The following is a 130,293-nucleotide window of genomic DNA, read 5'->3' as shown; positions in this document are numbered from 1 at the left end:
GTTCAGAGTTGATTTTCTCATTAAGGAACCTCCTAACAAGGTTCAGATTTGGTTTTTCTCATTAAAAATCACCCCCTGTACCATTTCAGGGATGCTGAGGCGCTGGGATGACAGCCAGAAGTACCTGTCAGACAACCCTCACCTGGTCTGTGAGGAGACAGCCAACTACCTGGTCATCTGGTGCATCGACCTGGAGGTGGAGGAGGTGAGGCTCAAACTGGGGCAAAATCTCCCTTTTCCAGGCTGGAATTGCTTTCTTGTCACCTCTCTGGATTTTATCCCATTTTTCCTGCCAGAAAAATGAGAGGTTTGGGAATTATGAAGTAGAAGAGATCCTTAAAATCATTCTCTAAAGGCACCCACACCTTTTTTGGGAGAGGGATTCATCACTAACCCCTCTCCTGCAGCTCCAGGGTTTACCTGGGGTGAGAAGCCCAAAAAAAATTCAAAATCAGGGAATTTGGGATTAGTTTGGGATTAAAAAGCTCCTAAAAATCATCAAATCCAGCCTAGTCTCATCCTAATGCCCTTAACAGCTCCTGCAGGGATTCCCTGACCCAAGTCCCCTTTCCCCACCCAGAAGGGTTTGATGGAGTGGGGATTTTGGGGATTTTAACCCAAAATGTGTTTTTTTCCCCAGAAACACGCGCTGATGGAGCAGGTGGCCCACCAGACCATCGTCATGCAGTTCATCCTGGAGCTGGCCAAGAGCCTCAAGGTGGATCCCAGGGCCTGCTTCAGGCAGTTCTTCACCAAAATTAAGGTAAAAATTTAATAAAGGGGTGGATTTGGGGGTAGATTTTCAGGGTGGATTTTGGGTTGCTTTGGGGGTGGATTTGTGGTGAATTTAGCAGTGAATTTGAGTTGGATTTGGGGTGAATTTTTGGATGAATTCAGGGTGGATTAGGGATGGATTTGGGGTGAATTTTGGAGTGGATTTGGGGATGGATTTGGGGGTGGATTTGAGGTAGTTCTGGAGTGAATTTTGAAGTGGATTTTGGGTGAATTTGAGCTGCATTTGGGCTGGATTTTGAGCCAGATTTGTGGTGAATTTTGGGTGAATTTTACCTGAATTTGGGCTGGATTTTGAACCGGATTTGTGGTGAATTTTGGGTGAATTTGACCTGCATTTGGGCTGAATTTCGGGCTGAACCCCCATTTTTCCCCCTTTCCCCAGACAGCAGACCAGCAGTACCTGGAGGGCTTCACGGAGGAGCTGGAGGCGTTCAAGGAGCGCGTGCGGGGCCGGGCGCGGGCGCGCCTGGAGAAGGCTCTGCGCGAGTACGAGGAGGAGGAGCGCCAGAAGCGCCTGGGGCCTGGCGGGCTCGACCCCGTCGAGGTCTACGAGTCCCTGCCCGCCGTGAGTTTGGGGCATTTTGGGACCTGGGGGTTTGGGGCATTTCGGGGGCTCCCCCAAGTGCTCTGAGGGAGTTTTGGGGTTAAATCCTGAGGTTTTGGGTATTGGAGGTTTGGGGGATCCTGGTGGGGTTGGCTTGGTCCCAGTCAGTCCCAGTATGAGTCTGGTTTTGAGGCTCAATCCCCTAGTTTTGGGTGGTTTGAGGTTTCCGGTCACTCCCAGTGTGATCCCAGCACAATCCCAGTTGCTCCCAGTACTGACCAGTCCCTGGCCCTGCAGGAGCTGCAGAAATGCTTCGATGTCAAAGATGTTCAGATGCTGCAGGACACAATCAGCAAAATGGACCCAACCGTGAGTTTTTCACCCGAAAAAATCCCTTGGGAGGGTCCAAATCCCTCAGGACGATCCCCAAACCCCTCGAGGATGTTCCCAAACCCCCCAGGCATGTCCCCAAATCTCTCTTCCCCGTTTGTAGGAGGCCAAGTACCACATGCAGCGCTGCATCGACTCGGGGCTCTGGGTGCCCAACGCCAAGGGCGGGGACGGTGCCGAGCGCGGCGCGGGGGAGGCGGCGCCGCCCTACGAGGAGATCAAGAAGGAGAACGGAGGAGGAGGAGCCGAGCACGAGGAGGCCAAGCCCTGAGCGGGGCCACACCCCCGGAAAAAAGGCAGAAAAGGTCAAAAAAACCACGAAAAAAATACAAAAAACCAACTCGTCCCCGTCGGAAAAGCAGCAGAATCAGGCGGGGAGGGGTCATGCTCCACCCCCCTCACCCCGCAGCCCCCTCCCCACTCCCCTCACGCCCCCCCCCCCCCAGCGCTTTTCACGCCGTAGAGACTTTTGGGGAAGGATTTTGGGAGGTTTGGGCCCCCCCCGGGTGGGTTTGGGGTGTTTGGGGGGGGGGGGTCGGGGCCGTGGTGCCAGAGCGGAGAATAAAGAGATTGGAGAAGCTGAGCGTGGCCTGGGGGTCTGGAGGGGTTTGGGGATGGTTTGGGGGGGCAGGGGGTGAACTGGAGCCACCCTGGGAGGGGCAGGGGGCTGTGACCCCCCCAGCCTCTCCCCCATCCTGCCAGGGGGGCTTGGGGGGATCCCCTGATGGGGTTTGGGCTGCCTCAAAAAAAAACCCAGTTTGGATCCCAGTGCAGTTGGTTTGGATCCAGCTGTGCCCATGTTTAAATCCAGCTGTGCCCCTTCCATCAACCCCCAGTCCGGATCCATCCCACTCCCAGTTTGGGTCCAATTGTGGTCCTGGTCCAGCTTTGCGACCCCCAATTTTGGATCCAGCGGTTCCCAATTCTGGATCCAGCTGTTCCTCTCAGGCCCCGCCCCCTGGATCTGTTTGGCCACGCCTCCTTTACCTGCGCATCCCTGACCCCTCCCTTTCCGTAGAGCCCCGCCCCCTCCCTCCACACAGCCAATCAACCTTTCCCCAGGCGTGGCCCCGCCCATGGAGTGTGGGCGTGGCCTGGCGCGGGCGCCGGCCAATGGCAGCGCGCGTCTCTCGCGGCCAATGGGAGGCGGCGGCGCTGCGGGGCGGAGGAGCCGGAGCGGCGGCCGGGCCGGGCCGGTACCAACGGGGGGGGGACCGGGGGGGTGGGGGAGCCGGTACCACCGCACGGACCGGCAGCAGCCTGGGGGATAACGGCGGGTGGTGACAACCGGGAGGGGGGACAGGGTCGGTTCCAACCGGGAGGGGCGGTGCCAACCGGGGGTGGCCCCGGAACCAGCCCTGTGAACGGCCGGGGGCCGGTACCAACCGGGGACGGGAGCGAAAAGGGGACAGGGGCCGGTACCAACTGGGGCGGGCGGGGAGAGGAGTCTGAGAGACTGAAATGGGTAAAAAACCTCCCCAGAATGGGTCAAAATTTCATCTTGAAGTGGGTCAAAATCTACCCTGAAATGGGTCAAAGTTTCCTCTGGAAGTGGGTCAGAAATGCAGCCGAAAATGGGTCAAAATCCAGCCTGAAACGGGTCAAAAATTCACCCCCAAATGGGCCAAAAATGCATCCTGAGATGGATCAAAATCCATCCTGAAACAAAACCAGTTAATCTCAAAAAGGGTAAGAACCCACCCTGAAACAGGTGCAAAACCTAATCTGAAGGGGGTCAGAATCCCTCCTGAAAATCCCCAAATCCACCCCGAAATGGGTACCAAAACCCGTTTTTTCCCCCAAAGCTGCCACCATGTTCCTGGCACACCCCAGCTTTGGGGATGTAATTTTTGGGAATCCTGTTTTTGGGTTCAAATCCTGTTTTATCCCCCCTTTCCCCAGCACAGCCCAGCTTTGGGGATGCCATTTTTGGAGATGCAGTTTTTGGGTCCAAATTCCGTTTCTGGGTCCTAATTCTGTCTTTGGGTGCCAGTCCCATTTTTGGCTCCCAATCCCATTGGAAATCCTATTTCTGGGTCCCAGTCGCGTGGTTTTCCCCCAGAACTGCTGCCATGCTCCTGTACCGGCGCGGGGCCGCGGCCGAGCCGAGGGCTGCGGGTTCCCAATCCCATTTTTGGATCCCAATCCCATTCCCAATCCCATTTTTGGGTCCCAGTCCCGTTCCCAATCCCATTTTTGGATCCCAATCCCATTATAAATGCCATTTTTGGATCCCAATCCCGTTCCCAATGCCATTTTTGGATCCCAATCCCGTTCCCAATCCCATTTTTGGATCCCAATCCCATTATAAATGCCATTTTTGGATCCCAATCCCGTTCCCAATCCCATTTTTGGATCCCAATCCCATTATAAATGCCATTTTTGGATCCCAATCCCATTCCCAATCCCATTTTTGGATCCCAATCCCATTATAAATGCCATTTTTGGATCCCAATCCTGTTCCCAATCCCATTTTTGGATCCAATCCCATTATAAATGCCATTTTTGGGTCCCAATCCTGTGTTTTCCCCCCAGAGCAGCCCCACCATGTCGCTGTGCCGGCGCGGGGCCGCGGCCGAGCCCGAGGGCTGCGGGCTCCCAATCTCATTTCCATTTTTGGGTTCCCAATCCCATTTCTGGGTCCCAATCCCGTGTTTTCCCCGCAGATCTCCCTCTGCCATGTCGCTGTGCCGGCGCGGGGCTGCGGCCGAGCCCGAGGGCTGCGGGTTCCCGGCGGGCGCGGGGCTGAAGGTGCTGCTGCACTGGAGCGGGGACGAGGAGCGCGAGCGGTGCCGGGTGTACGGGCAGGGGGCCCTGAGCGCCGAGGAGATCTGCATCGACCTGGCACGGAGCCTGGGTGAGTATGGGAGGAACAGGGATGGGACAAGGACGGGGACAAGGAGAGGGACAGGGGCTCTGGGGCTGGGGATGGTTGGGGAAGGGCGGGTCCTGCTGTGTGACACCTGAGGATGAGGAATTCCCAGGGGAAACACTGGGAATGTGCAGGGAACACACCAGGGAAATCACCTGGAATATCCAGGGAAAACACCGGGGAGCACACCAGGGAAAACACCAAGAATTCCCAGGGAAAGCACCAGGGAAAACACCTGGGAAATCCCAGAGAAATCACCAGGAATTTCTAGGGAAAACACTGGGTAAAACATCAAGAATTCCCAGGGAAAATACCAGGAATTCCCAGGGAACACCAGATCCCAACTGGATTCCTTCCCAAGGTTGAGAAAAATCCCAGTTCTATGGTTTTGTGGGTTATTTTTTGGGAGGGAATGTGGGGTATTTTTTTGGGGTATTTGTGGGGTTTTGTGGGAGTATTTTTTTGGGGGGAATGAGACCTGCTGAGTTCAGGTTTATTGAGAATAAAACTGAGTTTGGGTTTGTTGGGAACAAAACCAGCCAAGTTTTAGTTCTTTGGGAACAAACCCCCTGGAATTTCAGTTTTTGGGAGCAAAGCCCTGGTCCCAGCTGGCTTTTCCCATTCCTGGCAGGAATTACCCCGCTCTGCTACAGCCTCTTCGCCCTCTATGACCCCCAGAGCCGGATCTGGCTCCCTCCCAACCACCAGTTCCACATCAGGAAGGACACCAGCATCAACCTGATCTTCAGGATGAGGTGAGGATTTCCTTGGAAAAACTGGTCCCAGTTAAAGGAGGGGAATGATAGATTTGGCCTCTCCGTCAGCGTGGAAAAATCCGCTTCTTTCTTCCCGAAATTCCTCTGCCTTTCAGCATCCCTCCCAGAGGTTTTTGGGATTAACAATGGGTCCATGGCTAAAAGAGATGGGGAAAACTTTAAATGATCCCATTCTGGAGGCAGGAGGAGGCTGCTGCTCTTCACTCCCAGCTCGGATTCATTCCCTGTGCTCAAATCCCGATTTTTTTTAAGCACTTTGCTGTTTCTCCCATGGTTCCGACAAGTTTTATTCCTGAAAAAAACCCCAAAATCCCCTGATTTGAGCCCAGGATGTGACTCCCAGCCCCTCTCCTGCTGTCTTCTCCCCATTCCAGGTTTTATTTCCGGAATTGGCATGGGATGAACAACAAGGAGCCTGCGGTTTTCCGGAATGTGCCGCGCACGGGGGATTCTCCCGAGGAAAAACCTCCTGGAGGAGCTTTGCTGGACAGATCCTCCTTTGAGTACCTGTTTGAGCAGGTAATGGGGCAGGATTCGGGGGAAAAACAGGATGATTTTCCTCAGTCCAGCTGGACTTGGCTCGGAATCCGTATTTTTATCCCCAGGGGTTTATTTAAGGGTAAAAACACCCCTGAGTTTTCCCTCTGGAAAAGGAAAACTGCTGGGACGTTGGGACTGGAGCTGGGTGGAATTCCGTAATTCCACAGAATAATTTTCTCTTTTATGGGATTTTTACTTGCAGTCCCACTTTTTAAATTGGAAAACACAAGGAAAATCCTCCTGGAAATCACCTCAGGGCTGAGTTTTACCCCCAGTTATTCCACATTTAACAGGGAAAATTCGAGTTCATCAACGACGTCGCCTCCCTGAAGGATTTCCAGAGCGAGCCGGAAATGCAGAAGTTCAAGAACGAGAGCTTGGGGATGGCTGTGCTGCACCTGTCCCACATCGCCATCAAAAAGGGCATTTCCCTGGAGGAAGTGGCCAGGAAGTACAGGTGAAATTCCTGCTTTTCCAAGGGGGGGTTTTCCTCCATTTTCACTGTTTTTTCCTTCTTTTTCACTGGGTCTTTTTTCCTCGTTTTGTGCCATTTTTCCATTGCATCCCAAGATCGTCCTCCACTCTTTCCTGACAATCCCCTTTACTTTGGCAGCTTCAAGGACTGCATCCCGCGCTCCTTCCGACGCCAGATCCAGCAGAACAACTTCCTGACGCGGTTCCGGATGAAGAACGTGTTCCGGCGCTTCCTGCGGCGCTTCCAGCGGCACACGGTGGCGGCGGGCAGCCTGACGGAGCGGGATGTGATGTACAAGTACCTGGCCACACTGGAGCAGCTGGCTCCCCGCTTCGGGAGCGAGCTCTTCCCGGTGCTGGCCCTGGAAACGGCGGCCGAGGGCGAGAAGGGGCCGTTCTGTGCCAACGGGGGCTGCGCGGAGCCCGAGCAGCCGCTGCTCCCCCGGGAGTGCCCGGTCACTCACCACGTGCTGGTCACCGGCACCGGTGGCATCCAGTGGAGGCCGGTGCCCACAGAGGTGGGTGGGGATGGGGTGGGGTTGGGAGGAGACACTTCCACCCCAAATCCTTGTTTTTGATGGGTTTGTGATGAGCCATTCCTGCTCCAAATCCTGTGTTTGTGGTGGGTTTGGGATGAGCCATTCCTGCCCCAAATCCTGAGTCTGTGGTGGGCTTGGGATGAGCCATTCCTGCCCCAAATCCTGAGTCTGTGGTGGGCTTGGGATGAGCCATTCCTGCCCCAATGTCCTGTGTGTTTCCTCGGTTTGTGGTGGTTTTGGAATGCTCCATTCCTGCCCCAAATCCTCAGTTTGTGGTGGGTGGGTTTGGAATGCTCCATTCCCACCCCAAATCCTTCTTTGTGGTGGGTTTGGGATGAGCCATTCCTGCCCCCAATCCTCGGTTTGTGGTGGGTTTGGGATGCCTCATTCCTGCCCCAAATCCTGTGTTTTTCCTTAGTTTGTGATAGATTTGGAATGCTCCATTCCCACCCCAAATCTCATCTCTTTCCTTGGTTTGTGTTCCTGCATTTTGCCTGGGGTGCTCTCTCTGTTCTTTTCCCAGTTTCCCACCCAAATCCATCTCACACTATCTCCTTCATTTGTGCATCCAGCCTATCCCAGTTTCCCCCCAACCCTTCTCAGCAGCAGGAAAAGTCTGGAATTCTCCTCTCTGCCCCCTTACAGGCCATGGAAAGCCTCTCCCAGCGTGGATATTTTGGGAGGAAGAGCAAGAACAAGGAGCCGGAGGCGCAGCCTGCGGAGCGGAGCGATCCCCCCTGGTGCCATTTCTGTGATTTTCGGGAAATCACCCACGTGGTGGTCAAGGACTGCAGGATCAGCATCCACCGGCAGGACAACAAGTGCCTGGTGGGTGGGATTGGGATTCCTGATCCCTCCCGGTGCTGGGATCCCGGGATTGCTCCGTCCAGAGCAGGAGGAGGCGGCGCTGGGAGGAACGAGGGGTTTTATCTGGGTTTTCTGGGGATTTTTAGGGTTTCCTGTGGGTTTCTCAAGAGTTTTTTTTTGAGTTTCCCAAGGGTTTTTTTAGGGTTTCCCATGGGTTTTCCTAGGGTTTCCCACAGATTTTCTAGTGTTTCCTGTGGGTTTTTTAGTGTTTCCCATGGGTTTCTCATGGATTTCCCACTCACCGCGGTGCTCTGTCCCTCCCCAGGAGGTGCTGCTGCCCTGTCCCAGCAGTGCCCTGGCTCTGGTGTCACTGGTGGACGGATATTTCCGCCTGACAGCCGACTCCAGCCATTACCTGTGCCACGACGTGGCCCCGCCGCGGCTGCTCCTGAGCATCCACAACGGCATCCATGGGCCCATGCAGTGAGTGCGGCTTCACCTGGATCCCAGGGCTCATCCCGGAGCTGCTCTGTGTCCTCGGGGTGGTCCCTGGGTGTTCCTTCTGCTTTGGGTTCATCCTAGTCCATTCTACCTGCTTTGGGTTCATCCCAATCCATTCCACGTCCTTTGGGTTCATCCCAGTCCATTCCATCTGCTTTGGGTTCATCCCAATCCATTCCATGTGCTTTGGGTTCATCCCAATCCATTCCCTCCCCTCAAGGCTCATTCCAGTCCATTCCCTTTCCTCAAGGCTCATCCCCATCCATCTCTCCCGTCCCTTTTCCAGGGAGGAGTTTGTTTTTGCCAAGCTGCGCCGGGAGGAGCCGGAGGAAGGGCTCTACGTCCTCCGCTGGAGCGTCCTGGATTTCAACCGCATGATCCTGTCCGTGCTCAAGAGGAGCCACCAGCAGGTAGGGACGCAATTCCCAGCGCGGGATTCCCAGGAATTGTGAGCTCTGGAATGACCCGGGAGCCTCCTGGCTGCAGCTCCTGCCTCTCCTTGGCTTTTCCAGGCTCCTGGCACGCCGGGAGCCTTCAAGTTCCGGCAGTTCCGGATCCAGAAGAAGGGAGAGTCCTTCGTGCTGGAGGGCTGGGAGCGCGAGTTCCCCTCGCTGCGGGAGCTCCTGGACGTGCTCAAGGGCTGCACACTCCGATCCGGCGACGAGAACTTCACGGTGAAGAGGTGCTGCCCGCCCAAGCCGGGAGGTAGGGACAGGGATCACCCCAGGGATCGGGAATGGGTGAATCCGGGAACTCACGGGGCCCCGTTCCCTCCTGCCCCAGAGATCTCGGACCTGCTGATCACACGGAAGGCCAAAGACAACGGGAAGCAGATCCTGAACCTCACCCAGCTCAGCTTCCACCAGATCCGCAAGAACGAGATCACCCAGGTGCTGCTTTCCAGGGATTTTCACTGCTTGGATTCCTGGGATCCAGTGGGGGAGGAGGAGGGATCCGCTCTGCTTTCCTGGGATTCTTGGGGTTGGAGGAACCTGCTGTGCCTTCCTGGGATCCCTGGAATGGTGGATGAATCCTCTCTGCTTTCATGGGATTCTCTTGCTCTGCCTTCCAGAGATTCCCTCCAGATCCCAGGATCCTCCCACACCCCAGGGCAGCCAGCAGGATGGATTTGCTGTTTCATCCCTTCCCTTTCCAAGGGAAAGCGAGGGAAAAATCCCCATGGAAGTGGCTTTCTCCCACATTAGGAGGCAGAGGGAATTCGGGGAGGGATCCAGGTGAAGATTCCCATCTCCCCAGGGTCCAACAGCTCCTGCTTTTCCTCATTTTCCCAGCGAGCCCACCTGGGCCAGGGCACCCGGACCAACATCTACGACGGGGTGCTGAGCGTGTGCGGGAGCTCCGGCAACGACGACGAGGCCGAGTATTTCTGCACGGAGCAGAACAACAACGGGCGGGAGATGCACGTGGTGCTCAAAGTGCTGGACCCCAGCCACAGGGACATCGCCCTGGTGAGCCCTGCCCAGGCTGGGAGGGCCGGGATCGGAGCAGGAAACACGGATCCGGGGGGTGGGAGAGGGATCCGAGGGGTGGCGTATGACCCCAAAAGGGCTGGAATGTGGCCCAGAGAGTTGGAATATGGATCCAAGGGCTGGAAAGTGAATCTAAGGGTTGGAATAAGGATACAAGGGCTGGAATAAGGATCCAGGGGTTGGAGTGTGGATCCATGAGGGCTGGAATTTCTCCTGGCTTTTGCTTCTGGAATTTGGCTCCCAAAGGGCTGGGATAGGGCTCCCAGGAGCTCCAGGAACTCCAGGACCCTGCTCCTGTCTCCGTTGTCCCCAGAGGGCTGGGATGGGGCTCCTGGGATCTCCAGGACCCCCAGGACCCCGGTGCCATCCCCGCTGTCCCCGCAGGCATTCTTCGAGAGCGCCAGCCTGATGTCGCAGGTGTCCCACGTGCACCTGGCCTTCGTGCACGGAGTCTGCGTGCGCGGCTCCGAGAGTGAGTCCAGCAGCCCCTCCCCGCCCCATCCCAGCCCTTTGGGGCTGTTCCCTGTTGTTCCCAGCCCCAATCCCTTGGGATCATCCCGGATTTCCCCGCAGACATCATGGTGGAGGAGTTTGTGGAGCACGGGCCCCTAGATGTGCTGCTGCGCAAGGAGAAGGGCAGGATCTCCGTGGGGTGGAAAATCACCGTGGCCAAACAGCTGGGCAGTGCCTTGAGCTACCTGGTAACTGCAGCTGGGATTCCCCTAACCGTAATCCTAACCCCTCCCTCCCTTTTCCCACATGATAATCACATCTTTAGGGTCATTCCGCCCTTCCTGCAGCCCATACTCCTCCCTCTCCCCTGTTCTGGGGATCATGGATTTTTTTTTAAATTTATTTCCCAATAATTTTTCCCTTTTGCCCTGCGTTTCCCAGGAGGATAAGAACCTGGTGCATGGGAATGTGTGTGCCAAGAACATCCTGCTGGCCAGGAAGGGGCTGGAGGATGGATCTGTGCCTTTCGTGAAGCTCAGCGACCCCGGGGTCAGCTTCACCGTGCTCTCCCGGGAAGGTATGGGGTTTCCAGGGGCAAAACCCAGCTTATTTTCCCTCCCTTTTCCTTAATAATTCCCATAGGTTGTGGCCAGAGCTCTTTTCACAGAGTATTCCCACCTTTTCCAACCTGATTTTTCCCAATATTTGGCATTTTAATATGGGAATTCCACCTGGTTTGGTCCCCAAGCTGCTGTCAGAGATGATCACACTCCATTCCAGTGCCTGGGATGCTTTTAACACAGACTCTCCCCTTGTAAATCCCATATTTTATCTCTTCAAAATCCCAAATTTTATATTTTTAACATCCCACTTTATATGCCTTTAATATCCCGTATTTTACTACTTAATATCCCATATTTTACACCTTTAATATCCCATACTTAACACTCCGTATTTAATATTTGAACCCTTCACCTTTAACCTTTTACACATAACAGACCAACGCCCCAAACATGCCATCACTCCCAATAAATAATAAAAATACACATTTCATACTTTCCTGGTGGGATGTGTCCTTCAGAGCGCGTGGACAGGATTCCCTGGATTGCCCCGGAATGCATCCGGGATGTGGGGAACCTCAGCACGGCCTCGGACAAGTGGAGTTTTGGGACAACACTCCTGGAAATCTGCTTCGATGCCGACGTCCCGCTGAAGGAGCGCACTCCCTCCGAGGTGATTCCCAGAGTTTTCCCTTGTTTGGGCTGCATTTGGGGGTCGGGTTTGGAGTTTTCCCCGTGTGTTTCCCGCAGAAGGAGCGTTTCTACGAGAAGAGGCACCGGCTGCCGGAGCCTTCGTGCCGGGAATTGGCCTCGCTGATCTCCCGGTGCCTCAACTACACCCCGGTGGAGCGGCCGTCCTTCCGCACCGTGCTTAGGGAGCTGACCCGGCTGCAGCCGCACCGTGAGGGCGGGAAAAGGGGGAAATGGGGAAAAATCCTGGGGAAACGGGGATGAGGGTCCTGGATCGGGGAAAGGGGCGTGAGGGAGCTGACCCGGCTCCAGCCGCACCGTGAGGGCGGGAACGGAGAAAAATCCCGGGAGGAATGGGGAAAAGTCCCGGGGAGAACGGGGATAAAGGTCCTGCATCGGGGAATGGGGGAAATCCCAGGATTCTGTGGGGAAAAGGGGCGTGAGGGATCTCACCAGGCTGCCGCCGCTCCGGAAATCGCAGGGGAACGGGGAGAAATCCTGGGGAAACGGGGAAAAACCACGGGGAAACGGGGTAAAATCCCGGGGAAATGGAAAAAAATCCCGGGGGGAACGGGGCAAAATCCCGCGATTCTGTGGGGAAAAGAGGCGTGAGGGAGCTGACTCGGCTCCAGCCGCTCCGTGAGGGGCGGAAACGGGGAAATCTCGGAGGAACGGGGAGTTATCCTGGGTTAATGGAGAAAAATCCCGGGAGGAATGAGGAAAATCCCGGGGATTCTATGGGGGAAAGGGGCGTGAGGGATCTCACCTGGCTGCAGCCGCACTGTGAGGGGCGGGAAAAGGGGAAAATTCCGGGGTTTTGTGAGGGAGCTGACCCGGCTCCAGCCGCTCCGTAAGGGCGGGAACGGGGAAGTCCTGGGGGAACGGGGAGAAATCCTGGGGGAACGGCGAAAAATCCCGGGAGGAATGGGGAAAATCCCGGGGTTTTGTGGGGGAAATACTGGGGAAATGCGGATGAGGGTCCTGGATCGGGGAATGGGGGAAATCCCAGGATTCTGTGGGGAAAAGGGGCGTGAGGGATCTCACCCGGCTGCCGCCGCTCCGTGAGGGGCGGGAAAAGGAAAATCCCGGGATTCTGTGGGGAAAAGGAGAAAAGGGAAAAAAGGAAAACCCAAGGTTCCTCGCAGATCTCGTGGACGTCACGTCGGTGAATCCCGACTTCCCCGTGTCGGATCCCACCGTGTTCCAGAAGCGGTACCTGAAGAAAATCCGGGAGCTGGGCGAGGTCAGTGGCGTCCTGAGCTCTGCAGTTCTGGGGAAGCTGGGCAGGCTCCTTTCCCTGTCTGGATCCGAAATTCCACGTATCAATCCTTATTTTCACATTTTAACCTATATCCCCTGCTGATTTTTCCCTCCATTTCTGAACTTTGTCAACTCCCTCTGCATCCTCCCAGCACAGGGAAGCTCCAAAACCTCCTTTCCCCACCCAAATCCCGAAAATTCATCCTTCTCCAGGGCCACTTTGGGAAGGTGAGCCTGTGCTGCTACGACCCCACCAACGACGGCACCGGGGAGATGGTGGCGGTGAAATCCCTGAAATCTGGGAGCAGCCCCCAGCTCCTGAGCTCCTGGAAGAGGGAAATCCAGATCCTCAAGACCCTGTACCACGAGAACATCGTCAAGTACAAGGGCTGCTGCAGCGAGCAGGGTGAGGGAGAAAAACATGGGGATTTTCCAGTGGATCAGCCACAGAGAGCTTAAAAAACCCCAATTCCCACGTTGTTTTGGCCAGGAATCGCTGTCCTGGCAGGAATTTGGGGACTCCCGGGGTGGTCCCCACATTGCCACCTGTGTGTTGCAGGGGACAAGGTGGTGCAGCTGATCATGGAGTACGTCCCGCTGGGGAGCCTCCGGGAATTCCTGCCCAAGCACCCCCTGAGCCTGTCCCACCTCCTGCTCTTTGCCCAGCAGATCTGCGAGGTGAGCCCGGAATGGGGCTGGATCCCGAAAAAACGGCATGATTCCCCCAAAAAATGGGGTTGGATGACTCAAAATGGGGGTACAACCCCAAAATGCAGCAGGATTGACAAAAAAGTGGGATGGGATCCTATGGAAATGGGGCTGGATTCCCAAAATGTGGCTGAATTCCCAAAATAAGGGGGTGGACCCTTTGGAATTGGGGCTGATTTCCCAAAAATGGGGCTGGTCTCCAAAAAATGGGGCTGAACCCCTGAAAAATGGGACTGACACTTCAAAGTGAGGCTGAATTCCAAAAAATGGGATTGAATTCCCCCCAAAAATGGGGAAACACAGGAGTACCAACCCTCCAATGGGGCTTAATTCCCAGAAATGGGGCTGATTCCCAAAAAAAAGGGGATGAACCCCCAGAAATACCTCACAACTCCCCAAGAAACGCCTCAAAACCCCCCAAAACCGCTTCCAGCCTTCCCAAATCCAGCCATAATTTGTTTTTTTCCCTGTTTTTCTAGGGCATGGCCTACCTGCACTCCCTGCACTACATCCACCGGGACCTGGCAGCCAGGAACGTGCTGCTGGAGAACGAGCACGTGGTGAAAATCGGGGATTTTGGGCTGGCCAAGGCCGTCCCCGAGGGCCACGAGTACTACCGGGTGCGGGAGGACGGCGACAGCCCCGTGTTCTGGTGAGGAATTCGGGGGTTTGGGAACCTTCTGGGAGCGCTGCTGGATCCCAGACCCCAGAGCTGTGACCTCAAATGGTTCCAGGTACGCCCCAGAGTGCCTCAAGGAGTGTAAATTCTACTATGCCTCGGATGTTTGGTCCTTTGGGGTGACCCTCTACGAGCTCCTGACGCGCTGCGACCCCGGGAGCAGCCCCCCGGCCGTGAGTCCTCTGGGAATTCAGGGGGTTTTGGGGTGAAATCGGGTTTTTCCCCATGTTTTTCGGTTGAAATTGGGGTTTTTCCCTCATGTTTTTGGGGTTTTCTTGTCCCCTCACAGAAATTCCTGGAGATGATCGGGGCCACGCAGGGGCAGATGACAGTGCTGAGGCTGATCGAGCTCCTGGAGAGGGGGAAGAGGCTCCCCATGCCCAGGGATTGTCCCTGCGAGGTGGGAAATTGAGAAAAAGGGGAGGAAATGGGGAAAAATGGGATGGGAAGGAGGAAAAGGGAGAGAGGAAGGAGAAAAGGGGGGAAATGGGGAGGAGAGAAGGGGGAAAATGGGAAGAGAAAAAAGAGGGAATGGGAAGGGAAGGAGGAAAAGTGGGGAAGAGGAAGGAAAAAAGGAGTAAGGGAAAAAGTGGGAGGAGGAAAAATGGGGAAGGAAAGATGAGGAGAACGAGGAAGAAAGGGGGGAAAAATGTGGAGAGAAGGAGAAAAACAGGGAAGGGGAGGAGCAAAGTGGGAAGGGAGGAGAGGAGAGGGGAATGTTTCAAATTCCTGGGGGGAAGAGGACAGAGGTTTTCCCTGGATTTTTGGGGAGGTTTTCCTGGGATTTTGGGGGAAGTTTTCCCAGGATTTTGGGGGATGTTTTCCCGGGATTTTGGGGGATGTTTTCCCGGGATTTTGGGGGAGGTTTTACCAGGATTTTGGGGGAGGTTTTCCCAGGATTTCCCCGTTTTCCCCCCAGGTTTACCGGCTGATGAAGAACTGCTGGGAGGCCGAGGCCTCGTTCCGCCCGGCCTTCCCCAACCTCGTGCCCGTCCTGAGGAGTTTCCAGGAGAAATACCGGGCTCAGGCCCCCTCTGTCTTCAACCTCTGCTGAGGGGGGAACCCCAAAATACCCTGGGACTGGGGGGAAAACACCCCCAAAAAAATCCTATGGGATGGGGGGGGAACCCCAGAAAATCCAATGGGACTGGGGGGAGAAATCCCATAAAAATCCCATAGAATGGGGGGGAAAAAATCCCAAAAATCCATGGAATGGGGAGGGGAGAAACCCCAAAAAAATCCCATGGAATGGGGAGGAAAACCCAAAAAAAATCCATGGAATGGAGGAAAAAATCCCATGGAATGGGAGGAAAGCCCCAAAAAATCCCATGGAATGGGGTGGGGGCTAATCCCCAAAAGAATTCCATAGAAGGGGAAGAAAAAACTAAAAAAAAAATCATGGAAGGGGTAAGGGACCCCAAAAAATCCATGGAATGAGGGGGAAAACCCCCAAAATTTAATTAAATGGAAGGAAAAAACCCCCAAAGTTCCATGGGAAGAGAGGGGATCCCCAGTTCCGGACCCAACCCCCCAAAATTCCTGATATTTTCTCCCCCCCTCCCACCAAACACTGTGAACGAGCTCTGGGCCGGAGATTTTGGGGTGAAAAGGGGGAATTTGTGGATTTGTGGATTTCTGGAATTGTTGCCTTATTCCCAGCCCCATCCTCTCTCCCAGTTTGGGGCTGGGGTCGTTTTTGGGGGGTGGGAGGGGCTGGATCTCCTTCCTGCCCTCTAGGATTTGGGGCCTTTATCCAAAAAAAACCCGAAAAATGGGAATTCCATGAAAAAAACCAAACCAAACCAAACCTGGCACTTTATCGAGATTTTGGGGAATTCCCAAAAATTCCCTTATTTATTGCCTGCTGTGCCCTCCCCCCCAGAAGCTGGGGGGGATTTGGGGGAAATCCCCTGGAATCTGGGGCGGGGGGTTGGGGTTTGGCGGGAATCCAAAGGGTCCCTGAATAAAGGATGGAAAAGGCTCCGTGTTTGGCGTCTGTGGTTTTTTGGGGTCTTTATTTGGGCTATTTTGGGCTCTCTATTTGGGTTATTTTTGGGTACTTATTTGGGTTATTTTGGGGATTTTAGGGGATTTTTTTGGGGTGTATTTGGGTTTTTTGGGATCTCCGTTTGGGATGTCTTGGGGTGTTCAACGGTCCAGCGGAACCAACCAATAGGAATCCGCGATCTTGGGGCTTGCCCGCTGCCACCCAATCCCAGCCGCGGACACAACGAGCGTTCCCTTCTACCCAATAGCAGCCGCCGGCTCATCCGCCGTGTTTTTCCGCGCTGCCCAATCCCCGCCTCGGCTACTCGTGGCCGGCCCCTCCTCCAATGAGAAGGCGCGTTGTTGGTGTGGCGGGCGGTGGCGGGGCCAAGATGGCGGCGGCGCTGTCGGTGAGCGGGGCCGGGCCCGGGCCCGGGCCCGGAGCGGAGCCCCCGGCGGGGCCCGACCTGGCCCCCGAGGAGGAGCTGCCGCCGCTGGACCCGGCCGAGGTGCGGAGCCGCCTGGAGCACAGCGAGCAGCAATTCCGCAACCGGCGGAAGGTGCTGATCCGCGGCTTACCGGCGGATGTGACCAACCAGGTGAGGGGGAAACCGGGAACGGGATGGAGAACGGGGCTGAGGGGAAACCGGGAGGAGGAACGGGAATGGGAACGCGGGCACTGAGCGGGGAACCGGGACCAGAGCCCCAAATCCATCCCGGATCTCTCCTTCCTCCCGAACCTTTCCCTGCTCTGCTCCAAATCCCGTTTTTGGACCCCAAAAATCCCGAATTCCCCAAAAATCCGCCTGGAATTCCCGCAGCCCCCCCGGGTGCGTTTTTCCTTTGCCGGTCCCGGTCCCGGGGTGAAATCATCGCCCTGAGGCCGAAGGTTGGGAATTAACTGGGGAAGGGCAAAGGATGGAGCCGGAGAAGCCGGTCTGGGAGGAGGAGGAAGAGGAGGAGTAAGAGCCGGAGTTTCCCGGGGTGTCCCGAGGGAATAAACCCTGAGATAAAGCCTGGAACGTCAAACTGGAGACACCGCCAAGATCCTGACACGGCCCAGCGAAATTCCCGGGAATTCGGGAGGGCCAGGAGTCCTCAAAAAGGGGGGTTGGAAAGGGGAGGGTCACTGGGAAAATGGGGTTTGGAAAAGGGGAAAATCCCTAAAAAGTTGGGGTTTGGAAAAGGGTGTGAGCCCCACTCTCTTTTCTCCCATTTCCATGAAAATCCTGAATTTTTTTTCAGGATATCCATGAGCTGCTGAAGGATTACGAGCTCAAGTATTGCTTCGTGGACAAGTACAAGGGAACAGGTGAGGAGCAGCCCTGGGGTTTGGGAATCAACCCTGGTCCCTGGGAAATCAGGGAAGAGGGAACAGCCCAGGATGCTTTTCCTGTTCCTACCCAGAGATGCTTTTGAATTACAAACACCCTTTTTCCAGGAATTCCTTCCTTTTCCCAAACCCCATTTCTCCCGGATTCCTCCCCATTCTCAGACCCCTTTTTCCATTGGTCCTTCCCCTTTTCCAAACCCAGTTTTTGGAGGAGTCCTCCCCACTCCCACACCCCATTTCTCTATTAACCCTCCCCATTCCCTACCTTGTTCCCAAACCCTTTTCTCCCCGTTTCTCCTCCCTTCCCAACCCCGTTCCCAACCCCATTTCTCCCCCATTCCCAACCCAATTTCTCCCCCCATTTCCTGCCATTTCTCCCCAATTCCCAACCCGATTTCTCCCCGATTTCCCCTCATTCCCAGCCCCATTTTTCTCCCACATTCCCAGCCCCATTTTTTCTCTCCGTTCCTCTCTCCCCAGCCTTCGTGACGCTGCTGACGGCCGAGCAGGCGGCCTCGGCGGTCGGGCGCTTCCACGGCCGCTCTCTGCGGCAGCACGCGCTGCGGGTGCAGCTGCAGCCCACGGAGGCCGTGCTGTGCGTGGCCAACCTGCCCCGCCTGCTGACCCAGCCGCAGTTCGAGGAGCTGCTGCGGCCCTTCGGCAGCCTGGAGCGCTGCTTCCTGGTCTACAGCCCCGCCACGGGCCACTCCAAGGGCTACGGCTTCGTGGAGTTCATGAAGAAGGACTCGGCGGCGCGGGCGCGCTCGGAGCTGCTGGGCAAGCGGCTGGGCACCCGGAAGCTGCACGTGCACTGGGTGGATGCGGCGCAGCTGAGCCCCGAGCTGCTGCACTCGCGCTGCCTGTGCGTGGACAGGCTGCCCCGGGGCTTCACCGACCTGCAGGGGCTCAGGGCCGTGTTCCAGAGGGTCTGCGAGCCCTCCTTCTGCCAGGTGGGGGCTGAGATATGGGGTTTGGGGGGTTTGGGGCGTTCCAGAGGGTCTGCGAGCCCTCCTTCTGCCAGGTGGGGTCTGGGGTTTGCAGTCTGGGGACGCAGGAGGAATTTAGTGAGACTCGAGGGATTTGGGGCTGAGGGAGGAATTAGGGGATGAAGGGAGAAGGAAGGGATTTGGGGCTGAGGAGAGGATTTAGGGATGAGATGTTTAGGAAGACTGGTGACATCCAGAGATTCAGGATGGGTTTGGGGTTCTGGGCAGGGTTTCCCCCGTTTGTCCCCTCACTGTCCCCATTGTCCCTCACTGTCCGTCTGTCCCCAGCTGGCCATCGGGCAGGACGGGCAGCCCAAGGGTTTTGCAGTTCTGGAGTTCGAGTCCCCCGAGGCGGCCGAGCGAGCCCAGGAGGCCACGGACGGGTTCCGTCTGTCCGGGCAGCACATCCGTGTGTCCTTCTGCGCCCCCGGGCCCTCGGGCCGCAGCATGCTGGCTGCGCTGATCGCCGCCCAGACCACGGTGAGCCTTCCTCAGCATCCTCGTTGTCATCCTCATCCTCACTGTTATCTTCAGCCTTAACGTTATCCTTATCTTCATCCTCATCCTCATTGTCACCCTCATCTCCATCCTCACCCCTTCATCCTCATCCTTATCTTTGTCCTCATCACCATTCTCGTCCTCATCCTCCTCTTCTCCCTCCCTGCCTTGCCATGAGATTTTTGGGATTATGCTCATGCTGAGAGCTGGGACCCTGCTGGGATCACCCTAATCTTTCCAGGATCAGAAATCCCAAACCCCCAGTCCCAAACTCCAAACCCTGAATCCCCAGTCCCAAATCCTACATCCCAAACCCCACACCCCAAACCCCAAATCCCATCTCTTTCCCCCATAAATCCCATTTTCCCCCTATTTCAGGCCCTGAACCGCGGCAAGGGGCTGCTCCCCGAGCCCTCCCTGCTGCAGATCCTGGGCAGCCTGGGCAACCCAGCCTCGCTGCAGCTGCTGCTCAACCCCCTGCTCCAGGGGGCCCTGGGCGCCAAGCAGGGTATGAGGGGAATTTTGGGGCAAAAAATGGGAATTTTGGGGCAAAATAACGGGAATTTAGGGGAATTTCTGTGCCATTCCTCCTGTTCCCAGCAGGAATTTTGGGAGCTGCTCCCTCCCTTCCCCTGGTGCCCAACCCGGCGCTGTCCACGGCTCTGCTCCAGCTGGCTCTGCACAGCCAGGCCCAGGTAGGCTGAAAGTCCCTCATTTCTCCTGGAATTTTCCCATTTCTCCTGGAATTTTCCCATTTTCCCTGGAATTTTCCTGTTTTCCCGGCTTTTTTCCCTAGAATTTTGCTCTTTTCCCTGGAATTTTGCTCTTTCCCAGGGTTCTTTCCACCCAGGGTTGGGGTTTCCATGGATTTTTTAATTGGATAATCCACTTCCATGGGGTTTTTTTAGGGATAATCTCCATTTTCAGGGTGTTTTCCTCCTTTTTCTCATTCCAGAAACCGGGAATTTTGGGCGATTCCCCGCTGAGCTCCCTGGCCCAGCCCCCCGGGAAGCTCCTGGGGGAGATTCCCTCAGGTAAACCCGGAATTCCAGCACACCTGGAGCCTCACCTGGGGGGGGGTTTCCCCCAAAAAAATGGGAAACCTCGGATTTGGGTGGGAAAAGGGGGATCTGGGTGGGAAAAGCAGGATTTGGGGTGGGAAAAGGGAGTTTTGGGTTTTGAAATGGATTCTGGTGTGTCCCCCAGCCCCACTTGTTTTCCCCTCTGTTTTGGGCTCTTCTCCTGTTTTTCTCCCCACTCCCACACCCCCCAAACATTTCCATTTTTTGGGGAGCTGCTCTCAGGCTGGCTCTGAGCCCTTTCCCCACCTGTTCTCACCTTTTCCCACCTCTTGCAGGTGCTCCCGTGCCCGGGGACGGGGCCCAGCCCCGCGGGAAGTCCCCGGTGCTGTCCCCGGTCCTGGCCCCGTTCCTGGCGCAGGAGAAGGCGGCGCTGGGACCCCCCGGGACCCCCCCGGGGCTGGGACCCCTCCCCAAGCCCCTCCCCAAGCCCCTCCCCAAAGCCCAGCAGGGAGAGAGCGGAGCCTCCGCCCCCACGGTGAGCAGCCCCCTGACCCAAAATCCGGGGTGGGACCCCAGAAATTCTGGGATGAGAGCTCCAATTACAATGGGATGGGCTTCCCCCCAAAAATCCCAGGGTGAGACCCCAAAAATTCGGGGGTGGGACCCCCAAATTCTGGGATGGGACCTCCAATAACAATGAGGTAGATTTCCCCTTCAAATCCCAGGGTGGGACCCCAAAATATCAGGGGTGGGACCCCCAAAAATCTGGGATGGGACCCAAAAATTCTGGGAGCTTCCTGAGCCCCCATGGAGCCCCCAGATTCCCCCAGGATCCCCCCAAACCCCTCCAGGACCCCCAAACCCCCTCCGGGACCTCCCTGAGCCCCCCCAAATTCCCCTCCCAGGTCTCTCTCCTGGGGGAGCCCCCGAAGGATTTGAGGATCCCCCTCAATCCCTACCTGAACCTGCAGAGCCTCCTGCCCACGCCCGGCCTGCCAGGTGAGTCACAGGAAATTCCCTTTTTCTTCACAGAAATTTCCTTTTCTATCCACAGAAATTTCCCTTTTTATTCCCATAAATTTCCCTTTTTTTCCCCAGAAATTTCCCCTCTTTTTGGGGCAGATTTCCCTCTTTAACCAATCCCATGCTTATTTTTTTTCCAGGAAAAGGGTTTAAGGTGAAACCTGGAGTTTTGGGGACGCCCCCGCCCGACGCCTTCGCCATGGACTTCCCGGTCAGGGGGAAATTTGGGTTGGAATTGGGAGGTTTTGGGGAGTTTTAAATTGAGGATAAAACCCCCAAATCCCTGATTTTCCTGGGAATTTGGGGATCCCCCCCCTCTAAACCCCCCAATTTCCCCTGGGCAGGATTTGGGGTCCCGGATTTTCCCCCAGCCCCGCGACCACGGCTCCATCCTGGGGGGCTTCGGGCACGGCAGGCACAAGGTAAAAATCCGACTTTTTTGGGGCGAAATTCGGGATTTTTGGTATTTTTGGGGGTTTGTAGCTGCCTGTGCTCCCCTTGCAGGTCTCCTCCTCCTCCTCGGGGTTGGACAGGGGGGGTCTGGGACCCCCAGGGCCCCCCTTTTTCTCAGGATCTCCCAGTTCCTACTTCACCAGTGGCCTCCAGGCCGGGCTCAAGCAGAGCCACCTCAGCAAGGTGAGACCCCTCCCCAAATTCTGCAGTGCCCCCTGCCCTTTTTCCCTTAAATCCTTAAAATTCTGTTACTAATCCCCTAAAATCCCATCAAATCACTTCAATTTTAATGATTTTCATCCCAGACCTTTTTTCTCCTTAAAATCCCTTAGAATTCCTTAAAATCCTTTCAAAATCCCCTTAAAATCCCTAAAAATTCCTTACAATCTCCTTAAAATACTTTCAAAATCTCCTTAAAATCCTTTCAAAATCCATTAAAATGTTAAAAACCCCCAGTATCCATTAAAAATCGTTTTAAAATCTCCTAAAATCCCTTAAAAAACCCTTAAAAACCTCTTTAAACCCCCTAAAACCACTTTATTTTTGCTGTTTCCCCCCCAGGCCATCTCCATCCCCCCGAGCTCCGACTCCATCCTCGCCTTGGCTCCCCCCAGCTCTCACCCCAAGGTACCAAACCCCCCCAAAACCACAAAAAACCTTTCAAAAGCCCTAAAACTCGCCCAAAATGACCGGAAATTCTCATTTTTCAGACGCCGCTAGGGGGGCACAAGAGGGGCTTCTCCCACCTGCTGCCGTCGCCCGAGCCCAGCCCCGAGGGCTCCTACGTGGGCCAGCACTCCCAGGGCCTGGGGGGCCACTACGCCGACTCCTACCTGAAGAGAAAAAGAATATTTTAGTGGGGAAAACCTCCCAAAACAAACCCCAAAAAATCCCCAAAAAAAACCCCAAAAAACTCAAAAATATCCTCAAAAAAAAAACCCCACAAAGATAACATTTTTTTAAAAAACAAAACCCAAAAAAAAAACCCCATAAAATCCCAAAAATCTAGAAGTCCTGCCCAAATCCCGCCTTGGTTTTTGCTTTATTTTCATCGGGATTTTATTTCTCATTCTTTTTTGTTTTAATTCCCTTTTTTTGGTTTTTTTTTGGGGTTTATTTTTTGCGGTTTTTGTTTTTAAGCAATTTTAGGATTTTTAATTGCCCCTTGAAGTATTTGGGGAGAATCCCTTAAATTTTTTGGGGTTTTTTTTTCTGCCTCCCCCTCCCCAGAGCAGCCCCTGGAGCCCCCCAGAAACGCTCCCTGCCTTAACTGCTGCTTTTGGGGTGGGGTCCCCAAAATTCCAGGGCTCAAGCCCAATTCCAACCTTTTGGGGGGGGGGCAGTTTTCCACTTTTTTCCCACTTTTGGGGTTTTTCCCCTGTTTTGGGGTTGGTTTTTGGGTGGGGTTTCCCCCATTTCTTTGGTGTTTCCCCCTTTTTTGGGGTCCAATCCCTCTCTTTAAACATTTCACGGGGTGGATTTTTTTGCTGTTTTTTTTTTTGTGTTTCCCCCTTTTTTTTAACAACTGGAGCCGCTGCCGTTTTACGCTTTTTTTGGGGGTAAAATCGGCCTTTTTACTTTAACGCTGTTTTGTTTTTTTAATCGACCAAATCTTCCTCCTTTCTCCTTCGTTTTTTGGGGGGATTTCCCAGGATTTGAGTTCTTTTCCCTGTTTTTACTGTCTGGTTTTGCTGTAAGGGGGTATTTGGGGGGGGCTGTGTCCCCCCCATCCCCCTCCCCCCAAAATAAAGTTCTATTTATATCTCTGCCCCCACCCTTTTTTTTTATTATTTCGGTGTAATTTCGTTATTTCTGCTGTGCCTTTATTTCGGGGGAAACCCCTTGCACCCCCTCCCGATTTTGGGCCGTTCCTGTGTCCCCAAACTGGGGCAGGGAACCCCAAAAAAATCCCCAGACCCCAAAAGCTCGCAAAAAATCATCAAGAACCCGCCCAAAACACCCCACTCCCCATCACAGGGGCCCTCCTCTCGTGCCTGACCCCTCCATACTCCCCCTGGACCCCCAAAATTCCCCAATATCCCCCCAAAAGTCCCCAGTTTCACCCCAAATCCGCGGCCGGGCTTTAGGACCCAGCGCAGACCCCGCTCCTCTTGGCCCCGCCCGCTTTGGGTCACGTGGGGGGTCACGTGGCGGGTCACGTGGCGCCCATCATGGCGGCGCCCATGGCGGCGGCGAGCGGCGGCTCCGTGACGCGGCGGCTGCTCCGGGGCGTCTCCCGCAGCCTCAGCAGCGGCGGCGCCCCCGCCGAGGAGCCCGAGGCCGCCGTGTGGGTACCGGGAACGCCCTCCCGGGGCGGCGGCGCCCGAACGGAACCGGGGCCCGGTGCTGAGCCCGGTGTCATGTGTCCCCCCCACTTTCCTCAGGGTTAACGTCGTCTTCGTGGACCGGGAGGGGCGGCAGGTGCCGGTGCGCGGCAGAGTCGGTGACAACGTGCTGCACCTGGCGCAGCGGCACGGGCTGGAGCTGGAGGGTCGGGACCGGGAACGGGACGGGGAACGGGGGCGGGAACGGGAACGGGACTGGGGGAAGGGGGCTCCGGGACACTCCCGGTATTGACAGAGGGGTCCCACGGCGGTTTCGGTGCTGCTGGGAGGGTCTCGGTGCTAACGGGGGGTTCTCGGGGGGTTCCCGGAGCGGTCCCGGTGTTCTGGGGCGGTCCCGGTGTTTTCCCGGTGCCCACCGGGCCGTCCCGCTCCCCCAGGCGCCTGCGAGGCCTCGCTGGCCTGTTCCACCTGCCACGTTTACATCAGCGAGCCGCACCTGGGGCAGCTCCCGGCGCCGGACGAGCGGTAAGGACCCCCCCGGTATTGCCGGTACCCGGTACCCGGTTCCCCCGGTGCCCCCCGTTACCCGGTTCCCCGTTACCGGTGCCGGTGCCCCGCAGGGAGGAGGACCTGCTGGACCAGGCGCCGCTGCTGCAGGAGAACTCGCGGCTCGGCTGCCAGCTCCGGCTGAGCCCCGCGCTGGAGGGGGCGCGCATCGCCCTGCCCCGCCTCACCCGCAACTTCTACGTGGACGGGCACGTCCCCAAACCACACTGACCCCAAAAACCCTGGGGGGAGCCCCAGAAACCCCACTGACCCCCGGAGGGAACCCCCAAACCCCACTGAGCCCAAACAAACCCCACTGACCCCAGAAACCCCAATTAGCCCAAACCCCACTGACCCAAAACCCTACTGAGCCAAAACCTCACTGACCCGGGAGGGCACGACCCCAAACCACACTGACACCCCGGGGGGACCCCAAAAACCCACCGACCCCGGGGGAAAGCCCTAAAACCCACTGACCCCAGGGGGACCCCAAAAACCCCACTGACCCCAAACCCCACTGACCCTGAGGGACGATCCCCGAACCCCAGGGGCACCCCTGAAACCCACTGACCCCGAGGGGACACCCCAAAAACCCAGTGACCCCAAAACCCACTGACCCCAAACCCCACTGACCCCTGGGAGCAAACCCCTGAACCCCCCGGACCCCCCAGGGAAGGGGAACTCCCCCCAAAAAATAAATTATTCCCCCTCATCCAAGGCCACCCTCACATTTTGGCACTCGTACCCAAACTGCCCCCCAAGGAGGGGGGGTCCAGTCCCAGGGGGGTGACAGAATGACAACCCCCCCCCCAAAAAAATATTCCCGGGGTTCTGGATTTGGGATAATGAGCGTTGGCTCGTTAATTAATCAATTACTAATTGGGCTCGTTTGGGTCCTGCTTCGGAGGGGTTTGGGACAAGGATGGGGGTCCAGGTGGGGGGACAAGAGGCGGGGCTTGGGGACAAGGAGGTGGTCAGGCCGGGGAGCTCGAGGGGGACAGCGGACGGCGCCCCCCGTGAGCACGAGATCGTTCATTGATCAGTTATCGATCGTGTATTGATCGATTATTGATCGTTTATTGGGTGCGGCCCATCCCTGAGTGGTGCCTGTGCCACGCTCGGCACGGCTCCCAAACCCCTCAAATCGCCCCAAAATCCCCTCGGGGGCTCTGTGGGGACCCCCAAACCCCCTCCCCACCGGGCCGGGGTGGGGACAGAGGAACCCTCGGGGGAACGCTCGGTCCTGGGTGTTGTGCCCCCCAAAATCCCCCCCAAAAACCCCTGGGGTGGGGCGGGGAGGGGGGGTCCCCAAACCCCACGGGGACAGGGATGGTTCCAGTCCCAGTTCCGGTCCCGGCTGGGCAAACCGGATCCCAAACCCTCCCCGCGGTCGTGCCGTTGCCAGCGAGCACCTCCAGATGAATCCTCGCCCTCCCAAAATCCCCCAAAACCACCCCAAATCCCCGCTCTGGGGCTCCCGGCCGGCCGGTTCCGGTGCCGGTTCCGGTCACGGCGGGCTCAGCTGGATGCCGAACACCTCGGCACGGGGGTCCCGGTGCCGGTGCAGGCAGGCGGCCTCGGAGGAGCCCTCGGCGTCGCGCACGTTGTACTCGCCCTTCTTGCACGCCGTGCTCTTGAGGTAATACCCGCCGGCCACGGCCAGCCCCAGCGCCGCGACCGCGCCCAGCGCTCCCAGCGCCGCCAGCAGCACCAGCCAGCTCTCTGCGGGGCGGGAGGCGCCGGTAGCACCGGGGAGCCGCCGGTAACACCGGGGCAGAGCCGGTACCACCGCCCTGGGACCCCCCGTGCCCGCTCACCGTCCACCCGCACCACGACGCTCCCGGCTCTCCGGCCGTGCCGGTTGCTCGCCGTGCAGGTGTAGAGCCCCCGGTTGGCCGTGGTGGCGCCGGTGACCGTGACCGAGCGGTTGTCGGCGGCCCAGCGCAGGTTTGGGGCGGGGGGCAGCACCCAGGTGTAGGTGGGCGCCGGGACCCCCTCGGCGCCGCAGTCCACGGTGAAGCCGCTGCCGCGGGTGACGTTGGCGGAGGGCAGGACGCGCACGGTGACACCGGCGGGGCCGTCTGCGCCAAAGGGAACGGCGGCCGGTGCCGAGGCTGCCCCGAATCCCCGGGTTTTTCCCCCAAAATCGCCCCACGCACTCACACTCCACGGCCACGGAGACGTTGCGGACGGCGGAGCCGTGCGGGTTGGTGGCCCGGCACTGGTACGTGCCCGCGTGGGCGCGGGTGACATTGGCGGTGGCCCGGGCCGGGTCCCGGCTGTCGTGGCCCGGCTCCGTGGCGTTGCCGGGCTCGCCCAGCTTGGCGCAGCTGACGCGGGGCGGGGGGTTCCCGGTGGCGGCGCAGCCCAGCTCGGCCGGGGTCCCCTCCAGCCACCGCCGCCGCTCGGGGCAGCCGCGCTCGCCGAGGCTCGGCCGGTCTGGAAAACGGGGAGAGGCGGCGGGGATGGGGGGTGATGGGGCCGGGGGACCCCCGTGAGGCCGCCCCGACCCTCCCGGGATCCACTGAGAGCCTCCAGCACCGCCGGGACCGGTCCGAGCACAGCCGGGCTCGGCTTCATCCCCATCCTCATCCCCATCCTTATCCCGGCACGGCTCTGGAATTCCGGGCGTGGATGTGACATCCCTGTCCCCTCCCAGATCCCCGTCCTACCCCGGTCCCGGTCCCCGCCACATCCCCACCCCCAGCACACCCCGGTGTCCCCTCGCCGGTGTCACACTCACACTCCACGGTGACAAGGACGCTCCGCACGGCCACTCCGTGCCTGTTGGTGGCCCTGCACACGTAGCGGCCGCCATCGGCCCGGGTGACCACGCGGCCGTGGGCGACCCCTCCGTGGTGGCTGCCACCGTCACGGGTGCCACCATCTCGAGTGCCACCATCTCGGGTGCCACCGTCACGGGTGCCACCATCTCGGGGTCCACTGTCGCGGGTGCCACCGTGCTGGGTGCCACCGTGGTAAGTGCCACCGTCTCGAGTGACCCCGTGCTGGGTGCCACCGTCGCGGGCACAGCGCGTGCTGGGCGGCGGGTCCCCATCAGCGCGACACTCCAGCTCCCGCCGCTGTCCCTCCACCCAGACCCGGCGTGCCGGACATCCCGACTCGGACATCGTGGGCTCATCTTGAGTAGGGGACACACACACAGAGGCCGCCCGGTCACCGCGGCGGCCACCGAGGGGACCCCTGACCCCGACCCCGGTGCCACTCACACTCCACGCGGACGGTGACGCGGCGGCTGCGCGTCCCCAGCGCGTTGGTGGCGTTGCACACGTAGGTGCCCGCTCGGGCCCGGGTCACCGGCTCGGGCTCGTCGGTGGCCACGGCGACGCCGTCGCGGCCGCACACCACGGTGGGCGCGGGGTTGCCGGTGGCGCGGCAGGACAGCGCTTCCCGCGCTCCCTGCACCCACGTGCGGTTACCGGGGCAGCCGCTGGCCGGGATTTCGGGAAGATCTGGGGAGGAAAAAAGGGATTTGGGGAATGCCGGAAGGGGCGGGCGGGGCCGGGCTGGCGCGACACTCACAGAGCACCGCCAGCCGCGCGTCCGCGTCCTTTGTCACCACGCTGTCGCCCACCGCCAGGCTGGCCCGGCACCGGAATTCGCGGCCGTCGTCGTCGCGCCGGGCCAGCAACCGGAGCTGCAGCCGGGGCTGGGGGCCCTCGGCCAGGACCCCGCCGTCCGCATCGCGGAGCTGCAGCCGCGCCTCGGGCGGCTCGGTGGCCCCGGCGTGGCACGACACGGTCACCTCGCTGCCCGCCGCGGCCGGGGCCGGGCTCAGCTCCAGGGCGGGCGCGGGGAATCCTGCGGGAAGGTCCCACCGATGGATCCGAGGCGATCTCGGGGTCCCGCGGTGCCCCCGCCGCCCCCTCCCCACCGGTGCCTTACGGTAAACGGGGAGCTGCCTCCGCGCCGTCCGCGCCACCGTGGCCACCGCGGCCGTGCAGCTGAGCTCCCGCGGGCCCGGGATGAGCGGGGACAGAGCCGTGCTGGCCGTCACGGTGTCCCCGGCCACCGCCACTGTGACGTTCAGCGGCTCCTGATCCAGAGCGGCGGTGACACGGATGTCCCCGGCCGGGAAGGCGCCGGTGATGCGGCAGCTGGCGTTGGCCACGGTACCGGCCTCGAGGATGGCGGGGGCCTGGAGCTGGGGGGGCTCCGGGAGAGCTGCGGGGACACCGGGGGGGACACGGGGTCAGCGGGACCGGGACACATCCCCAGAGCCAGGGACAGGGTCCCGATGACCGGGAGGGTGTCAACGAGGTCACCGCTATGGGGACAAGGCCACCACGAGGCCGCCGCTCACCGAACACCGAGAGCGTGACGGGCACCGCGGCGCGGGCGAACAGGGGCCCGTGCGGCCGCAGCGACAGCTCGGCGTGGCAGGTGACGTCCTGGCCGTGGTCGCCGCGGGTGACGGTCAGCACGTGGCTCACGGCCACGCTGGCGCTGCCCTCGGCGCCCTCGGCGAAGCTCTCGGTGCGCAGCGTTTCGGCGCCGCGCCGCAGCGTCACCGTCAGGTTCCGCAGCGGGGCCACCGCCCGCACGTGGCACGTCAGGTTCCGGCTGTCCCCCACGGCCGCCGCCGGCACCGGCTCCAGCTCCACCCGCTCCGGCAGCTCTGGGGAACGGGACGAAGCTGGTGCCACCACGGTGTCCCCTCAATGTCCCCTCAATGTCCCCAAGGCACTCACGGTAGACGAGGACGCCGGCGCTGGCGTTGGCCTCGGTGTCGCCGCAGCGGCCGGAGCAGGTGACGGGGCCGGGGCTCCACCGGGACACGTTGTGGAGGCGGAAGCTTTGCCAGCGGAGCCCCCCGGGCCCGGGGGTCGCGGGCAGGGTGGTCTCCAGCCCCAGCGTGGCGTTGGTGTCCCCCTCCGGGCAGGCGCTGCGGCTGCAGTTGACGGTCACCGAGCCCCCGAAGGCCACCACGGCCACCCGCGGCCACGCCACCACCGTGAAGGTGCCCCGGGCGACCCCTGCGAGACCCCCACCACGGGCAGTGCCCCCAGGTCCGGATGGGGGAGACCCCGGTGAACCTGGACTGAGACCCCCCCCAAATTGCCAGGTCCTGGGGGTGTCCCCGTGTGTCCCCAGCCCCCCCAGTCCTAAAGGTCACTCTGATTTTGGGGTCCTGAGGGTCCCTGCGTGTGACCCCCCCCCCCCAGTTTTAAGGGTCCCCACTATTGGGTTGGGGGTCCCTGTATGCACCTTCCCAACACTAAAAGGCCTCTGGTATTTTGGGGGGGGTCGCTGGGGGTCCCCAGGGTGGTGTGCCCCCCCCCCCCCAATAAAAGTCGCTGCTGATTTCGGGCTCTCCGCCCCTCCCCCCCCCCCCCCTCCGTTAATGGTCGCTGTTTTTTGGGATCCTCAGAGACGCCCCCTCCCCCTTCTGGAGGGTCCTCCCGCCCCCCCAAAAAACCCCTCAAGCCCCTCCCCCTTTACCTGCGAGCGCCAGAACGAGGGGGGGCAAGAGCCGCGTGGCCGGGCCGGGGGGGCCCATCGGGAAAGGAGGAGGAGGGTGGGAGGAAGAGGAGGAGGATGAGGAGGAGGAGGATGGGGAGGAGGAGGATGGGGACGGGGATGGAGCGGAGGAGGATGGAGACGGCGAGGAGGGAGGAGAGAAGGGGAGGATGAAGAGGGAGATGGAGACGGTGAGGAGGGGGAGGAAGAGGAGGATGAGGATGGGGAGGGGGATGAAGCGCAGGAGGACGGAGGCGACGGGGAGGGCGGGGGGTGGAGAGGAAGAGGAGGAAGGGGATGAAGCAGAGGAGGATGGGGAAGGGAGAAGAGGAAGAGGAGGATGGGGGAGAGGAGGAAGAGGCGGCTGAGGCCGAAGGCAGCTCCTCCGCTGCCGCGCGCGCCGCCGGTCCCGCGGGGCTGCTCCTCCCCCCGCCCACGCCGACCCCCCCCAGTCCCCCCCCACCCCCGCCCGGCGCTTCACGAACGCGCCCCCCCCCAAAAAAAAGCCCCTCCCCGAACGCCCCCGGAACCCTCCCCGCGTGGGCGGCTCCGGGACGCGCGTGGGCGAAGCGACAGCGACAGACGGGAGCACCTGGAGCGGGGGCTGGGGACACCGGGACAGCGGCGATGTCCCCACCGGGTGGGACAATGGCCGGGCCACCCCCTCCCCGTGAAGCCCCCGGAACTGCGGACTCCTGGCCCCAGCGGATGCCACCTGCAGCGTTTATTGGTGGTACGTGTCACTGTCGCCTCTCTGTCCCCCCCCTCCTGCTCCTTGTCCTCCCGCCAGCTCCGAAATCCCCGCGATTCAACCCAGGATGCTCCGCCCGGGGAGCTCCAAGACCTCCAAAATCACCAAATCCACCCCAAAAAACACTCGAGGGATAAAATCTGGAGCGAAACTCGGCGATCCACAACGGGGCCCCGCTGGATCTGTCCATCCCAGTGCGTCCCAGTCCATCCCAGGGCATCCCAGTCCGTTCCAGTCCATCCCAGCCTGGGAGTCGCGTCCCCCGCGCTGGCCCTGGCCGGTCCCCGCTGTCGCCGTCCCCTCGGTGGCCGCGGCGGAGGGACGGGCAGGGGCTCCCGGCCCCTCCACGGGCTCTCCCCGCCTACGGGGCCGCGGATCCGTTGGGAGCGGCCGCGGAGCCGCCCTGGGGCCGCAGGGGCTGCGCGTCCGGCCGCGGGTGCCGCCTCCAGAGCCGGTACTCGCCGATCTTGCCCTGGCGGTAGAGGAGGTAGCCCACGGCCAGGCTCAGGATGACGACGGCGACCGGCAGCAGCGTCCCCAGGAGCACCGGGAGCAGCGGGACCGAGGCGTTATCTGGGGGGAATATGGGGCCGGGGTCAGTGGGGAGGGGGCTGCTGCGCCCCGGGACCACCAGGAGCCCAAAAACCCCAAAGGCCTCCAAGATCTCCAGGGCCTGAGACACCCATGGCCCCCAGAACCCCCAAAACCTCCAAAACCCCAAACACCTCCAAGGCCCCCAGAACCCCAAAGACCCCCAAGACCACCCCAGGACCCCCAATATCCCAAAGAACCCCCAGAACCACCAGGAGCTCAAAAACCCCAAAGGACCCAGAAGCCCAAAAAACCCAAAGAGCCCCAGAAGACCCAAGATCTCTAGAAGCCCAAAAACTCCCAGGAGCCCAAAGACCCCCCGGAGCCCCGGGCCCCCTGACTCACACTGCACCCAGACGGTGACGTTGCGCTCGGCCGTCCCCAGATCATTGGTGGCCCGGCACAGGTAGGTCCCGGCGTGGGCGCGGTTGATGGGATGGAATATTCCAGGGGTGAGGAAATTCCCATCCTTGGAACAGCTCACCTGCGGCTCAGGTGTGCCCTTGGCGCGGCAGTTCAGGATCCCGTCCTGCCCCTCCGTCCAGTTCTGCTGCGGGGGGCAGAGCTCCATGTCCAGCTGAGGTTTGACTGCGGGAAAAGGCGGGATAAGGATCAGGAAGAGCCGGGATGGGGACCAGGAAAAGGAGGGATGGGGACCAGGAAGAGGAGGGATGGGGACAAGGAAAATGTGGCCCAGGGGCCGGGAACACAGTGGCCGCGCTCTCACCCAGCACATGGATCTGTTGGGATTTGCTCCTCAACGGGTCCGGGAACATCTTGGCCTCACAGGTCACCACCAGCCGCCCCCCTGCATCCTCCTCTCGCACCAGCAGGCTGAAGGTCACCGGGGGCTTTTTAAAATCCACCAGGACACCATGGCCGGTGGCCACCACCTTCACCTGGATGTCACTGACGGCTCCAGGTGGCAGCGAGCATTGTCCCCTCAGCTCAGTGCCAGCCTTGGCGGTGTTGGTGACATTCAGCAGTGGCACGGGGACATCTGTGGGTGACAGCATCGTTATCATGGAACGGTAACAGCAATCAGGGAATTTCTCTCACAATGCTTGGTGGCACTCGGGTTTGGTGGCACCGTGGTGTCACCGTGGTCACTCACAGAAGACCTGGATGGTGGTGTTGGTCTGGAGCTTTCTGCTGCCCGCGTGGACGGTGCAGCCCAGCTGGACGCTGCCCCTCTCGGTGACGGTGACCTCGGCGGTGGCCTGGTGGCCGTCCTGGCTCAGTGTCACCGGCCAGCTGCGGTTGTTGGCGGTGATGGTGACGTTGGTGGCGGGGACAGCGCGGCTGATGCTGCAGGTGACCTTGAACGGCATCCTCACCACCGCGTCTGAGGCTGACAGGGACACGAGGGGACCCTCGGGGGGCACTGGAACGTGGACGGGACACTGGGGTGAGCCATGGGGGGAAAATGGGGGAAAATGGGGAAAACAGCAAGAAAGCCCCCAGCCCTGCCTCCAAAATTCCACACACTTCAAACACTGGGGTCAAAAATCCCAAAATCGGATCCAGCCATCCCTGGGCTCCTCCTAGAGAAGGAATCCCGAAATCTGGAGTGTCCTGGAAGGGGTTGGGGGTCCTTTGTGCACCTCAGGGAGCTTCCCCAGCCAGGGATTCCCAATTCGTGGAGACGTCTGGGGGGGGAGGGGGGGGAAACGCCCAGGCTCATCCTCATCCCTGAATTTCGGTGTTTTCCCAGCAAAACATCCCCAGCCGACGTCACCGGGCTGCTGAGGAAGCCCCCAAAATTCGGGTGAAGCTCCCCCAGGAAGCAGAGGAAACCGCCTAGGGTGGCTGAGAAGCCTCCAAAGTGCAGAGGAAGCAGAGAAAAAACCCCTAAAGTGCAGAGGAAACCCCCAAAAGTGCGGAAGAAGCCCCCAAAAATGCAGAGGAAGCCCCCAAATATGTGGAAGAAACCCCCAAAAATGCAGAGGAAGCCCCCAAAATGCGGAAGAAGGCCCCAAAAATTGCGGAGGAAGCCCCCCGAAATTGCGGAGGAAGCCCCCGCGGACCCTCGGAAGCCCCCCGGGCTGAGTCCCCGCCCGAGGCCGGGGGGATTCCCCGCCGGGCAGCGATTTTCCGGTCCCCCTGAGCAGAACCGTCCCTCCTTTTCCCGGAATGGGCTCAGGAAGGGAGGGCGGGAGGGACGGGGGAAGAAAAATCCCGGTGGCTTTTATGGATTTCGCAAGAATTTAACAAAATTCCCCGCTCCATCCCGAGGCGGGGGGCAACGACCGCGCGCGGCGGGGCTGCGACAACTCCGCCACCGGCAGCGCGGGCGCGGCGACACCGGCGACAAACGGCGACACCGGCGACAGGCGGGAACCGCACGCCCGGTCCCCGGCACCCCCCGCCTGCCCGGTGCCACCCGCGGTGTCCCCTCACCTGCCACGACACCCAGGGCGCCCAGGGCCAGCGCCAGCAGCGCCGGGGCCACCATCCCGGCGGGGACAGCGGCTCCCGGTGCCGCGGGAGCGCCGGGATGCGCCGGGAGCACCGAGGGGCCGGTGGGGGGCGGCGGGTTCAGGGTCTCTGGGTTGGAGCCGGCGCCGGTCCGGACTTCCGGAAGTTTCGGTTCGGGTTCTGCGGTTGGGTCGGTTCGGGTTCCCCGGGAGCACCGGGAAGGTTCGGTTCGGGTTCCCCGAGAAGTTTCGGTTCAGGCTCTCCGGGAGAACCGGGAAGGTTCCGTTCGGATTCTCCGGGAAGTTTCGGTTCGGGCTCTCCGGGAGAACTGGGAAGGTTCGGTTCGGATTCCCCGGGAAAGTTCGGTTCGAGTTTCCCGGGAAGATCCGGTTCGGGCTCTCCGGAAAGGTTCGGTTCGGGTTCCCCGGGAAGGTTCGGTTCGGGTTCCCCAGGAAGGTTCGGTTCGGGCTCTCCGGGATGGATCCTTTGGGGCCGTTCCGGGTCCGTCCGGGTCGGGGTTTCCGGGTGAGCTCTGGGTGCGCACCGCCGTCCCCGTGTCCGTCCCGCGCTTTCTCCGTCTGTCTGTCCCCCCGCCGCCTGCCTCCCGTCCCGCTCGCCGCTTTTATCCCCGGCCCGTCCCCGTCCCGCCCCCGGGGATTTCCGGGGCTGCGTGGGACGCGCCGGGGCTCGAGGGGCTGCCCGGGGAGGGCTTCGGCCTCTGCTGCCCCCCCCCGGGGCAATTCCTGTCCCCCTGTCCCGGGATGGGACAATTTCTCTGTCCCCTGTCCCGGGATGGGACAATTTCCCTGTCCTAGGATGGGACAATTTTCCTGTCCCCTCTCTCAGGATGGGACAATTTTCCTCCCCCTCTTTCCCTCCTGCCCCTCCTGCCCCGTCCCCCTTGTCCCCTCCTTGTCACCCTATGCCTCCAAACCGGGGGGGGGGTCTCAGTTTTGAGCCCCCTGATGCGTCACCCCCAGCTCGTGACGGGGCTGTCACCCGCCTGTCACCTGCATGTCACCCACGGGGGTGGCTCCCGAGGCCACCATTGGGTGCTGGTGTCACCAGGGCTGCGACTTCCTCTATTCTGTCGCTTTTTGACATCAGGGGATTTCTGTGTCACCCCTGGAACCGTGGGAACATCCCTGACGTCCCCAGGGTTTCCCCAGGGTGGTTCCAGGCCCAGGACAGCCCATCCCTGATGTCCCCATGGTGTCCCACGGTGTCCCCAGTGCCCGGTGGTGGCACCCAGCCCTGCCACCCTCCCTCCTCTCACCTCCAGGCCACCAGCCCAGCTGCAGGAGGGGACAGGCCGGTGACACTTGTCCCAGCCGTGGGGTTTCACTTCTGCAGCCCGGGGGTGTCACATCCCCCCGTGCAGGGGACAGTTCCCTCCCCGCGGCCGTGCCACCGCCATGCCCTGGATTGTCCTTGTCCCTGGAATTTCGGGAATGCCGGAGCCTCCTGCCAGGGCCGGGGTTCGGAGGCCACGGGAGGCACAGGGACACTGGGGACAGGGACAGTGGGGACAGGGACATTGGGAACGGGGATGGGGGACAGGACAGGGACACTGGGATGGAATTCCAAGGACCTGGGGGAATGGGGTCAGGGGAGACACAGGACAGAGCAGGGACAGCAGGGGTGGCAGGGACGCCGGGGAGGGACAGGGACAACAGGAACGCGCGGGTCAGGGGCAGCAGGGGCGGGACAGAGGGGACACCGAGGCGCTGCCAGCTCCCTCGAATCGACAGGACGTGCCACCCTGCCGCTCCCACCATCGCCCCCCGCAGGACGTGGCCCGGTGCCAGCGTCCCCTCGTGCCATTGTCACCTTCCGCCGGGGGCCCCTGTCCCCCCCGGCCTCTTCCTGAACCCCCCTGGGGTGTCCCCCTGTCCCCCCCCAGCCCCATTTGCGGCCTCTCCGTGTCCCTGTCGCCTCCTGTCGCCTCCCGGGCGGGTCAGGAAACGGCTCCGGAGCTGCCCCAGAGCCGGGAGCGATTCCCGGAATTGGCACCTCACCTGGAAAACCGCGAAAAACCGGAAAAAACTGGGAAAACCCCACAAAAATCACCGGGATCGGAATGGGCAGGGCCGGAAGACCCCCGAAAAAAACCCAGGAGGAGGAGGAGGGAGGTGCGGAATTCCAGCGGTTCCCTGGGATACGCGGGCACCCAGGAAGGTCCCAGTTCCCCCCCAGTTGGTTCCCTGGCCCCCTCAAAATTCCTAATTTCCCGATTTTTTCCTGGGATTTTGCCCCAAAAGCCCTCGCCAGCACTCCCGGGACCCCAAGGGGGCCACTGGGATTCCCAAAATTCCCCTCGGGAACCCCAAAATTTCCCCAAAAACCTCGACACCCCCCCCACTCCCAGTGCAGGCATTCCCAGGTTTCACCCCTGCCACAAATTTCACAGGAATTGGGTGAGGCCAGAATTTATTCTTCCTCAATTTCCTCCTTTTCCGGCTCCCACTTTCCCAAGGTGTGGGAGGGGATGGGGACACTTGGGAACATTTGTGGGGGGGGGGGAGACACACCCACAAAAATCCCTCAGCCACCACGACCCCGAAATTCCCAAAAATCCACCCAAAAGGACAGAATCCGCAGGGAATACCCGCGGTGAGGAGGAGGGACTGGAAAAGGGTTTGGGATCCAAAAGGGGTTTGGATATTGAGGAGGGGGCTGGGATGAAGGAGCTGAAATATTTGGGGGGGGATCCCAGAAGGGTTGGGACACGGGGGGAGCCCCAAAAGGAGGTGGGAACCCCCTGATTCCATCGAAAATAAAAACAACAACAATGGAAAAAAAATCCCTTTAATGGCCACAGCAGCGCCCGACAGCCCAGAATTCCTGAATGGGGGGGCTGGATCCGGTCTGGGGGAGCAAATCCCACCCGAGGGGGGCAAATCCCACCCTGGGGGGCTCCAGGAAATCCTCCAGGACAGGGAGAACGGACAAAACCTCGTTGTGCCGCGGTGTCCCCAAATCCATTCCTGACGGGATCTGCCCCATGGGGGGGACAAATCCTAGCCGGGGGGGCAAATCCCACCCGAGAGGGGCAAATCCCGCGCAGGGGGTCTCAGGCGGCCGCGGGCAGGTCCCGGTGGGGCAGGGAGAAGGGCACCAGGGGCGAGTAGCGCGAGTCGTGCCACAGCAGCCGCTGCTCCAGGAAGGCGACGGCGTCCAGGGTCAGCACCAGCGTCTGGTGCTTGAGCAGGCTGTGCACGTTGAGCCCTGCGTGGGGACAGGTCGGGACACGTTGGGGACATCAGCGGGGTCCCCAGAGCGTCTCTGGGGAGGGGTCAGAGCGAGGGGATTGGGGCTCACCCAGGGCGGGGATGAGGGTGATGGATTTGAGCCCCTCGGCCGCGGCGCTGATGTTCTCTGGGAATTCATTGCTGGGGAAAAAAGGGATGGGGCGTCCCCATGGTGTCCCCAGATCCATGGACATGCCATCCCCACTGTCCCTAGCCCTGTCCCCAGCCCTGTCCCTGTGTCCCCAGCCCTGTCCCAGTGTCCCCAATGTCCCCACTGTCCCCAGTGTTCCTCTCTCACGTGTCCACCAGCAGCACAGAGTGTCCCCAGCGCCGTGCCTGTGCCAGCTCCAGCCCTGTCCCCAGTGTCCCCAGCCCTGTCCCCAGCCCCCCCTGTGTCCCCAGCCCTGTCCCAGTGTCCCCAATGTCCCCACTGTCCCTCTCTCACGTGTCCACCAGCAGCACGGAGTGTCCCCAGCGCCGTGCCCGTGCCAGCTCCAGCAGCTCCTGGGGGTCACTGCTGGGCAGCTCCAGGCTCTCCACCACGTGCAGCTCGTCCTGGGGGACACCAGGGCCGTTGTCACCCTGTCCCCAGCCCCGGGTGTCCCCCGTCCCCCCAGGCCACCCCCGTACCTGCATCAGCTTCACGCTCAGGGCCACCTTCAGCCCCAGCACCCGCACCCTCATGGGCACCATGTAGAAGTAGCTGGTGGGGCCCCGCGGGCCGTGGGCGATGCCACCTGCCAGGAGGGGACACGGTGACATCCCCGGGCAGGGGACACCGCCCATGGGCTGGGCCGAGGGGGGCAGCCAGGCCTGGGGTCCCCAGGGTGTCCCCAGAGACCCCAAACCAGGGATAGCCAGGCCTGGGGTCCCCAGGGTGGTCCCCAATGTCCCCAGAACCCCAAACCAGGGACAGCCAGGTCTGGTGTCCCCAGGGCAGTCCAGGATATTCCCAGAGTGCCACAGGGTGGTCCCCAATGTCCTCAGGGCAGTCCCAGACATCCCCAGGACATCCCCGGCCCCCATGTCCCTGTCCCCATGATGTCCCCCGGCTGTCCCCAGACCCGTGTCCCCATTCCCAGCCCCCTGTGTGTCCCCATCCCTGGGTTTTGGGTGTCACTCACCTCCCCTCCACAGCGGGGACCGCACGGAGCCGTGCCGGGCGCGCCCGGAGCCTTTCTGCCGCCAGGGCTTGCGGCCGCCGCCCCGCACCTCAGCCCGGGTGCGCACACGGGCATAGCTCTGGGACAGACAGACGGACAGTGTCACCCCTGAGCCCCCTGAGCTCCCCATGGTCCCCCCGCCCCGCACCTCGGCCCGGGTGCGCACACGGGCATAGCTCTGGGACAGACAGCCGGACAGACAGCCGGACAGTGTCACCCCTGAGCTCCCCATGGTCCCCCCGCCCCGCACCTCAGCCCGGGTGCGCACACAGGCATAGCTCTGGGACAGACAGACGGACAGACAGACGGACACAAACATTTTCTGCCCCCAAGTCCCTTTTTCCACCCCAAATCCCTCTTTTTCCCCCCAAACCCCCTCCCCACACTCACAATCCTCCTGAAGTTCTTCTGCCACGTGGCCACCGTGTGCAGGATGTCCAGCCTGGGGACACAGGGGGGGACACAGGAGGGGGACACTGACCCAGAGCCCCACCCGGGGGTGTCCCCAGCGTGTCCCCAGAGCCCCCGGGGTGTCCCCACCTGGGGGTGACGGCGAAGACGTCAGGGTGCAGGTCGGCCAGGCCCCGTAGCGTGTCCTGGGGGTGGCGCAGGGACCCCACCCAGGCCTGCACGGGGGACAGTGGGGACGGCACGGGGACACTGCAGCTCCTCAGCACCGGGGACACCACTGGGGGCTCCTCTGGGGACAGTCCTGGGGACAAGAGGACACGTGGGGACACTGGGGACAGCGTGGGGACAGTGCAGCTTCGCAGCACTGGGGGCTTCTCTGGGGACAATGGGGACCCTCACAGGCGGCTCCTGGCACCCCCCAAAGCACGGGCAGCCAGCTCTGATGTCCCCAGGGTGATTCAGGTGTCCCCAACCCCGTGGTGGCCCTGTCCATGATGTCCCCATGATGGTCCTGGCTGTCCCCAAGCTGTCCCCAACCCCGCACTCACCCTTGCGGGGCTCGGGGACCGCGGGCGGGGCCGGGGGCGCCGTCGAGAGCTGCGGGACAGCGACATTGGGGACAACGCCCAGGGTGTCCCCAGGGTGTCCCCAATGTCCCCAGGGTGTCCCCAGGGGGGCGGGACCAACCGCGGGCTGAGGGGAGGGGGGACACGACCCCCGCCCGCCCCCCAGCCCCGCTCCTGGGCCCGGCCCCGACCTCCGAACCCCCCCGGGCCGAGCTCCCACTTGGTACCGCCCCAACCCAGCCCCTCAGCCACGACCCCGCCCATTTCACCGCCCTTATTGTCCTGGCCCCGCCTATTTCAACACCCTCACGGCCCTGGCCCTGCCCACGGACCGCCCTCAGGGCTCTGGCCCCGCCCCCGCCCGGTTCTCCCCGTTCCCATCCCGGTACCGGGGCCGCTCCCGGTGTCGCTCCCCGCCCCTTCTCCCCCCGGCCCGGCCCCGCTCCCGGCCCCGCTCCCGGTGCCGTTCTCACCGCGGCCCAGCCCCGGCCCCGGCTCCAGGCCCTCAGGGCGGCCGCCCCCGCGCGGATCATGGCGGGAAGGCGAGGGGCGGGGAAGGGCGCGGTGACGTCATTGCGCGCGCGGCGCCACTTCCGGCGGGGGCGGAACGGCGGGAAAACGGGGAGGAAAGGGGGGACCGCCCCTTTGTGTCCCCAACCCCAAATTTCCCCCCACGGTGTCCCCCTGGTGTCCCCACCCCGGTGTCACCCCCAGTGCCCCCTCCCCAGTGACCCCCAACAGCGCCCCCAGTCCAACCGTCCCTGCCCGGGATCACCGTCCTGTCCAGTGCCACTTCCCGGGCCAGTGTCCCTGTCCCTTACGAGTGTCCATTCCGTGTCTCTGTCCGTCCCCAGTGCCAGTGTCCATTCCCAATGTCCCTGTCCCTTACGAATGTCCATTCCCAATGTCCCTGTCCCTGTCCCTTCCCAGTGCCAATTCCCAGTGTCCCTGCTCCTTCCCAGTTCCCCATCCCAGCCCCACCGCCTGGTCCCGTTCCCAGTCCCCATTTCCCATTCCCCATTTCCCATTCCCCATTTCCCATTCTCCATTTCCCATTCACCATTCCCCATTCCCTATTTCCCATTCCCAGTTCCCAGTTCCCATTTCCCATTCCCATTTCCCCGTTCCCGTTCCCAGTTCCCATTCCCAGTTCCCATTTCTCCATTCCCATTTCCCCCTCGGGGGCCTCCACCCCACCCCCAGGGTCTCTCCCAAATTCCCACCCGGAATTCGCGGGGCCGGGATTGTTGGGACAATTCGGGAATTCTTTTTTCCCCTTTTCTTCCCCCATCCGTTTTTCCGGATTGTTGGGACAATTCGGGACAATTCGGGAATTCTTTTTTCCCCTTTTCTTCCCCCATCCGTTTTTCCGGATTGTTCGGTCAATTCGGGAATCCTTTTTTTCCTCCTTTTTTCCCCAATCCGTGTTTCCACAGCCCCGCCCGATCCCGGGGGTCCGGGGGCGGGAATTCCGCATGGATTGGGGGGGAAGGGGGGGGCTCATCCCGCCCACCCAGCCCGACCCCGCGCCTGGTTCCAATTAAATCCAAATTCATTAAATCCCTTCTCCGGCCCCTCGGCCCCTCCCAGCGCTCAAAATTTGGGGATTTTTTCTGTTTTTTTTTTTTGGGGGGAGGGGCCCTTCCCAACCCCCCAAATCCGCCCCCCCCAATAACTCATCCTCCCCCCACCCCCGAATTCCTCCCGGGACGAGCCCTGGAAAGTCCGGGAAGTTTTTCCAGCCCCCAAAAAATCCCCAAAATTGAGAAAAAACGCCCAAAATCCTCCTGGAGGGGGGGAAAGAAGAAGAAGAACGGATGGGCCTTTTGTGTGTCCCCCCTCGCCGCATTTTGGGGGTGTCACCCACCCAAAATGGGGGGGACACACGCGGGGGGCTGCTGGTTTTTGGGCGTTTTTTTTTAAGTTTTTTTTTTTTGCTGTTTTTTTTTGGGTTTTGTGGTTCCCCCCCATCTTGGGGGGTCCCAGCCATGGGGGGGATGTCACACAGTGGCCCCGCCCCTCGAGGGTGTGGTCCCGCCCCAGCCCCGCCCCCTCCGCCCCCGCGGCCCCCCCCCCCCCCCGCTCATGCTGGACCCGGGACGGGCGCTCAGCGCTGCCGGGACCGGCCCCGGGACCGGTAAGAGCCCCCAGACCCCCCCGAGACCCCCTGCCCCCCCCCCGAGGATCCCCTCACCCCCGGGACCCCCCCGGGACCCCCCGAATTGGGGAGGGGGGCTCAGAACGGGACCCCCGGAGCGGCCCCAAGCGCGCGGAGGGGTCTGGGGGGGTTTGGGGGCGTCTCGGGGGTGTCCCCAAGGGTGGGGGGGACACATTGGGGGGGTCCCCATGGTTGGGGGGGGTTCAAGTTCCACCCCCACGGGTGGGGGTCCCCCCGGCTGTCCCCCCCCCTCAATGTCCCTGCCCAGCTGTTTCGGCCACGCCAACATCTGGCTCGCAGCTGGCGGGGAGCGGGGGGGGGGGGTCCTGTCCCTGTGGGGGGGGGTCCCCAAAGCGCCGAAGGTCCCCAAAATCCCGGCGGTGACAGCGCCCGGCCGGGGGGTCCCTGTCCCCGTGTCCCCCCACGCGCGTGTCCGGTCTCGGGGATCTCTGGGGGGGCTCTGGGGGGTCTGGGGGGGTCTCGGGGGCCCCTCCCGGCCCCGGCGGGCGCCGCCCCCACGGCTAAACCCGGCTCTAAGCTCGGCTTTGTCCGCGCTGATCCAATTTGCTCCGGGATATTTCGGGATCGAGGCGGCCCCGGTGACCCCCCCGCCGCCCCCTCCCCCTCAGGGGGCGGGGGTCCCGGGGGGATCCCGGGGCGTCCGGGGATGGATCCCGGGCGGATTCCAGGGGATGGATCTCGGGGATGATCCCGGTGGATGATCCCGGGGCGGCACCCCCGGCTCAGGATCCCGGTGCGATTCCCCGGGGTAGGACCCCGGTCCCGGTCCCAGTTCGGGATCCCGGGGCAATTCCCGGTGCTGGATCCCAGCTCAGGATCCCGGGGCAATTCCCAGTCCCGGTCCCGGGGGCAATTCCCGGTTCAGGGTCCCGGGGCAATTCCCGAAGTAATTCTCGGGCCAATTCCCGGCTCGGGATCCCGGGGGCAGTTCCCAATTTGGGGTCCCGGTTTGAGATCCCGGTTTGGGATCCCGATGCCGTTCCTGGGGCCGTTCCCAGTTTGGGATCCCGGTTTAGGGTCCCGGTTTGGGATCTCGGGGCCGTTCCTGGGGCCGTTCCCGGTTTGGGATCCCGGTTTGAGATTCCGGGACAGTTCCCAGTTTGGGGTCCCGGTTTGAGATCCCGGTTTGGGATCCCGGGGCCGTTCCTGGGGCCATTCCCGGTTTGGGATCCCGGTCTGCCATTCCCGGGGGTCCCGCCGCCCCCGGCCCCGCCCGTTCCCCCCGCTGGCTCCGCCCGGGGCCGCTCCGAGCCGGGGGCGGGCGGCCGAGGGGAAGGGGAAGCGGCGGATGCTCCGTGCCGGTTCCGACCGGCACCGGCGGCTCCCACCGGCACCGGTACGAGGCTCCGGGGGTGGCCCGGAGCGGTCCTGGGGGGGTCCCGGGGGCTGCGGGAGCCTGGGGCGGTGTCCCGGCACCGGGCGCGGCTGCGCGAGGCACCGGGCGGTGGCGGGACGGGAACGGGGGCTCCGGGACGGCACCGGGACGGGAGCGGGGCACTTCTGGTACCGGGACGGGACCGGGACGGGACCGGGGAGTCTCCGGGGCAGCTCCGGGACCGGGACGGCACCGGAGGAGCTCCGGGACGGCACCGGGACGGGAGCGGGTCAGTTCTGGTACCGGGACCGCTCCAGGACGGCACCGGGGGAGCTCGGTACCAGAACGGCACCAGGGAGGCTCCGGGACTGCACCAGGACGGGCGGGCACCGGGACAGGACCGACGCCGGTACCGGGACGGCTCCGGGGCTCTTTCCCCCGCTCCGGCCCTCGGTCCCGTCCGGACCCTCGGGAGTCCCGCAACGGGAGGAACGGGGGGGGCGGGAGCGGGGGGAGCCCTAACCGGGGGTCCCGTCCCGAAATCTGGGGACCGGGGGTGAGGGAGGACACGGGGACCCGGCGGTAACACCCCCGTGTCCCCACCCCCCCGGGGTGTCTGTCACCTCCTGCCACCCCAGTGAGTGACACCCCTCTGGCCCTGGGTGACACCTGGGTGTGACAAACGGGGTGTGACACTGGCTGTCACCCCGGGGTGTAGCTGGTGGCACAGAGGTGACAATGGGGTGACACTGCCATCCTCAGGAGCCATGTCCCTAGCCTTGGGTCACCCCAGAGTTTCCTTGGTGGTACAGAGGTGACATTTCCATCCCCAGGAGCCATGTCCTGGAGGCACTGAGCCTTGGGGGGCCCCGAGGTGTCCTTGGTGACAATGAGGTGACATTTCCATCCCCAGGAGCCATGTCCCGGCGGCGCTGAGCCTCGTCCTCCTCTCTGCCCCCCGCCACCGCCATGGGGAGCATCTACAAGGAATATTGGAACCGCGACAAGATCCGCGAGCACTACAACTTCACCAAGGGCGACGGGGGTGAGGCCGCGGCGCCCTCGCGCTGGGTGGGCTCCATGCTCATCGTCGTGCTCTGCTGCTTCATCGTGCTGGAGAACCTGCTGGTGCTGGTGTCCATCTGCCGCAACAAGCGCCTGCACCTGGCCATGTACATCTTCATCGGCAACCTGGCGGCCTCGGACCTGCTGGCGGGCGCGGCCTTCATGGCCAACACGCTGCTGTCGGGCAGCACCACCTTCAGCCTGACGCCCGTGCAGTGGTTCGTGCGCGAGGGCACGGCCTTCGCCACGCTGGCGGCCTCGGTGTTCAGCCTGCTGGCCATCGCCATCGAGCGGCACGTGGCCATCACCAAGGTGAAGGTGTACAGCAGCGACAAGAGCTGCCGCATGGTGCTGCTCATCGGCGCCTGCTGGGTGATCGCCGGCGCCGTTGGCAGCCTGCCCATCATGGGCTGGAACTGCATCAGCGACCTGGGCGACTGCTCCACTGTGCTGCCGCTCTACTCCAAGCGCTACGTGCTCTTCGTCACCACCATCTTCACGCTCATCCTCATGGCCATCGTGGGGCTCTACACGCGCATCTACTGCATCGTGCGCTCCAGCCACGCCGAGATCGCCTCGGCGCAGACGCTGGCGCTGCTCAAGACCGTCACCATCGTGCTGGGCGCCTTCATCGTCTGCTGGCTGCCCGCCTTCATCATCCTCCTGATGGACGCCTCGTGCCCCGTGCGCGCCTGCCGCGTGCTCTACAGCGCCAATTATTTCTTCGCCTTCGCCACGCTCAACTCGGCCGCCAACCCGGTGATCTACATGCTGCGCAGCAAGGACATGCGCGGCGAGTTCCTGCGCGTGCTCTGCTGCTGTGGCCGCGCCCGGGGCCGCGGGCAGCCCCCCGGCCGGGCAGGGGTCCCACTGCGCACATCCAGCTCGCTGGACAGGGCTCCGGCCGGCCCAGCCACTGAGCTGCCCACGGTGCCGCTGACCCGCGAGTGCACCACGTCTGTGTGAGGGTGGGAGCGGGGTGGAGGTGACCATGGGGGGATTCGGGGGGGGTTTGTGGGTAGGGGAGTGCAGTGGGGGGTCGGGGGTGCGACATGGACACCCCATGGCCGCCCCGTGGTCACCCCATGGTCACTCCTTGGACACCCCATGAAGGCCCCATGACTTCATGGACACCCCATGGTCACTCCTTGGACACCCCATGGACACCCCATGGTCTCCCCACGGACGCCCCATGGCTTAATGGACATCCCATGGACACCCCATGGACATCCCGTGGACACCCTGTGGACACCCCATGGCCTCAAGGCCACCCTGTGGATAATTCATGGACACCCCATGGCCTTGTGTACACCCCATGGACACCCCATAGACACCCCATGGCCCCATGGCCACCTTAGGGACACGCTATGGCCACCTCAAGGTCACCCCATGGCCACCCTGGGGCCACTCCATGGCCCCACAGCACTCTGTGGATACTCCATGGACACCCCATGGCCTCATGGACACCCCAAGGCCACCCCAAGGCCACCCTAAGGCCACCCTGGAGCCACTGCACGGCCACCCCAAGGCCCCACAGCCTCGTGGACACCACACGGCCACCCCATGGCTGCCCCAGGGCCGCCCCACGGTACGAGCAGTGCGGTTCCTCGCGGTTCCCCCGCGTTTCCCCAGGTACGGATGCATACCTGGCCCACCCCCCAGGGCCGTCCCCATTGTCCCCATCGTTGTCCCCGCAGGCGCTCCGTGTGCCCGGACACGCGTGGGGCCCTTCCCACGCCCTGCCCGAGCCCCGGGGCCGCCGCCGGACCTGTCGGGCGAGTCCCGGGGCCCCTCCCGGCCCGTGGGCGGCTCCCGCCGCGTTCCCACCGGGACAGGCCGGGATAACCCCGGGGGGTGCTCCAGGGACCCCCGAAATCCGGGATTTTCCCCCGCGCTGGTGCGCGGGGCCGGGGGCTCATCCCAGTGCGGCCGGATCCGCCGGGAGCCCCCCCGAAATCCCCGGGATTTGCCCCAAAATCCTCCCCCCGTTGTATTAAACGAATTTTTTTTCCAGCTGCTTCTGCGTCTTTCCCCAAATTTTGGTGTGTAGGGGGAATTTTCCCGGTGGGAATTTGGGAAAATTGAGCGTTTCAGGTGGGTCTGGGCACAAGGGGGGACACCTGGAGACCACTCCCCTGTCCCCAGCCCAGCGCTTTGTCACTTTTTCATCTCACATCCCCCAAAAACCCCGATTTGTCCCCATTCATTTCCTCCCTGCCGGGGGAAGAGGAAACGCGGGGGGGGCGGTTTCGTTTCCTGCCCCCCATCCCCGCGGGGACGGCGCCGTCGCGGTGTCCCCGCCGTGACCCGGCGCCTTTGGGGACAGGGAATTCCCGCCTTTGGGGGCACGGTGGCACCGCGGGGCTGTCACCGCCGGGGTGGCCCTGGGTGACACCCAGGGGTGGCCGTGGCGCGGCAAACGTGACAGCGTCTGTCACCCCGGGGTGGCCAGAGATGACAACGGCTGCCACCACCCTCGGGGACAAGGTGGCAGCAGGTGCCACCCCGGTGTAGCCGCAGCGAGACAGGGCTGTCCCTCTCCATCCCCCCGGGATTCCCATGGGGATAGACCCGAAGGTGTCGCCCCTCCCAAATTTTGGGGTGTCATCCCCTTGGCAGTGTCCCCTCAGTGTCCCCCTCCCAAATTCTGGGGTGTCCCCTCCCTCCTGCCCCGCCACCCCCAAGATGGCGCCGGGGCGACCCCTCACGGCCTCACGCGTCCGCGCAGTCGCGCCGAGCAACGTCACGCTCACACGCCACACTCGAGATGGCGCCCGGCCACGTTGGAGAACGGCGGTTTGACCTTCCCAACATGGCTGCGCGGCCGCAACGGCTTTGGCGCGGATGAATGACGTCATAGGGGAGGCGGGGCGGCCTTAAAGGGGCCATGACCGCGCGGGGGCCGCGGCCGCCGCCAGGGCCGGAGCGGGGGAGACCGGCGGCCGGTGAGGGGGGGCCGGGGGGTCCCGGGGGGGCTTCACCGGCTCTGGGGGGGGCTCGGGGGGGCTTTACCGGCTCTGGGGGTCCCGGGGGAGCGAAGGTTTTGAGGGGGGGGCAGGTCTGAGGGCAGTGGGGGGGGAGCGCGCAGAGGGGACCGAGAGGCGGGGGGGGAGGCAACGGGGCCTGGGGGGGCAATAACGGCCCGGGAAGGGTAATAACGGCACAGGAGGGGGCAATAACGGCATGGGAGGGACAATAACGGCTTGGGAGGGGCAATTCATGGGCGGGCAATTAGGATGCGAGGGGTAAATGATTAATGAGAAGGTAATAACAGCCCGGGGGGGGGCAATAAGGGCCTGTGGGGGGGGTAATTTGTGAGGGAGCAATTAAGATGTGAAGGGGGAAATTACTTCGTGGCGGGGTAATAACGGCCCCGGGAGGGGCAATAACGGTTGTGGGGGCAATAGGGGCCTGGGGGAGCAAAAAAGATAAGGGGGGGCAATAAAAATGGGGGGGCAATAAAGACGGGGGGAAAATAAAGAAAGTGGAGCAATAGAATGGGGGGCAGTAAAGATAACGGGACAATAAAGATAAAGTGGGGCAATAAAGATGAGGGTGTGGGCATTACACCATGAAGGGGCAATAAAGTTTGGGAGGGGGGCAATAAAACCCCAGAGGGGGGTAATTTGGGGAGGGCTGTTGGGGACAATGAGGGGGGCAGTTGTCACCCGGGGGTGTCACCAGGCCTCGGGGGGTGTGACACGTGCCAGCTGTCACCTGCCTGGGGTGTCCTTGGGAAGGACGGGGTGGACACCGGGGACGGTGGCAGGGTGACAGCGGGGACACAGCAGGGCCTGGCCCGGTGGTGGCACTGATGGGGTGACAACAGGGACGGGTGACAGCGCCTGGTGGCCTTGGCACGGTGTCACAAGGCGACGGTTCCTGTCCCCAAGGGAGGGGACGCCAGTGTCCCCTTGGGCCACTCGCTGTCCCTGAGTGCTTTGGGGACACCTGGCCTGGGAGATGGCACCTGGGTGTCACCCACTTGTCACTGATTGTTCCTCAGTGCCACCACGTGTTACCGACTGCTCCTTTTTTCTGTTTTGTCCCGTTTTTCCCCATTTTTCCTGTTTTCCCGGTTTCTGGCAGGATTTTGGATGGGCCCAGCCCCCCCCGGCCATGGGGCAGAGCGAGTCGCAGCAGGAGGCCGAGGTGGGACCCGTCCCTGTCACCCTGGTGTCCCCAGGGTTGAGGACACAGGGAGGGCTCAGCTGTCCTTTGTCCCCGCAGGGCTCGGTGCTGAGGGGGCTCCTGGCCGTCTTCAGCCGGGAGCGGCTCCCGACGCATGTGGTGAGCTCCATGTCCCTGTGTCCCCATGTCACCAGTGTCCCCATATCACCAGTGTCCCCAGGGACAGTGTCCCCATATCCCTGTGTCCCCAGTGTCCCCATGTCCCCATGTCCCCACTGCTGCTCAGCACGCCCTGAGGAGACACAGCCTTGTCCCCTGGGGACAGATCCCGGTCCCCAACACAGCCACACCCCTCCCACCCTGGCAGCGCCACCCCCTGCACTTGTCCCCATCCCTTGGGGACATTGGGGACAAGGTGGTTACAGTCTGGGGACACGCTGGGGACACACCTGTCCCTCCGCAGGTGCTGGGCACCCTCCTGGCCCTCTGCGTCACCGTCATGGCCGTGGCCGTGGTGGGCTGGTGGCTGCGCCACAAGAGTGAGTGACAAGTGACAAGTGCCACCCCCGGGCTGGCCCTGGGGACAGGGGTGACAGCACTGTCCTCTCACGGTGTCCCCTTCTGTGTGTCCCCAGAGGTCCCCACGCAGGAGCCACCACGCTACCGCTTCCGCAAGAGGGACAAGGTCTTGTTCTACAGCCGCAAGATCATGCGTAAGGTGACCCTCGGGTGGCACTGGGGATGGCACCGGGTGGCACTGGGGGTGGCTCTGTGTGACCCTTGGGTGGCACCGGGGTGGCACTGTGCCTAAGGTGACCCTCAGGTGGCACCGGGGGTGGCACCCCTGCCGTGACACGGTGTCCCTGTCCCCGCTCTGCCAGGTGTCCCAGTCCACGTCATCGCTGGTGGATGTCACCCCGGCCAGTGGCACCGTGCGGCCCCGCACCCGCAAGAAGCTCAAGATGCTCAGCATCGCCAAGAAGTGAGCGGGCAGCAGGGCCGGGATCTGTGTGTGGGGCTGGGATCAGTCTGTGGGATCTGTCTGTGGGGTCGGGATCTGTCCCCATATCCCTGCAGTGTCCCTGCTGTCCCCGTGGCACTGTCCCCACACTGTCCCCAGGGTCTCGGCCAGCTTCCTGCGCATCCAGAAGGAGCCGCCCACGCTGCAGCTGAAGGAGCCGCCGCCCTCGGTGCTGGAGGCTGACCTGACCGAGTTCGATGTGGCCTCGTCTCACCTGCCCTCCGAGGTGCTCTACATGCTCAAGAACGTCCGGTGAGCGGGGCCGGGGTCTGTCCGTGAGGCTGGGGTCTGTCCTTGGGCATCAGGATCCATTGATGGGATTGGGATCCATTGATGGGGTCGGGATCCATTTGTGGGGTTGGGATGTTCCCCTGTCCCTGCTGTCCCCGTGGTGTCCCTGCTGTCCCTGCAGTGTCCCCATGTCCCTGCAGTCCCTGCAGGGTCCCCGTGTCCCCCTGGTGACCTGGCTGTCCCCACAGGGTGCTGGGGCACTTTGAGAAGCCGCTGTTCCTGGAGCTGTGCAAGCACATGGTCTTCCAGCAGTGCCAGCAGGGCGAGGACGTGTTCCGCCCTGGCCAGCCCGACAGCAGCATCTACGTCCTGCAGGAGGGCAAGCTGGAGCTGCTGCTCACCGAGGCGGTGAGGAACACCTGGGGACACGGGGGACAAGTGGGGGACAGCCTACGGCCAGCCAGGGATATCCAGGAGATAGCCAAGGACATCTGGGGGCAGCCAGGGGACACCTGGGACACCCAGGGACAGCCAGGGACACACAGGGGACACCTGAGGACACCCAAGAGCACCTGGGGGACACCAGACACAGTCAGGGACACCCCAGGGGCATTCAAGGACACACCCTGGAGACACCCTGGAGACACTCAGAGACAGCTGGGGACACCCTGGAGACACCCCAAGGACATTCAGAGACACGCCAAGGACACCTCGAGAACATTCGAGGATACACAGGGAACAGGCAGGGGACACTCTTGGAGACCCAAGGGACACCTGGGGACATGGGCTGTGTCTCAGCAGGACGGGAAGGAGACGGTGATGAAGGAGGTGTTCCCTGGGGATAGCGTCCACAGCCTGCTCAGCATCCTCGACGTCATCACGGTACCAGCCATGTCCCCAAAGCCTTGGGGACATCACGGGGGCTGTCCCCAAACACTGCCATGCCCAGCTGGCATGTCCCCATACCCCCCTAAGCTCAGTGGGTGACTGTCCCCAGCCTGCCCAAGCTGTCCCCAAAGCCCTCCAACACGATTGTGGCCATCCCAAAGCCAACCACGACTGTCCCCAAGTGTCACCAACTGTCCCCAAACTCCTCCAGCCCAACTGTGGCCACCCCAAACAAAACCCCAGTGCCACCCCTGCCCTTGCCCAGTCCCCAGCTGTCCCCAGGTGTCCCCTGACCCCGCGGTGTCCCCAGGGCCACCAGCGGCCGTACCGCACGGTGTGTGCCCGCGCCGCCGAGGACTCCACGGTGCTGCGCCTGCCGGTCGAGGCCTTCTCAGCCGTCTTTGAGAAGTACCCCGAGAGCCTGGTCAGGGTGGTGCAGGTGAGCTGGGCTCTGGGGGACCCGCAGGAGGGCCCTTGGGGTGGCAGGGGACCCACGGTGGCCTCGTGTCCCCCTGCAGATCATCATGGTGCGGCTGCAGCGCGTCACCTTCCTGGCCCTGCACAACTACCTGGGCTTGACCAACGAGCTCTTCAGCCACGTGAGTTCAGGCTGAAATTTGGGGGGTCCTGGGCTGGGTCAGCTCCCTCTGATGTTCCCCCAGCCCCTCTGATGTCCGTCTGTCCCCAAACCTGCAGGACATGCAGCCCCTGCGGCTCTTCCATCAGCCCGGCCACACCGCCCGCACCAGCCCCGTCCGGCACAGCAAGCGCAGCCTGGGCAGCACCGACGAGGGCCGGGACACTGGTGAGGCCCCAGGAGAGCCCTGAGACCCCCACCCTGAGCATTTCTGGGGTCTCCATGCTCAGTTTTGGGGGATCTCATCCTGCAGCTGAGCTGATGAAAGCCAATGGCCTGGAGACACCAGCACCGCCGCCGCTGCTGAGCCGCTGCATCTCCATGCCCGTGGACATCTCTGGTGGGTGCCAGCCCTCCCAGGGGTGTGGCTGTCACCCTGGGGTAGCTTTGTCCCCGTTTGGTGACCCCTGTGACCCCGCCCAGGCATCCAGAAGGCTCCGCGCTCCGACTTCGACATGGCCTATGAGCGCGGGCGCATCTCGGTGTCGCTGCAGGAGGACAGCACTGGTGCCTTCGGGCAGGTATGGGGGGGATCCGTGCGGAATCCCACGCCAAATCCCACCCAAATTTCCCCTAATTCCCACCCTGAATCCCACCCTAAATTCTCCCCTGCCAAATCCCACCCAATTCCCACCCTATTTCCCCCTAGTTCCCACCCTGAATCCCACCCCAAATCCCACCCAAAATGCCCCCCCAGATCCCCCCCCAGGTGTCCCAGGAGCCCAAGGAGCGCAAGTCGGTGACGCTGGAGGAGCAGCCCTCGGGGGTCTACCACTACAGCTCCTACGAGGAGGACACAGCCTCGGGGACAGGGATGGGGCCGGGGCCGTGTCCCTTCCAGGGCCACCAGACCAGCGATGTCTTCGAGGAGGCCAAGCGGGAGCTCATCAAGCTCATGAAGATTGAGGTGAGGGCTTTGATGGGTTCCTGGTGGGCTCCTGGTGGTCCCCCGTGGTGGTTTTAATCACCTTTATGGTGGTCCCGCATCACGTTGGGGTGGTCCCCATGACTTCAGGGTGGTCCCCAGTCATGGCTTTGTGGTGGCTTCCCATCTCCTCATGGTGGCCTCCATGGCCTCCTGGTCATTTTCTGTCCCCGTGGCATCCTGGCCATCCCATCCCCTCATGGTGACCCCACAATGGTCCTGTTCTCCTTTCCAGGACCCTTCTCTCCTCAACAACCGCGTCCTGCTCCACCACGCCAAGGGCGGCACAGTCATCGCCCGCCAGGGTGACCAGGTGGGTGCTGGGGACTCTCACCTTGTGGTGGGTCAGAACAACCCCAGAACCAGAAGAACACACCATGGTGGTGCTGGTGGGACCTCCCAGGTGACAGGGGACATTTCTGGCAGGACGTGAGCCTGCACTTTGTGCTCTGGGGGTGCCTGCATGTGTACCAGCGCATGATCGACAAGGAGGAGGACGTGTGCCTGTTCCTGACACAGCCTGGACAGCTGGTGGGACAGCTGGCTGTGCTCACTGGAGAACCCCTCATCTTCACCATCAAGGCCAACCGTGACTGCACCTTCCTCAAGATCTCCAAGTCTGACTTCTACGAGTGAGTCCGTGTCCTTTGGTGTCCTCAGGGAGCCACCAGGATCTGGTGTGGGTGCGTCCCCATCATCTCGTGGTGGATCTCCCTTGCTTTGCGGTGCTCGCTGTGACCTTGGGGATCCCACATCTCTTTGGGGTGGTTCCCCATCACTTTGGGGTGGTCCCAAATCTATTTGGGATGGTTGCACCACCAGAACATCTCCTCAGTGAATGTTCCCAGCCCCAGGGTGGAATTTTGGGATGTCCTGAGCAAGGCCACCATGATCCTGGTAGTTCCCCTCCTCCCTGGGGTTCTCTGTGGGGTTCCCCACCTCAGAGGGGACATTCTGGGGTCCGCACAGTGCCCTGTCCCCCCCAGGATCATGCGGGAGCAGCCCAGCGTGGTGCTGAGCGTGGCCCACACCGTGGCCGCCCGCATGTCACCCTTCGTGCGCCAGATGGACTTTGCCATCGACTGGATGGCCGTGGAGGCCGGCCGGGCACTCTACAGGTGAGTGACCACTCCCAGGTGTCCACCTGGCCTCGGGGAGGGCCACCAGGGGTGCCACAGGCACTGCTGTCCCCAGGCAGGGGGACAAGTCGGACTGCACCTACATCGTGCTCAACGGGCGGCTGCGCTCGGTCATCCAGAAGGGCAGCGGCAAGAAGGAGCTGGTGGGCGAGTATGGCCGCGGTGACCTCGTGGGCGTGGTGAGTGTCACCCTGGGGACACCCTGGGGACAGCGGTGACACGTCCTCGGGTGGCTCCATGGCCTGGTCCTGCAGGTGGAGGCGCTGACGCGGCAGCCCCGGGCCACCACGGTGCACGCGGTGAGGGACACGGAGCTGGCCAAGCTGCCCGAGGGGACCCTCAACAACATCAAGCGCCGATACCCACAGGTACCCCCGGGGGTCCCTCAGGGGTGTCCTCATGTCCCCACGGCCTGGCTGGTGGCTGTGACTCTAATTAAAACCAACTTCAGTTAAGGAGTTAATGAAGGTGTTGGAGGAGGATAGTGGAGGAAGGAGTGGTAGCACCTGAGGTCTCCAAGGACAGGCAGTGGTGGTGGCACCTAAAGACTGCTGTAGAACACTAGTCTGGGGCATTGAGTCTCTGCCACGTCTGATGGCCATCCTTGTCCTTGTCCCCACAGGTGGTCACCCGCCTCATCCACCTCCTGAGCCAGAAGATCTTGGGGAACCTCCAGCAGCTCCGCGGGCCCTTCGCAGGTAGGATCTGGGGACAACAGGGTGGCATCTGCGGGGCTGGTGGCTGTCACCAGAGCAGTGTGTCCACTCCTCTGTGTCCACCCAGGGCCTGGCCTGGGCACCTCCAGCTCGGAGCCCATCAACCCCACCAGCAACCTGTCCACGGTGGCCGTGCTGCCTGTGTGTGACGAGGTGCCCATGGCAGCCTTCACGCTGGAGCTGCAGCACGCGCTCAATGCCATCGGTGAGTGACCACGGGACACTGACCATGGCAGTGACCATCGGGTTGTGGCACCCTGGTGACCTGGGGTGGTGATGGTCGCAGCCCCACAGGATGGTCTTGGCTGTGGTGGGCACCATGAGAGTGATGATGGCATGGTGGCAGCCATGGCATGGTGACCAAAACTTGATGGCGTGATGGTGACCACAGCATGGTGGTGACTATAGCCCCATGGCATGGTGACCACAGCACGATAGTGACCATGGCATGGTGGTGACCATGGCCTGGAGATGACCACATCCCCACCTCCGCAGGCCCCACGCTGCTCCTCACCAGCGACATCATCCGCGCCCGCCTGGGCTCCTCAGCTCTGGAGAGGTAATGAGGCTGGTCAGCGGCGTGGCCACGTCCCCCAGGCCACCGCTGACCACTCTGTGCCCCCGGGCAGCATCCAGGAGTACCGGCTGTCCGGCTGGCTGGCGCAGCAGGAGGACCTGCACCGCATCGTGCTCTACCAGACCGACTGCACGCTGACCCCCTGGACGCTGCGCTGCATCCGCCAGGCCGACTGCGTGCTCATCGTGGGGCTGGGTGACCAGGAGCCGGCCCTGGGAGAGGTGGGACAGGGACAGGGACATGGCGGTGGGACACAGGAATATGGGATATTGGGACAGGGGGACATGGGGACACATGGGGACATGTCCCATCACTGGGGGTGTCCCAGCGCTCAGGGGGTGATGCAGCCTGGTGCTGATGCCCCCCCAGCTGGAGCAGATGCTGGAGAACACGGCGGTGCGGGCACTGAAGCAGCTGGTGCTGCTGCACCGCGAGGACGGCACCGGCCCGGCACGCACGGTCGAGTGGCTCAACATGCGCACCTGGTGCTCGGGCCACCTGCACCTCCGCTGCCCCCGCCGCGTCTTCTCGCGCCGCAGCCCCACCAAGCTGGTGAGTGTCCCCTCCCGTGGCCGCCAGCCCCTCTCAAGGGGGCTGTCACCCACTCTGTCCCCGCCCTGCAGCGGGAGATGTACGAGAAGGTGTTTGAGAAGAGCGCCGACCGGCACAGCGACTTCTCGCGCCTGGCGCGCGTCCTGACCGGCAACACCATCGCCCTGGTGCTGGGCGGCGGCGGTGCCAGGTGGGGGCACCCTGTCCCCGTGTCCCCCTGTCCTGTGTCCCTGTCCCCATATCCCATGTCTGCATGTCCCCATTGTCTGTGTCCCCCTGTCCACATGGTCTGTGTCCTTGTCCCCATGTCCCATGTCCCTGTGTCTCCATGTCTCCATATCCCCTATCCCCATATCCCTGTATCCCGTGTCCCCACATCCCCCGTGTCCCCAGGCCCTCCTCCCAGCCCCACAGTGCCCACAGCCCCTGATTTATCCCGGTTTTCCCTGCACTCTCCCTGGCAGGGGCTGCTCGCACATCGGGGTCATCAAGGCTATGGAGGAGTCGGGGATCCCCATCGACCTCGTGGGGGGCACCTCCATCGGCGCCTTCATCGGTGCGCTCTACGCCGAGGAGCGCAGCGCCGTGCGCACCAAGCAGCGCGCCCGCGAGTGGGCCAGGGTGGGTCACAGGGACAGGGACATGGCGGTGACAGGGACACGGCCGGGGGGGGACAGGGACAGGGTCATGGGAGTGGGCCAGGGTGGGTGACAGGGACATGCCCACCCCAGGGACACCCTCAGCCTGTGCCCAGCTCTGCCCTGCTGGGTCTAACCTGCCCTCTTCCTGTTCTTCTTTCTCTTGCTCTTCTTCCTTCTCCTTTCCCTGCTCCTCCTTCTTCCTCCTCTGTTCTTCTCTTTTCCTGTTCCATTTTCTTTTCTTCTGCTTTTTCTGCTCTTCTTGCCTTTTTTTGATCTTTTTTCTTTGTCTTTTTCTCCTTTTTATTCCTCTTCCTTTTCTCCTCTTTTCTTTCTCCTTTTTCATTCTTTATCTTGTCCTTCTCTCCTTCCTCCTCCTCTTCTTTGTCCTTTTACATCTCCTTTTCCTTTTTCTCTTATTCCTTCTCCTCTTCCTTTTCTTCCTCCTTCCTTTTTTTCCCTTTTCCCGCTTTTTTTTTCAACTCCTCTTTTTGTCCTTACTCATCTCTCCTCTTTTTGCTCTTCGTCCTCCTTCATCTCCTTTCTCCTTCTCCTTCATCTCCTTCCTTCTCCTTCTCCCTTTCCTCCTCTTTCTTCATTTCCTTCCTGCTCCTTTTCTCTTTCTGTTTTTCCTCCTCCCCAGTGCATGAATTCTATTTTTGAGACCGTGCTGGACCTCACCTACCCCATCACCTCCATGTTCTCGGGCTCGGCCTTCAATGCCAGCATCAACCAAGTATTCCAGGACAAACAGATTGAGGTGTGTCCCCCTTGGATGTCCCCCCCGGCCCCCTCCCCGATGTCCCCACGGTGTCACCCAGCTCATGCCGTCCCTGCAGGACCTGTGGCTGCCCTACTTCAATGTCACCACGGACATCACGGCCTCGGCCATGCGGGTGCACACGGACGGTGAGAGCTCCCTGGGGACACGGCGGGGACACGGGGCAGGGGTGACCTCCTGAGCCACCAGGAGCTGCTGACCCCACCTTGGGGACATCAGCAGAGAGGGGAGGGGACAGCTGGGGCTGCACGAGGTGCTAACATCGCTGCTGACCACTAACCCCAGTAACCCCCTGTGCAGCATGGGGACATGGTGGTGGCAGTGGGGACATTGTGGTGGTGGTGGTGGGGACATCACAGTGGTGTTGGCGACGTGGTGGCGGTGGTGGGGACATGGTGATGGGGACACGGCGGTGGTGGTGGGACCATTGTGGTGGCTGCCCCTCGTCCTTGCCCGCTGCTGGAGCTCACCTGGGACATTGAGCCGTCCACAGCCACCCCGCTGCCTCTAACGCCCACTAATCCCCGCTGACCCCTCTAACCCAGCCCTCTCCCACACCGCTGGCTGTCCTGTCCGTCTGTCCCTCCCCGCGGTCCCCGGTGGCCGTGACTGTGTCCTCTCCGTCCCCAGGCAGCCTCTGGCGCTACGTCCGAGCCAGTGCCTCCTATACCCCCTACCTGCCTCCGCTCTGCGACCCCAAGGACAGCCACTGGCTGGTGGACGGCTGCTATGTTAACAATGTCCCAGGTCAGCACCTCGCTCGCCGGGGCCACCCCCCAAAAAAAACCACAAAAAACACCAAAAACCACCTCAAAACCACGTCCAGAGTGTCCACACCACCGGTCAGGGTGCGCCAGAGGGGTTCCTCTGCCCGCCACGGGGCCGACCCGTGGGGCGCAGACGATCCCGGCGCGGGCAGGGCGAGCGGCGAGGGCGGGTGCCGGTGCTGACAGCGTTTCCCGGTTCCGTTCCCGGTTTCCCGTCCCGCTCCGGCCGGCGCAGGCTCGCTCTGGCGCTACGTGCGCGCCAGCATGACCCTCTCGGGGTACCTGCCCCCGCTCTGCGACCCCAAGGACGGCAACCTCCTGATGGACGGGGGGTACATCAACAACCTGCCAGGCAAGTGCGGGGTGGACAGACGGACAGACGGACACAGCCAGGGCAGAGCGGGGACGCCTCTGGCTCGGTTTGGCGGCATCAATGGGCGAGGGATGGCCACCTCCTGTCTGGCAGTGGATTTTTTCTGTGTTGGGTGGTTTTTCCAGAATGTTCCATAGATTTTCATGGTCAGGATCCATCCATCTTCCATCTTCTCCTGGTGGTTTTTCCATGCTGGGTGGTTTTCCAAAGCCTTCCATAGTTTTCCATGTGCAGCATCCACCCGTCTTTCTTTATCTCTTGACGCCTTTTCCCTGTTGGGTAGTTCTTCCAGAACACTCCATGGGTTTTCCTGGTCAGGATTCATCCATACATCTTCCACCATCTCCTGGTGCTTTTTCCATGCCAGGCAGTTTTTCCAGAACATTCCAGGTTTCTTCATGCACAGGATCTATCTTCCATCCCTCTTCCATCATCTCTTGATGTCTTCAGTGCTGGTCAGCTTCTTGGGGCATCTCCACCCTCTGTCACCTTCTGGTGTCACCTCCTGGTGTCACCTCCTGGTGTCACCTCCTGGTGTCACCTCTGGTGCTGGTCCCAGGTCCTTTCTGGGCGGTTTCCATCCTTCCCCTAACTCGGTCTCCATCCTGCGCTGGGTGAACTTGGTGACCTTCTGGGCCACCTTTGTCCATCTCTAGATGTCCTTTCCGTCCTCCTTCACCTCCTTCCATCTCTTGATGTCCTCTCCAGGCCTCTTCTGGCCATTCTGTGTCACCTCTGGTGGCCTTGGGAGGTCACCCTTGTCCCCTCCACGTGCTGGGGATCTTCCTCCATCCTGCAGCCTCATTCCCACCACGTTGGGTGACTCTGGTGGCATCTTTGAGTCTGAAGCCACCTTCCTCCATCATCATCACCATCATCATCATCCCTTGGTGTCCCCCAGGACCTTCTCCATCCTCCTACCCCTCTGAGCTGTCTCCACCAGCTTGTCCCCCGGTGTCCCCTCCCCATGACACCTCGACCCTCCACCCCACCCCTGGTGCCCCCCGGCGCCGCTGACTGCCCAGTGTCCGTCTGTCCGTCCCGCAGCTGACATTGCGCGCAACATGGGCGCCAAGACGGTGATCGCCATTGATGTGGGCAGCCAGGACGAGACTGACCTGTGCAACTACGGCGACTCCCTGTCTGGATGGTGGCTGCTCTGGAAGCGCCTCAACCCCTGGGCCAAGAAGGTCAAGGTGAGACCGTGGGGTGGCCCTGGGGGACAGCGGGAGGTGGCACCAGGGGACATCGGGGACAGCGGGGGACAAGCTGGTGGAGATGGCTCAGGGTGGAGAAGGTGCTGGGGGACATCAAGGGATGGTGATGACGTGATGGTGACAATGAGGATGGGGAGGATGACCATCGTGATGATAACAATGATGACGATGATGATGATGACAATGACGATGATGATGACGATGACGAGGTGCCGGACGCGTCCTGAGTGTCCGGTCCCGGCAGGTGCCGGACATGGCGGAGATCCAGTCGCGCCTGGCCTACGTGTCCTGCGTGCGGCAGCTCGAGGTGGTCAAGTCCAGCTCTTACTGTGAGTACATCCGGCCGCCCATCGACCGCTTCAAGACCATGGACTTCGGCAAGTTCGACGAGATCTACGTGAGTCTGGGCTGGGGATGGCTGGGGGGTGCTGGGCAGGGGGGCTCCAGATGTGGGTTGGGGTGCTTTGGTCACTGTTGGGGTTCTTTGGTGACTCTTGGGGTCCTTTGGTCACTATTGGGGTCTCTGGCCATCACTGGATATCCTTGACCATCCATTGAATGTTCTTGACCATCACTTGGGGGTCCTGATCATCACTTGAGGTGTCCTTGACCATTAATTGAGTAATTGAGTGCCCTGGTCATCACTTGTGTCCTGGTTGTCACTGGGGTGTCCTGGGCCACCTTGGGGGTGTCCAGGCCATTGCCCACTGCCCCCTGCCCCCAGGATGTGGGGTACCAGCACGGCAAGTTGGTGTTTGAGGGCTGGAGCCGCGGGGATGTCATCGAGAAGATGGTCCAGGACCGGCGCTCGGCCGACTTCTACGAGAGCAAACGCATGGACGTGAGCCTGGGGACACCTGGGGACACGGGAGGGACATGGAGGGTGGTGGCTCATTGGGGACTTGCCCTGGGCCAGTCCGGGAGGGGCCACCCTAGCCTTGTCACTGTCCTTTGAAGGGTGTCACCTCCTGAGTGACCTTCCTGTTCCTGCCACCCTGTTCCTGTCACCCTCCCCACCACCTTTTGTGCCCCTGGTCCCTCTCCTGTCCCTCGCTTTGTCCCCTGCCCCGTTGGTGCCTTCTGTGTGCCCCCCCTGTCCCCTGCAGGTGCTCACCTGTCCCCCGTGGTGTCCCCTCAGGTGCTCACCTGTCCGAGCGCTGGTTTCACAGACCTGGCTGAGATCGTGTCACGCATTGAGCCCGCCCAGTCCCACCTGTCCGAGAACTACTGCGACGGTGACAGCGGGGACAGGGCGGGGACAGCCGGGACACCCTGGAGGGGTGGATTTGGGGCTGGGGGTGGAGATCTGAGGCTTGGGGGCTGGGACTTGGGTCTGGGGTTTGGGGCTGGGATTTGGGTCTGGGAGCTGGGGTTTGGGGCTGGGATTTGGGTCTGGGGGCTCACCTCCCCCCCCCCCCCCCCAGAGGAGTCCGATTACCTGACCGAGTACGAGGACGAGGGCCCGGAGTCGCTGCGGGGCGAGGAGGACGCGGCCGAGTGGGGCAGCGCCGAGACCGTGAGTGACCCCAAAACCCGGGGGGACCCCAAAATGGGCAAGGGAGGAACTCCAAAAGGGGGGGTTGGGGGTGCCAAGAGGGTCCTGGGCCCAGGTGTGGGGGTGGCACCATGGGGATCCCAAGACTGGGGTTTGGTAGTTTTGGGGTTGGGCTTTTGGGGTCCCAAGGGGGTCTGGTGGCCTTGGGGACAACCTGGACCCCGCAGGTGCTGTGTCCTGTCCCCACCCCAGTGTCCAGAAAACGTCCCTGTTGTGTCCCATTTTGTCCCCAGTGTCTCCCCAATGTCCCCACTGTCCCCCGTGTGTCCCTAGTGTCCTCACAGTGTCCCCAATGTCCCCCCAGGAGGAGGAGAAGTCCCTTCGGCACCGCCCGAGCACGGCCGAGAGCCCCTCGCCCCCCTCCGCGGACCCCGACAGCTTCTGAGGGACCCTCGATGTCCCCTCAGTGTCCCCTCCCCTGCCTGGGGGGCTCTGGGGGGATCCCCAATGTCCCCTATGTCCCCTCCCACCCCCCGGGGGTCCCTGCCCCGCCCCCCCGTTCTGGCACTTTCCCATGGGGCCCAGGACCCCCAATGTCCCCCCCCTGCCTGGGGGGGCCCCTGGGGGGGATCCTTGATGTCCCCTCAGTGTCCCCAATGTCCCCACCCTAACTGGGGGACCCTGGGGTGACACGGGGGGGTCTTGGGCCCCCAATGTCCCCTCAGTGTCCCCAATGTCCCCTCCCCTGCCTGGGGGACCCTGTGGTGACACGGGGGGTCTCGGGCCCCCAATATCCTGTCAGTGTCCCCAATGTCCCCTCCCCTGCCCAGGGGACCCTGGGGTGACATGGGGGGGTCTTGGGCCCCCCAATGTCCCCTCAGTGTCCCCAATGTCCCCACCCTGCCCGGGGGACCCTGGGGTGACATGGGGGGGGTCCCGGGACCCTCGATGTCCCCCCGGTGTCCCCAGTGTCCCCCTCCCCCTGCACTGTTGCACTGTCCCACCCCCCCGGCCGGCCACGGGGGGGCGCTGCTGTAAATTTTCAATTTTTGTTTGTTTTTTTTTTTTTTAACGGTTCTTACGGAAATCCAGGCCGGCTGGATGGGAATTGGTTAATTATCGGTTAATTATTGATTAATTATTGGTTAATTATTGATTGATTGATGGAGTCTCATTACACCAGTGTGGGAATTTCAAAATAAAAGCTGCTGGTGGTGATAGGGGGATGGGACTGGGAACGGGGACTGGGAACAAGGCTGGGAACTGGGAATGGGAAAAATGGGAATGGGATTGGGAACGGGAACTGGGAACAGGACTGGGAAAAGGTGTGGGACACCTCCTTGCTTCCTATTGGCCTTGCTGCCTGTCACTCAGGGCTCTCAGTAAATTCCCAATTTCTGTATTTCATTCCCGGTATTTGGGAATTTTGGTCCACAGCCCCTAAATCCACAATATTTTTACTTCCCACCGTTCCCAATTTTTTTCCCAGCAAAGACAATTCCAAACTCTTTCCAAAAAAAAAAAAAAAAAAGTCTTGATCAGGATTTTTTTTTCCATTGCCAAATTCCAAAAAAATTCTTGGGAAATTTCGGAAAATCCTGGGAAATTCCAAGAAACTCGGGGGAATTCGGGGAACTCTTGAAAGCTGCCGAGACGTCCTGGGAAACATTAAAAATTTGGGATCCGCCTTCTCCGAGGGGTGGGGAATTCCATGATTTCGGGGTTTTCGGGGTCTCTGGGAATCCGGGGGGCTCAGGAAGGCACTCGGAGGCGGGAGCTGCCCAGCAGGAGCTGCAGGAGCCGATCCACAGAAAAGGCCAGCAGGAAATCGGCCGCCAGCACCGCCAGGATCAGCAGCCGGAACTGGGAATGAGGGAATTCCGGAATGTTCCAGGCTGGGGGAACCAACCCCAGATCCCATCCCCATCCCACCTCCACCCCCACATCCCAATCCCTGGAATTCCAGAATTCTCCATGGGAATAGGGCCACAGATCCCACCCCAAATCTCCGGGAATTCCAGAATGTTCCCGGTGGGATTGGGCTCCCCAAATCCCATCCCGACCCACAGGCAGGGGCAGTTCCCATATCCCCATGAATGTTGGCAATTTCCCCCCTGGAATGTTGGGAATTTCCCCCCAGAATTAGGGTCTCAGCAGGGCGGGAATCTCTGAGCCCCCTCCCTGTAAGAATCCCCATCCCGGAGCTGTTAATTCCCCCTGGGAATCCCCTCAGAATTTGGGAATTCATCAGGAATTCTGTCCCTCACCTCCGCGGGGATCTCGACGAGGCCGAAGCCGAGGTTGAGCTCGGGGCAGGCACCGCTGAGCAGCCCCAGCACGGCCGAGGCCGAGAGCAGCAGCGCCCAGAGCAGCGCCCGGTTCTGCAGCAGGCTCTCCATGAACGGCTGGCCCTGGGGACAGCAACCGGGATGGACTGGGTGCACTGGGATACACTGGGATGGACTGGGATGGACTGGTTTGGACTGGGATACACTGGGATGGACTGGGGGGCACTGGGGTACATTGGCGTACACTGGGATGGACTGGGGGGCACTGGGATACACTGGCATACACTGGGATGGACTGGGGGGCACTGGGATACACTGGCATACACTGGGATGGACTGGGGGGCACTGGGATACACCGGGAGGGCACTGGTTTGTACTGGGATACACTGGTTTTTACTGGTTTGTACTGGGAGGGCACTGGGAGCTGATTCCGAGAGGCTTTGGGGCCGTAAAATGGGGTTTGATGGCACTGGGGAACGGAAATTGGGAAAAATGTGGAGAAAAATGGGGAAAAGCAGGGAAAAGTGTGGGATGGGGAACATTCCGGGTTTCCCACCTTGGGGAAACCAGAAGTGGGAAAAGGGAACATTCCGGGTTTCCCACCTTGTAGTTGATGGCGAAGGTGGCCGTCTGCATGGCCATGGCCAGCAGGTACACAGTGCTGTTCACCAGCGAGGGCTCGAACTCCCGGCTCAGATCCACAAACTCCTCCTCCCTGCCACGGCAAACCGGAATTAGCCGTGGGATCAGCCCTGGGACCCACCCAGGATCCATTCCCCAAAAAATCCCCATTGTTGAAGGGGTAGGATTGGGTCTAAAATGGGTAGGGAGTGGGAAAATGGGAATTTTTTGGGGGGTTTTTTATCCATGGGAACAGAGAAAATCCTGGGGGATTTGGCGTTTTTTATCCATCAGAATTCCTTGGGATGGAATTCCCACAGGAAATGCTGACTGGAGTGATTTTTATGGGATCAGGGGATGCTGGAGTAGCAGGAACTGGGGGGTACCCTGGAAATTTTCTGTTCAATCCTGGAATTCTTTGGGAATTTTCCGGGATCAGGGCCTCACCTGGGCTCGCTGCGGGCCTGAGCTTCCCGGTAGAGGAACACGAGGCTCAGGAAATGCACCAGGAACTGCAGCAGCACCGTCAGCACCGTGTACAGGTTGAAAATGTTGGGAAGGGGCCTCTCCTTGGAAAGAGTCTTCAGGGGCTGGAAAAAACAGGAATAAAATCCCAAACGGGTTTTTTTTGGGGGGGTGGGGGGGAGATTTCCTAATTTTTTTTTTTTTTTAATTTTTTTTATTTTTTGGGGACTTTTTTGTATTTCTCCCTAGCCCACCCCCTTTCCCAGGGAATTCCCACCTTGGAGCGGGAAATGAAGAGGAAGCAGCCGGCCAGCAGCAGCCCCTGCAGCGTGGCCTGCAGGTCGCTGAACTTGACGCCCTGCAGGAAGAGCACGCTCTGGCTGTAGGCCAGCACCAGCGCGTTCAGAGCCAGGATCTTGAACATCTGCAGCGTGGTCACCAGCGTGCAGCGGCCCTGCTTGATCACGTGGCAGACTGGCAAGAGAAAAAAATGAGAATTGCGGGAGTCAGGAACCGGGGGAATGCCAGCGGGGAAAAGGGTGAAGGAAAAAAGGGCAGGAATTGGGGATTTGGGGATGGGATGGGCTCAGGACTGCTCAGGATAAAACCAAGGTTAACCCTCAGCCTCAAACCCTGAGTCCAAGAGTGCCACATTTCAGGAATTCGGAGCTCAGGGCTGTTCAGATTTGGAGTTTTTCCCTTCCATTCCCATCCCATTCCCAGGGTTTTTCCCGGTGTTCCTGGGCTGGGCACTCACTGCACTGAATGGAGGAGAGTTTGGAGGTGAAGGGGGCGGCGATGCTGGCGTCCCCCAGCTTCACCACGGGGGCCCTCTCCTCTTCCAGGTCCCTCAGCACCTGGCTCAGCCGCTCCTGCGGGATTGGAAATTCCCAAAAAACCCAAAATCACGCAGGAGGGCCAGAAAACACGCTCCAAATCCACGCAAATCCAGAGGGAATAGAGCAAGTTTGGGATCTGGAGTGATGGGGTTGGAGGCGCCTTTCCAACTCCAGAATTTCAGGATTTACTCCCTGTTTACCCCAGATCTCAGGTCCCTTCCAGCCCCCAGAATTCCAGGGTTTATTCCCTGGTTTTATGTCACTTCCCACTTCCAGAATTCCTAGATTTATTCCACGTTATCTTTTTTCCCATTAAAATTCCCTCTCTTTTCCCACGGGATCCCCCTGGAATTTTGGGTTATCCCTTTTCCCATTAGAATTCCCTCTCTTTTCCCACGGAATCCCCCTGGAATTTTGGGAAGCTCCCTGCCCACAGATTAGGACAGGATTGGGATCGGATCCATCCCCACCCAAACCATCCCAGCATTCCCATTCCCTAAATCCCTCCGCTCCCAGGGCTGAAAATTCCTGGTTAAATCCCAATTCCCGACTCAATGCCAGGGCTAAAACTCCCGGGATAAATGGGAATTCCCACCCTGTGCACGGCCATCTGCTCCTCCCGCTGGGCCAGGAGCCGCTGCTTGGCTCCTCGGGATGAGGGTTTGACATTCCCGGCGGGAATTCCGGCCCTGCTGTCCCCGACGCCGTCCCGGGGCCGCCGCTTCCGCTCGGGAACGCGCTCCGGAGCGTTGGCCAGCAGGGCCACGCCTGGGCATGGGAAACAGGGAGAGATCAGGGGAAATTGGGGGGAAAATGGGGAAAAACCAGGGAAAACCCACAGGAAAGAACAAGGGAAAAATGGGAAAGGCACAGAGAAAAACAAGGGAAAAACCCCCAGGAAAACCTGGAATTCCCTCTTTTTTCCCTTTCCCAGCTCCAAGAGCTGGGAAACAGTGGGAGGGGCATGGCTGGGGTGGGGATTTGGGGCAAATCTGGGGAATTCTGGGAATGTGCTCACCCACGTCGGCGTGTTTGAGCGCTCCCACGTCGTTGGTGCCGTCCCCACACATCAGGGTGCAGTAACCAAGGCTCTTCAGCGCCGTGATCACGAATTCCTGCCCAGAAAAACAGCGGGAAAAGCTCCCAAAATCCCAGAATTCCCAGCTCGGAGTGGGGTGGGATTGACAGGAAGGCTGAGAATTCTGGGAATTCATGGCTGGAAGAGGCTCAGGATTCTTTAGGATCATACCAGGGACATCCCCCCATTCCCAAACCCACAAAATCCCAGGAATTCAGAGCTGGAACGAGCTCCAGGCTCTCTGGGCTCACCCTGGGGCCATCCCCACATTCCTGAAGATCCCAAATCCCAGGAATTCCCATTCCCAAACCCCCCTCACCTTCTGCTTGGGCGCCACCCTGGCGAAGACGCGGATGTGGGGGATGAGGCGCAGGAGCCGCTCCCGGTCCCGCAGCCGCAGCTGCTCCAGCCCCTCCCCAGTCAGGCACAGCTCAAAGGGCCCCGTCAGATCCCGCAGGGAATCGGGGAACGCCGGGAGAGCCACGGAGCCGTCGCGGGAGCGCCACTGCCAGGGCAGCCCTGCGGGAACGGGAACAGGGGGGGATTCCAGAGGGGATTCCAACCCTGATCCCCATCTCCGTTCCAGCTCCCCAGACCCCTCAAATTCCAGAATCACAGAAACCCCCTGGCACTCCCATTCCCATTTCAGATCCCACTCCCACTCCCATTCCTGATCCTATTCCCATTCCCATTTCAGATTCCATTCCCACTGCCATTCCAGATCTCAATCCCATTCCTGCTCCCATTCCCATTCCTGATCACATTCCCACTCCTGATCACATTCCCATTCCCACTCTCATTCCAAATCCCATTCCTGATCCCATTCCCGATCCCATCCCATCTCCCCAGACCCCTCAAATCCCCGAGCCCCCCGCCATTCCCAGTGTTATTCCCGTTTTATTCCCGGTGGGTACCGGGCTGCTCCGGGGGCTGCAGGATCAGGATCCTCTCCTTCTGCAGGAAGTGCAGCTCCCGCGCCACATGGCAGGCGGTCAGCGGGCTGTCCCCCGTGATCATCACCACCTGCAATTCCCAGAATTCCCAGGGAATTCTCACCTGGATTCAGGGCTGGGAGCCCCCTCTGGAGGGGCACACCATGCAGTGTTCCCAAAACCTGTGGTTTTCCTGTTTTCCACTTGGGATTTTCCCGATTCCCCTCTTGGAATTTTCCCATTTTCAATCTGGAATTTTCCCAGTCCTCAGCCTTGGATTTTCCCCATTTTCCACCTAAAATTTTTCCGGTTCTCAGACTGTAATTTCCCAGTTTCCTGTCTGGAATTTTCCTTCCTTGTTTTCCACTTAGAATTTTCCCACTTTTCACCCTGGAAATTCCCGATTTTCCCCTCCCTCCAGCCCCTCCCACCCCTCTGGCAATTCCTCCATTTCCCACCCTCCCCAAAATCCGGGAATTCCCGTCCATCCTCACGTGGTGGGAAGCGCTCTGGATCTCCCGGATCACGGCCTTGGAGTCGGCTTTGAGTGGTGAGGAGACCAGGATGAATCCCACAAATCTCAGGTCACATTCCAGGGATTCCCTCTTCATCTCCCGCACCTTTTGCATGGCAAAATCCTGGATTTAGCATTCCCAAATCCCTTCAAAAGCCAAATTCCTCCTCCCACCGGTGATTCCTGGCATTTGGAGCATCCCCTGGAATGAGTGTGGCGCTCCTAAAAGCCTGGAGTGATTCCAAATTCCCCAAAGAAAAAGGGTTTTCCTTGAAAAAAATTCCTTTGGGATGCTCTGAAGGGACTCAGGAATGGGAATTTCCCTGGAAAAAGTCCCCGAAAGCCCCAAATTCCACACCAAAACTACCTCTCCTTTTCCCAATCTCTCTCCCAGCATTTCCAGTCCTGGATTTTCGGGTTTTTTCCCATTCTTTCACCTGCTGGTGGCTCAGGGCTCCCAGCTCTTTGTAGCCCAGGGCCAGGACGCGGGCACCCTCGTGCGAGAATTCCCGATGGATCTCGTGGTAGTTGCTGGGACATTGGGATAGCTGAGGAAAAGAAACCCAGAAGATACTCCGTGAGTGAGGAATCCGAGGGAATTCCGGAGGGTTTTGGTGCAAAAATTGGGGAAAATGAGGAGATTTGAGGGGAAAGTGAGGGATTTGGGAGAATCCGTGTGGAATTTGAGGGAATTCAGGATAATTCAGGACAATTTCAGTAGAATTTACAGTCCTCCCCCTTCCATCTCCCAACATTCCCAGATTCCCTGTTTTATCCTGGAATTCTCCCCTCACCACAGGGCCTGGGCACAGCCGTTCGGAGCTCCTGGCATTCCCAAATCCCTGTTTTTCCCTGGAATTTCCCCTTCCTGCATGCTCTGGGCCCATTTCCCCTCAGCACAGGGCAGCCGTTCGGGGCTCCCAGCATTCCCAAATGCCTGTTTTTCCCATTTTCCCTGTTTTTCTCCCATTTTTCTGCCCTCACCATGGCGTGCAGGGTCTCGGGAGCGCCCTTGACGGCCGCCAGGTATCGGATTTCTCCGGAGGCGTTTTCCAGGGATGCCAGCACCGCCATCCTCTTCAGGGCACTGGAGAAATGAAAGCGCTGGTGAATTCTCATTCCCGGAGTTTTTAGACTCCTCGGGAAAACTTTCTCATCTGGAAACAAAGGAAATCAGGAAATCCTGAAAGGGGGTGCTGGGAGGGAAAAGGGGGAATTGGGAATGGGGTGGGGGGGAAAAGAGGAAATTTGGGGTGGTTTGAGGGGGATCCGGGTGGAATTCTGAGGGGTTTGGGGGGAATGTGGTGGGAATCTGATGCATTTCTGGATAATTTAGGTGGATTTCAGGTGGATTTTGGTGAAGATTTTGTGGGATTTCTTTTTGTGAGGATTTTAAGAGATCTTTGTAGAAGGGATTTGTGGGATCCTTGCAAGGATTTTGCAAAGACTTTGTGCGGTTTTGTTTGTGGGGATTTGGACAGATTCTTGTGGGAATTTATTGGGATTTTCTGCGGGGATTCTGTGGAGTTTTTTGTGGGGATTTTAAGAGATTCTTGCGGGAATTTTGTGGGTTTTTTTCCTGTGGAGATTTTTGCAGAGATTTTGTGAAATTTTTAAGATTTTGTGAGACTCTTTAGGGGGAATTTTTTGCAGCAACCTGCAACCATTTTCCCTGAGCTTTTTTGAGCTTTTCCCACCCGAAATGCCTCAGAATTCCAGAGAGAACTGTGGATTTGGGATTTACCTCTGGTCAGGGTCCAGTCCACGGCCGTCAGCATGGCTTTCTCCAGAGGGTCCCCCACGATGCTCCCGTCCTCCAGCTGCACCAGGGAGTGGCAGCAGGCGATGGCCCGGTGAGTCTCCAGGGGGATTTCTGACACTGGCAGCACCTCCTTGCCTTCCCTGAGGGAAAATTTGGGATTTTGGGATCGTCCCCCAGGGGTTTATGTTAAGGGGATTGGTGGGGAATTGAGTCAGACGGAAAAGAAAGGGAAAAATTGGGTGAAATGCTCAAAATCCCGTAAAAAAGTTCCACGAAATGTGCTGTGAAATCCCATAAAAATCCCACAAAAAGCATCACAAAAAACCCCACAAAAAGCAAAAAAAAAAATTTCCCCCTAAAAATACACACATAATTCCCCAAGATGGTGCCACAAAATCCCACAAAACCCTCACCAAAAAATCCCACAAAATACCCACAAAAAAATCTCAAAAAATCTTTGCACAAAATGCTCACAAAATAGCCCAAAAAAGGTGACAATCACACTAAACCCTCACACAATCCACAAGAAGTTCCAACAAAAAATGCCACCAAAAATCCTTGTGAAATCCCAAAAAGTCTTTACAAAAAATCCCAGGATTCTGACACATCCTGTGAGATTTTTTGTGGGAATTTTGAGAGATTTCTTGTGAGGCTTTTGTGGGAATTTTGCGGGGGTTTTTGGGGGGATATTTTGTTGGGATTTTATGGAATTTTTGTGAGGATTTTGTGGGATTTTTGTAAGGGTTTTGTGGGATTATTTGGGAGGATTTTGTGGGAATTTTGTGGGGGCTTTTTTGTTGCGATCTTGTTGGATTTTTTTGGGAGAATTTTGTGGGATTTTGTGAGAATTTTCTGGGATTTTTTTAAAATCTTTTTTGGGAATATCTTTTAGACTGATTTTGGTGGAATTCCTTTTTTAATTTCTCTCTAAGATTTCGCTAAGACCTCATGGGATTTTTTGGAGGGATTTTTTTGGGAATTTTGAATTTCCAGCCCCCTCCCCACCCCTCCCTTGCCCTCCCAGCACTCCCACAGAGAATTCCCAGGGAGAATTTGGCTCTCAGGACCCACCTGAGCCCGGCCACCCCTCGCACCACCAGGTGGTCGCTGGTCAGGGTCCCAGTTTTGTCGAAGCAGCAAACCTGGACCTTCCCTGCGAAGGGGATCCGGAACGGCTCCGTGCAGTACACGTCTGGGAGAGGGGAAAAATGGGAATGTTGGGGGGAAAATGGGAATGTTGGGAGGAAAAACGTGGATTCTGGGAGGAAAAACGTGGATGCTGGGGGGAAATCAGGGATTCTGGAGGGAAATGGGTGGATCCTGGGGAGAAGTGCTTTTAAAAAATCCCCAAAATTAAAAAAAAAATCCCCAAAACTCCCCATGGCAATCTGCTCCCTCCACCCCTCCTGCCAGCCCAGCTCCATCCCTGCTCCCTTCCTGGCATTCCCAGCATTCCCAACATTCCCAGTATTCCCAAATCCCCCCGGGACGGCTCACAGAGCTTGGCCAGGGCAATAAGGGAGGTGTTGACAGCCAGGGAGAGCTCGATGGGCAGCTCGGGGGGCACCACGGACGTCAGGATCAGGGCACACTCCAGGAAGAGCCGGTACTGGTTCCGCCGGGGGTCCTTGGTGCCTGGGGAACCACGGGAAAACGGGATCACAATGGGAAAAATGGGATTGAAATGGGAAAAAATGGGATCAGAAAGGGAGAAAATTGGATCAGAAAGGGAAGAAACAGGATGAAAATGGAATTAGGGGAAAAAACTGAATTAAAATGGAGTCCGTATCAGGAGAACATCACTCGGGGATCCCTCCCCCAAACCCCGGGATTCCTGGAATTCCGGGATTCCCACCCTGGATCCAGACGTAGGCGGCAGCGGCGATGGCGAAGACGAGGAGGAAGAGGATGAAGATGAAGGTCTCCAGGTTATTGGCCGTGACCCTCTTCACCCCAAACAGGATCGTCCGGAGCAGCTTTCCCTGCAAAACCAGCTTTGGTCAGGAATTCCATGCAAATTCCTTTAAAATTCTGTGGGGTTCCTTCCATAGGAGCATGAAATGGGAACTCCGACTCTGGGAAAAGCCTGGAATTCCTCCCATTCCCAACCTTCTCATTTTTCCCAAACCTTAATTCCTCCCTCCTCCCGAGCCCCATTCCCTGGAATTCCCAGGAATTCTTGGCTCACCTGGGAGGTGTTGAAGCCGGTGCGGAGGGCGTAGGCCAGGCACCCGTTATCCACGGCTGGGGAGGGAACAAATCCCAGGAAATTCCCAGGAAATCCAAGGAATCCCCCAGGACACCCACTCAGGACATTGCCACAAATTCCTGAGAAAACCCCCAAGGAATTCCTGGGAATTGTGGGGTGGGAATTCCCAGGAATTTTAGGCAGGAATGTGGGAATTGCTCCCTGAGGAGGATGATCCCTGTAGGAATTCTGGGGTGGGAATTGTGGGCTGGGAATTCCTAGGCATTTTGGGCAGGAGTCAGGGAATTGCTCCCCTTGAAGGATGGTCCCTGTGGGACATTTCCAGGGTGGGAATCCCAGGGTGGGAATTCCAGGGTGGAAATCCTGGGGTGGGAATTCCGGACAGGAAGGTGGGAACCGCTCCCTGAGGAGAATGGTCCCTGTAGGAATTAAAGGGTGGGAATTCCCAGGACTTTGGGGCAGGAATGTGTGAATTGCTGCCTGAGGAGAATGGTCCCAGTGGGATGTTTCTGGGGTGACAATCCCGGGGTGGGAATCCCATGACGGAAATCCTGGGATGGGAATTCCAGGGGGTGGGAATCCCGGGCTCACGTTTGAGGCCAGCCGAGGCGCGCGGCGGCGGCAGGTGCTGGATGACGCGCGTGCCCCCGAACAGGACGTGCAGCCGCCCGTCCGCGCCCACGTCCAGCACGCGCTCAGGGCTCAGCCCCTCCACCGGCTCCTGCGGGAACACCAACAGGGAATTCCAGCCAGGAATGGGGACACAGATACAGGGAATTCCAGCCAGGAACACGCCCCAGTTCCTGCTTTTCCTCCCGTTTTTCCCATTTCTTTCCCACTTCTTTCCCTGTTTTCCCAACCTTCATCTGCGGCACGGACTCCCCGGTCAGCATGGCCTCGTCCACCACGCAGCGGCCCCGCAGCAGGAGGAGGTCACAGGGCACCAAATTCTCCTGGGGGGAGCGGCCTGAGGGCAGAAATTCCAGAAATTCCCAGAATTCCCAAGCCAAACTCATCAGTTTTTCCATTTTCCCCACTCCAAAACCCACAATTTTCCCGTTTCCCCACCCACTTTTCCAGCCCCAGATCTGTAGAAAAAGGGTTTGCAGAAGGGAAAATCTGGGGAAAAAAAGCCCGTGGAATTCCTGAAATTTTAGGAATTCGGAGAGCTAAAATGTTTGATGGCAGGATGGTGGAAAAGCAGGGAATTCCAGAAAAAAAGAGGAAAATCCCACAACTAAAACCTCAAAGTTATCCCATTCCAACCCAGAATTCCTGCAAATACCAGGAAAATTCCAAGGAGATTTCCCTGAAAATGAGAATCGAAATCCTCAAAATTCAATTTCATTCCAACAAAAATGAGGGAAGAAATTCCAATTTCAAGGGACTTTTCCATGAAAATCGCCATTTTAAGGGCGTGTTCCATTAAAAAATCCCATTTTCCAAGATGCTTTCTATAGAAGCTCCCATTTTAAAGATGCTCCCTCATGACAATTCCTATCGGGAATTCCCATTTTTGAGGTGTTTTTCCAGGGGAATTCCCGTTTTTACCAATGGAGACAATGTCCCCCGCAATGATCTCGTCGCTGGAAATCGGGCGCCACTTCCGGTTCCTGTAGACCTGGAATTCCCAAAAAAATACCAAGTTTTGGGATGGAGTGTGTGGGAAATCCACAGGAAAAGGGACACAAAGTAGGAAAAAAAATCCCCAAAATATCCTAAGGTCCCCCCAATATTCCCATTTTTGGGCCAATATCAGCAGGAAAACAACAGGAAAAGTCATCAAAAAAATCAAAAATCTCAATTTTGGGACAAAAAAAAATCTGTGGAAAAACCACAGGAAACAGGAAAATAACTGGGCCAAACACCCCTAAAAATCCCAAAAACCCCACAAATCCACAAAAATCTCATTTCCTGGGATAGAATCCATGCAGAAACCACAGGAAAACAGAAAATAAAGGGCCTAAACCTCCTAAAAACCCCCATTTTGGGGCCAAACTCAGCAGCAAAACCACCACAAAAGGCACCAAGAAGCCGGACTGGGACCCTAGAGCCAGAATTCCGTGTTTTTACCTGGAGCCCCGGAATTCCGGGATTTTACCTGGATCATGTAGGGCTTGTTGCCCATCCTGCGGATCTCGGAGAGGTTGCGGAGCTGCTGCTGCACCAGGGAGGCCTCGAAGGCCACGAGCATGGACAGGGTGAAGACGCTGTAGTACCAGAACTCGTCCAGGCACCACAGCCCCACGCAGAACACCTGGAAAAATCCGCGGAAAAACCATCCTGGATCCCTGGGAACGCCAGGAATGGGACAAGGGGAGCCCGAGGGGGAGCGGCGGGAAACGGGGAAACTCCAGGAGAAAAGGGAAAATCCCTCAAAAATCCACGTGGGACTGGGATTGTGCCAGGGCAGCGCAGAGTTCCTGCAATTCCAGCCCAGGATTCCAGGGAAAAAGGGATGACAGTTATCCCAATCCAGCCCAGAATTCCTGCAATTCCAGCCCAGAATTCCTGAAATCCCAGGAGAACAAGGACCAAAATTACTCCTGAAATTCCAGAGAGAAAGGGACCAAAACGGGCCCAATCCATTCCAGAATTCATTCCCCTGGTTTTTACAGGAATGGCAATTTTCCCTGGGTTTATTCCCATTTTTAGCAGACTTGGGCATTTTCCCCACGTTTTTCCTGGGTTTTATTCCTGATTTTTACCTGGAACACGAAGAACGGAGCCGTGGCTCTTTCCTTGAACAGCTCCAGGAATTCTGGCACCACCATTTCTGCCCTGGAAGGAGGAAAATCCTTGGAAAATCCCAGTTTTTCCACCCAAAATATCCCTGTTCCTGATGATTTTAAACAAAAAATTGGATTTTTGGGGTTCATTCCCAGAAAACCCCTCAGTCCAAAATCCCAAGTCGAGGAGGAAAATCCCAGATTTTTGGGATATTTTCAAGCCTATTTTGGAATATTTAGAGGCATTTTCCTGGAATATTTCACTATATTTTAGCGTATTTACCTAGAAAATCTGGGAATAATTTTCCAGGATATTTTGGGATATTTCCCTGGAATATTCTCCCAGAATATTTTGGGATATTTTCCTAGAATATTTCAGCTATTTTAAGAAAAATTTCACAGCACATTTGGGATTTTTTTTTAGGATATTTATAGATTTTTCCCAGAATATTTTGGGCTCTTTTCCCAGGATTTTCCCCCAGGAAAAACTCACTTGTTATTCCCGTATTTCCTCTCGGCCTCTCGGATTTCCTGCTCCTCCTGGAAGCCTCTGGAATTCTGGTAGAATCCCAAGGGATGCTCCACAGGGAATGCCACGGGCAGGAATTGTTTTTTCCCGTGGATTTCATAGGAATATTTGATCTTCTGAAATTCAAAGCTCAGCGCTTCCTGCCCATCCTCACCCTGGAAAAAAAAAAAGGGAAAAATTCCAGATTTTCCATTCCTGGAAAAATTCCCAGCCCAGATGGGGAAGAACAATCCCATATTCCCAAGGATGTCCTGGAGAAAAATCCCAACGTTTTCCAGGGAAGTTTTACCTGGAATTCCCAGATTTTCCTCATTTTCAGGGATAAATCCCAAGGAATTCCCAGATTTTCCCATTCCCTCACGGATTATCATGACCATATTGGATCTCCCAGGACAAATCCCACCGGAATTCCCGGATTTCCACCCCGCAGCTGGATGACCCTGAGCTCACTGGATCTCCAGGGGTGAATCCCAGTGGAATTCCTGGATTTCCCTCACCTGCTCCCTGTGGATTGGCACCAATTCCACGGAGCCATTGTTGGGGGTTGGCACCACCTTGGCCAGGGTGGCTTTTTGGGGACAGGGTTCCTGGGGGAAAAACAGCAGGAAAATCCCTTCAAAACCCCTATAAAAATCCCATCTTTTATTGCCTTAAAAATCCACTTTTATCCCTTCAAAATCCCAGCTTCATACCCCAAGTATTCCCAATTTTATCCCTTTAGAATCCCATTTTCAATCACTTTAAAATCCCAATTTTTATTGCTCCAAAACCCCACATTTATACTTTGAATAACCCATATTTTATCCCTTTAATATCCCACATTTTGCATCTTTAATAACCCATATCTTATCACTTTAAAATTCCACATTTAACATTCCTAATATCCCATATTTTCTCCCTTCAATACCTTGTATTTCACATGGCTAACATCCCAAATCTTATCCCTTTAATATCCCACTCTTCCATATTTAATACCCCGCATTTCTCACAGTCAATACCCCCATATTCAACATTCCCTATGGAACACTTTAACGTAGTTTATAAGTTTATATTTCATACACTTATGCCCCAAATGCCCTTTAAACCCTGAACCCCTTCATACCCCAAATCTCCCCCAAATCCCCCCAGACCCCAAACACCCTCAGCCCCTCAGCCCCATGTCCCGGTCCCTCTCCCGCGCTCACCCTGATGCAGCTGAGGGCGCACTCGGCGTGCACGGACCAGAGCCCGGCCAGCGCCGTCAGCAGCTGCAGCGCCGCGATGGCGCCGAGCGCCAACAGCGCCGCCTCGGGCGGCCCCGCCGCCTCGCCCGCCGCCCACAGCCGCGGCCCCCACAGCCACAGCCAGGCCGGGTAGAGGCCGGCGGCGAAGGGCAGCACGGTGCCGCGGAGCAGCCGCGGCCGCCGCCGGTAGAGCGTCACCGACGAGACCAGCTCGTCCTCGGGGTCCGCCGCGGCCGCCGCCATCTTCCCTCCGCTCTCGCCGCGCCGCTTCCGCTTTCGCTCCGCCTCTGCGCCTGCGCCGAGCCCGTGCTTCCCGCCTCGGGACAGCACACACGCGCAGAGTGAGGGAGTGGCGGAGGTGAGAGCGGGGCGCATGCGCAGAGTGAGAGAGTGGCGGAAGTGAAGCGGTGGCGGAGGAGGAGGCGCCATGTGAGTGAGGAGCGGCGGGGCCGGGCCGTATCCCTCGTGTCCCCTCCCGGTCCCTCGCGTCGCGCTGTGTCCCCTCCGTGTCCCTCTTACCGCGCTCTGTCCCCTCGGGTCCCTCTCACTCTTCAAGGCCCCGCGTTTCCCGCGGTGTTCGCGGCCACCCTGTCCCCCCTCGGTGTCCCCGGTTCCGCCCCTCCGTGTCCCGCAGTTGTGACCCGGTTCCGCCCCTTTGTGTCCTCTCGGTGTCCCCTCACCGATTGTGACCCGGTTCCGACCCTCTGTGTCCCCTCGGTGTCCCCTCAGTGTCCCTCCTGTTCCAACCCCGCTGTCCGGGTATCCCCGCTATTGCCAATGTCCCTGTCACTGTCGCAGGGAGGCGCTGGCCGTCACCATGAGGTGACACTGTCCCTGTCACACTGTCCCTGTCCCGCGGAGGTGACACTGTCCCTGTCACATTGTCGCTTTCGCTGTCGCAGGGAGGCGCTGGCCGTCACCGCCCAGCTCTGCGGGCCGGAGCTGGAGCGCTACGGGCGCTGCGTGGCCGCGAGCCCCGGGAGCTGGCACCGGGATTGTCACCAGCTGTCCCTGAGCGTCACCGAGTGCGCATCCAACCAGTGAGTGACACAGACTGGGGGCACTGGGGACACTGGGATTGTCACCAACTGTCCCTGAGCGTCACCGAGTGCACATCCAACCAGTGAGTGACACAGACTGGGGGCACTGGGGACACTGGGATTGTCACCAACTGTCCCTGAGCGTCACCGAGTGCGCATCCAACCAGTGAGTGACACAGACTGGGGACACTGGGATTGTCACCAAGTGTCCCCAAACGTAAGTGACACACACTGGGGACTCTGATCCCGATCCCTGGGGCTGATCCCAGGGATGGGTCCCGTGGCATCGATCCCAATTTTAACGTTTTCCCCAATATTTTCCCATTTTCCCCGATATTTTCCCCACTGTTTTCCTGATTTTCCCAATGTTTCTCCGATATTTTCCCTGCTATTTTCCCATTTTTGCCTCCTGTTTTTCCGCTGCCTTGCAGCCCCCTGGTGCGCCGGATACGCCAGGATTGCTCTGACTCCTTTGGGGCCTTCGAGCGCTGCCTGCGGGAGCGGCCCCGGAGCGCGGCCGAGTGCGGCCCCCACGTCAGCCAGTTCCTGCTCTGCGCCCAGAATGTCACCCAGAGTGCCACCCCAGGGGACACTGCCACGGCCACAACCAGTGCCACCCCCAGGGACAGCCCCAGTGCCACCTCCGCAGGTGAATTTTGGGGTAAAAAAGGGAATTAAACCCCAAATGCAGCCCTCACGTCAGCCAATTCCTGTTCTGCACCCAAAGTGTCATCCCCAGTGTCACCCAAAGTGTAACCCCCAGTGTCACCCCCAGTGCCATCTCCACAGGTGAGGCTGGAACCCCTGGAAGGCAATTTGGAGCTGGAATTTTGGTATAAAAATGGGAATTAAACCCTAAAAATGGCCCTGGCCTCTCCTGCTTCAGGAAATGCTGGAATTTTGGGACAAAAGTGGGATTTGAATTCCCCAAAACCCACCCAGGGGCCACTTTTTTTTTTCCATGGAAAAGGTGGAAAAAGGAAATTTGGGAAAAAATTGGAATTTTGGGATAAAAATGTGATTTCTTTTCCCTTTTTTTCCCTCCCCAGAGAATCCCTGGAATTAAAACCCATCCAGGAATGTCGAGAAAGCCTCAGAACCTTCCGGAATCTCCTCCCAAATCCTGGGAATTGCCCCTCTGGAAAAGGAGCCCTGGGATGTAGGGCCTGATCCACTATTCCCTGCAGATTCCTGGGCTTTTATTCCAAAAATTGGAGGAAGAAATTAAAATTCCAGCATGGTCTCCCCAGGAATCTTCGGGATGAGACCAAAAATTCTACTTTTCCTTCCAAATTTTTTCCTTTTTTCCCCTCCTTTTTTTCCCCATCTTTTCCTGCTTTTTTCCCCACCTTTTCCATCTTTTTCAGCATTTTCTTGGTTCCCTCCCTGTTTATGGGTTTTTTTTGGGAATCTCGTGGTCCCACGGAATTATTCGGACATTGGAGTCCCTGTTTTCCATGGGAAAAAAAAACTCTGGGATTTCCGGAAACCTCAACCCTTGGGAGCCCCAAAATTCTGGGAATTCCAATCCCACCACATCCCCCAAATTCCCAAAACTTTTCTGTCTTTTTTTTTTTCCTTTTTTTTTTTTTTTCCTGGGATTTATTTCCCACCAGACATGCAAAAAAAAAAAAAAAAAAGCATTCCCAAAAATTCCCCCCCCCCCCAGAATTTCTCAAAATTGGCAGGGGAGCAATGGGAAAATCCGAAATTCCAGCAGAATCCTGGGCGGGGGGGGATTGATCCCAGTTTTTTTGGGATTCCCAGGACTGGGATTTTCGGGAATTCCGGGCTGTCAGGATGTGAAGTAGGAGCTCTGCATGGAGTACAGGCACTCCATGGGATTCCCGGGCTCGGGCATTTCGGGAATTCTGGCATTCCCGGGGTACAGGCGCTCCAGGGCATCCCTGGGCTCGGGGATTTCAGGAATTCCAGCATTCCCGAGGATCAGCTGCTGGGAATTCTCTGTGGAGATCAAGGCCGCTCCCAAGGATCCCAGGGTGTCCCCGTCCAGCTCCTGGAAAACTCCCTCAGAGTCTGGGAAAAGGTGGGAAAAATTGGGAAAAATCAGGAAAAATTGGGAAAACCGGGATGGGGCCTGGGGATTCCCAGCCTGCCCCAGCTGAATTCCTGGAATTCCTGGAATTCCCTGCAGTTACCATAGGGCCGGAGCTCCGAGGGGGTTCCCCGGAAAGTTCCGGCCTCGCTCCCGAATCCGTTGGGCTCCAGGGGTGGCGGTGGAATCCGGGAAAACGGGACCAGGATCCGCTGCAGGCCTGGGAACGTCGGGAATGGCAGGATGTGGAATATCAGGATGTGAGATATCAGGATATGGGATATTGGGATGTGGGATGGGGATGTTGTGACTTCCCAATTCCTGATCCCTCCATCCCTGATCCACCCCATCCCCATTTTCCCACCCCATTCCCGTTTTCCCACCCCATTCCCGTCATTCCTGACCCTCCTCATCCTCATTCCCATCCCGGCCGCTCCTCCCGGGTCCTCTCCCGCCTGGAATTCCCCCTCTGGAATTTCCGAGCTGCTCCTGCTGCTGCCGCCTGCGGGCAATCTTCTTCATCTGGGAGGAAAAAACCACGGAAAAATCCCAGGAAAATCCCAAGAAAACCCCGATTCTGGAGGATGTGGGGTTGTTTTTTATCCCGGAATTCCGGGAATTCCCACCTTGGCTCGTTGGTTCTGGAACCACACCTGGACCACCCGGACCGTCAGCCCCGTCTCGGCCGCCAGCGTCTCCCGCACCTGGAAAAATCCCTCGGAATTCCGGGAAGGAGACCGGAAATGGGGAAAAATCCCTCGGAATTCCGGGAAGGAGACGGGGAATGGGGAAAAATCGCTCAGAATTCGAGGAAGGAGAGCGGGAACGGGGGAAAATTCCTTTGTAATTCCAGCCCCCGATCCCGATTCCAGAACCCCATCCCAAAATCCCGAAATAATCCCGGATCAATCCTGGCCCATTCCCAGCCCATTCCCAGCATGTTCCAGAACGTTCCGGCACCTTCCGGCAGGGTTTGGAGGAGACCTCGAAGGAGGCTTTGAACGCCCGGCGCTGTTGGGAGCTCAGGATGGTTCGGGGCCGCTTGGAACGTTTGGGATCCTTCCCGCCGGAATTCCGGGAGCACCGGGAATCCCGGCTCTCCTCGTCCTCGCTCTGAGCTGTGGCCAGAAAAACAAAAAAGGAATTTTGGGGGGAAAAAATCAAAATCCTTCACTGGGACTTGGAATTCCCAGAGGATTTTGGTTTTTTGGGCTGCTCCAGGCCTCGAATTTCCAAGGAAAGGTTTGGCTGTTCCAGCCCTAAGAAATTCTCAAGAAATCTCCTCAAACAATAAAAAAAAAAAATCCCCAAAAGTCTTTAAAAAAATTATGCAAAAGACTCCCAAAAAATACTAAAAAAAAAAAAATCCAAAATATTCCCAAAAAAGCCCCTAAGAAAATAATTTTTAAAAATCACTAAGAAAAAAAAAATTCAAAACCCCCTAAAAATATCCCCAAAAACCCAACCCCCCCCCGAAAAAATCCTCAAAAATACCCCCAAAATTCCCAAAAAAGTACCAAAAAACGCAGAAAAAAATCCAAAAAAATACCCCAGAATTTCCCCAAAAATTCCAAAAAACTGCCCAAAAATCCTTTAATTTATTATTATTGTTATTGTTGTTAATAACAATAATAATTTTTTACCTCCATCTTCGGCGGCGGGGCTGGTGGCCCCGGGCTCGGGCTCGGGCTCGGCGTGCCCGCGGCACAGGATGCGCCCGTCCCGCAGCACGAACTCGTCGCCGCTGCGGAGGCGGCGGCCGCAGGAGCCGCAGCGGAGGCAGCGCTCGTGGAAAACGCGGCCCAGGACCCGCAGGACGCGCTCCGAGCGCCCCAGCGCGCCCAGGCAGCGGCCGCAGCGCCGCGGGAACAGCCTGCGGACAGCCGGCATTTAGGGGGAAACATCCTCGGAATTGGGGGAAAAAGGCTGGGATCTGGGGGGAAGATATCCTGGGATTTGGGGGGGGAATATCCCTGGATGTGGGGGGAAATAGTCCTGGGGTTTTGGGGAAATATCCTCGGGTCTGAGGGGAAATGTCCTGGGATTCAAGGAAAATGTCCCCCAGATTTGGGGAAAAGTATCCCCAGATGTGGGGGGAAAATATCCCAGGGGTTTTGGGGGAAATATCCTGGGGTTTGGGGGGAATATATTTCAGGATTTCGCAGGACAAAAACCCAGGATTTTCAGGGGAAAAAAAATGGGATTTGTGGAGGAAATCCTGAATTTGGGGAAAAAATCCTGGGATTTGGGGGAAGAAAAACCCAGGATTTGAGGGGAAAAATGGGGCTGGGGGAAGAACTTGGGGTATTAGGGGAAAAATCCTGAGGTTTGGGGGGAAAAAAAATGGGATTTGGGGAAAAAGATCCTGGGATTTGGGGTTTTGGGACATTTCTGCCCTTTGTATCCCAGTATTTGGGGGGGGTTTGGGATGTTCCCACCAGAATTCCCAAAAAAAGGGGATTTTTCCCACATTTCCAGCCCCTTTTTTGGGAATAAAGCAACCCCAAGCTCATAAAATCCCCGTCAGCTTCAATTAGTGGGAATTAAAATTCCCGGGAATTCCTGGAGAGCCTCTCCAAGGTTTTTTAATATCCCCAGAATCTGCTTAAATCCCAATAATTCCCTCGGGGTTTCCATGGAAACAGGAATGTGGGAAAAGGGTGGGGGGGTGGTTTTTTTTCCCAGGATTTTTTTGGGGTTTTTTTCCCCCAGGGATTTTGGGTTTTTCCAGAGGGATTTGGGAAAGGGGAGAATCTCCACAAAAATTGGGAATGGGAATTGGGATATTGTGAAAATGGGAATGATCCCAAATCCCTCTTTTCCCAGGAGAATCCCCATTTTTGGGGCCCTGTTTTTTTTGGGAATGACAGGATTTGGGAAAAGCTGGACATTCCAGGGAAACACCACCCAGGAAAATCCCAATTTTTGGGCCCCATTTCCCTGGAAGAGGTCAGATTTGGGAATAGCTGAACATTCCAAGCAGCTTTTCCATGGAAAAAACCCTGGAAAATCCCATTTTTGGGATCCCTTTCCCACCCACGTGGAGGAAAACTCGGGATGCGCTCCCATTTTTTGGGATTTTCCCATTTTTGGGAGGATTTTCCCCCATGTTTTCCCCTTTCCCAGCTGCATAAAAAACACAGTGAAAAAAATAAGAAGGGATAAAAAAAAAATTCAGTTTTTTTCCCCCTTTGGTGCCGGAGCTGGGAATTCTGGGAATTTTAATAACGGAGCCAGGGCTGGAAAATTTAATAACGGAGCTGATCGGATTATCCCGGATTTCTGCCGGAGCAATTTCCGCTGGAGCCAGGGGGGTCGGAGCCCCCGGCCGGAGCCGCCGCTGGAATTGGATTTGCCGGAGGTTTCCCTTCCCAGCCCCTTGTATTTTATGGGAACCCCTGAGTTTTGGGAATTTTTGGGGGAGTTTTCCCCTAAAAATCGGGTTTTTTTTAAATTTTAGGGACCGTTTTTCTACCGGATTTTGGGTTTTCTGGGGGAAAAAAAGGGGAAAAAAAAGGTGGAAAAACTAGGAAATTTTTGTGATTTTGTTTTTGTGGATTTGGAATGGTTTTCCTTAAAAGTGGGATTTTATTTTTGATTTTTCCTCCTGGATTTCTGGGGGGAAAAAAGAAGGAAAACAATGGGAAATTTTGGGGATTTAAAAAAAATTTTTCCTCCTGGATTGGGTTTTTTTTTGGGGAAAAAAAGAGGGAAAAGAAGGGATTTTGGGCTGAGGTTTGGATCCATTAAAATTCCAGGCAGGAATTCCCCTCCCGATCTTATCCCACCTCAATTTCCTGTTGGGCTTTTCCAATTTCCGGCTTTTTCTGCCCATTCCGGGGGGAAGGAGAAAAAAATTGGAATAAAATAAAAAATTGGAAGAGTGGGAGTGGGGGAGGGGAGGAATTAATGAGGATTTAATGAGAGGAGCTCATTAATGATTCATTAGGGGAGGGTTAATTAAAGGTGGGGATGGGGAGAGGGGGAGAAAAGCAGGGAAAAAATGGGAATAAAAAATGCAAATATTAATAATTTTTAAATAGTTATTAATATTTACAGTAAATAATATTGTTATTAATCCATTGTATTTATTATCCAAATCATTATTAGCAATTATAAAAATTATTAATAATCAACAGAAGCTGGACTAATAATTAGTGCTGATAATTATTGTTACTAATGAGAGTTAGGTTTAATAATAATAGAAGGGAGGAATAGAATGGTAATAATTAATAATAATTAATAATAATCCTAATAACTTGAATAAATTATAGTTAATGAAAAATAAGAATAAATAATAAGTAGAATATAATAAAAATTAAAATAATAATAGTAATAATAATAGGAGAATAATAACAGAAGGATAGTATATAATGGTACTAATGTATGATTAATAATAGCTAATAATAATTCTATTAATTTTAATTATATAATTTAAATAACAAATAATATATAATAAGTAGAATTATTGCTATTTCATAATAATAATATGGGTAATTATTAGGAATTATTATTAATGATAAAATAGGGAAAGATGGAAAAAACAGGGAAAATGGGAAAGGAGAAAATTGTGAATTAAAAAAGAGGAAAAGAAAGAAAAACAGAGAAAGAAAAAAATCAGGAAAAATGGGAATATCCAGCCCAGAATGGGGAAAAAACCCAGGGAATGGGTTTTAATGAATCCCAGGAAATGAAGGGGATATGCAAATGAGACTCCGGGAATTAATGGGATTTGGGAATTTGATGGGATTTTTAGGGAATTCATTCCATAGGATTCATTATCCCACGGGATCCGGGAGCTGGGAAAAACAGGAATGGGGAAAGGGGGGAATGGGAATCCCAGAATTCCCAAATTTCCCCTCCCAAATCCACCCCCAGCACCCTTTCCCCTCTTTTTCATCCCAAAAAATCCTAGATTTCTCCCCAGTTTCCCAAATTTCCCCCTCTCCCTCAGCCCTTGGAATCCGAATTCCCAAACTCCCCAAATTTCCCAAACCTCAATCCCAAAAATCCCCAACAAAATGGGAAAAAGACCCCAAAATCCCAGGGATTTGGTCACGGATCCCGATTTTTTCCAGACTTTTGCCTCTGGAATTCGCTGCTCCCCCAGGGAATTAAAGATTAACCAAACCTGGGCCCCGTTCCCAAAATTTTTCTGGGTGGGAAAGGGCACGTATCTGCTCCAATGGAGCCAAAATTCCCATTTTTAACCTTGGGAATGGCCAAAACTCCGGATTTTTAACACCTGGAATGACCAAATCCCATATTTTTAATCCCCTGAGGGAGGAAAATTCAGATTTTTCTCCTGGTTTTTATGGCAATTTTGGGTCTGGGTGCTTGGAAAAGTGAGAAAATAGGGGAAAAAAGGGGAGGAAATGTGGGAATTTGGTTTTCCTGAGGATTCTCCAAATCCTGGGCCCAAATTCCCGGGGTTTTCCCAATCCATGGGCCGGGAATATCTGGGATTGGAGGTTCCTGGGAATTCCTGAGGGGATCCTGATGGGAATTTGGGGATGGGGCGGGATCAGATCCCAAAAAAAACCCAAAATTCCAGGAGAAGTCTCAAAAACCTGAGAAAAAAGAGCTGGAAGAGGAGTTCGAGGCGAGTTCATCCCAAAAAATTCCGGAGGAGGAGGCCGGGAACGGCTCCAAGGGCTCGGATCCCTCCCGAATTCCCAGAAATCCGACTTCAAAGGGATTCCGAAGGGAGTTTTCCTCCCTTTTTTCTATTTTTCTTTTTTTTTTCCCCCGATTTACGGGACAGGTGCCTCTGGAAGGGGCCCTGGAAAGGGGAGAATTCCATGAAAAATCCCTTCGGATTTGGGGGTTTTGTGGGGAAAACGATCCTATCCATCCTCATCCAGTTCCTTGGGAAAAGGGGGGGGAAAGGAGGGAGAATTCCTGGAAAAATGGGGAAAATCGTGGGAAAAGCAGGGAAAAACATTGAAAGATGGGGAAAATTAGGGGAAAAAAGGGAAAATCATGGAAAACCAGGGGAAACCCTTGAAAATGGGGAAAAAAACAACCTCTAAAAATGTGATGGAAAACCTTGAAAAATAGGGGTGAAAACCTTGAAAAATGGGGAAAAAACTTGAAAAATGGGGAAAATCAGGGGGAAAATGGGGATAATTGGGGGAAAAAAAAGGGAAAATCAAGGAAAGCCAGGGAAAAACTTTGGAAAATGGGGGGAAAACCTGGAAAATGGGGAAAATCAGGGGGAAAATGGGAAAGTAATGGAAATCCAGGGGAAAACGCTTGAAAAATTGGGAAAAAAACCCTTGAAAAATGGGGAAAATCTGGGGAAAAGGGGGAAAAAGGGGGAAAAACGGGGGAAAGAAGGGGAAAACCGGGGGGAAAAGGGGAAAATCGTGGGAGAAAAGGGGAAATCGGGGGGAAAAAGGGGAAATCCCTGGAAATGGCGGGGGGAAGGCGGCAGGGCCGGGCCGGACTCACCGCTCGTAGTCGGGCGGGCAGAGCAGGCGGCGCTCGCGGCTGAAGCAGCGGCCCCGCAGGGCGCGGCCGCACTCGGAGCAGCGCAGGCACCGCTCGTGCCACGAGCGCTCGTTCACCCGCAGCAGGAACCGGTCCCAGATGCCGCGGCCGCAGCCCGCGCACAGCACCGGGAGCGCGGCGGGCGGGGAGCCTGGGGAACGGAGAGATTGGGGGGAAATCCGGGGAAATGGAGAGTTTGGGGAGCGGGAGAGACTGGGGGGAAAAACGGGGAAATGGAGAGTTTGGGGAGCGGGAGAGACTGGGGGGAAAAACGGGGAAATGGAGAGTTTGGGGAGCGGGAGAGACTGGGGGGAAAAACGGGGAAATGGAGAGTCTGGGGCAACGGAGAGATTGGGGGAAATCCGGGGAAATGGAGAGTTTGGGGAGCGGGACAGACTGAGGGGGAAATCCGGGGAAATGGAGAGTTTGGGCAGCGGGAGAGACTGAGGGGAAAAACAGGGAAATTGGAGAGTCGGGGGGAACAGAGAGATTGGGGGGAAATCCCGGGAAATGGAGAGTTTGTGGAACGGAGGGATTGGGGGAAAATCCTGGGGAAAGGGAGAGATTGGGGAAATCTGGGGGAATGGAGAGTTTGGGGGGAAAAATAGGAAAATTGAGAGATTGGGGAAAATCCGGGGAAATAGGAGAGTTTGGGGAAAATCCTGGGGAATGGAGAGTTTGGGGGAAAATCTGGAAAAATCTGGGAGAAATTGGGAAAATTTGGGGGGAAAAAGAGAAAATTTGGGGGAAAATTGGAAAATTTGGGAGAAATATGGAAATTTGGGGCAAAATGGGGGAAAGGGGAGGATTTAAGGAAAACAAGGGAAATTCAGGGGGAAACATGGGAGAACCCAGGAAGAACAGGGTTGGACATCAGGGAAATTCTATGCGGAGCTCCCAGAAATCCAAAGGAATATTTTTCCATGGTAAAAAGAGGAATTTGGGGGATTTTGGGAAGGAATCCAGGGGATTTGGGGATTTTTTTTCTCACTCTGGATTTTTGGGAATTTTATTTTTCTACCTCATTTTTATCCCAACTTTCATCTCTGGCAGCTCCTCAAAGGGAAGGGAGGGAGGAAAAATTCCAATTTTTCTCTGGCAGCGCCTCCTCCTCCTCCTCCCGAGGCCATTCCCGGGTTTCTTCTGCCCGAATTCCGGGAAAAATCCGGCCCCAGATCCCAGGGATGGAGCCCAAAAGTCCCGGGAAAAATGGGAATGAGGGGAGCCCCTGATCTTGGATTTAATTTGGAATTCCAATCCCAATTTCAATTCCAAATTCCAAACCCAGCTCCAATTTGGACCCCGAAATTCCCAATTCTAATTCCCGGGAATTTTCCAAAGATTTTTATCCCATTCCTGAGGTTTTTCCCCACATTTTTCACTCCCCCAGTCACATTTCCCCCAACTGGGGGTTAAAATTAAGGATTTAAAATCCCAATTTCTGATTAATTTAGAGGGGAAACCCGGGAATAATTAAAGAGGAAATGAGGACGAATTTTTGTGAATTTCTGGGAAAGTGGGATCAGGGAAAAATCCCCGGGAAAATCCTGGATTCCAGCCCGGGAAAATGTAAAAAACCACGGAAATTCTGCTTAAAAGAAAAAAACAACGAGATTGGGAAAAGGGGGGGGTTTGGAGCAGGGAAAAAAACAGGAAAAAAGAGACAAACTCTGGGAAAAACGGGAAAAGGAACCCAGGAATGGGAAAAAAATCCCGAAATCGGGGATTCCCAGTGGGAATTCCCAGTGATATTCCCAGTGTCATTCCCGGAATTCCCGGTACTCACCGGCTCCAGGGAGCGGCGTTCCCTGCTCCCGGCAGGACGGAGCCTCCTCCGGCTTCATCCCGGTGGCTGCAGGGGAGAGGAAACGTCGGGGAAAACCAGGAAAAACCGGGGAAAAATGGGATGGGAGTGGGGGAAAACCGGGAAGGAACGGAGAGCGCAGCGGGGAGGAACAGGGAAAGCGCCGGGAGAGGTGCGGGAAGGAGAGCCGGGAGGAGACCGGGAACGGAGAGAGAAAATCGGGAACGGGAAGGGACAGGGAAAGCACCGGGATGGGAGTGAGGAAAAACCGGGCAAAAAACCGGGATGGGAGCGAGGGAAAGGACCGGGAAGAGCCCGGGATGAGAGCGGGAGCGGACTGAGGGGGAACCGGGCAGAAACCGGGAGCGGAGAGGAGAAAAACCGGGAAAGCGCCGAGATCGGAGCGGGAAGAGCTCCCGGGACGGGAGCGGGGGTAAAACAGGGATGAGAGCGGGGTAAAACCGGGAAGATCCCGGGCAGGAGAACCGGGACGCGCCGTCCCCGGTGCCGCTCCCGCGGCTTCTCCCGGCGCTCCCGAACCGCCCCGGCACCGCCGCTCACCCCGCCCGTCGCGACTGTCGCGACACGGCGGCCCCGATGGGACCCCCGGCGTGACCGCGGGGAACTCACCGGGACCGCGACGGCGACACCGGGACGGGGACGGCGACAACGGCGCCGCGATCGCGACAGTGGCGGCGACAGCGGGATCGCGACAGTGACACCGGGCCCGGCGCGGCCCCCGCCCGTGCGCGCTCCCGGGGGAGGGGCGGGGGCGCGCACGGGGGAGGGGGCGAGGAAAGGGAGAGGGGGAGGGAATTCCCTTTCTTTTTGGGGAATTGCCTTTTTTCTCCTCAAAAAAAAATGGGAATTAAAAAAAAAAAAAAAAAAAGGGAATTCCCAAACCTGAAAAATGGGAATTCCCAAAAAACCCGGGAATTCCATCCCCAAACCCAAAGGAATTGGGGGAAATTAGGGAAATTTGGGATCCAGAAGGATTTAAGGGAAATCCAGGGGGAATTGGGAGGTACGGGGAGGACAAAACTCTCAAAATTCCCAAATCCCTGTGGGATCCGAGACCTGTCCAGAACCTGAATCCCCAAACCCAGAAAATTTCCCCTGGAAATCCAAATTAAACAGGGAAAGAAATAGGGAAGAATTTGGAAAATGCTGATTTTTAGGGAAGATTATGGAAAATTGGGAACGGGGCTGACAAAAATTCCCAAATCCCTATATCTCCAGAGAGTTTTACCTTAAAACCACCAAAATCCCGGGAATCTCCCACCCCAAACCACCCAAAAATCTGGGAAAACTCCAGGGAACTTCAGAAAAAATCAGGAAAAACCCAAATTCGCCCAAACCAGAGCAGGAATCTCCTTTTATTCCCCTAAAAAATTCCCGGTTGTTTTTGGAATTTTGTGCCACAGCCCTGCGGGGCGGGGGTGGGAAAATCGGGAAAATTTGGAATGGGGATCCCGGATTTTAGTGGGAAAAAGGGGATTTTTGGGCAAGGGGGCGCTTGCAGACGAAGAAGCACTCGAAGGTGCAGTGGACGTCGTTCCACTTCCCGGAGATCCAGAGGTGAGCGCAATCCTCGTTGTTCCCGCTGTCGTTGGGCTCCCCCTCCCGCCAAAACCTGGGAGAAAAATCGGGATTTGGGATGGGAAGGGCCAGGGAGGGAAAGCCCCCAATAAATTTCCCATTTTTGGGGGGGGATTTCACGAAAATCCCGAGATTTGGGGAGCAAAATTCCCCAAAACTCCAACATGTAGGGAGAGAAATTCTCCAAATTTTCAGGATTTGGAGGGGTTTTTGGGAGGGAATCCCCCAAAATCCCAACAATTGGACTCCACAATCCCCAAATCCCAATTTTTGGCTCACTCTCTGCGGACAAAATTCCAAGAAAACCCCCCAAATTTGTGGGGTTTCCAAGGGGGAAAAATCCCAATTTCCCTCGAATTTGTGGGATTTTTGTGGGGGAAAAAAGCCCCAAATCCCAATTTGGGGTGGAATCCCGGGATTTTGGGGTGGAATCCTGGGATTTTGGGACGCAGGGCTCACGTGAAGGAGGATTTGTAGTCAGTGCCATCGACCCATTCCCAGTTTCCCTCAGAATTCCGGTCGGTGAGGCCGATCCAGAAGCGCTCGTTCCGTGCGCGGGACATCAGGAACTGCTGCAGGGGGGGAAAATCGGGATCGTCAGGAAAATCAGGAAAATCGGGATCATTGGGGGTTTTTGGGATCAGTGAGAAAAAAGAGAAAATCAGGAAAATTGGGATAATCTGGATTGAGATCATTGGGGTTTTTGGGATCATTGGGATCAGCGGGATTGTCAGGAAAATAGGGATAATCCGGATTGGGATTAGGATCTGGATTTCGGATTTGGGATTGGGATTTGGGATTTGCTCTGGGAAGCCGATGATGATAGCGAGGTTTGCGTGGCATTTGGGAATTTCCTTTGAGATTTGGGCTCAGGATTTGGGATTGGGATGGGGATCAGGGATGGAGAATTTTGGGATTTGGGATCACGGTGGAGATAAGGGATGGGGAATTTTGGGATCTGGGGTCAGGATGGGGATCAGGGATGGGGATTTCAGGATTTGGGATCACCTGCTCAGCGAAGCTGCCCACCACGGCCAGGTCGGCGCGGCGCTCCCGGCACCGCTCCCGCGCCCGCTCCCAGCTCATCCGTGCCAGCGAGAAATAATAACAATTCCCAGAGAAATATTCCCATTCCCGGGAATCCGCCCCGCACGGGAACACTGCAGGAACCACCCAGGGAAAGAAAAATCACCCAGATTCTGGGATTCAGGAATTCTCTCCCCCGGAATCCCCCGGGTGTTGGGATATTGGGAATATCCACAGGGGAAAATTTCAGGGAGTGTTGGGAATTTTGGGACTTACGGAAGGAATCCCAACTGGAAAAATTCCACTCCTGTTTCTCCTGGTGGAGTTTGGAGGAAATGGAGGAAACTGGGGGGAAAAAAAAGAGGGAACAATTAGCGAAAAATCTGAATTCTGCTTTTTTGTTGGGGAATTTCCCACCCTTTGTATCCCAGGATCTGGGGATTTTGGGAATTTCCCGCCTCAGTTCCAGATGGAATTTGGGGTGGTTTTTTGGGATTGGGATGGGAATGAGGGAATTCAGGGAATTTGGGAATGAGGGAAGTCAGGGAATTTGGGATGGAATGAGGGAATGAGGATGAAATTCCAGGATTTGGGATGGACAGAGGGGGAGTCCCCCTATGCAGAACTGGGGAATTATAGGGAAATTTGGGATTTGGGATGGGAATCCAGGGAATTCCAGGAATTGGGATGGATGGGAACAGAGAGGGGGGAATCGAGGGAATTGAAGGATTTGGGACCTCAGGGAATTGGGGGTATTTAAGGATTTGGGACCTCAGCAAATTGGGATGGACGGGAATTCAGGCGAATTTCCTGGCCGGGATTCCAGGAATGCCAAGGAATTCCGGGATTTGGGGTGGCTGTAGCGGGGGTTCCGGATCAGGGGCTTTGGGAACGTTTGGGGTGCCCCCACCTCTGCCCAGCGCCAGGGCGCTGAGACCCAGCAGGAGCAGCGAGGAGAGCGCCAGGCTCAGGTACACGGCCGGGAAGGAGCGGAGCCGCGCTGGGAGCGCCCCGCTGCCTGGAAAATGGGGGAAAAAAACGGGAAATTGGGAAAAATCGGGGTGAAATGGGAAATTGGGGAGAAAATGAGGAGAAAATGGGGGGAAATGGGGGAAACGGGGAAAAACAGGGAGAAATGGGAATAAAATGGGGAGAAATTCTGAGAAACGGAGGGAAACAGATAAAATTGGGAGAAATGGGGATAAAATGGGAAAGAAATGGGATAAAAGGGGGGAAATCAGGGGAAAATGGGGGAAATGGGAAATAAAGGGATAAAACAGGGAAAACAGGGGGAAATGGGAGGAAATTGGATGAAACTGAGATAAAATGGGGGGAAATGGGGAAAACCCAATAGATCTAGGGGTAATCCAACAAATTCGGGGGGAAATGGAGAGGAAATGAAAAGAAATCCAGGGAAACTTTGGGAAAATCCAGGAAAATGGAGGGAAAATGCAGGGAAAAATCCTGAGAAAAATTCAAGGAAAATGAAGGGAAAATTCAGGGGAAATGCAAGGAAAATCCCTCCCTGCTCTTCCCAGGATTTCCCCCCAGCTTTTCCCACTCTATTTGTCCAGGGGTTAATCAATAACTGGGAATGCTCCGAGTTTGCCTCTAGGAAGGGAAAATTTGGGAATAATTCCCAGGGTTTGGGCTTCTTTTATTGGGATTCTTTTGGGATTTATTCAGGGATTCATTCCTGATTAATTCCCGAATTATTTTATTTGGAATCATTTCTTCCAATGATTACTTCAGGAATTATTTAAGGAATTTTTTTGGGAATTATTGGGGAATTATTCAGGGAATTATTTTTTAATAATTTCACAATTATTTCTGAGATTCTTTTGGGATTCCCAGGAATTTGAAGCTCCCAGGAGCAGAATTTTTGGGATTATCCAAATTCCCTGATCAGGGGAGGAAAAGGGAAGGAAAAGCCCTTGGAAAAACCCTTGGAAAAGCAAGAAAAATCCAGGAATTCCACCTGGGAAGAGGCGCAGGTCATCCTGGAGCTCCTCCTCGTCCATCCTGGGATTGTTGGGGGGATTTTTTTTTGATTTTCTGGATCAGAGGACACAGGGGCACACCGGGGATGATCCTGGGATTGTTTCAGTTCCTTCTTCCTCTCCAGAGGGTTAAAATTTAATCCAAGAATTTTTTGGGGCTGGATTTTTGGGCTTGGAGCCAATTCCCGAGAGTTGCAGGGGTTTTTTTTTTCTCCTTCATCCGAGGATTTTTTGGGATTTCTAGCGGGTTTTTAATTATTAAGTGGATTTTTTAGGGTTTTTGCGGGGGGGATTTCCGTGGACATTTGTGGGATTTTCATGGATTTTTGTGAGGCTTTCATTGATTTTTATGGATTGTTCTGATTCTTTTTTTAGTACTAGGGCGATTTAAAAAAATTTAATGGATTCCTTGGATCTTGATGGGTTAGTTTTTGGGTTGCAGGGCATTTCAAAATTTTTCTGGATTTAAAAAAAAAAAAAGGTAAATTGTTGTGCATTTGTGGGGAGTTTTTAAATTTATTTTGAGGATTTTGGGCAATGTTTCTTTGAATTTCAGAGATTTTGGCAAATTTTTATGTGAATTTTGGTGGCTGCTGGCGGCATTTTGTTTTGAATTTTCAAGGATTTTCCTCCTCCCTTTGAATCAAAACCACAAATTCGGAAAGAAAGCGAGCCTGGGAAATCTGAACAATCCCAAAAAAACTTAGATCTGGGAACCAATCCCGCAATTCCGAGGTCACAAAGACCTGGATTTCATCACCATGGCCAAATTCCGGCCGAATTTTTGCCAAAATTCCCGAGGATTTAGGGTCAAAACGGGCCAAAATAGCAGTAGGGCCCTGAGGAGCGGCGGAAAGGGCGGGAAAAAAGGGCGGGAAGAAGGTGGGGAAAGGGCAGGAAAAAGGCGACGCCGGGGTGGTGCTGAGCGCCGTTCCTCCCTTGCCAGTCCCCGTTGTCCCCAGTGGCTCCTAGGAGCCCCCCAGGGAACCCAAAGACCGCCCCCCCCAGTAACTCTCAGTAGCTCCCAGTAACCCCCAGTACACACCCGTGGGGGGAACCAGGCCGCTCCTGCCGCCATCTTGGCCGTTGCTAACAACAAACGCCGTTGCCAGGCAACGCTTCAGGTAACCGGCGTCGGCGTGACGTCACGTCCCATACACAACCATGTCAGTTCCGGGCCCAGCACCACGCCGGCCTGGAGGTACCTGGTGGGTTCTGGAGGCACCGGGAGCGCTCAGGAAATACTGGGACGCCCCTGAGGGGTCCACGGGAGGCTCCGGAGGTCCCGGGGGAGGCTTCGCAACCCCTTCCCCCTCCCCCACCAAATCCACCAACCCACCCCCCGTTGGCCTTAATTCCTACTGCCGATGAGATCCAGGACGGTGATGAACGACCAGGAGCGGCTGACGCGTCCGCTCGGTGTCCCCCGGTTCTCCCGCTGTTCCCCGTTTTCCTCCCCAACTCCGGTTCTCCCCCTCCCATCCCCTCTGTGGCCAAGCCGGCGCCACGCTGCGTTCTGGAGCGTTGAATTTATTGATAATAAAGCTGCTTTTGAAGTCCCGGTTATTTCGTGTTATTCCCGGTGGGACCGGGACGACCTAAGCAGAAACAGTGGCGGCGCGACTGCGTCTTTGCTTTCCGGTTAAGTTTGTCCACCCACGGCCACCGTACCTCCTTTCCCGCTCGCTTCTCGACTTCATCCTTTGCATGATTGACGTATGGTCTCCCTAATAGAATTGCGCAGCGAAGGCCGCCGCCTCTCTGTCGACCAATGGAAGTGCGAGCAGGGCGGGTTTGCCCGCCCCCTCCGCGCGCCGGTGTGGGCGGGCCGCGCAGGGCGGGCAGAGGGAAGGGAAGATGGCGGAGGAGGAGAAGCTGCCCGCGGGGTGGGAGAAGCGCATGAGCCGCAGCTCCGGTGAGGGCCTGAGGGCGGGGGGCTACCGGGGGAGGGCGCGGGGAAGGAGCGGCGGGGATGGGGGAGATGGGAAAGGGGGGGGGTGGCGGGTTTGGGCTTGGGAGGCGATGAGGGGGCGTGGGGGGGGGCGGTGCGTGAGGAGAATTTTTTGGGGGGGGCTCCGAATTGAGAGGGGGGTCTTGTGGGGGTCATCGCCTCAGGGAGAGGGAGTCACTCTCGTGAGGGAAATTTGGGTGGGGGTCCCCAGTTCAGGGAGTTCTGAAGGGGGTCTTCACCTCAGGGAAGGGGGGGCACCTCCGTGAGGGAACTTTCGAGGGGACGTCAACTCCGTGACAGGAATTTGAGGGAAATCTCCCTCGTGAGGGGAATTTGCGGGGGGAGTTCGTCGCCTCAGGGAAGGAGGGACCCCCAGCTGAGGATTTGGGTGGGGGGGTCACTCCCCAGCAGGAAGGGGCTCAAAACTGGGGAGGTTTTTCGGGGGTCAGAAGTTGTTTTTTTGGGGCAGACGTTGATTTTTGGGGTCCAAACTTGGTTCTGGGGGTCAGGACCTTGGAGTTTGAGGTCTATAATTTGGGGTTTGGTGAGTTGATCACTGATGAATAACCAATGATTGATCAATATCCCCTAGAAAGGGTGTACTATTTCAATCACCTGATGGTGGGGTCAATCCTGGGGTCTATAATCTGGTTTTTGTATCTTTAAGCTGGTTTTTCGCTGCCAGTCTCTAACCAATCAGTGATCAATAGACAATAATTGATCAGTAACTCTGTGGGATGGTTTTTCTGCTTCAGCCACTTGATGAACACGAGTCTGTGGTGTCCATCAATCGATTTTTGGGGTCTTTAATCTGGTTTTTAGGTTCCATAACCTCCATGTTCAGCATCAATTAGTAACTAATCACTGATCAATAACTGATATTTGATCAATAGCTCCCTAGGGAGGCTGTACTATTTCAACCACCAGACAAACGCCAGCCAGCAGGGTTATTGAGCTGGAATTTGATGTGAATAACCTGTTTTTTCAGTGTAAATCAATACCTGATCACCAATCGATAACCAATAGCTGATCAATAACCCCATAGGACGCGTGTACTACTTCAACCACCTAGTGAATATGAGTCAGTGGGGTCAAGACTGGGGCCTGTAAGAGGGGTGTTGGTGCCAATAACCAGGATTTTTGATGCCAATCAGTAACCGATCAATAAACAATAACCAATAAGTGATCAATAACTGATCAATACCCCCTCAGGCCGGGTGTATTACTTTAACCACCTGACGAACGCCAGCCAATGGGAGCGGCCGAGCGGGGGCGCGCGGGCGGAGCCGGGCCGCGTGCGCTGCTCGCACCTGCTGGTCAAGCACAACCAATCGCGGCGGCCGAGCAGCTGGAGGCAGGAGCGCATCACCCGCTCCAAGGAGGAGGCGCTGGAGCTCATCAACGGCGAGTGCTGGGGATTCCCGGGAATGCCGGGGGGTCGGGGAATCCTGGGAATGCCGGGGGGATCCTGGGAAGCGCAGCTGGAGGCAGGAGCGCATCACCCGCTCCAAGGAGGAGGCAACAGCGAGTGCTGGGCATTCCTGGGAATTCCCAGAATGCTGCGGAAAAAAAACCCTGGGAATGGTGATTTTGGGAAAAAAAAAAGGTGGGAATGGTGATTTTTTTTTTTTTTTTTTAAGAAAACCTGCAGGGATGTTTGTTTGGGGTGGTTTTGAGGATGTTTTGGGGCTGTGTCTCCTTTCCTGTGGAATTTGCGGCATCCAGGGAATTTTGGGAGTGGTTTTGATCCCTAAATTTGGGGTTTTTCCCATTTTTTTTCCAGGTTACATCCAGAAGATCAAATCAGGGGAGGAGGATTTTGAATCTTTGGCTTCGCAGTTCAGCGACTGCAGCTCAGCCAAGGCTGGGGGGGACCTGGGAGCATTCGGGAGAGGTGAGGGATTCATCCCAAAAAAACTCCAAATCCCTCAATTCCAGGGGATTCATCCCCAAAAAAAACCCCAAATCCCTCAGTTCCACAGGATTCATCCCAATAAAACCCAAATCCATAGTTTTTTAGGGATTTATCCCCCCAAAAACCCCAAATCCCCCATAATTCCAACTGAAATCCACTCTCCCCCTTCAAATCCCTGATTTTTCTTTGGGAAACGCCCCAAATCCCAAATGTTTTATGAAATTTTGGGTGGTACTACCTCTTTTTTTAGGTTGAAACCTCCCAAAATGTGGGGTTTTTTTCCCTTTATGACACAAAATTCCATCTGGCATCGATCCAGCAGGATAAACTCCCGGAATCAATCCCCCCCTACCCCTTCCAAATCCCAGAGTTTTCTTTGGGAAGCGCCCCGGATCCCAATTTTTTTAATGGAATTTCGGGTTGCAGGGCAGATGCAGTTGTTTTCCTCGGGAAGCACCCTGGATCCCAATTTTTTTTTGTGGAATTTCGGGTTGCAGGGCAGATGCAGAAGCCGTTCGAGGACGCCTCGTTCGCGCTGCGGGCCGGTGAGATGAGCGGCCCCGTGTTCACGGAATCCGGGATCCACATCATCCTCCGCACGGAGTGAAGTGCCTTGGGAGGGTGGGGCCTCCCGGGAATCCCGTGGGAACAGGCGGGAATCCATGGGGAGCCCGTGGGGATCCGCGGGAATCTATGGAGGCCCTCAGGAATCCATGGGGAAGCCACGGGAATTCGCGGAAATCCTGGGGGATCCGTGGAGGTCTGTTGGGATCTGTAGAAATCTGTTAACGCTGCAGGAAGCCATGGGAATTCTCAGGAATCCACGGGAATCCACAGGAAATCCACGTGAGTCCGTGGGAATCCTCAGGAAATCCATGGGAATCTATGGAGATCCATGGGAATTCACAGGAATTCATGGAAGTCCATGGAGATCCATGGGAGTCTATGGGAATCCTCAGGAATTCACGGGAACTCACGGAAATCCTCAGGAATTGATGAGAAACTATGGAAATCCTCAGGAATCCATGGGAATTTATGGAGGTCCATGGGAATCCTCAGGAATCCACAGGAAATCCATGGAATCCACGGGAATCCACGGAAATCCATGGGAATCCTGCCCCGCACTTCCCACCACCAACTCCAGATCCCACAACTCCTCCATTATTCCCTCCTGGGTGGGAGCAAAACCAGAGAATTCCTGCGGTTTTTGGGAATGTTGGGTCGGCCGGAGCCGGCTCCTGGCAGTCCCACGGTGGTGGCGGTGACAATGGCAATGATGGCGATGGCCAGCAGTGACAGTGACAGCAAGGACAATGACAATGACCAACAGTAGTGATGGTGATGATGACCATGACCAACAGTGGTGACCATGACCATGACCAGCGACCAACAAAGGTGACAATGACCATGACCAATGATGGTGACAACAACAATGACAATGACCAATGGTTGTGACAATGGCCATGATAATGGTGGTAGTGATGACAATGACCATGACCATCGATGGCAACAATGAGCAACGATGGTGACAACGACCATGACCAATGGTGGTGACAATGACCAACGATGGTGACCGTGACCATGAGCAACACCCAACAAAGGTGACAATGACACCAGTGACAATGAAACCGATGACAGTGACACTGATGATGACTACACCTATGACTATGACACCGATGATTAAGCCACCACCGAAGGTGCTGTGGCCAGTGCCAGGCCAGGCCCCTCCCCCACCCCCTGCATGTTTATTTAACTCATTCCTGCTCTTTTCTCCCCAAAAAACGCCCCCGATCCGAAGGCTCCGCTTGATTAAAGCCATTAATTAATAATTACTTGTTAATACATAGCAAAGATGAGGCAGCTCCCATGGGGTCCTTCCACAACGTCCGTCCGGATTATACTGGGAATTTCCCGGCACCATCGCTTGGACTTCAAAAAAACCACTGGATTTTTGGGGTAAATTCACAGGAAATTGGGAAAAAGTGGCCGGAGTTCCGTTTTCCCGCCCTTTTGGAGCCACAGGTTTTCAGTTTGGGATGAAAAATAGTTGGATTTGGGGAGGTTTTTTCCGAGATTTTTCAGTTCTGCTGTTGTTTCTGCTCCGTTCAGTGGGAAAAAAACAGGAAAAATCCCAAAAATCCCAGCTTGGATCCGTGCAAAAATTCCCAAAAAAGCTGTAAAGCCCCAGCTCTTTTCCTGCAGAAATAAATCCCCCTCCAGTGGAATTTCTGGTAATTCTGGGTCTTTTTTTCTCCCTCTTTTTTTTTTTTTTTTTTTAATAAATTGGAATTTTTTTTGTTTGTTTTTTTTTTTTTGGTGGGATTTGGAGCTTAAAATGGATGGAAAACGAGCTAAAATTGGGAATTTTGGGATTTATTTAATAGGAAAATGGGATTTATTAGTAGGATATAATTGGATTTGTTAATAGGGAAAAACTGAATTTATTTCATAGGGAATATGGGATTTATTAATAGGAAATACGAGGTTAATGGGAAATATGGGATTTATCAATAGGGAATATAGGATTTAATGAATAGGGAATGGATTTATTTAATGGGGAATATGGGATTTAGTTAATGGGGGATGTAGGGGGTGGTTCCAGGGGATACTGGAGACCCCCTTAAAACTCCCCCAAATCGCCCTAAAATCCCCCAAATCCTCTCCAAACTCCCCATAAATCCCAAAAAACCCCAAATCCCCCAAATCCCTAAACCCCCCTCCCAAAAAACCACAAATACCTTTTAAATTCCCCCAAATCCTCCCCAAAATCCTCCCTAATCCAAAAAACCCTCCAGATCAAAGGGATTTGGGGGAAATTTGGGGGGAATTTAGGGGGATTTGGGGTTTTTGGGAGGGCAATTTTAGGTTGGGGGGAGTGGGGCAGAATTTGGGGGGATTTGGGGTTTTTTAGGGGTTTTGGGTTTTTTTGGGAAGGGTTTGGGGGGATTGGGGAGGATTTGGGGTTTTTGGCAAGGAGGATTTCAGAGTGGGGGGGTGTGGAACAGATTTGGGGGAGTTTTTAGGTGATTCCGGGGAATTCTGGGGGATTTAGGGGGGATTTGCGGAATTTGGGGGCTATTTCGGAGAATTTTGGGGGATTTGGACGGAGGGGAAGAAAGGGAGGGGGTGGGGACTACGAGACCACGCCCCACCCCCCAAACTTTCCCCCCCAAGTCCCCCCCAAAATCCCCCAAATCCTCCCAAAATCCTCCCCCACCTCCCCCCGGCGACGCCTCCCCAAATTTTGGGGGGGGTTTTGGCGTTTTTTTCGGGTTTTTTTTGGGGGGGATTTTCTTTTGGGCGGCTCCGAGGCTGCGGCTGCGCGGAGGCTCCGGGGTGGGGAGGGGGGCGAGCGGGGGGGGGGGGCTGGGAATTATTTGGGAATTTTCGGGGGTCCTGGAGGAGTTTTGGGGGGATTTGGGGGGATTTTGAGGGGTTTGGGGGGGGTCAGGATGCGCTTCCTGCCCCCGAGCCTCGTCCTCCTCCTCCTCCTCCTCTGCGCCAGGCAGGTAAGGGGGGGAATTTCGGGAATTTTTTTGGGGGGGGAATTTTTTGGGATTTGGGGTTTTTTTGGGAGGGGGAGGGGGACGACGGCGGCCGGAATTTTGGGAATTGCAGGAATTTTGGGAATTGCGGGGATGGCGCTGGGTGTGGCCGTGGGGGAGGGGAGTGGGACACGGGGACAGCGCGGGGTGGGGGGGGGAGGGAAGGGGGGGGAACTGGGGACACTGAGGGGGCACTGGGGACACCCCAGTTTGAACTGGGGGACAACTGGGGATACTGGGAGATACTGGGGGGACTCTGGGGCCAGCCGAAGACACTGGGGGAAAGGAGCTGTCCAAAAACTCCAAAAATTCCCCCCAAAACCGCCCAGATTTCCCCCAAAAAATCTCAAAACAGCCCAAATTCCCCCCAAAACCCCAAAAAATTCTCCCCCCAAAACTCCAAAAACCTCAAAATCCGCCCCCAAAAAAGCCAAAACCGTGCGGGATGGGGGATTTTGGGGGTCCTGGGGGGATTCAGGGGTTCTGGTCCCCTAAATTTGGGATACTAGGGGGTTCCCACCCCGAACTCGCCCTAAACCCGCCCCGAACCCATCCTAAACCCACCCCAAGCCCACCCCTCGCTAATCCCGGCCTAAACCCGCCCCAAACCCACCCTAAGCCCGCCCCGGAGCCGCCCCCGGTGCCGGTCCCGCCCCGTTTTGGGGCCGTTCGGGGCTGGCCCCGGGCCAGCGGCAGCGACGTCAGCCCCGGGCCCCGCTCCCAGCGGGGGCGGCTCGGAGCGGGCCCGGCACCGGCACCTGCGACAGCCCCGGGACGGGGGCGACATCCCCGGGGGGGCTTTGGGGGCTCCCGGTGCCACTCCGGGACCCCTTTGAAACCGCGGGGGCGGCTCCGATCGGGCCGGTACCGGGTCCAGGTGCCACCCCCGATTCCCGGTGCCGGTGCCAGTCCCAGTTCCCGGTAGCGCGTTTTTAAGGCGGGGGAGGCTCTGCTCGAACCGGTCCCGGTTCCCGGTGCCATCCCCGGGAGGAGCTGAGGGTAGCCGGTCCCGGTTCCCGGTGCCGCACTTTTACGGCGGGGGGCTCTGCTCGAACCGGTCCCGGCCCCGATTCCCGGTGCCACCTCCGGTTCCCGGTACCGCGTTTTTACGGCGGGGGGCTCTACCCGAACCAGTCCCGGTTCTCGGTGCCACCCCTGGTTCCCGGTCCCGGTTCCCGGTACCGCGTTTTTACTGCGGTGGGGAGGGAGGGAGGGGGGGGGGGGGGCTCTCCTCGAGCCGCAGCCGGTTCCCGGTGTCACTGGGGGGGGTAATGGGCACGGGGCGCTGCCGGTGGCGGCGGCGGCGGCGACAATGACGGTGCCGCTGCTGAAGATCGGGGCCGTGCTCAGCACCATGGCCATGGTCACCAACTGGATGTCCCAGACCCTCCCGTCGCTCGTGGGACTCAACGGCACCGCCGTGTCCCGGGCCGGGACATCCGAGAAAATCGTGAGTGACCCCCCCGCTACCGGGAGGGGTCGGTTTTGTGTTTTTTGTCTTTTTTTTTTTTTTTTTGGGTAGGGGATTTTTGGGGAGATTTCGGGGGTTTTTGGGGCTGGCGGAGGCTGCGATCGGGAGATGCGGCAGAGGTGGGGGTGGGGTGGGTGGGGGGAAGCCCCCCCCGGTGCACCGGGAGCCCCGAAATCCCCCCAGGGACCCCCACTCTGCCCCCCCACCCCCCCGATTTTGGGGACCCCCTTTGCCGGCTCCCTGGCACCCCAAATTTTGGGGACTCCCCCCCTTTGCCACCCCCTGAATCCCCCCCTGCTTCTCGATGCACCAGGACCACCCAAACCCCCCCGGAACGTCCCTAAATCCCCGCCCTCCGGTTTTGGGGACCCCCACCCCCGGGCACCCCCCGCATCCTCCCGCTCACCCCCGAATTTTGGGGACCCCCCCTTTGCCACCCCCGGAAGACCCCCCAGTTCTTCCAGGAGCACCGGGACCCCCCGAAATCCACCCGGTTTTGGGGACCCCCCCAACCCCTCCACCCCGTTTTCCAGACCCCTCCGGGCACCCCCGGAACCTCCCCCGAATTTTGGGGACCCCCCAGAATCCCCCGGGGACCTTCCCGGGCATCCCCCGATTTCTGCGGACCCCCCCTGGTTTTGGGGACCCCCCCCGAATTCCTGCCGGAAAACCCAAATTTTAGGGACCCCCCCCAAATTCTCCCTCCAATTCTTGCCCCCACTTCCCAAAATTCTGCTGGAACCCCCCCTGGAATTCCCACCGGGAATTTTGGGATCCTCCCCCCCCCAATTTTGGGATCATTCCCGGACCTCCCCCGCAATTTTTTGGGGGCTCCCCGTCCTATTTTGCCCCTGGAAAATCCAAATTTTGGGGGAATTTTGGGACTGCGGCAGCTGCGGGAGAAAAAGAATTCCCAAAATTATTCCCTCCTCCACCCCAAAATTGGAACAGGGGTGGTTTTTAGGGTTAAAAATCGGTTTTTTAGAGGTTTTCTGGAAAGGGGGGCTAAAATTTGGGAGCGGAGCTTTGGATATTGCTGGGAATTTTAGGAAGAGGAGGAAAATTTGGGATAAATTTGGATGAACCCCCCCGAAAAATCCCGATTGGAATTTGGGGGGGGGTGGGAGGGAAGGCCTGGAAAAGGGGCGGGGGCGTTTGGGGGATTTTTAGAGGCTTTTTTTTTGGGGTGGGCGGTTTTTTTGTGATTTCTTAAAATTTTGGGACCGCATTCCCAGCTCCCCCCCCTACCAGCTGTCAGTCAACTCTGCGGGGTAATTAGCGGCCGCCGGACGTTAATTAGCGCCTCATTAACCACCCTTGTCCCTCATTTATCACCGGGAAGCGGCCCCTGGAATAAAAACCAGGAATGAGCAGAATTCAGCCCAAAAATCCCGGGAGTTTTTTTTTTGTTGGTTTTTGGTTTTGTTTTTTTTTTTTTTTTTCCTTGTTTGCTTTTTTTTTTTTTTTTTTTTTTTTTTCCTCCCAGGATTTTGGAGTTTTTTGGGGAAAACCAGATTTTTAGTTTTTTTTTTTCCTCCCCTTCCAAAGGGATGGGATGGAATTTCCCAGTCCGGCCCTGGGGATTTGGCATTTGGGGAGAAAAATTGGGAATTTGGGGAGAAAAAAAAAAGGGATTTAGGAAGAAAAATTTGGATTCTCACACCACTCCCAAAAAATTGGAAGAGCGCTCTTTTTTTTTATTCCTGGATTTTGGGGTTTCTGGAATGAGGGAGAATCCCTGGGTTTTGGGGTCCCTCATTCCTGAATGTTCGAGTCACAATCCCTGAATTTGGGGTCCCTTCCCTTGGAAATTCCTCCTTTTCCCCCAAAGATCCCAAATTCCTCTCCCCAGTTTCCTTCTCATCCCAAATTCCCCCCTTCTCCCCCCAAATCCCAGATCCCAAATCCTGCCTCCATCCCTGAGAAATTCCCTCTTTTTTCCCCTTCCATTCCTTTTTTTTCCTCAAAATCCCAAATCCCTGGGAAATTCCCCCTTTTCCCCCAAAATCCCAAATCCGAAATCTCGCCTCCATCCCTGGAAAATTCTCCCTTTTTTCCCTCTTTTCCCCCAAAAATCTCAAACCCCTCCCAGCGCCTCCCCCTGGCCAGGCCGCTCTCATTAATTATTCATTAACTCTCCCTCATTAATTATTCATTAACGCTCCCTAATTAAGGATTCATGACGGCTCCGGAGGCTGGGGGAAGGGCTGCGGCTGCTCCCGCTCCCGTTTTTTCCTGGGATTATTTTATTTCCGGATCTTCCCTTTTGGGTGGAAAAACGGCGATTTTGAGGCTGGGGCCAAGTGGGGTAGTTCCCGAAGTTTATCCCGGTTTTTTTACGGGGTTTATCCCGAATTTTTGGGGAAATCCTGGAGGGATTTTCCCTTCTTTATTTTTTTTCCTGTCGAGTGTGACGTCAGTGCGGTTGTGACGTCATCTGCCAGGGAATGGGGGGAAAGAAGGGAAAAGGGGGAAAAAAGATGGGGAAGAAACAGGGGAAAATGGGGGAAAAGAGGCTGAAAAGAGACATAAATGGGAATAAACTGAATTTTGGGATCGGGATTCTCTGGTACCTGGGAATTTCCAGATCTCCCTGTGTTTTTTGGGAATTCTGAGGTGCCAATCCCGATTTTCCAGACCCTTTTCCAGAGCCCAGACGAGGGCTGGCAGGTTTTCACCTCGGCGCAGGCTCCGGACGGGAAATGTCTCTGCACCGCCGTGATCCCCGTGCAGGGATCCTGCTCCCGCGACCTCCGCAGCCTCCAGCTCCGGCAGCTCCTGGAAAAGGTCGGGAATTCCCCAATGGTCCCGAACCAATTGCTGATTAATCAGTTAATTGACGGGAATGGGTTAATTATTCTGGAATTTGTTAATGAATTAACTTGTGTGGGTAATGGAGGGGTTAATTGCTGTTGGGAATGTGGGGATTTGGTATTGGGGGGAAAAGGAAAATCCCTGTGGGATTCCAGGGATAAGGATCCTTATGGAGATTGCCATTAATGACTGTGATAAACCCCATTAATGACCGCGGCTGACCCCATTAATTAGCCTGATTAACCCTATTAATTGCTGTGATTAACCGCATTAATTACCAGGATGGTCATTAATGACCTTAATAACCGTGATTAACCCCATTAATAACCCTGAATAACCCCATTAATTACCGTAATTAACCCCATTAACGACCTCTCCAGGTGCAGAACATCTCCCAGTCCATGGAAGTCCTGGACCTCCGCACCTTCCGGGACCTGCAGTACGTGCGGAACACGGAGGCTCTGATGAAGGGCCTGGACTCGCGGCTCCGCGTGGCCTCTGAGGGCCACAAAGCCCTCAACGCCCGCAGCTTCCAGGTGAGAAATTCACACTTTTTATCTCAAAAAAATCCCAGCGTTCCAGCCCTTTATTCCCTCTGATTTATTCCCACAGTATTTCAGTTTTCCGCTTGTATATTCCTTCCACATGTCAGGATTTTTCCCGTGGGATCAGGCCTCAGGATCCTTTTGGGGCTTCCAGAGCTGAAAATCCCCATTTTTTTTTTTTTTTTAATTCCCAAACCTGAACATCCCCATTTATCCCGAGGAACAAACAGCTTCCAAAAAAACCCCTGAACTCTGGGACATCTGAACTGATTTTTCCCGGTATGTTTTTCGCTCAGGATTGGTGAACCCTGGCATTTCAGGACTGATTTTTCCCAAATTTTTTCCTCAGGATCTGAAGGAACAACAACAACGTGAACCCCGGGATTTTGGGGCCATTTATCCTGATTTTTTCCTGCAGGATCTGAAGGAGAAGATGCGGGAGCTGCTGCCGCTGCTGCCGGTGCTGGAGCAGTACAAGGCGGACTCGCGGCTCATCGTGCACCTCAAGGAGGAGGTCAGGAACCTCTCTGGGATTCTCCTGGCCATCCAGGAGGAGATGGGAGCCTACGACTACGAGGAGCTGCAGCAGCGTGTGCTGCTGCTGGAGGCGCGGCTGCACGCCTGCCTGCAGAAACTGGGTAAAAACATCCCATTAGAAATCCCAAATTTTGTCTCAAATCCTAAGAAAACGTGGTGGAAATAGGCTAAAAATCCTCTCCAAAGTGGTCTTTGAAATCTGCCCCAGAACCACAAAAAATCTGCCCAAAATCCCCTCAAAACATCTCTAAAGTCATTCCCAAAATCCACTCTTAAAAACAAAAAAATCCTCCCAAAGTCTGCCCCAAATCCCCTCCTATAAGTCCCCCAAAATGTCTCCAGAATCCCCTCCAAATGCCCCCAAACATCTCTAAAATCCCTCCCAAATCCATCCCAAAATCCCCCAAAACTTTGCCAAAGCTCCCCCCAAAAAACTGCAAAATCCCCTCAAATTCTGTCCAAAATCCACCCAAAAATCCCCCAAAACACACCCAAAATCCCATTTTCCCTTTACAATCCCACTCCCAGACCCTCCAGGGCTTTTCTGACCCCGCTGTGGCCCCAGTCCCTGATTTCCCTCTAATTCCCATTTTTTCCCTGGTTTTCCAAGTCCCTGATTTTTCCCATAACTCTCGCTTTTCCAAACCCCTGGAATTTTTCCCAAAATTGCAGTTTTCTCCCCCTATTTTTCCAGGCTGTGGGAAACTGACAGGGGTCAGCAACCCCATCACCATCCGCGCCTCGGGATCGCGCTTTGGATCCTGGATGACTGACACGATGACGCCCAGCACTGACAGCCGGGTGAGGGCCACCCCCAAAAAACAGGATTTTCCCAAAAAATCACCTGGATCTGAAGGGATCTGGGGGGATTTGGGGACAATCTCAACACTTTTCAGGCATGGTGATCCCTGAAAATCCATGGATTTGGCACCTGGAAGGGAATCTAAAATCCCCTCCCAAAATCTTCCTTAACATCCCCCAAAACTTCCTGGGGTCCTCAAATCTTGGATTTGAGGGGGATTTGGGCAAAATCCCAGCAATTTTCTGGTGAAAATCCATGGATTTGGCACCTGGCTGGGAACCCATGGGTCGTTTTTGTGGTGCCCACACCATGGGTTTGGGATTTGGGCACAAAACCTGTACTTTTTGGGCACTGTTGCCTGAAAATCCTGGATGGGGGATTTGATCACATCTCCAGTGGGTTTAGAGCCCACCTTGATGAGGTTTTGGAACCCATCTTGAAGAGGTTTAGATCCCATCCTGAGGGGCTTTCCACCCCACCTTGAAAGGAGTTTGATCATACCTTGCCCACCTTGAAACCCCATTTTACCCCATTTTAACCCCATTTTCCCCCGTTTTAACCCCGTTTCTCCCCTCCAGGTGTGGTACATGGACGGCTACTACAAGGGCCGGCGCGTGCTGGAATTCCGCAGCCTCAGTGACTTCGTCTCCGGCCAAAACTTTGTCCAGCACCTCCTGCCTCACCCTTGGGCCGGCACTGGCCACGTGGTCTTCAACGGCTCCTTGTACTACAACAAATTCCAGAGCAACGTCGCCGTCCGCTACCACTTCCGCTCCCGCAGCGTCCTGGTGCAGCGCAGCCTCGCCGGCGCCGGCTACAACAACACCTTCCCCTACTCCTGGGGCGGCTTCTCCGACATCGACTTCATGGTGGATGAGAACGGCCTCTGGGCCGTCTACACCACCAACCAGAACGCCGGGAATATCGTGGTGAGTCGCATGGATCCGCACACCCTGGAAGTGCTGAGGAGCTGGGATACGGGGTACCCCAAACGTAGCGCGGGCGAGTCCTTCATGATCTGCGGGATTCTGTACGTCACCAATTCCCACCTGGCCGGCGCCAAGATTTATTTTGCTTACCACACGAACACTTCCAGCTACGAGTACACGGATATCCCCTTCCATAATCAGTATTCTCACATTTCCATGCTGGACTACAACCCGCGGGAGAGGGTGCTCTACACCTGGAATAACGGCCACCAGGTCATCTACAATGTCACGCTCTTCCACGTCATCAACACAGCCGGAGAGCTGTGATGGACATTCCCAAGGGGAGAGAGAGAATTCCCAGCTTTTTGTTTTCTACGCTTCCACGCTTCCCCTTTACCGTCTGCTGAATAATTCCGGAGGGACGCAATGATGAGGTGGAAATTCCCAGTTCTCAGCGAGTCCCAAACTGCATTTCCCTCTTTTTCCCTCCCCTTTTTTTAATCTTTTTTTCCTTTTTTGTCCCCTTTCCCCCCCTCTTCCCCCCATTTCTCCCTCTTTCCCCACTTTATTTCCCCATTTTTTTCCCAGCTCATAGGATTTTTTTTTTCCCCCACATTTTTCTCCCAATTCTGCAATTTTTTCCCCTCCTCTTCCTCCTCCTCCTCCTCGGTTCTTCTGGAATTCTGTCGGATTCATGGCGCATGGAGCTGCTCTGCCTTGGGTTTTTCTGTATTTTTTTTGGGAATTTCAGGGCCAAATTCCATCTTTATTTTGACGGCAAATAAAAAAAAATATCTCTGGCCTTTGGTGGGAGTTGATTACTTTTTCCCCCTCTCCTTTCTGCCCGGTTTTTAATTATTTAAAAAATGTATTATTTTAATTACTCGCTCCCAGGGTTTTTCTGATATTTTCCTGCTTTTTTCCCACCTGTTTTTCCAAAGAGGAAGAGGTGGGAAAGGGGGAAAAAGGATGGAAAACAGGAAAAGAAGATAGAAAGGTGGAAAAGAAGAAAAGACAGAAGAGATGAAGAAGTTGGGATGATCCACAGGGGATGGAGGGATTTGGGATAGTCCTGAAGGTTTGGGATAATCCCAGGAATGGGCACAGATCCCAGAAATGGGCACAGATCCCACTGGAGATTGGGAATGGGCACAGATCCCAGGAATGGGCACAGATCCCAGTCCTGGCACGGGAGGAAGAATTTTGGGAAGTGCGTTTGAGCTCCCTCTGGCTCTGGGCAGCAGCAGGAAATGGCCCTACAGGGATTAATTAGGAATTTAATTGGGAATTATGGCCAGCACAGCAGGGAGGGATCCAAGGGGCCGGAGCGATGGCGGTGGCACCTGGTGAGAGGGAACAGGGAATGGGAACATGGGAATGGAACAGGGAATATAAAAATGGAAAGGCTGGACCAGGAATACGAGAACAGGACAGGGAATATGGGAATGGGAACATGGGAATGGCAACCAGACAGAGAATTCGGTCAGGGAATGAGACTGGGAATGGGATCCAGACTGGGATGGGCGCAGGATGTGACCAGCAGTGGGGTGATACGGCGTGGAGGGTTCAGTGTTGGCTAAATGCTCATGGAGTCTCTAGAATTATTTACTTGTTTCTTGTTGTGAGATAGGATTAGAAGGAAGTTAAAGTAGGCTTAAAACTTTAAAAGAGTATAAAGAAAACTTTAGTAATAGGACTAAAAGAAAGAGTACTAAGAATCAGAATAAAACTTTAGGAACACCTCCTCCCCACCACTTTTTATCTTTCCTACTGACAATGTACGGAGACAAATTTGGTATTCTCAGTCAGTTTACTTCTGCTAAAATAATCTTTCATCCATTTTCTTAGGGAGAGGAGTCTTTCTTGCCATGGCTGTGGAGATTTCTCTACAAGGAACAGTTTTCTTGTGGCTTCAATTTTCACTAATAGCAGCTGCATTCATGAAGTCTTTCTCATCTTCCACAGCCTTCCCACAGCTGTGGTTTTTTTTGGCTATTTAACTTATTGGGGTGCCATTTTTAAGTCGGACCTATTTAAAAGCTTTAATTGGCTTATTAACATGCCTGTTCTCAGAGCTAGGCAGCAATTGGTTTGGCTAGGCACAGAAGAATCTCTCAGTAGCTCTTTTCAGAAAAAATAATTTTGGTGTGTGGCTTCTTCCCTCTTCACTAAATGTCAATGCAAAAAACGAACACACACAGGAACTGGTGGGAGGCAATGGGAGCAAAAGTGGGGACAGGGGACACAGGGATGGGAGGACATTGGGACGGTTCCAGGGCAGGGGTTCCTTGATCAGCTGCCCCAGAATCTCTGCTAGGGTCTCCCAGCACAGCCACAGCCCCTCAGCCTCAGGAGCCCAAAGCCCTCAGCAGCCCCCAAGTTCCTCCCAAGAACCCTCAACGCCCTCAGACCCAGCATCTCCCACATCCCCTGGAAGAGCCCCCCATGTCCCCATTCTTTGAAGTTCAACATCTTTATTTTCAACCCCAGATTTAGGTGTTTTGAAAGGACAAAGAGAAATGAAAAGAAAATCCGGGCCACAGGGAGCCAGGAGGGTATGGGGCCCTCAGGCAAGTCTCTTCCCAACAGGGATCCCTGATCACCGGGGCTCTGCCCATGGGGGTCACTGGGGATCATGCAGCGCAGATCCTCCCGTGGAGGATGGAGCCTGGAGCTCTTCTTGCCGTCGGGGCTCTCAGGGCTGCTCTTAGTGCTGGCTCCGTTGGTGTTCTGTCAAGTGAGAGCTCCTGGAGAAGCTTTTCCCACACTGGGGACACTCACAGGGCCTCTCCCCGGTGTGGATGTGCCGGTGGGGGACAAGGGTGGAATTTTCCCTGAAAAAAGATATAAAAAATATAAATAACTACTCGCATCATATGTAATATAGAATATAAATTTATTTATAAATTGACATTGGTAAAGATAAATGTATAAGTAAGCAACACACATTATTATACATTATAAATACAAATATGAATATAAAAATTGAACATTAGGATAAAATCTATTTAAATATTGTTTAAAACAAAGGGTTGGGGTTTTTTTATTCTTATTGTGTTAGAGGCAGGGTTTTTATTTTAAATAATATGAATGTAGATATTATTGTCATATATTTCTAAATATTGAGATATACAATCAAGATATAAATATATATATAAACACAAAATACAAATAAATACAAATAATAGGAAGAGATGTAATAAGAATACAAATAACAGTATACATAAGTATACGTTTTAAATGTAAATGTGAATATGAACCTGAAAAATAGAATTTTAAAAAATATTTAAATACAGTTTAGAAGAAAGGGGTTCTTTTTGGCTTTAATAAGGATGGAGGCAAAGGTTTTATTTTAAATAATCCAAGTGTTACAGAAGTAAAAATCGTAACAGAAATATATACTTATTAGGTAAAAATATGTATAAAAATACACAAATAAATTTAAGTTGTAGGGATATATGCAATATGGAATAGAAATGTATTTATAAAAAGAAATGTATAAATGGACAGTGTACATCAATATACATTGTAAATAGAAATGTGAATATTAATACGAAAAAAATTTTTTTAAAAATATTTATTTATTTTTTTTTTTAAGAAATTGTTGGGGGTTTGTTTTGTTTTATCCTATTAGATTAGAGGCAGAAGTTTATTTTTCCTCTTCCCGGTTGTTTTGGGGCATTTATTTCAGAGCAGTTTTCGGCGGGGATCGCCCCTGTTCTTTTTTGCCGCCTTCGCTGCCCGCAGCCCCGAGGCGCGCTGCGCCCCCGGCTGGGGCGGGCGGCAGTGCTGCCGCCTTGTGGGCAGAGCGCGGTACTGCAGCCCTGCGCCGAGAGGCCGCCACCTTGGGAGTGGCGCGTCGCGGATGTCGCGGACTTTTAATTGACCTTCTCAACAGGGCGGCGAAAAGGGCGGGGAAGTGGAGGACCGGGGTGGGTGTCACTGGACTGCCTGCATGGAATACCGACCCCGGCGCGGCCCCGGTGGTATTTTCTGTGGCGTTTCAAGTGTACCCGACACATGCTGTGGTCTCAGCGGCGCCGCGGGCGGGCGTATTTCAGCGGGTTTGTGACAGGCTTCTGGGTAAACGCCTCGCTGTGCCGGGGTCCTCTCACGGGCGCCTTCCCGCCCTGAGGGAGCCGAGCCGGGCCGAATAGTTCCGAAGAGCCGAAGAGCCGAGTGTGGCCGAAAACAGCCGAGTTGAGACGAAGAGCCGAATGTGGCCGAAAACAGCCGAGTTTAACCGAAGAGCCCAGTGCAGCCGAAAATAGCCGAGTTGAGCCGAAGAGACGAGTTTAGGCGACAACAGCCGAGTTGAGCCGAAGAGCCGAGTGTGGCCGAAAACAGCCGAGTTTAACCGAAGAGCCGAGTGTGGCCGAAAATAGCCGAGTTGAGCCGAAGAGACGAGTTTAGGCGACAGCAGCCGACTTGAGACGAAGAGCCGAGTTGAGCCGAACAAAGCCGACTTGAGACGAAGAGCCGATGATAGCCGAGTGTAACCGATAGCCGAGTGTAGCCGACATTGGCCGCATTTAGACAAAGAGCCGAATATGACCGACTTTAGCCCAACCGGGCCGAGTTCAGCCGAAGAGCCGGAAAAGCCGAATTTAGACGAAAAGCCGAACCGAAAAGATTTTAGACCTAAGCCGAACCAAGCCTAATTTAGCCGAGTTTATTTAAACAGAATCGAACGACGCCGCAGCGCTCTGCCTGCAGAGCGCCGGTGCAGACGGCAGGGGGCGGTGTATAAAGTGAGTATAAAATATCAACTATATATAAGAAGGAATAAAAAGCTTTGTGTCATGTGCAGCAGTAGAAAATTTCAGGCTCCTAGGGAATAAATAGTTTTCTTTCAATCATTATAGTTTTGGGGGTTTTTTTACTCCCAGGTAACCTGAAAGTTACTACTGCTGCTTTTTTATTCTAAAGCTAGAAAGGAAAACCAAGATTAGAAATACAAGAAAAAGGGAAAGGGAAGGGGAAAAAAGGGGAAAAAAAGGAAGGGAAAGGAAAGAAAGCAGGAGAGCAGAAGGGAAGGGAAGGGAAGGGAACGGAAAGGAGTGAAAAACAGAGTTAAAAAAAGAAAAAGAGTCGGAGGGAAAAAGAGAGGGCATCCGGGAGGAACGGTGTTGCCTGAGGTCCTTCCCCGCCCTGGGGCGAAGGAGCCGTTTGATGCCGGGGGGGACTGCAGCTCCCGGTGGCGGGGGACGGAGCCGTGGCTGTCAGCCCGAGACTACAACTCCCGGCAGGCACTGCTGCCGGCGCGGCGTGTGACGCAGCGGCTATCGCGGCACATGAGTGGCTGGCGTGCCAGGCGGCCGCGCGGGGCTGCCGGCGCGGGCAGCTCCCGTCGCCTCTCCCGCGCGGGACGGCGACGCCGGACGGGCGAAGCCTCCGTGTGGGCGCCCGCGTGGAGCTGAGGAGCGCGGAAGGAGCGTCCGCCCGGTTCCTCGGCCTCACTCAGCGGTGCCGGGGGCGGGGGGCGAGGCGGTGCTTTGCTGCCGCGGGCCGGGAGCTGCAGGAGCCGCCCCGGGCCAGCACGGCGAGCACCCGTGACTTTTTTTTTTCTCTAAATCGGGAGTAAATATAGCTGAGTAAAATTAGCTTGGTTTTCTTCCTTCTTTTTTAACTGAATTATTTTTATTAAAAATCCTATTTGAATATGTAGAAAAAGTGGGGATGTCCTGTAATATGTCGTAGCTTTTCTTGTTTACAGGGTACTGAGAAAATATGTCTCCCTTAGAGTCCCACGGAAAGGTTCTCAGTGCGATCTCTATCAAGGTATGTATTTACAAATAAGTAATCCCTTTAGATATTTGCCTGTGTACCTTTTCCTGTAATTCAGAGCTTGCGTTCTGTGGGTTTTATGATAAAACTGTAAAACATGTAAGAATGGTTTTGCAAGTCTGAATCGTTGAAGGCAGCAATAAGTGGATTTAGAGCCTGTTGTTGACCAGACAGTGTTGCTTTTTAGACAGAGGGAAAAAGTGTGACTTTGATGCTGAACTTGTCATTTTTCATTTGACTTGTCTTGAATTATTTAGGAATAGAGAGAACTAGAAAAAGAGAGAAATAGAATTGGTTCTTGAGCACTCCTCAAATGCTCACCATGATTCAGTGTAGAGCCAAAGGGAAGGGTGATGGAACAGAGCTCTGTGCTTTGGAAGGAAATAAATTTAAACCTGAGCTCCACACAGAGTCTCACTAACTTCTGTGGTTTTAAAATACAAAATACATTTAGGAAGTGTTGGATGTTAGTGTTTTGGGAAAGAAACGGCAGTTACACAGAACATTCCATTTAACAGAGGCTCTGGGAACGATTCATGTTGTAACTGCTGTCACTGCAATCAGTTGGTGGTTCAGCTTTGAAATGTGCACTTGCCCTCCTATAAAGCACTGTTTTGTTTGCCTTTCAGTGCTATGAGTCTTGATAAATTGGAAAAGAGGCCAAGAGAAATTTTTCATCCCTTGATATAAAAGGTAGGAAGTGACTTTTTTTGGTTTGGTTCTTTTTCTTTATTATTTTCTGGAAATAAAAGTAATTAAGTATAGGTACTACTGGTTTGTTTCTTCCAGTAGCAGATGATAACAATAGCAGTAGTAATAGTAAAAATAATAATAGAAATAATAATAATAGCAATGTAATACTACCTAGACTGTCTATATCCATTGAACTGGCCATTTCAAATCAAAACTTCTAAACACAAATCAAACCATCATCCTCGTAGAATCTTTCACAGCAGTGGGCTATAGATCCTGGTTTTGTTGACAGGATTTATTGGTTCTGGAAGAGCAAGAGGGAAGTACAAGACTAACTACTTCTAGCTCACAGACCCATCCAGTGAATACTGGTTTGTATTTTGATGGGCTTGTGATGACTTTGAAATCAATTGCTCATTCCAGTAAAAAAAAATGAATGTTTTTTTGAACCTGACAGCAGAAATAACTTTAAGCACCAACTTAATAATAACAGATCGCCAATTTAAGTTCATAATTTTATGCTGTACGATCAAAGTTTAAAGGTAAATTTTTACTTATTAGGAGTAGGTATAAAGTGTATGTTCCAATGTGTTGGATGTATGCAAAGGTACATACATACCCGAAAGTCCTTAGAGGAAACAAATTTTTACGTCTGCTGTTTGACTGTTTATCATACAATATTTGGTTTTATTTCCCAGGGATCGGTGAATTTTAACTTTGGAGTCCTCTGTGCTAAGGATGCTCAGCCTACAGATGATGAAATGTTCACTAATGGTGAGTTTTTCACCTTCTCTTTAATTGCTGTGCTAAACTGAATAAGGAAAAAACAAAAGCAAGAGAAAAAAAAAAAGGATGGTTTATTATTTTTTACGCTGTTACGTTTGTTTCCTCAGTATTTGCTGCAGCTCTGCGAACCCAAGCTTTGGGTTCCTTCTGTCCCACTGTGAGTTGCCCTGTTTGGTTGCATCTGGTGAAATTCACCCTGGGACCTTACAGAACTAGCTCAAACTACGTGAGAGCCATTTGCAGTTCTCTCCAGACACCTGGAGAATGGGTGATGTTTCTGAGGGTCTGGCAAGTGTACTTCTATCAAAACTCAGTCTGTGAAGTTTCTGGGGAAAACCCTTCTGTGTCCTGAAGGGTTCAAACTCTGGTGAGGATCCAGTTATCAGGTGCTCACCTGGATGGATGGTTCCACCTCTTAAAGTGAACACTTGTACTCTTACCCTGTAGTTTACATCTATTGTATTTTTGTTATTTTGCAAGATTTTTTGTCTTTGCAAAATATTGTGCATTTCAGTCTTTGGAACCTCTCAGATCGTTCTTTGGTGCAGCACCACCTCATGGGACACTTGGCTGCTGTCCTGAAGGGGATGGTCACTAGAATTGTAAATTCTGGAGAGTTTGTAAGTCTTCTGTCTCCAGGAAGGTACCATGCTTTGTTTACTTTTGTTCTGTTTGTTAGGCGCTGCTTCTCATTGGAAGTATGAATTTCAAACTGCCCTGTACTTTTTTTAACTGTTTTCCTGGTTCTCTCCCTACGGCAGAGACTCTCGTATCCTTGTCGTCGGGCTCGGTGCTGTCCAAGAAGATACAGAGACTAAAAAAATCATAAGAAGCAAAATATGACTGCAGGGAAAAGAAGCTGGAGAGAACAGAAGGTGATATTGTTATCCTTACCCTGTATCAGAAACATCCGCTGTGCTTTGATGCTGGCAGCTGCCAGGGGCTTGTTAGCTCTTTGTAGGCAGGTGTAGGTGTTCACTTGTAGGTTTTTTCTCTGGACAAGTCAATTCAAACTTTGCTAAGCTTATATTTGCAAATTACTCTCTAGCACAGTCCAGCATGACATTTTTGAATGTTGTAAAAATACCATGTTACTTGGAAATTGCTAATGATGAGAAGCTTTAGGGGAAAATAAGATGTCAGGGTTGGGAGATGTGAGAAGAATTTTGAGGGGATGTTAGACTGAAATAAAGCACACTTGAAGCTGGACTGGCATGCTGGCAGGTCCCCTATTAAACAGTAGTGCTGAGGTTAGCCTGGGGGTTGCCCATTGTTTCTGTAGAAATCAATGTTTCCTGGTCTTCAGAAGTAAGCTGCTTTGAAAAGCTGGAAGGCGCAGCATAGTGACAATCCATGTGCTTCGCATTAAAAGTAGATTTCAGAGGGGTCCTAGGCTTTTGTCTTTTCCTAGAAGTCGATGTAATCCTATTGAGGAGTTTTTAATTCTGTGCTGCCATGTCATCGATCAGGGCCCTGTCGTACTAATCATCATACAGATGCAAAACAATAAATCAGACCCTGTCCCAACCACTTAGAGCCCAGAACACGATTTCCTCGGGCTGCCATTTGTGTGCCATCGGTACTCACCACGGAAGCGAGCTGGGGATTGTTGCAGCTGTTGGGAACAAACCGCTTCTCGTCACACAGAAATGGAATTGGGACGACGCCTCGGCCAGCCCCTTTCTGCCATCGTCTCCTGAATCTGCAGCAGAGCAGTTCCAGTCCATCCGGGCACGTGTAATCCAGTTCCTGATGATCTGAGCACACGGAGCAGTGCTCAGCTGCTGTGGGGGGCTCAGGGAAGGCAGAGTGTGCATTGTCATCTTCCTGAACCTACAGACGAATCAAAGTGAGAAGCCACAGCGTGGAAATCAGTCGCATATATGCTAAACAAAACTTGCAGGTTTTTTTTAAGAATTGTTGTTGCTTGTTCTTTGTTGTGCTTCTGTGCTTAGAAAACCTCCCTTTAAAATCAGTTCAATTCATCAATTGAACCTTTGTTTGCAGACCCTCAGTGAGCAGAATTTGTTGCGGACGCAGTGCACGCTGTGCCGGCCTCCCGGGAGTGTGAGGAGCTCAAGTGTGCTATTTTTTGCTTTAGGACGCTCTGAGGTATTTATTCCTTTTGGGATACGTGATGAGAATTCCCAAGAGAGGTAGTTATAAGGTATGACATTGGGGAAAAGCCTGTGTGGTTGGAATGTTGTTGCTGTCAAAAGGTAATTTTTTCTTAGCCAGTAGTTAGCTTTTTGCTTTATTTTTGTGGTATCAGTATTTTATTGTTTAAAAAATTCCTTCAAAATAACTTCAGTGGTCGCCCACCAGTACCTTGTTCAGATTTGCCTATTTGCTTGTAGCTGAAATGTTCACATCTTGTTTATCATTCTATTTAAGAAACTGCTGCCCAGCCAACTAATAACTGAATATCCATCTGTCTAGGACATGGGGAGAGGATTTAGGTAATGTCTTTGTTTCCAGAAAAAAGTTCCAGTGTAGTTTCTAAAGAGAGGAGAAGGGGGTGAAGACTCGGGGCTCTGATGCCATTGGGGCACCCCAAGGTCCCCAGGAGAGGGAGCCCCACTGCGGTGCAGGAGCAGGTGTGTTCTCATGTAATATTGAACAAATTATAAATATAAATATGAAAATTATAAACATGAAAATATTTTTAAAATACTTAAATAAAGCGGGTTTTCTTTATTGGTCAATAGGCAGGGTTTTGATTGTAAAAATTATAAATACAAATAATATAAAGGTAGAAGTCTAAGTTTAGAAATATTTAATAAATACATACAGATAAATGTAAAAATTAAAAATATAAGAAAAAATTAGTTGTAGCAGTAGATATTATACATAATGTAAATAATAATTGAAATCTATTTTAAAATTATATATATATAATATATCATTATTAATGTAATACATCCAAAGAAACGATAAATTAAAATCTGAATGTATAATTATACAAAGTATAAATAAAAAATATTTCAATATCCTTTAAAAGAAGGGTTTTTTTAATTTATTTGGTTAGAGACGGGGTTTTTATTTGGAATAATGGAAGTATTATAGAAGTATAAAACTAAATATAGAAATATACAGTCAACATAGAAAGATATTTGTAAAAACACGAGCGAACGACGCCTCCTTCGGCCGAATGGAACGAGCTCAGCCGAACCAAGGCGAGACCGGCCGAACCTGACGGCCTCGAGCGAACCGAGGCCAGGCTTGCGAGGCTGCCTGAACCGAGCCGAGCTCAGCCGAACCGAGCCCGCTGCTCTCGTGCGCGCTAATTAGGGCGAGTGCGGTCACAGCCCAATGTGCTGTGCCACGCCGCGCTCCCGATCGTGTCCGTGCGATGGCCGAGCCGCCCGCGGGACGCGGCAGCAGGAGAGCCCCGAGTCGGGCGAGTTTAACGTGAGGCGGCGCCGCTTGCCCGCCGTCAGGGAGCCCAGCCGAGCCGAGCTCAGCCGAAGGCGCAGAGAGCGGCTCCGAGTTGGGCAGAAGGGAGCCGAGCCGCGCCGAGCGCAGAGAGCGGCTCCGAGTTCGGCCGAATGAAGCCGAGGCGCGCCGAGCGCAGAGAGCGGCTCCGAGTTCGGCCGAATGAAGCCGAGGCGCGCCGAGCGCAGAGAGCGGCTCCGAGTACGGCCGAATCGAGCCGAGGCACGCCGAGCGCAGAGAGCGGCTCCGAGTTCGGCCGAGCCGAACCGAGGCGCGCCGAGCGCAGAGAGCGGCTCCGAGTTCGGCCAAAGCGAGCCGAGCCGCGCCGAGCGCAGAGAGCGGCTCCGAGTTCGGCCAAAGCGAACCGAGCCGCGCCGAGCGCAGAGAGCGGCTCCGAGTTCGGCCGAAGCGAGCCGAGCCGCGCCGAGCGCAGAGAGCGGCTCCGAGTTCGGCCGAAGCGAGCCGAGCCGCGCCAAGCGCATTGAGCGGCTCCGAGTTCGGCCAAAGCGAGCCGAGGCGCGCCGAGCGCAGAGAGCGGCTCCGAGTTCGGCCGAAGCGAGCCGAGCCGTGCCGAAGGGTCGAGTCCAGCCGAATGCAGATGCCAATGGCCGAGTTTAGCCGATTACAGCCGAATTTAGCCGAGCATCTGTGAGCCTTGCACGCTTGAGGTGAGCGTGCATTGTTGCCGGCCTGGGATTGAGTGAAATTCACTAAGGAAACCAGCTCTGGGGAGGGAGGCAGGGAAATCCTCTTTTAACGTTTACCAATTCGTCCGTCAAACTCATCACGGCAGGACAGCGTGAAGACTGAAAGTGTAAGAAGATGTGGAGAGAAACAGAATCTGACAGGAGCATCGAACGCACAAGTGCACGAATTTTGCTTTTTGCTTGGATGTCAACTCAGAAGTTGTAAGGAATTTGGGAAGGAGAAGGGACATTTCAGAAGGAGAAGAAGGAGAAGAAGAAGTTGTTGCAGTCCTGGCAAAAGCTTTTGTTCTAGCTAATAAAAGAAGTTAGTTTAAATTAAAAAAAAAAAAAAAAAAAAAAAAAAGTGGTTTCTTTTTTCTTCACTATTATATTCTTTGGTGGTATATGGTGTGTTGTTTTATTTCTTGGTGTTATTAGCTCTGTGTAAATTGTTTTTTGAGTCAAGATAACTTTGCATGGGTTGTTTTGTATTTGAGGTAGGATCAATTTCAATAGGTTTCTTTCACAGACTTCTGATAGGTATTACTGGGATTTTGGTTTTGTTTGCTGTATGCATAAACATAGAGATTTGGTAGGGCCAGCTGGGCTGCTGGAGTTTTGGGTGTGAATTTATTGGATGGCTTTTGTTAAACACAGAATAATTATGTAAGGTAACAGCAAATTACTCAATTACCCAATTGATCTAGCTATGTAACCTTACCACAAAGTTTTATATCTTGCCAGTTTTCTGTTCTTCTACTCCAAGTAGTTGTTGCAAAAAAGAAAGCACTGTTACTTTTCTGAAGAGTTTTCTTCTATAACAAGCCCTTTACTGCCCTTGAATGTGAGTCAGAGGAGCCAAACAGCTGCAGCTGCTCTGAGGGCTTGGTGGGATTTGCCCCCTCCCTTTTCCTGGGTGCCATGGGAACGAGAGGCGGGCACAATCAGGGGTATATTAACCCCAGCCGTGGCTGAGGGGCTTCATTCCCTCTCTGGGATGTGCTGGGGTAAGAGCTCTCCTCTCATTTCAGTGAAGAGGCTTTTTCAGCCCATCTCAGCTTCGTTTCAGCAGGTGATTCTGGGCATCTAAAGCACAGAGGCTCGGAAGATTCTGTGAAGAAAACAGCATGGAATACAGGGAGTATTTAGGTTTGTGATTTTGGGTTTTGTGTTTAGGAGTGGTAAGGTGCTTTTGTAATTTTTAGTTTTGCTCTGGTTGTTTTTTTGGTTGGATTTGTTTTGGTGGAATTTTTGGTTTATTTGGGGTTTTTGGTTGGCTTTCGTGGTTTTTTTGAATTTTTTAATGTTTTCTGTGGTTTTTTGTTTCTGTGGGGAGTTAGGTGCTTTGGGTTTTATTGTTTTTGTGGGTTTTTCTTTGTTTCTTTTTATTTTCTTTGTTTCTTTTTGATATTTTTTTTTTTTTAATTGAGGAGTGCAACTCCCTGAAATTCCAAGCTGTGTCAAGCACAACATTTTTTTTCAGCAGATTGATCATGTCACAAGAGGGATCTGCCCATTGTCCAAGATGATGTTTGAGATTGAGGCTTCAGGTGAGTTGAGGTTGGTGACTGGGAGAGGGAGGGTGAGTAGGTATCCAGTTTAGGAGTTCTTGGGAGGGGGTTTGCAGGCAGCAGGGTGAGAAAGGGTGTTTATTTGAGGGCCCCCCCACACAAAGCTGTTCAGAAGCCTAGCAGAGGCATTGCCATGTCTTAGAGCACACAAGGTCATCCAGTGCACTCACAGGAATGCCATTTAACTTTGCCTTTCTCTAACCCAGGTGCCACTCCGAATGAAGGCCACAGCCTTGGAATCGGGATGAAGCTGGAGCCTGAAAAAGCCAGGCACACTCAGGAAAGGGCAAGTAGCTGCCTTGGTGGGATTTGGCCCACATAACTCTGGACTCACACTTTGGTTTTCTTTATTGTAGCTGACCGAGAGGCTCACAGGCCCTCACAGAGCCCTCCAAGGCTGACTCATTTCAGGTGCAGCGTGGATTCCCATCACCGATCATCCAAAAGATAAGTCGGGGGCCTTGGCCTGGAGATGAGAGAATAGTGGGTTGGGAGTTCTTGGGGCAGATTTAAAAATTGGCAGCAGAAAAGCCGTCTTCTCCAAGGGCCTCTTAGGACAGCTAAAGGGAGAGGCTCTACTTTTGATGGCAGCTTTCAGGCGGGCAGTGCAGAACAGCTCTGGTCTGTGTCGTGTTGTCCGGTGTACCGTGTTCCCTAGTGTGTCTTTGGGGTCCTTTTTGCCTTTTCCCCTCGAGGCCATCACCACAAGCATGATGTGTCGTGTTTCATGTCCCCCTGTTTGCCACGTTCTGTGTCACGGGTGTCTGCAGGTATTTGTGCCAGAGCTGTTCTGCCCTGCCCATGGCCTGCTGCAGTAGGACAAACCATGGGGAGTTGGAATTTGTAATGTGGTCTGTACTTGGGCTCTAGATGGTATTCCTAGATTGACATAAGGTGTTTGCAGCTTGTGAGTTACCCTGGTGGTGTTTGACATATGTTGTAACTTTCTTTCAGGTGCAGATGCATTCCATGTGTGGCAGAGGGTCAGGGTTAGGAGGTGCCGGGCCTTCTTAGGAGCACGGTGAGTAGCAGAGTGGTGGGGTTTTGGCCGATGCGGTGCCAGGATCAGGCACTGATGTTTGGTTCTCTTTAATCTAGCTGTCTGAGAGACACCAGCCCCGGTGCCAGCAGGACCTTCCCAGCTGACGAGGTGGCCTTTCTTTGCACCTGACAGGGACCAGCATCCCCTGATGTCTCAGAGATAAGTAGAGGGCTAAGACCCACAGAGGGGATGAAGGCAGGGTGCTTGTTTGGTAATTACTGGGAGAGGGTTTTGAGTCCAATTTGGGGGTGGTGGGGTGGTGTGTTCATGAAGAGGCCCCTTAGGCCCCATGAAAGCCAAGTCTCATTTTTGATCACAGTGCTGAGGTGTGCAGCAGGGCAGAGCAGTCCTGGCATGTATTATGTCACTTGTCTATTGTGCATTATGTGTTCTTTGTGTATGCCATATCTTTATCTTAGGGGGGCCTGTCAGTACCCCTGGCATCATTGTTAGCATCTTTGATCTCTGCATTCCTTGGCCTGGCGCCCAGGCCACAGAACTTTTGACTCGGGAGCTCAGACAGGCATCAGACTCTCTTGTCTCTTTGGAAGCATCCAGTCAGGTGTCTTTTCAGGTCTTCTTCTGAGCTGTACGGGCAGCTGTGCCCCACCTGGATCCATTATGGTGGATTAGGACTTGTAATAATACGAGGTTAGGTAGAGAGTTTTGACTGTAGGATTCCTGGGCATCCATCTTTGCTGTTCTTGGAATAAATCCTTCAGTTATCATCTTCTTCCTCCAGGGTTCTCTGAGCCTCATCAGCTCACCGTCGGTCTCAGCTCGGTCACCTCCTTTTGCATTCTCTCAGTCCTTGAAGCCATTTTCCTTGCCAAGAGATTTCTGTTCCTGTTGTGTCCCCGTTGTCTGTCCTGTCCTGCCTGTCCTGTGTCACGATTGTCAGCACACATTTGTGCCGGAGCTGCTCTGCCCTGCCGCACAGCCTGGTGCAATAGGAGAAGTCCCAGGGAGTTGGAATTTGTAATGTGGGGTGTAGTTGGACTGTAGATGGGGTTTGTAGATGGACACAGGACATCTGGAGCTCATCAGTTATCCTGCAACAGTGTGATTCTTGTCCTAACTTTTTTGTCAGATTCAGATGGATTAAATCTGTGCCAGAGGGCTCCATCCCGGGTGTGGGGATTCTCCCGAGCAGGTGAGGCCCCGTTTGTCTCTGCAGCAGACTCTGTTACACCTCTCAAATGACTCTCTTACACCTCTGTTCTTTGTCTTTTTAATAGGTAGTAAATCTGGATGCCAACAGTCAAGGTGAGCAGTGGAGAGAAGTGGTTGTTATTGCTCATCTCTCAAGCACAACAATTTTTCAGCAGCTTCATCATGTCACAAGAGGGATCTGCCCATTGTCCAAGATAATGTTTGAGATTGAGGCTTCAGGTGAGTTGAGGATTGTGACTGGGAGAGGGAGGGTGAGCAGGTGTCCAGTTAGGAGTTCTTGGGAGGGGGTTTACAAGCAGCAGGGTGAGAAAGGGTGTTTATTTGTTTATTTGAGAGCCCCCCAACACAAGGCTGTTCAGAAGCCTAGCAGAGGCATTGCCATGTCTTAGAGCACACAAGGTCATCCAGTGCACTCACAGGAGTGCCATTTAACTTTGCCTTTCTCTAACCCAGGTGCCACTCCGAATGAAGGCCACAGCCTTGGAATCGGGATGAAGCTGGAGCCTGAAGGAGCCAGGCACACTCAGGAAAGGGCAAGTAGCTGCCTTGGTGGGATTTGGCCCACATAACTCTGGACTCACAATTTGGTTTTGGTTTTCTTTATTGCAGCTGACCGAGAGGCTCACAGGCCATCACAGAGCCCTCCAAGGCAGACTCATTTCAGGTGCTGTGTGGATTCCCATCACCGATCATCCAAAAGATAAGTCGGGGGCCTTGGCCTGGAGATGAGAGAATAGTGGGTTGGGAGTTCTTGGGGCAGATTTAAAAATTGGCAGCAGAAAAGCCGTCTTCTCCAAGGGCCTCTTAGGACAGCTAAAGGGAGAGGCTCTACTTTTGATGGCAGCTTTCAGGCGGGCAGTGCAGAACAGCTCTGGTCTGTCTGGTGTTGTCTCGTGTGCCGTGTTACCTGGTGTGTCTTTGGGGTCCCTTTTGCCTTTTCCCCTCGAGGCCCTCACCACAAGCATGATGTGTCGTGTTTCATGTCCCCCTGTTTGTCACTTTCTGTGTCACGGGTGTGTGCAAACATTTGTGCCGGAGCTGTTGTGCCCTGCCCATGGCCCGCTGCAGTAGGACAAACCATAGGTAGTGGGAATTTGTAATGTGGTCTGTACTTGGGCTCTAGATGCCATTCCTAGATTGACATAAGGTGTTTGTAGCTTGTGAGTTACCCTGGTGGTGTTTGACATATGTTGTAACTTTCTTTCAGGTGCAGATGCATTCCATGTGTGGCAGGGGGTCAAGGTTAGGAGGTGCCGGGCCTCCTTTGGAGCACGGTGAGTAGCAGAGTGGTGGGGTTTTGGCCGATGCGGTGCCAGGATCAGGCACTGATGTTTGGTTCTCTTTAATCTAGCTGTCTGAGAGACACCAGCCCCGGTGCCAGCAGGACCTTCCCAGCTGACGAGGTGGCCTTTCTTTGCACCTGACAGGGACCAGCATCCCCTGATGTCTCAGAGATAAGTAGAGGGCTGTGACCCACAGTGGGGATGAAGGCATGGTGCTTGTTTGGGAATTACTGGGAGGGGTTTTTGAGTCCAGTTTGGAGGGGGGGGTGTTCATTAAATGGCTCGTTAGGCCCCATGAAAGCCAAGTCTCACTTTTGATCACAGTGCTGAGGTGCGCAGGGCAGAGCAGTCCCGGTGTGTCTCGTGTCTCTTGTCTGTTGTACATTATGTGTGGTTTGTGTATCCCATTTCTTTTACCTTTGGGGGGCCTGTCAGAAACCTTGGCGTTATTGTTAGCATCTTTGATCTCTGCATTCCCTGGCCTGGCACCCAGGCCATAGATGCGATTCTGATACCTGTCTGAGCTCCCCAGTCAAAAGTTCTCTCTTTGGAAGCATCCAGTCAGATTTCTTGTCAGGTCTTGTTTTGAGCTGTATGGACAGCTATGCCCCACCTGGATCCATTATGGTGGATTAGGACTTGTAAGAATATGAGGTTAGGTACAGCATTCTGACAGTAGGATTCCTAGGCATCCATCTTTGCTGTTCTTGGAATAAATCCTTCAGTTATCATCTTTTTCCTCCAGAGTTCTCTGAGCCTCATTAGCTCACCCTCGGTCTAAGCTCGGTCATCTCCTTTTGCATTCTCTCAGTCCTTGAAGCCATTTTCCTTGCCAAGAGATTTCTGTTCCTGTTGTGTCCCCGTTGTCTGTCCTGTCCTGTCTGTCCTGTGTCACGATTGTCAGCACACATTTGTGCCGGAGCTGCTCTGCCCTGCCGCACAGCCTGGTGCAATAGGAGAAGTCCCAGGGAGTTGGAATTTGTAATGTGGGGTGTAGTTGGACTGTAGATGGGGTTTGTAGATGGATACAGGACATCTGGAGCTCATCAGTTATCCTGCAACAGTGTGATTCTTGTCCTAACTTTTTTGTCAGATTCAGATGGATTAAATCTGTGCCAGAGGGCCCCATCCCGGGTGTGGGGATTCTCCTGAGCAGGTGAGACTCCATTTGTCTCTGCAGCAGACTCTGTTACACCTCTCAATTGACTCTCTTACACCTCTGTTCTTTGTCCTTTTTATAGGAAGTAAATCTGGATGCCAGCAGTCAAGGTGAGCAGCGGAGAGAAGTGGTTGTTATTGCTCAGCTCTCAAGCACAACAATTTTTCAGCAGCTTCATCGTGTCACAAGAGGGATCTGCCCAGTGTCAAGGATGATGTTTGAGATTGAGGCTTCAGGTGAGTTGAGGATGGTGACTGGGAGAGGGAGGGTGATCAGGTATCCAGTTTTGGAGTTCTTGGGAGGGGGTTTGCAGGCAGCAGGGTGAGAAAGGGTGTTTATTTGAGGGCCCCCCCACACAAGGCTGTTCAGAAGCCTAGCAGAGGCATTGTCATGTCTTAGAGCACACAAGGTCATCCAGTGCACTCACAGGAGTGCCATTTAACTTTGCCTTTCTCTAACCCAGGTGCCACTCCGAATGAAGGCCACAGCCTTGGAATCGGGATGAAGCTGGAGCCTGAAGGAGCCAGGCACACTCAGGAGAGGGCAAGTAGCTGCCTTGGTGGGATTTGGCCCACATAACTCTGGACTCACAATTTGGTTTTCTTTATTGCAGCTGACCGAGAGGCTCACAGGCCATCACAGAGCCCTCCAAGGCAGACTCATTTCAGGTGCAGCGTGGATTCCCATCACCGATCATGCAAAAGATAAGTCGGGGGTCACGGCCTGGAGATGGCGGAGTAGCAGGTTGGGAGTTCTTGGGACAGATTGAAAAAGGAGCAGAGGGGAAAGCAATCTTCTCCAAGGGCCTCTTAGGACAGCTAAAGGGAGAGGCTCTACTTTTGATGGCAGCTTTCAGGCGGGCAGTGCAGAACAGCTCTGGTCTGTCTGGTGTTGTCTCGTGTGCCGTGTTACCTGGTGTGTCTTTGGGGTCCCTTTTGCCTTCTCCCCTCGAGGCCCTCACCACAAGCATGATGTGTCGTGTTTAATGTCCCCCTGTTTGTCACTTTCTGTGTCACGGGTGTGTGCAAACATTTGTGCCGGAGCTGTTGTGCCCTGCCCATGGCCCGCTGCAGTAGGACAAACCATAGGGAGTGGGAATTTGTAATGTGGTCTGTACTTGGGCTCTAGATGGTATTCCTAGATTGACATAAGGTGTTTGCAGCTTGTGAGTTACCCTGGTGGTGTTTGACATATGTTGTAACTTTCTTTCAGGTGCAGATGCATTCCATGTGTGGCAGAGGGTCAGGGTTAGGAGGTGCCGGGCCTTCTTAGGAGCACGGTGAGTAGCAGAGTGGTGGGGTTTTGGCCGATGCGGTGCCAAGATCAGGCACTGATGTTTGGTTCCCTTTAATCTAGCTGTCAGAGAGACACCATCCTGGTGGCAGCAGGACCTTCCCAGCTGACGAGGTGGCCTTTCTTTGCACCAGAGACCCGCATCCCCAGATGTCTCAGAGATAAGTAGAGGGCTGTGACCCACAGTGGGGATGAAGGCATGGTGCTTGTTTGGGAATTACTGGGAGGGGTTTTTGAGTCCAGTTTGGAGGGGGTGTGTTCATTAAATGGCTCGTTAGGCCCCATGAAAGGCAAGTCTCACTTTTGTTCACAGTGCTGAGGTGTGCAGGGCAGAGCAGTCCCGGTGTGTCTCGTGTCACTTGTCTGTTGTGCATTGTGTGTTGTTTGTGTATCTCCTGTCTTTTAGCTTAGGCCTTTGAGGGCCCTGTCAGTACCCCTGGCATCATTGTTAGCATCTGTGATGTCTGCATTCCTTGGCCTGGCGCCCAGGCCGCAGAACTTCTGACCCGGGAGCTCAGACAGGCATCAGACTCTCTTGTCTCTTTGGAAGCATCCAGTCAGGTGTCTTGTCAGGTCTTCTTCTGAGCTGTATGGACAGCTGTGCCCCACCTGGATCCATTATGGTGGATTAGGACTTGCAATAATATGAGGTTAGGTACAGCATTCTGACTGTAGGATTCTAGGCATCCATCTTTGCTCTCCTTGGAATTAATCATTCAGTTATCATCTTCTTCCTCCAGGGTTCTCTGAGCCTCATCAGCTCACCATCAGTTTGAACTCGGTCATCTCCTTTTGCATTCTCTTAGTCCTTGCAGCCATTTTCCTTGCCAAGAGATTTCTGTCTGTGTCTTGTGCCCATTGTTTGTCACATCCTGTCCTGTGTCACGGGTGTCTGCACACATTTGTGCCGGGGCTGCTCTGCCCTGCCGCATAGCCTGGTGCGATAGGAGAAGTCCCAGGGAGTTGGAATTTGTAATGTGGGGTGTAGTTGGACTGTAGATGGGGTTTGTAGATGGACACAGGACATCTGGAGCTCATCAGTTATCCTTCAACAGTGTAACACTTGTCCTAACTTTTTTGTCAGATTCAGATGGATTAAATCTGTGCCAGAGGGCCCCATCCCGGGTGAGGGGATTGCCCCGAGCAGGTGAGGCCCCATTTGTCTCTGCAGCAGATGTGTATGTGGTGACTGTGTTACAGCTCTGTTCTTTGTATTTCTTTTTAAGAAGTCAATCTGGATGCCAGCAGTCAAGGTGAGCAGCGGAGAGTAGTGGTTGTTATTGCTCAGCTCTCAAGCACAGCAATTTTTCAGCATCTTCATCGTGTCACAAGAGGGATCTGCCCAGTGTCAAGGATGATGTTTGAGATTGAGGCTTCAGGTGAGTTGAGGTTGGTGACTGGGAGAGGGAGGGTGAGCAGTTATACAGGTAGGAGTTCTTGGGAGGGGGTTTGCAGGCAGCAGGGTGAGAAAGGGTGTTTATTTGAGGGCCCCCCAACACAAGGCTGTTCAGAAGCCTAGCAGAGGCATTGTCATGTCTTAGAGCACACAAGGTCATCCAGTGCACTCACAGGAGTGCCATTTAACTTTGCTTTTCTCTAACCCAGGTGCCACTCCGAATGAAGGCCACAGCCTTGGAATCGGGATGAAGCTGGAGCCTGAAGGAGCCAGGCACACTCAGGAAAGGGCAAGTAGCTGCCTTGGTGGGATTTGGCCCACATAACTCTGGACTCACAATTTGGTTTTGGTTTTCTTTATTGCAGCTGACCGAGAGGCTCACAGGCCATCACAGAGCCCTCCAAGGCAGACTCATTTCAGGTGCAGCGTGGATTCCCATCACCGATCATGCAAAAGATAAGTCGGGGGTCACGGCCTGGAGATGGCGGAGTAGCAGGTTGGGAGTTCTTGGGACAGATTGAAAAAGGAGCAGAGGGGAAAGCAATCTTCTCCAAGGGCCTCTTAGGACAGCTAAAGGGAGAGGCTCTACTTTTGATGGCAGCTTTCAGGCGGGCAGTGCAGAACAGCTCTGGTCTGTCTGGTGTTGTCTCGTGTGCCGTGTTACCTGGTGTGTCTTTGGGGTCCCTTTTGCCTTCTCCCCTCGAGGCCCTCACCACAAGCATGATGTGTCGTGTTTCTTGTCCCCCTGTTTGTCACGTTCTGTGTCACGGGTGTGTGCACACATTTGTGCCGGAGCTGTTCTGCCCTGCCCATGGCCCGCTGCAGTAGGACAAACCATAGGTAGTGGGAATTTGTAATGTGGTCTGTACTTGGGCTCTAGATGGTATTCCTAGATTGACATAAGGTGTTTGCAGCTTGTGAGTTACCCTGGTGGTGTTTGACATATGTTGTAACTTTCTTTCAGGTGCAGATGCATTCCATGTGTGGCAGAGGGTCAGGGTTAGGAGGTGCCGGGCCTTCTTAGGAGCACGGTGAGTAGCAGAGTGGTGGGGTTTTGGCCGATGCGGTGCCAAGATCAGGCACTGATGTTTGGTTCTCTTTAATCTAGCTGTCAGAGAGACACCATCCTGGTGGCAGCAGGACCTTCCCAGCTGACGAGGTGGCCTTTCTTTGCACCAGAGACCCGCATCCCCAGATGTCTCAGAGATAAGTAGAGGGCTGTGACCCACAGTGGGGATGAAGGCATGGTGCTTGTTTGGGAATTACTGGGAGGGGTTTTTGAGTCCAGTTTGGAGGGGGTGTGTTCATTAAATGGCTCGTTAGGCCCCATGAAAGGCAAGTCTCACTTTTGTTCACAGTGCTGAGGTGTGCAGGGCAGAGCAGTCCCGGTGTGTCTCGTGTCACTTGTCTGTTGTGCATTGTGTGTTGTTTGTGTATCTCCTGTCTTTTAGCTTAGGCCTTTGAGGGCCCTGTCAGTACCCCTGGCATCATTGTTAGCATCTGTGATGTCTGCATTCCTTGGCCTGGCGCCCAGGCCGCAGAACTTCTGACCCGGGAGCTCAGACAGGCATCAGACTCTCTTGTCTCTTTGGAAGCATCCAGTCAGGTGTCTTGTCAGGTCTTCTTCTGAGCTGTATGGACAGCTGTGCCCCACCTGGATCCATTATGGTGGATTAGGACTTGCAATAATATGAGGTTAGGTACAGCATTCTGACTGTAGGATTCTAGGCATCCATCTTTGCTCTCCTTGGAATTAATCATTCAGTTATCATCTTCTTCCTCCAGGGTTCTCTGAGCCTCATCAGCTCACCATCAGTTTGAACTCGGTCATCTCCTTTTGCATTCTCTTAGTCCTTGCAGCCATTTTCCTTGCCAAGAGATTTCTGTCTGTGTCTTGTGCCCATTGTTTGTCACATCCTGTCCTGTGTCACGGGTGTCTGCACACATTTGTGCCGGGGCTGCTCTGCCCTGCCGCATAGCCTGGTGCGATAGGAGAAGTCCCAGGGAGTTGGAATTTGTAATGTGGGGTGTAGTTGGACTGTAGATGGGGTTTGTAGATGGACACAGGACATCTGGAGCTCATCAGTTATCCTTCAACAGTGTAACACTTGTCCTAACTTTTTTGTCAGATTCAGATGGATTAAATCTGTGCCAGAGGGCCCCATCCCGGGTGAGGGGATTGCCCCGAGCAGGTGAGGCCCCATTTGTCTCTGCAGCAGATGTGTATGTGGTGACTGTGTTACAGCTCTGTTCTTTGTATTTCTTTTTAAGAAGTCAATCTGGATGCCAGCAGTCAAGGTGAGCAGCGGAGAGTAGTGGTTGTTATTGCTCAGCTCTCAAGCACAGCAATTTTTCAGCATCTTCATCGTGTCACAAGAGGGATCTGCCCAGTGTCAAGGATGATGTTTGAGATTGAGGCTTCAGGTGAGTTGAGGTTGGTGACTGGGAGAGGGAGGGTGAGCAGTTATACAGGTAGGAGTTCTTGGGAGGGGGTTTGCAGGCAGCAGGGTGAGAAAGGGTGTTTATTTGAGGGCCCCCCAACACAAGGCTGTTCAGAAGCCTAGCAGAGGCATTGTCATGTCTTAGAGCACACAAGGTCATCCAGTGCACTCACAGGAGTGCCATTTAACTTTGCTTTTCTCTAACCCAGGTGCCACTCCGAATGAAGGCCACAGCCTTGGAATCGGGATGAAGCTGGAGCCTGAAGGAGCCAGGCACACTCAGGAAAGGGCAAGTAGCTGCCTTGGTGGGATTTGGCCCACATAACTCTGGACTCACAATTTGGTTTTGGTTTTCTTTATTGCAGCTGACCGAGAGGCTCACAGGCCATCACAGAGCCCTCCAAGGCAGACTCATTTCAGGTGCAGCGTGGATTCCCATCACCGATCATGCAAAAGATAAGTCGGGGGTCACGGCCTGGAGATGGCGGAGTAGCAGGTTGGGAGTTCTTGGGACAGATTGAAAAAGGAGCAGAGGGGAAAGCAATCTTCTCCAAGGGCCTCTTAGGACAGCTAAAGGGAGAGGCTCTACTTTTGATGGCAGCTTTCAGGCGGGCAGTGCAGAACAGCTCTGGTCTGTCTGGTGTTGTCTCGTGTGCCGTGTTACCTGGTGTGTCTTTGGGGTCCCTTTTGCCTTCTCCCCTCGAGGCCCTCACCACAAGCATGATGTGTCGTGTTTCTTGTCCCCCTGTTTGTCACGTTCTGTGTCACGGGTGTGTGCACACATTTGTGCCGGAGCTGTTCTGCCCTGCCCATGGCCCGCTGCAGTAGGACAAACCATAGGGAGTTGGAATTTGTAATGTGGTCTGTACTTGGGCTCTAGATGCCATTCCTAGATTGACATAAGGTGTTTGCAGCTTGTGAGTTACCCTGGTGGTGTTTGACATATGTTGTAACTTTCTTTCAGGTGCAGATGCATTCCATGTGTGGCAGAGGGTCAGGGTTAGGAGGTGCCGGGCCTTCTTAGGAGCACTGTGAGTAGCAGAGTGGTGGGGTTTTGGCCGATGCGGTGCCAAGATCAGGCACTGATGTTTGGTTCTCTTTACTCTAGCTGTCAGAGAGACACCATCCTGGTGGCAGCAGGACCTTCCCAGCTGACGAGGTGGCCTTTCTTTGCACCAGAGACCCGCATCCCCAGATGTCTCAGAGATAAGTAGAGGGCTGTGACCCACAGTGGGGATGAAGGCATGGTGCTTGTTTGGGAATTACTGGGAGGGGTTTTTGAGTCCAGTTTGGAGGGGGTGTGTTCATTAAATGGCTCGTTAGGCCCCATGAAAAGCAAGTCTCACTTTTGTTCACAGTGCTGAGGTGTGCAGGGCAGAGCAGTCCCGGTGTGTCTCGTGTCACTTGTCTGTTGTGCATTGTGTGTTGTTTGTGTATCCCATGTCTTTTTCCTTACGGGCGCCTGTCATTTATCTTGGCATCATTGTTAGCATCTGTGATGTCTGCATTCCCTGGCCTGGCACCCAGTCCACAGAACTTTTGACTGGGGAGCTCAGACAGGCATCAGAGTCTCTTCTCTCTTTGGAAGTGTCCCATCTGATGTCTTGTCAGGTCTTGTTCTGGGCTGTATGGGCAGCTATGCCCCACCTGGATCCATTAAGCTGGAATAGGACTTGTAGTAATATGAGGTTAGGTTGAGGATTCTGACCGTTGGATTCCTAGGCATCCAACTTTGCAGGTCAGTTAGCATCGTCTTCCTCCAGGGTTCTCTGAGCCTCATCAGCTCACCATCAGTTTGAACTCAGTCATCTCCTTTTGCATTCTCTCAGTCCTTGCAGCCATTTTCCTTGCCTAGGGATTTCTGTCTGTGTTGTGTCCCCATTGTCTGTCCTGTCCTGTCTGTCCTGTGTCACGGGTGTCTGCACACATTTTGCCGGAGCCACTCTGCCCTGCCGCATAGCCTGGTGCAATAGGAGAGCGCCCGGGGACTTGCAATGTGTAATGTGGGGTGTAGTTGGACTCTAGATGGGATTTGCAGGTGGACACAGGATATCTGGAGCTCATCAGTTATCCTGCAACAGTTTGACTCTTGTCCTAACTTTTTTTTCAGATGCACCTCCTCAGATGACTGCAGTAGTTCTGTAGGTTCCTTCTTCTGAACGGGAATAGGGCTCAAGAATTCATCTTCCAGAGAATTTTTGCAAGTCCTGGCTTGTATTGTATCTGCCTATGGTGGCTTATGTTGTATGTACCTATACATCTGTCTTCTATTGCATTTTGGGTAGAAAATTTATCAGTCCAGAGTGGGGACAAGTGCTAGCTGTCAGATAGCCACTCGTTGCCC

The 130,293-nt window shown here is 55.6% G+C and overlaps 15 protein-coding genes and 1 long non-coding RNA gene across 21 annotated transcripts in view; 10 read left to right on the top strand and 6 right to left on the bottom strand.

Annotated features, from left to right (window-relative positions):
* CDC37 (cell division cycle 37, HSP90 cochaperone) overlaps positions 1 to 2,276 on the top strand; it is a 4,079-nt gene extending 1,803 nt beyond the window's left edge. Inside the window, exons 4-8 of the mRNA XM_058821471.1 lie at positions 90 to 205; positions 641 to 763; positions 1,178 to 1,360; positions 1,637 to 1,708; positions 1,833 to 2,276. Of these exons, the coding sequence (XP_058677454.1) occupies positions 90 to 205; positions 641 to 763; positions 1,178 to 1,360; positions 1,637 to 1,708; positions 1,833 to 2,000 (662 nt within the window). The 3' untranslated portion in view covers positions 2,001 to 2,276. The remainder of the gene's footprint in view (positions 1 to 89; positions 206 to 640; positions 764 to 1,177; positions 1,361 to 1,636; positions 1,709 to 1,832) is intronic.
* A 622-nt stretch (positions 2,277 to 2,898) lies between these two features.
* Positions 2,899 to 16,042, top strand: TYK2 (tyrosine kinase 2). The gene is made up of 24 exons (XM_058821462.1): positions 2,899 to 2,925; positions 4,396 to 4,586; positions 5,233 to 5,356; positions 5,752 to 5,896; positions 6,211 to 6,374; positions 6,531 to 6,909; positions 7,576 to 7,758; positions 8,063 to 8,220; positions 8,525 to 8,648; positions 8,751 to 8,943; positions 9,022 to 9,128; positions 9,531 to 9,707; positions 10,113 to 10,200; positions 10,302 to 10,429; positions 10,623 to 10,758; positions 11,263 to 11,414; positions 11,492 to 11,642; positions 12,577 to 12,674; positions 12,905 to 13,097; positions 13,251 to 13,369; positions 13,879 to 14,051; positions 14,134 to 14,251; positions 14,368 to 14,478; positions 14,998 to 16,042. Exons 2-24 carry the CDS (start codon positions 4,409 to 4,411, stop codon positions 15,130 to 15,132), a joined length of 3,534 nt encoding a protein of 1,177 aa, XP_058677445.1. The 5' UTR covers positions 2,899 to 2,925; positions 4,396 to 4,408; the 3' UTR covers positions 15,133 to 16,042.
* A 369-nt stretch (positions 16,043 to 16,411) lies between these two features.
* Positions 16,412 to 23,149, top strand: RAVER1 (ribonucleoprotein, PTB binding 1). Of its 2 annotated transcripts, none has more exons than XM_058821464.1 (14): positions 16,412 to 16,663; positions 17,310 to 17,376; positions 17,878 to 18,347; positions 18,672 to 18,863; positions 19,260 to 19,389; positions 19,482 to 19,576; positions 19,837 to 19,915; positions 20,239 to 20,438; positions 20,809 to 20,902; positions 21,067 to 21,137; positions 21,271 to 21,348; positions 21,431 to 21,562; positions 21,941 to 22,006; positions 22,090 to 23,149. In XM_058821464.1, the coding sequence occupies exons 1-14, from the start codon at positions 16,412 to 16,414 to the stop codon at positions 22,234 to 22,236; spliced, it is 2,073 nt and encodes a 690-aa protein (XP_058677447.1). In that variant the 3' UTR covers positions 22,237 to 23,149. The 2 variants fall into 2 exon arrangements, with proteins under 2 accessions (XP_058677447.1, XP_058677448.1); XM_058821465.1 differs by having other exon boundaries at positions 16,443 to 16,663; positions 19,485 to 19,576.
* A 401-nt stretch (positions 23,150 to 23,550) lies between these two features.
* On the top strand, positions 23,551 to 24,922 carry FDX2 (ferredoxin 2). The gene is made up of 4 exons (XM_058821476.1): positions 23,551 to 23,666; positions 23,764 to 23,870; positions 24,102 to 24,189; positions 24,285 to 24,922. The coding sequence occupies exons 1-4, from the start codon at positions 23,551 to 23,553 to the stop codon at positions 24,439 to 24,441; spliced, it is 468 nt and encodes a 155-aa protein (XP_058677459.1). The 3' UTR covers positions 24,442 to 24,922.
* A 521-nt stretch (positions 24,923 to 25,443) lies between these two features.
* On the bottom strand, positions 25,444 to 29,731 carry LOC131569258 (intercellular adhesion molecule 5-like). Its single transcript, XM_058821463.1, has 11 exons — positions 29,674 to 29,731; positions 28,923 to 29,207; positions 28,535 to 28,849; positions 28,117 to 28,395; positions 27,754 to 28,032; positions 27,441 to 27,683; positions 27,200 to 27,352; positions 26,954 to 27,061; positions 26,374 to 26,649; positions 26,028 to 26,291; positions 25,444 to 25,932 (listed from the first exon to the last, which is right to left on the bottom strand). Exons 1-11 carry the CDS (start codon positions 29,729 to 29,731, stop codon positions 25,718 to 25,720), a joined length of 2,475 nt encoding a protein of 824 aa, XP_058677446.1. The 3' UTR covers positions 25,444 to 25,717.
* A 696-nt stretch (positions 29,732 to 30,427) lies between these two features.
* On the bottom strand, positions 30,428 to 34,060 carry LOC131569248 (intercellular adhesion molecule 5-like). The gene is made up of 5 exons (XM_058821456.1): positions 33,434 to 34,060; positions 32,148 to 32,417; positions 31,761 to 32,033; positions 31,379 to 31,621; positions 30,428 to 31,015 (listed from the first exon to the last, which is right to left on the bottom strand). The coding sequence occupies exons 1-5, from the start codon at positions 33,486 to 33,488 to the stop codon at positions 30,804 to 30,806; spliced, it is 1,053 nt and encodes a 350-aa protein (XP_058677439.1). The 5' UTR covers positions 33,489 to 34,060; the 3' UTR covers positions 30,428 to 30,803.
* Positions 34,061 to 36,243: 2,183 nt separating this feature from the next.
* On the bottom strand, positions 36,244 to 39,389 carry MRPL4 (mitochondrial ribosomal protein L4). Of its 2 annotated transcripts, XM_058821449.1 has the most exons (10): positions 39,316 to 39,389; positions 38,825 to 38,873; positions 38,406 to 38,577; positions 38,256 to 38,307; positions 38,116 to 38,145; positions 37,827 to 37,914; positions 37,333 to 37,439; positions 37,148 to 37,257; positions 36,773 to 36,843; positions 36,244 to 36,679 (listed from the first exon to the last, which is right to left on the bottom strand). In XM_058821449.1, exons 1-10 carry the CDS (start codon positions 39,373 to 39,375, stop codon positions 36,525 to 36,527), a joined length of 894 nt encoding a protein of 297 aa, XP_058677432.1. In that variant the 5' UTR covers positions 39,376 to 39,389; the 3' UTR covers positions 36,244 to 36,524. The 2 variants fall into 2 exon arrangements, with proteins under 2 accessions (XP_058677432.1, XP_058677431.1); XM_058821448.1 differs by lacking the exon at positions 38,116 to 38,145 and having other exon boundaries at positions 37,827 to 37,944.
* A 3,901-nt stretch (positions 39,390 to 43,290) lies between these two features.
* S1PR2 (sphingosine-1-phosphate receptor 2) lies at positions 43,291 to 44,367 on the top strand. Its single transcript, XM_058821454.1, has one exon. It carries the CDS (start codon positions 43,306 to 43,308, stop codon positions 44,365 to 44,367), a length of 1,062 nt encoding a protein of 353 aa, XP_058677437.1. The 5' UTR covers positions 43,291 to 43,305.
* A 1,929-nt stretch (positions 44,368 to 46,296) lies between these two features.
* On the top strand, positions 46,297 to 60,565 carry PNPLA6 (patatin like phospholipase domain containing 6). The gene is made up of 36 exons (XM_058821487.1): positions 46,297 to 46,346; positions 47,491 to 47,553; positions 47,632 to 47,691; positions 47,996 to 48,071; positions 48,168 to 48,250; positions 48,414 to 48,514; positions 48,653 to 48,805; positions 49,033 to 49,192; positions 49,586 to 49,666; positions 49,983 to 50,111; positions 50,191 to 50,271; positions 50,369 to 50,477; positions 50,563 to 50,649; positions 50,733 to 50,830; positions 51,007 to 51,216; positions 51,470 to 51,547; positions 51,661 to 51,866; positions 52,221 to 52,352; positions 52,429 to 52,552; positions 52,628 to 52,741; positions 52,996 to 53,071; positions 53,157 to 53,294; positions 53,585 to 53,648; positions 53,719 to 53,887; positions 54,036 to 54,218; positions 54,290 to 54,408; positions 54,683 to 54,839; positions 55,500 to 55,616; positions 55,696 to 55,765; positions 56,640 to 56,756; positions 57,825 to 57,973; positions 58,239 to 58,391; positions 58,719 to 58,835; positions 59,133 to 59,229; positions 59,419 to 59,510; positions 59,854 to 60,565. The coding sequence occupies exons 2-36, from the start codon at positions 47,521 to 47,523 to the stop codon at positions 59,932 to 59,934; spliced, it is 4,014 nt and encodes a 1,337-aa protein (XP_058677470.1). The 5' UTR covers positions 46,297 to 46,346; positions 47,491 to 47,520; the 3' UTR covers positions 59,935 to 60,565.
* ATP13A1 (ATPase 13A1) lies at positions 60,462 to 74,929 on the bottom strand. The gene is made up of 26 exons (XM_058821486.1): positions 74,640 to 74,929; positions 73,953 to 74,042; positions 73,420 to 73,610; positions 72,906 to 72,978; positions 72,299 to 72,454; positions 71,749 to 71,818; positions 71,058 to 71,164; positions 70,789 to 70,918; positions 70,177 to 70,232; positions 69,844 to 69,970; positions 69,486 to 69,623; positions 69,060 to 69,180; positions 67,971 to 68,128; positions 67,211 to 67,383; positions 66,664 to 66,774; positions 66,207 to 66,332; positions 65,695 to 65,803; positions 65,100 to 65,299; positions 64,721 to 64,817; positions 64,298 to 64,470; positions 63,621 to 63,735; positions 63,141 to 63,337; positions 62,846 to 62,988; positions 62,381 to 62,492; positions 61,757 to 61,900; positions 60,462 to 61,352 (listed from the first exon to the last, which is right to left on the bottom strand). Exons 1-26 carry the CDS (start codon positions 74,919 to 74,921, stop codon positions 61,242 to 61,244), a joined length of 3,510 nt encoding a protein of 1,169 aa, XP_058677469.1. The 5' UTR covers positions 74,922 to 74,929; the 3' UTR covers positions 60,462 to 61,241.
* Positions 74,930 to 75,029: 100 nt separating this feature from the next.
* CHCHD5 (coiled-coil-helix-coiled-coil-helix domain containing 5) lies at positions 75,030 to 76,997 on the top strand. The gene is made up of 4 exons (XM_058821460.1): positions 75,030 to 75,107; positions 75,581 to 75,718; positions 76,150 to 76,367; positions 76,768 to 76,997. Coding segments are annotated over exons 1-4 (375 nt in total). The 5' UTR covers positions 75,030 to 75,105; the 3' UTR covers positions 76,785 to 76,997.
* Positions 76,998 to 77,371: 374 nt separating this feature from the next.
* On the bottom strand, positions 77,372 to 86,110 carry LOC131569118 (LIM homeobox transcription factor 1-beta-like). Its single transcript, XM_058821341.1, has 8 exons — positions 86,053 to 86,110; positions 84,228 to 84,417; positions 79,418 to 79,647; positions 78,735 to 78,892; positions 78,401 to 78,478; positions 78,179 to 78,296; positions 77,878 to 77,994; positions 77,372 to 77,755 (listed from the first exon to the last, which is right to left on the bottom strand). Exons 1-8 carry the CDS (start codon positions 86,108 to 86,110, stop codon positions 77,514 to 77,516), a joined length of 1,191 nt encoding a protein of 396 aa, XP_058677324.1. The 3' UTR covers positions 77,372 to 77,513.
* Positions 86,111 to 87,426: 1,316 nt separating this feature from the next.
* On the bottom strand, positions 87,427 to 90,809 carry LOC131569275 (hepatic lectin-like). 3 transcript variants are annotated; one of them, XM_058821481.1, is made up of 6 exons: positions 90,674 to 90,809; positions 89,606 to 89,713; positions 88,972 to 89,040; positions 88,678 to 88,829; positions 88,129 to 88,241; positions 87,427 to 87,703 (listed from the first exon to the last, which is right to left on the bottom strand). In XM_058821481.1, the coding sequence occupies exons 1-6, from the start codon at positions 90,714 to 90,716 to the stop codon at positions 87,550 to 87,552; spliced, it is 639 nt and encodes a 212-aa protein (XP_058677464.1). In that variant the 5' UTR covers positions 90,717 to 90,809; the 3' UTR covers positions 87,427 to 87,549. The 3 variants fall into 3 exon arrangements, with proteins under 3 accessions (XP_058677464.1, XP_058677465.1, XP_058677466.1); XM_058821482.1 differs by having other exon boundaries at positions 88,129 to 88,238; XM_058821483.1 differs by lacking the exon at positions 89,606 to 89,713 and having other exon boundaries at positions 90,674 to 90,808.
* Positions 90,810 to 92,533: 1,724 nt separating this feature from the next.
* On the top strand, positions 92,534 to 96,775 carry PIN1 (peptidylprolyl cis/trans isomerase, NIMA-interacting 1). The gene is made up of 4 exons (XM_058821419.1): positions 92,534 to 92,610; positions 93,859 to 94,050; positions 94,430 to 94,540; positions 95,059 to 96,775. The coding sequence occupies exons 1-4, from the start codon at positions 92,553 to 92,555 to the stop codon at positions 95,166 to 95,168; spliced, it is 471 nt and encodes a 156-aa protein (XP_058677402.1). The 5' UTR covers positions 92,534 to 92,552; the 3' UTR covers positions 95,169 to 96,775.
* A 2,643-nt stretch (positions 96,776 to 99,418) lies between these two features.
* OLFM2 (olfactomedin 2) lies at positions 99,419 to 105,906 on the top strand. Its single transcript, XM_058821431.1, has 6 exons — positions 99,419 to 99,556; positions 102,215 to 102,364; positions 102,772 to 102,927; positions 103,355 to 103,574; positions 104,168 to 104,274; positions 104,854 to 105,906. Exons 1-6 carry the CDS (start codon positions 99,419 to 99,421, stop codon positions 105,529 to 105,531), a joined length of 1,449 nt encoding a protein of 482 aa, XP_058677414.1. The 3' UTR covers positions 105,532 to 105,906.
* Positions 105,907 to 109,562: 3,656 nt separating this feature from the next.
* LOC131569253 (uncharacterized) lies at positions 109,563 to 115,252 on the top strand. 2 transcript variants are annotated; one of them, XR_009275775.1, is made up of 6 exons: positions 109,563 to 109,955; positions 110,921 to 110,985; positions 111,621 to 111,684; positions 112,383 to 112,458; positions 113,232 to 113,345; positions 114,118 to 115,252. It is a non-coding gene; the product is annotated as an uncharacterized LOC131569253 (long non-coding RNA). The 2 variants fall into 2 exon arrangements; XR_009275774.1 differs by having other exon boundaries at positions 114,006 to 115,252.
* Positions 115,253 to 130,293: the final 15,041 nt, after the last annotated feature.

Source organism: Ammospiza caudacuta, chromosome 29, assembly GCF_027887145.1.
Source record: "Ammospiza caudacuta isolate bAmmCau1 chromosome 29, bAmmCau1.pri, whole genome shotgun sequence".
NCBI lineage: Eukaryota > Metazoa > Chordata > Aves > Passeriformes > Passerellidae > Ammospiza > Ammospiza caudacuta.
This window is presented reverse-complemented; position numbering and strand designations above follow the sequence as displayed.

Excerpts from the sequence above, each read along its gene's own strand:
- TYK2 (XM_058821462.1), top strand. The coding sequence starts at position 4,409 with ATGTCGCTGTGCCGGCGCGGGGCTGCGGCCGAGCCCGAGGGCTGCGGG. Across the intron at positions 10,201-10,301 it reads CTGCGTGCGCGGCTCCGAGA|ACATCATGGTGGAGGAGTTT; the intron begins GTGAGTCCAGCA and ends ATTTCCCCGCAG. Across the intron at positions 13,098-13,250 it reads GGGCTGCTGCAGCGAGCAGG|GGGACAAGGTGGTGCAGCTG; the intron begins GTGAGGGAGAAA and ends TGTGTGTTGCAG.
- RAVER1 (XM_058821464.1), top strand. The coding sequence starts at position 16,412 with ATGAGAAGGCGCGTTGTTGGTGTGGCGGGCGGTGGCGGGGCCAAGATG. Across the intron at positions 17,377-17,877 it reads GGACAAGTACAAGGGAACAG|CCTTCGTGACGCTGCTGACG; the intron begins GTGAGGAGCAGC and ends CTCTCTCCCCAG. Across the intron at positions 21,563-21,940 it reads AGCAGAGCCACCTCAGCAAG|GCCATCTCCATCCCCCCGAG; the intron begins GTGAGACCCCTC and ends TTTCCCCCCCAG.
- FDX2 (XM_058821476.1), top strand. The coding sequence starts at position 23,551 with ATGGCGGCGCCCATGGCGGCGGCGAGCGGCGGCTCCGTGACGCGGCGG. Across the intron at positions 23,667-23,763 it reads GAGGAGCCCGAGGCCGCCGT|GGTTAACGTCGTCTTCGTGG; the intron begins GTGGGTACCGGG and ends CACTTTCCTCAG. Across the intron at positions 23,871-24,101 it reads GCACGGGCTGGAGCTGGAGG|GCGCCTGCGAGGCCTCGCTG; the intron begins GTCGGGACCGGG and ends CCGCTCCCCCAG.
- LOC131569258 (XM_058821463.1), bottom strand. The coding sequence starts at position 29,731 with ATGGGCCCCCCCGGCCCGGCCACGCGGCTCTTGCCCCCCCTCGTTCTG. Across the intron at positions 27,684-27,753 it reads CGCGCGGCTGGCGGTGCTCT|ATCTTCCCGAAATCCCGGCC; the intron begins GTGAGTGTCGCG and ends TTTCCTCCCCAG. Across the intron at positions 27,353-27,440 it reads CGTCACCGTCCGCGTGGAGT|ATGAGCCCACGATGTCCGAG; the intron begins GTGAGTGGCACC and ends CCCCTACTCAAG.
- LOC131569248 (XM_058821456.1), bottom strand. The coding sequence starts at position 33,488 with ATGGTGGCCCCGGCGCTGCTGGCGCTGGCCCTGGGCGCCCTGGGTGTC. Across the intron at positions 32,034-32,147 it reads CACCACCATCCAGGTCTTCT|ATGTCCCCGTGCCACTGCTG; the intron begins GTGAGTGACCAC and ends TGTCACCCACAG. Across the intron at positions 31,016-31,378 it reads CGTCACCGTCTGGGTGCAGT|ATAACGCCTCGGTCCCGCTG; the intron begins GTGAGTCAGGGG and ends TATTCCCCCCAG.
- MRPL4 (XM_058821449.1), bottom strand. The coding sequence starts at position 39,375 with ATGATCCGCGCGGGGGCGGCCGCCCTGAGGGCCTGGAGCCGGGGCCGG. Across the intron at positions 38,874-39,315 it reads GGGGCCGGGGCTGGGCCGCG|CTCTCGACGGCGCCCCCGGC; the intron begins GTGAGAACGGCA and ends GCTGTCCCGCAG. Across the intron at positions 37,915-38,115 it reads GTGTGCGCACCCGGGCTGAG|GTGCGGGGCGGCGGCCGCAA; the intron begins GTGCGGGGCGGG and ends ACCCGGGCTGAG.
- S1PR2 (XM_058821454.1), top strand. The coding sequence starts at position 43,306 with ATGGGGAGCATCTACAAGGAATATTGGAACCGCGACAAGATCCGCGAG.
- PNPLA6 (XM_058821487.1), top strand. The coding sequence starts at position 47,521 with ATGGGGCAGAGCGAGTCGCAGCAGGAGGCCGAG. Across the intron at positions 59,230-59,418 it reads GTCCGAGAACTACTGCGACG|AGGAGTCCGATTACCTGACC; the intron begins GTGACAGCGGGG and ends CCCCCCCCCCAG. Across the intron at positions 59,511-59,853 it reads AGTGGGGCAGCGCCGAGACC|GAGGAGGAGAAGTCCCTTCG; the intron begins GTGAGTGACCCC and ends ATGTCCCCCCAG.
- ATP13A1 (XM_058821486.1), bottom strand. The coding sequence starts at position 74,921 with ATGGCGGCGGCCGCGGCGGACCCCGAGGACGAGCTGGTCTCGTCGGTG. Across the intron at positions 66,775-67,210 it reads CCGAGACCCTGCACGCCATG|CTATCCCAATGTCCCAGCAA; the intron begins GTGAGGGCAGAA and ends TCTTTTCCTCAG. Across the intron at positions 62,989-63,140 it reads TCTTCATTTCCCGCTCCAAG|CCCCTGAAGACTCTTTCCAA; the intron begins GTGGGAATTCCC and ends TGTTTTTTCCAG.
- CHCHD5 (XM_058821460.1), top strand. Across the intron at positions 75,719-76,149 it reads ACCGAGTGCGCATCCAACCA|CCCCCTGGTGCGCCGGATAC; the intron begins GTGAGTGACACA and ends GCTGCCTTGCAG.
- LOC131569118 (XM_058821341.1), bottom strand. The coding sequence starts at position 86,110 with ATGAAGCCGGAGGAGGCTCCGTCCTGCCGGGAGCAGGGAACGCCGCTC. Across the intron at positions 79,648-84,227 it reads TGCCCGCCCGACTACGAGCG|GCTGTTCCCGCGGCGCTGCG; the intron begins GTGAGTCCGGCC and ends GGCTGTCCGCAG. Across the intron at positions 78,893-79,417 it reads CCCCGCCGCCGAAGATGGAG|CTCAGAGCGAGGACGAGGAG; the intron begins GTAAAAAATTAT and ends TTCTGGCCACAG.
- LOC131569275 (XM_058821481.1), bottom strand. The coding sequence starts at position 90,716 with ATGGACGAGGAGGAGCTCCAGGATGACCTGCGCCTCTTCCCAG. Across the intron at positions 89,714-90,673 it reads TGACCTGCGCCTCTTCCCAG|GCAGCGGGGCGCTCCCAGCG; the intron begins GTGGAATTCCTG and ends CCCATTTTCCAG. Across the intron at positions 87,704-88,128 it reads GACTACAAATCCTCCTTCAC|GTTTTGGCGGGAGGGGGAGC; the intron begins GTGAGCCCTGCG and ends TTTTTCTCCCAG.
- PIN1 (XM_058821419.1), top strand. The coding sequence starts at position 92,553 with ATGGCGGAGGAGGAGAAGCTGCCCGCGGGGTGGGAGAAGCGCATGAGC. Across the intron at positions 92,611-93,858 it reads GCGCATGAGCCGCAGCTCCG|GCCGGGTGTATTACTTTAAC; the intron begins GTGAGGGCCTGA and ends ATACCCCCTCAG. Across the intron at positions 94,541-95,058 it reads CCTGGGAGCATTCGGGAGAG|GGCAGATGCAGAAGCCGTTC; the intron begins GTGAGGGATTCA and ends TTCGGGTTGCAG.
- OLFM2 (XM_058821431.1), top strand. The coding sequence starts at position 99,419 with ATGACGGTGCCGCTGCTGAAGATCGGGGCCGTGCTCAGCACCATGGCC. Across the intron at positions 102,365-102,771 it reads TCCGGCAGCTCCTGGAAAAG|GTGCAGAACATCTCCCAGTC; the intron begins GTCGGGAATTCC and ends CGACCTCTCCAG. Across the intron at positions 103,575-104,167 it reads CGCCTGCCTGCAGAAACTGG|GCTGTGGGAAACTGACAGGG; the intron begins GTAAAAACATCC and ends CTATTTTTCCAG.